Source organism: Vipera ursinii, assembly GCF_947247035.1.
Source record: "Vipera ursinii genome assembly, chromosome: 13".
Lineage (NCBI taxonomy): Eukaryota > Metazoa > Chordata > Lepidosauria > Squamata > Viperidae > Vipera > Vipera ursinii.
Window position 1 is genome coordinate 18412902 of NC_139526.1, and position 136702 is coordinate 18549603.

General features: G+C 46.0%; 6 protein-coding genes across 12 annotated transcripts; 3 read left to right on the forward strand and 3 right to left on the reverse strand.

Annotated features, from left to right (window-relative positions):
• Nucleotides 1-3591: 3591 nt before the first annotated feature.
• On the forward strand, nucleotides 3592-10289 carry LOC310646447 (cytochrome P450 2W1-like; the record flags this gene model as incomplete). Its single annotated transcript, XM_083372920.1, has 9 exons — nucleotides 3592-3786; nucleotides 4679-4841; nucleotides 5581-5730; nucleotides 5829-5986; nucleotides 7185-7361; nucleotides 7781-7922; nucleotides 8382-8566; nucleotides 8789-8930; nucleotides 9649-10289. 9 exons carry the CDS (start codon nucleotides 3592-3594, stop codon nucleotides 9834-9836), a joined length of 1500 nt encoding a protein of 499 aa, XP_083229046.1. The 3' UTR covers nucleotides 9837-10289.
• Nucleotides 10290-16110: 5821 nt separating this feature from the next.
• Nucleotides 16111-85894, forward strand: MPRIP (myosin phosphatase Rho interacting protein). 7 transcript variants are annotated; one of them, XM_083372648.1, is made up of 25 exons: nucleotides 16111-17072; nucleotides 28261-28338; nucleotides 29009-29074; nucleotides 40092-40243; nucleotides 42552-42636; nucleotides 47786-47996; nucleotides 49133-49646; nucleotides 57941-58076; nucleotides 58284-58397; nucleotides 58909-58965; nucleotides 59237-59305; nucleotides 59717-59806; nucleotides 60319-60428; nucleotides 66025-66616; nucleotides 66840-66956; nucleotides 69215-73024; nucleotides 74584-74731; nucleotides 75186-75303; nucleotides 76766-76925; nucleotides 77231-77350; nucleotides 77477-77563; nucleotides 78033-78195; nucleotides 78548-78633; nucleotides 79488-79549; nucleotides 81034-85894. In XM_083372648.1, the coding sequence occupies exons 1-24, from the start codon at nucleotides 16953-16955 to the stop codon at nucleotides 79518-79520; spliced, it is 7236 nt and encodes a 2411-aa protein (XP_083228774.1). In that variant the 5' UTR covers nucleotides 16111-16952; the 3' UTR covers nucleotides 79521-79549; nucleotides 81034-85894. The 7 variants fall into 7 exon arrangements, with proteins under 7 accessions (XP_083228774.1, XP_083228772.1, XP_083228775.1 ...); XM_083372647.1 differs by lacking the exon at nucleotides 79488-79549 and having other exon boundaries at nucleotides 16576-16773; nucleotides 16804-17072; XM_083372646.1 differs by lacking the exon at nucleotides 79488-79549 and having other exon boundaries at nucleotides 16112-17072.
• Nucleotides 85895-86042: 148 nt separating this feature from the next.
• Nucleotides 86043-88983, reverse strand: PLD6 (phospholipase D family member 6; the record flags this gene model as incomplete). Its single annotated transcript, XM_083372459.1, is given in 3 exon segments — nucleotides 86043-87228; nucleotides 88525-88924; nucleotides 88927-88983. Coding segments are annotated over 3 exon segments (717 nt in total). The 3' UTR covers nucleotides 86043-86968.
• A 372-nt stretch (nucleotides 88984-89355) lies between these two features.
• FLCN (folliculin) lies at nucleotides 89356-96639 on the reverse strand. Its single transcript, XM_083372680.1, has 12 exons — nucleotides 96509-96639; nucleotides 95650-95921; nucleotides 95040-95186; nucleotides 94486-94707; nucleotides 93582-93742; nucleotides 92588-92679; nucleotides 92275-92468; nucleotides 91785-91898; nucleotides 91271-91394; nucleotides 90594-90725; nucleotides 90240-90345; nucleotides 89356-90082 (listed from the first exon to the last, which is right to left on the reverse strand). The coding sequence occupies exons 2-12, from the start codon at nucleotides 95896-95898 to the stop codon at nucleotides 89881-89883; spliced, it is 1743 nt and encodes a 580-aa protein (XP_083228806.1). The 5' UTR covers nucleotides 95899-95921; nucleotides 96509-96639; the 3' UTR covers nucleotides 89356-89880.
• Nucleotides 96640-97926: 1287 nt separating this feature from the next.
• On the reverse strand, nucleotides 97927-105770 carry COPS3 (COP9 signalosome subunit 3). The gene is made up of 12 exons (XM_083372481.1): nucleotides 105583-105770; nucleotides 103789-103918; nucleotides 103134-103246; nucleotides 102388-102437; nucleotides 101990-102082; nucleotides 101199-101378; nucleotides 100545-100685; nucleotides 99978-100151; nucleotides 99684-99770; nucleotides 99452-99565; nucleotides 98810-98890; nucleotides 97927-98574 (listed from the first exon to the last, which is right to left on the reverse strand). The coding sequence occupies exons 1-12, from the start codon at nucleotides 105635-105637 to the stop codon at nucleotides 98521-98523; spliced, it is 1272 nt and encodes a 423-aa protein (XP_083228607.1). The 5' UTR covers nucleotides 105638-105770; the 3' UTR covers nucleotides 97927-98520.
• A 1539-nt stretch (nucleotides 105771-107309) lies between these two features.
• NT5M (5',3'-nucleotidase, mitochondrial) lies at nucleotides 107310-112593 on the forward strand. The gene is made up of 5 exons (XM_083372519.1): nucleotides 107310-108083; nucleotides 108697-108797; nucleotides 109344-109404; nucleotides 109861-109975; nucleotides 110101-112593. The coding sequence occupies exons 1-5, from the start codon at nucleotides 107796-107798 to the stop codon at nucleotides 110241-110243; spliced, it is 708 nt and encodes a 235-aa protein (XP_083228645.1). The 5' UTR covers nucleotides 107310-107795; the 3' UTR covers nucleotides 110244-112593.
• The last annotated feature ends 24109 nt before the right edge of the window (nucleotides 112594-136702 follow it).

Genomic DNA, 136702 nt, shown 5'->3' on the forward strand with positions numbered 1-136702 from the left:
TCCTGTCTTTCAGTAGTAATAAAGTCACTCTACAATGGAGCTGAAGCTGTCCGGAGTATATAAAATTAGCAAACAATAGGGCTACAGATCCACTGCTGGGAGGAAGCGACAGAGGAGAAGTCTTCCCATGCAGCTGCCTAACGCTGAACGGTTTACAGGTTGTGTAAGTCGCAAAGACACCCATGTTTTAATGACTTCTTGGTAGCTGAAGTTGCAATATGGTAGTGACCTCTGCTGGCTGGAGGGAAAAGCCAGTTCATCTAGAGAATTCTAATCCAAAGAGGGTTGAGAGTTTATCCTCTAGACTTGTTCCTCTTTAGTTGCAAAGTATAGTAAGTATACTCAAAATTTGCTGTTAGGGGGAAAGACTTACCCCAATGACTTGTGACATTCCCTGCTGGCTTCCCCAGTGACTTTCTAGGGAAGCCAGCAAGGAAGGTTGCAATTGGCAATCACTCGATCCTGGGCCATTGCAACCAGTTGTAAGTGTGAACTGGTTAGCAAAGGCCCAGATCACGATCACATGACTGTGGGGTCATTGGGACTGCCAGAACTCGGAGGATAGTTGTTGTAACCACCATTCTTTCAGCCCTGTCGTAACTTTGAATGGCTGATGAATGAATGATGGTAGATCAAGGACCACCTGTATTTTTTCCAGATGTTGGGAACTGAATCTCAGGTTTATGCTGGTCATGATGGAGGAAAGAAGAGCAGAATTAAAAAGACATGCTATGTCGCATCGGAATAAACATCGCTGAGTCTGACCACGTGGCTGACTAGCAATGGCTGGGGAATTCTGGGAGTTGAAGTCCACAGGTCTTAAAAGTTGCCAAGGTTGGACAGCTGTGGTTTACATGATCCCCTCATCAAGTCTGTAAAGAGCCCGTTTTTATTCATTCTTCTCTTGCAGAAGAAAAGAAGGAAAAGTGACAGAGAAAGTATTTTTTTTCCTTGAGGCCGAGAAAGAATTCCAAGTATTTTGATCCTGGCCTCTTTGCAGAACCACAGAGTCTTCATCCGAGATAACTTACAACTGTACTTTAACCACAATTCTGTACTACATTGCTCCATGGCATTTTTCTTGGACCCAGCTGGACTCCTTTCACATCTGCCAGCAGTTAATTTTTCACAGAGGTTCTTGGCTTCCAGGTGAAATGTTACGTCCCTTGGTTTTAATTTTTAACCTCCAGTTCTGCAGATTTGCTTTGTCCGTTTTGTCAACAAAATTGCTTCCCTTCCCGAGTGAATCCAGCTCGGAAAACTGGCGTTCACTTCACCAAGCTCGGAATGGTGCTGGAATAGCCTGGTGATCACGCATGTTAGTTATAAATTCACTTTTTATTGACTCATCCCAGTTGTTGCCCCAGACAACCTTAAAGCCCAGAAGAGGACACTAAGTTTGTTTTTTACTTAAAAGTCTTAAAAAGGCGAAGTCCGTAGCCTTTCCCCCCTCGGTTACTTTCAAATCCTGTAGCAGAGAATGCTTGCAGAATCTGGATGTCGTTGAGAAGGCACCTCTTGCTTTCTGTTGTAAAATCTGAAATCTAATCTGAGTCCCAGATTCGGTTCTTGGTGTTAAGCATGATCAACTTTGCAGAGAACAATCGGTTACAGCAGACTTCTGCTTGCTAATCTGGACCTCTCGTGTGTTGTTGTTTTTTAAAATCTCTGAATCTTTTTAAAAAATATCTTGCTTTTCAGTCATGGAGTTCAATGTCATAAATATCTTTTCCTGTATCTTCACCCACCCCCCACCCTACTACTCAATGGGAAATAGCTTAATGTTGTGATTCAGGGTCAGCCTGTGGGTTCGGCAGTTGGGTCGGACGACTCAGAGGAGGAGGAGGGGGGTGTTGAAGAGCTTGATGATGATGGCCTTGAGGCTCCGCAGAGCCCTCAGCCAGGCCCCTCCCACCTGGTCACGACAGACACCCAGCTGTGTGAGCCTGACAGCGTGGATGAAGATGACCCACAGCTGGCCCTGTTCAAGGACGCCCGACGCAGGAGGCAGTCAATCAGGAGTAAACAGAGGAAGGCAATGGGGCTCCTCGGAAGGAGGCAGAGAGAAGCCACGCCCTGAACTGTATAAAAGGGGAATGCGTGAGAGGGCTGGTTTGCTGAAGGCAACCGCTTGGATAGTTCCTGTTTCATAGCTCCTGTTTCATGGTTGGTGTCTTGTCTTGCTCTGTTTTATGTTAATAAATTTGGCAGGCTTTATTCCAGCCTCTTGCCGTTTGTAAAGGGGTTGTCCCTGCTTTTGCTGCGGGGCCGGTAGCAGGCTGGTACAGAACACTTACTCCCACATGTCCTACTTTGAGGCACTCACCTCTAACTGCTATTTAGAGTCCGATTTTATAAAGTGACTCTCGAGAGAACAGCAAGAAGGAAATGGTTATGCCAGTCTCATTCCTTTGACAGAGCAACGTCGTTATGTGAACCACTCATAAATGATCTAGAACAAAGAGTTGGAAAACAGTGATGCTTGGAAAAGTCAGGAATGGGTTGAATAGTGGACAAGGGTAAAAGCAAAAGAAATTATCATCGCTTAGACCTCAAAGGTTGGACACTTCATAAAGATGTTTGTTCTTTGACTCGGAGACCAGAGTCACATTTGTAGAGGGATATCTGTTCTGTGAAAAACATCCCCTATGTGGAAAAATCTCAGGGAGGCTGACTTTATATAGGATTTAGATCACTGTCCATCTCACAACAAGCTATGGACTTCAAGCTATGGAGGAGGTCTTGACTTCCCATCTGCCCAAATGCACATACGTATGCTGTGAGGTTTTGGATCCTCTATGCAAAATAAGGGTCCTTGCAGGACCAAGTCTGCAAGTCATTGCTTGGAAAAGTCCAGAAGTCGGGTTTTCTACATCGAAAACTGTTCCGAAAAAGATAGAAGAAGCCGTGGGGCTACAGAAATGAGGCCTTCTCAGATGAAGGAGACTAAAACATCTATTGCTTAACATCAGCCAAGGTCCTCTAGATTCCACCAATAATTGCCTCCATCAGTTACAAAAGGCCAGCGTCTCAGAGGATTCTGTATTCCTGCCAAAATGCATTGAAAGTTAACACATTTCTTTCAATCCTTTGACTTGAGGATTTCACCTTTCTAACACTCTCCTGTTCTCTTGGCCAAATGCCGTTGACAGATGGCTTCTGTTCAGTTTCAGATAAAATGAATTCTTCTTTGAATGCAAACTGAAGATGGAATGTGCCTTAAATCAATAAATTTATGGGCTTAAGTTTTTTTGTGGTGAAATCTCATATTGAAAAACAAGGCGTTGAGTCCTGATCATATTTGCTTATGGGTTGTCCAGAATTTGACTTCAGTCTTGAGAATGGTGGACACCTCTTTAAGTAAACCACATGGTTTCTATCATTAGGCAACCGAGGAGATTTTGACACTTCGAGTGACACAGCCAAACATCTGGGTGAAGGTTTCTGAAGTAGACTGGAACAATGGTCTGGCTATTTCGCAAACGCTTGGGAAGAATTGCCAAGTTGGCTTCTTACCAAATAAAAATGCCTTATCAAGCCTTGCTCCATCAGACCTTCTCACCATTCTTTAATCCTCAAGCTGCTTTCAACATGGCCTCCTGGATATCCTTCCTCCTCGACCCAACCAACATCTTCTGCTTGATTTTACTGCTGCTATTAACGAAACGTTTACTGAGCAATCTCAGCTGGTCCTCCCGACATATGCCTCCCGGACCTACCCCACTCCCTATCATTGGCAATTTGCATCTGATCAATATTAAAAGGCAAGACGTCTCATTTATGGAGGTAAGGAGCAAAGGGGTGGTTGTTATAGATCTTCTGTTATAGGAATGACCTGGATGGTAATCGTAAGAAAAGGTTGAGAAATGAAATTATGGAGATGTAACAGTATAGATAGACTTTGGTTTGGTTTCAATCGTAGTTGGTTTACTTTGGTTTAAGTCATATTTAAACTTTTGGTTTAAATCATATTTGGTTTGATTTGAATCCTATTTAAAAGCTCAGTTTCTGCTCCTACTTGTTGGCCTGGGGATAAATTAAATCGGTATGCAAGGGTACAGTTGCACCACAATTGCTATACTATAGACGCATCATGCTTCTTCGTAGATTCTCTTGATTACAATAAATTGTTGTTGTTGTTAGTTGCGAAGTCGTGTCCGACCCATCGCAACCCCGTGGACAACGTTCCTCCAGGCCTTCCTGTCCTCTACCATCTTCTGGAGTCCCTTTAAGCTCACGCCTCCTGCTTCAGGGACTCCATCCAGCCACCTCCTTCTCTGTCGTCCCCTTCTTCTCTTGCCCTCAATCTTTCCCAGAATTAGGCTCTTCTCCAGTGAGTCCTTCCTTCTCATTACAATAAATATTACTGCCAAAATATCAACAGCCGTCTATACCTTGTCTTGATTGCCCTCCCTTCGGAAACTTTATTAAGAGATCAAATATTCTCCGCTTCTTCTGTTGTCTCTTTACAGCACATGAGGGCAGAACCCTAGCAGTTTTAAAAGGTTACGTAAGAGGAAATTTTGGCAGATAAGGATGGTCCCACAGGGTTTATGAAGTCATATCTCCCAAAATACCCTTGCTTGCGTACGATTCAAAAGTTCCCAGAAGAGAAGGCACATTGTGGTGAAACCAGCAAGTCAAGATGGGTTCTGAACTTCTTCTCTTCCTCCTCCAGCTTTCCAAGAAATATGGCCCTGTCTTCACTCTCCATTTTGGTCTACAGAAGTTTGTGGTGCTGGTTGGCTACGAGGCGGTGAAAGAGGCACTTCTGAGCAAGGGAAATGAGTTTATCGACCGGCCTCTGATCCCCATATTCTCACAGATCCAGCACGGGAATGGTAACCATAATTGGGAATAAGATCGCTGATTTTTAGAACCCAACCTTCCAAAGATGCCATTGAAAGAAAATAGGGGAGGCTGTTTAATGTTTTAAAAAAATCCCTGGAAAGCAGAGGGAACTGAGCAACCATGCTTGAGGAGCATCCCAACTATCATTCAATTAAACACCCTTTAGTTCTCACCAGCCTTGAAGATACACACAGACACAAATACACAATGTACATATATACGTATATTCATAGCATCAAAGCAAGGGAGATAGGAGAAGCTGGTCAGCCAAGATGGCTCTTGAAGAGGAGGAGCTGGGCTGGAGATTACCCTGCATTGACAGCTTTTTAGTTGTCATTCCTCTTAATCATAATCATAATAAAAAAGTTGGGAGGGATCTTGGAGGTCATCTAGTCCAACCCCCTGCTCAGGCGGGAAACCTTATACCATTTCAGACAAATGGCTGTCCTGTCTCTTCTTAAAAACTTCCAGTGTTGGAGCATTCACAGCTTCTGGAGGCAAGGAGTTCCACTGGTTAATTGGCTACCATTTTTGGTTCCGTCTATTGTTGATGGATTCCTGTTGATAGATAGGCTTGGATTTCTGGTCAACTTAATTCACTCCTCTTCTCTGCTCCAAGGAGGTAGTATGGAGAGAAATAAGGGTGACAATTTAGGAGACCTTTGAGGGAATTCCATGAGATACAACCCTCCTTTGACGTGATATGAAGGAAGGGAATGTCTTCCTCAGGTATGTTCTTCTCCATTGGAGAACTGTGGAAGGACACCCGTCGGTTCACCTTGACGACCATACGGAATCTCGGGATGGGCACCTCGGTGATCGAAGGAAAGATGCTTGAAGAGCTCAATTTCCTGGTTGAGCGGGTCAACTCCTTTAAAGGTGAGAAGCTTCTTCTGTTCCTCATCCTGGGTTCTTCTACATCCTTCACCTGCTCTTGGAATCATCTTCTGTTCTTCTTTCTTTCTTTCTTTTTTAAGGTGGGCCTTTTTCATTGAAGGCCTTCTCTGCTGCTCCAACAAATATCACCTTCACCATACTGTTTGGAGACAGGTTTGACTACGCTGACCCAACTTTCACGACCCTCTTAAGACTCATTGATGAAGTCATGAGTCTTCTGGGGGCTCCAACCTTACAGGTGAGAGGACCTTGCCTTGTGTTTTTTTTCCCAGCAAAGGGAAAAAAAGCTTGGTGGTTTTCTTGCAGACGTTTCATTACCAAACTAGGTTACATCATCAGTGTGAGAAGGGAGGCGGGTTTGCACTGATGAAGTGACCTGGTTTGGGTAGTGAAATGTCTGCAAGAAACCCACCAAGCTCAGAGAGCACCGAGGACCCCTCACTTTGCTTCAGAAATTAACACTTGTGGGTGGAGAGATGTGCAGCCGAGCATCCCAAATAAGTGGGCTGGAAAAGCTCGCTGGAAGGAAAGGAGAAATGTTCAGGGCTTTGGGAATTGAGGAAACAGGGACACCCCTCCCTCTTTCGGGCCTCTCGATGTCTTGGCGTTGAATCCCATCATTCCCATCCAGAAAGCAGAAAGGGGACGGCAGGAGCCAAAATCGTTTGGACTGGAAGTTGCCAAATGCAATTCTCGACTTGAAAACACATGATGTCTTTCGGTTATAACTTTTTCCTTGGGTCTCTTGACGGGATCCAACATCTGCTTCGCAGAAGCAAAGGACCAGCCATTCCAAGCTCTTCCATTTCCTCCTGGTTTACCTGGATGCGGGTTTGACCCCATTAATGTTCAACCCTGTTAACGAGCTGTGGAATTTCCAGAATAATTATTTTTAAATGCTAAAAATCGTGCATAAATCGGTTGCACGCCTGTGCTTGCTTCCGATTCTTTTGTGCCCTACCAGATTTCTTAAAAGAGCTATTATAAATTTTGGGTGGTTTTTTTTAAAAAAAATTGCTTCCTTTTCAAAAGAAATTTCACTGCTGTCCTTTTGTCATTTTTCCCTCCATAAAAGGCTTCTTTTTCAAATTTACACTTATGAATTATGCCTAGAAAAAGACAGTAGCTCCTCCATGCATGTATCGTGAGATTTATTTGTTGTTGTTGTTTTAAAAAAAAAGACAAGGAGAATAGCTGCTCTTTGTACCTTCAAAATGGGGAATTAAAATTTGAGCCTCTCCATAGGAAAGGATTTCCACAGTTAAACCTCTGAAGCCCCCCCCCCTCTTTCTGTGCAAAACTGGGAAGAAGACCTTAAAAACATTGATTAAAGGGATTTAGGCACCTCTTAAATTAGCAGGCACCAAAGTGACATTATTACTGTAACCTCATTCTCATCTGTAGGTTTTATCTTGATTTATTTGCTCTTTTTCCAGCTGTTTAACGTCTACCCGTTCCTTGGATTCCTTTTCAAACCCCATAAGATGATCTTGAAAAAAATCGAAGAAACCTGCGCCATCATAGAAAAATATTTGCAAGCCAGCAGGGAGACACTCAGTGGGGACCAGCTGCAAAGCTACATCGACTCCATGCTGTTCAAACAGCAGCAAGAGGTTGGTTTCCTCTGTGCTTTTACGACTTTGGCATTTCCATTCCTTGGGACCGTCTTCCAGAAGAGAATATTTGCAGCTCAGGGTTGAACTGTGGGGTCCTCGGTGGTCTCTGAGCTGGGTGGTTTCCTTGCAGACGTTTCATGACCCAACTAGGGAACATCATCAGTTGGGTTAACCTGATGTTGTGATCTGATTGGGAAATGCTAATGTCATCCAGTTGGGTATTGAAACATCTGCAGGAAAACAACCACACTCGGAGAGCACCAAGGACCTCACGTTTTCCAGATATGTGGAACCACTCGCTGAAAGGCCCCGAGGACTTGGCTTTTTAGAACCTCGTTGGATCAGGGATTGTATTTTAGGGGAAAGCATTTTCTCCCCGTATCCATCGAGAACAAATTTTGCCTCTTGTGTTTAAGGGAGAGATCAGCAAGAAGAACGTATTTCATGACCCCAATATCATGTCCTCAGTGCTTGACCTGGTCATGGCTGGGACGGAGACCACCGCCACCACTCTGCAGTGGGCTGTTCTGCTGATGATGAAGTACCCTGAGATTCAGAGTAAGCTAGAATTCTCTTTTGGGCTGAACCAGGGTAGGCTGGCCCCCACAAGTCATAGATAACGTAGGAGAGGCTGTTGAGCCAGGTTTATCCCTCCCACTGGTTCCTTCTGACCAATCATGGGGCTTCCCCTCCCACCCCATCTGTCAATGACACTCCGGAGAAAATTGCAAATCCAAGCAGGCAGAAACAGCTCCAAACTAGTCAAAGGCCACCGAGTCCTTGACCTAAAGGCAGCAGTTGAATTCCTCCAGAGTTTAGACAGTGGTTATTATGGGCTTCTGCTGGCTTGGCAGTTGTTCTCGGAGGCCAGCAGATAGAATGGCTTGGAACACATCCCAGCTGCTAAGAGCAGACGATCTCAAGCTTTCTGCAGTTGAAGAACAAGTCAGGGAACACAACTGCCTCTCCAGGGCCTTTGGCTTCCTGGTGCTGACTTTCCGACCGCTCCTCCTGCAGGCAAGGTCCAACAGGAAATCCAGCGAGTGCTTGGATCAGAACGTTTACCGGTCTATGAAGACAGGAAGCGGATGCCCTTCACCAACGCCGTGATTCATGAGGTCCAGCGGTTTGCTTCTGTTGTGCCACAGTTCCCACGCTGCACCGCCGTGGATACCCACTTCCGGGGCTACTTTATTCCAAAGGTATGAACTCGGTGGTGCTCAGGGCCGCAAGCAGCAGGAGAGATGTTTGGGCAGAGGAAGCTTTGGAGAATGGAGATGTCTGTGAAGGTCCATGTTATGTTGAGTTGGACCATCCGGCTTCAGGATTTCTGCCACCTTGAGCCTTTTCCTTCTTCCCCCAAAATGTGGGAGCTGGAACTCATTCAATTCCTGAATTAGTTTCTCAATTTGCTTCTGCCCCAGGGGACACCAGTGATTCCCTCCCTGACATCCTCGCTTTATGATGAAACCCAGTGGGAGACTCCCTACAGGTTTAACCCCAACCATTTTCTGGATGCTGAAGGGAACTTTGTGAAGAAAGATGCCTTCATGCCTTTCTCAATCGGTGGGTAAAGAAGATCTGTGTGTGAGGAGGGTCTGGGGGTCTAGGAAAGAGATGAGGTTGGCTGGGAGGTCAGTCTACAGCAGGGGGTCCACCTGTGGTAACTTCAAGACTTGTGGACTTCAACTCCCAGAATTCCCCAGCCAGAATTCTTGGAGTCCACAAATCTTAAAGTTGCCAAGGTTGGACATCCCGGTCTACAGCCTTTTTTTGTGGCGGGGGGGGGGGAACCCAAGAGAAGGTTTATGAGATGAAGCCTATCTCTAGAAGATGAAGAGGCTAGATAGCTTGAAGATCATAAACTGCTCTGGTTTGGGCACCAGGATCCTGGGTGGCACCATGAAGGTCTAACTGCTCCACCAGGACCTGGAACCAAAGTGGTTCTCCAAAGCTTTACCCTCCCTCGAACCTTTGATCTCCTGGTATGCTTTGAAAGTTGGGAACAGTGAGTAAGACGACGGAGGCTCACTTCCTTCTTCCTGGGAACCTGAAAAGCGCTCGAGGTCTTGAGGGAGTCTCACCCTGGACCTCTGTTTCTCCAGAACTTTGGGACAACCCTCAAGTGAGTCAGGGCCTTCGGGCTTCAGGTCCACGACCACTACCCCCTGCGTGTGCTCCAGGACATCCCAAGGAGATGTGCCCTGAAGCCAGCGTTGCCAACGTTTCTGTCTTTCGTTCTTCTTCCTTTCTAAAAACGACCCTGGGGTCATTTTTGTTGCAGGTCGCAGGAACTGCCTTGGGGAAAGCCTGGCCAGGATGGAGGTCTTCATATTTGTGGCCGGATTGTTGCAAAGGTTCGTATTTCAAGCCCCACCTGGCATGAAGGAAGAAGACCTGGAACTGACGACGGAACCCGCCTTCACTCGGAGGCCTCAGCCCTACTCCGCCTGTGCTGTGCCCACCAGCTAGGACCCAGTTTCTCAACCTTGGACACTTTAAAGAGGCGCGGACTTCAACTCCCAGAATTCCCCAGCCACTTTGTCGCTCTTGACTTCATCCAAGCATTCCACTTTTTACAACTACATTAGTAATCTTATAGCAGCGTTTCACTAGTTTGGCCACTTTAAGAAGTGCAAACTTCAACTCCCAGAATTCCCCAGCCAGCATTGCAAGTTGGGGTGTGCTCCAAAGCATGGCTGGCTGGCCAGGGAATTCTGGGAGTTGAAGTCCACACTTCTTAAAGCAGCCAAGGTTAGGACACGCTGATCTAAAACTAATTTAGAAACTAATTTCTTGAAAAATGAAATGACAAATGGAAATTATTATTTATGTATCTGGGGAATCAAATTTGTGCTGTGGGTTCTGGAAAGAGTTTTGGTGTGATTTACAAATAAGAACAGCCCATTAAAAATGTGAAAGTAGCATGTATCATCAAAATAGTGGGAGACCCAAAATCCTGTATATGAAAACTTTCACTAAACCCGCATTTTAGTTGCTAAAGTCCTGCCGCTGTGCCGGACTACACATCCCATCATCTTTAGCAACCGACGATGTGAGATACAGCACAAACATAAGATGAAACAATGGTATCTCATGATTATTTCATGACTTGTCTTCTACTCTCTTATCTCACCCACCCCATTCCTTTAATCTTTGCCCCTCTTTGGAAAACTTTCGATAAGTTCTAATATTTGGATATTTTTTTTCTATTGAACTGATGCAATCAGTTCCTCTCTTTGACTCTGCTGCCACCTAGTGGTGACAGGAGGGCTATGACTGTCCGTTCCTCAGTTCTGAATTTCTGCTGCCCCCTTCTGGTTTATTCATGAAACAGGAGCTTGTGTTTTCATAACCACCATGGAGTTCGGAAAAGACCAAAGGAACTTGACCATGGGGGGGTCACTTAAGACACTCATTCTTGGTTGTGTGCTTCTGAGGTAAGGCTCAAGCCATGGTCTATCTTGAGCTGGGTCAGGATCCCATTCTAAAATGAACTTGTGGTGGCTGGGAGGAGGAGGAGGAGGACTGTGGGGTCCTTGGTGCTCTCTGAGCTTGGTTGCCTTCTTACCTTTCATTACCCAAACTAGGGAACATCATCAATGCTAGAAGGGAGTGGAGTTTGCGAGGAGGAGGAGGAGATGATGGAGATGGAGATGTTTTGGGAAAGGCAGCACAATCTGAAAGCCATTTATGACTTCTCAGCTACCTTGGAAACCAAGAAAACAGCGACGGACCATCAAACAAATCAACCCAGAGGTCACACGTAAGGCAGAGATGATCATATTGTGGATCATTCTCCAAAGACCTGGTTCTCTTGAGAAGTTCATAATAGTGGGAGGAAAGAGAAGAAGGGAACAACCAGGCAGCAAAGTGGATGGGCTCACTTGCAATAGCGATGGATGGAGACCTAAAGCACCTGGTGGAGTATAGATCCTCCAGAGAAAAACCATCTGTGTGGTCACCAAGAAGAGAAACCCACTTGATAGCACAAAATCAATCAAGGCCGTTAAATGTCAGAGGGAAGGGGGAGGCTGATGTCCCTGGACAGACTGGGGGGGGTCAGTATTGGCCCATTCGGTGGAGCTGATGTGCCAAGCTTAGTGTGAGCATACCTTTCCCTTACTAAGATCAGCTTCCAAAGAAAACAGAAGTTGCCACACCTGTGGGTGTGAGCAAGGCAAACGGGCTTATCTCTGTGATAATCAGACCCTCCACTTTCTGCCCAGCTTCGCAACCTCTTTGTAAACCTGTTGTCAGAAAGGGAGGGAGAGTTGAAGGTTTAGGCAGGAGGGGAGTCCCTTGCACAGAGGAAGGGAAAGTGGCTAGATAAAGACTATCTATTCCCCTTGAGATAGAACCGAGGTTATGCTAGATCAACCTGGTGGGTAACACTGGGTTTTTATTTTTCTCAGGGTTTCATTTAATCTTTTTTTAATTTGTTTTAACTTTTGTATTGATTTTCTTTTAAATATCCTGTAAACCGCCCTGAGTCCTTCGGGAAAGGGCGGTATATAAATCTAAATAAATAAATAAATAAATAAACACTTGACTTCTCCATCAGGGTTTAATGGTCTCAACTTACGGCCAGCAATGTGGGCGGCTACTTTTAGAAAAAGACAACATAGAAACCGCTGTACCTCCTGCTCCGTGTTTCTGTGAGAGAGTGTCTGCAGAGACCACGTGGATCCAAATCTAGTTTGATGTTTGTCTAACGCAGGTGGGACCTACCCAGTCAGCAGTATCATTATGATCTCTTGGGAAATGGCAGTGACAAATTTCGCTGTGGCTGTTGGCACCAAACTCACATTTCAAGCACAGGCTGGTTAATGATAACCCACCTTCAGAGTGGGTTATCTGTACAGCTCTTGGCTGTAACAGATCAACCTTCCAGATGTTTCATTTAAGCAAGAATTTTGATCACGTCACCATGGGGATGTTGCAACGGTTGCAAGCGTGAAACACGGTCAGACGACACTTTTTTCAGCACCATTGTGACTTCAGTCACTAAATGAGCTGTTGTAATTTGAGGATTATGTGTATTGTTTGGCAGGGCATCCCATTTCAGCATTCCTACAAACGTGTAACTATTGTTTATGACATTTTATTAGAGAACAATCGTATTGCTAAAGAATTAAACCCCTTTAAGCGTTCAGGAAAAGAACAATCTCGCCCCTTTGTGTGTTTGTTTATCGTTTGGTGCAGGAGATTAACCTCCTTTCAGCTGGGCACAGGTGGTGGTCAAGGTCTTGTGAAGGTGCCCAAAGCCGCCTTTGATGCAGCACGAGGTCTGCCCGGCTGTAAAGAAACCACAATTATGTTCGTATTTATTTATCAGTCAATGATGACAGTGCAGAGTTGGGTTGGCTGGCCGGCCCCCAGGCACAGCGTTGGGCCCTCCCCCAAATAAACAGCAACACCCTGCTTGAGTAGAAAGAATCTACAAGATCTAGACAAGGACTTGCTCCTACCAGGCTGATCTTGCTGCATTTTGCAGAATTTGCTCCTAGGATTTAATATCAGCTCCCTGCTGGAATTGAGTTGATGTAGGTTGCCATCTCTAAGCGGTTACCTTCCACATTTGCACTCCCAGGATTTCCCGCTAACATGAATTTAATTCCAATGTCCACTGGAGAAGTTTGACCTCCAAGACAATTTCATGATCTGTCTCCAGCCTGGTCCTACAGGTCTTTCAAGAATGAACCCATCACCGCCACAACCAAGTCCGCTCATTTGGTTTCTGGCCATCCTCTTCTCCTTCCTTCCTTCTACCTTTCCCAGCATCAGAGCCTTCTCCAAAGAGATGGATCTTCTGTCGATTGATTGACTAGATGCCATCAAGTCATTGTTGACTCTTAGCAAGAAGATAGCTTTTTCTCCCAGGATGATCTGTCTCCAGCCTGGTCCTACAGGTCTTTTAAGAGTGGACCCATCATCACAACCAAGTCCAACCATCTGGCTGATGGTCATCCTCTTCTTCTTCCCTTCCACCTTTAAGGACTTCTCCAGAGAGCTGGTCTTTCACATCATGTGTCCAAAGTCAGATCATTTTATCATGTCTTTGAGCGAGAACTCTTGAGTTGATGTGTTTGATGATCCATTGATTTGTTGTCTCCATCCCATTCTCGGGAACCCTCTCCGTCACCAGCCTCCCAAAACATGAATGCTCTTCTCCTGCTTCTTCCAACTCCTGTATTTAAAAATATCATCTGCTACAATGACTTCTGAGAAGCCAGCCTACCCTGGAATAAGAGGCTAAAAACCCGCAGCGGGAACAGGTGCCTTTGTGTGAGTGTGCGTTTCTGTGTAAGAGAGGGAGAGATTAGGCAGACTTTCAAAATTAAGCGTGGGGTGGATCTGACTGCTTTGTCTCCCACTTGAAAGGAATCCAGTAAGTAAACAAAGTAAGGAGCTTCTAATGCAGAGCTAGGAGGAGATTATCACCCTGCCAAGCAAACATGGCGTAAGGTGCAGTTCTCCTGCACTATGTTCACTATGTTCTCCCCCCCACCCCTTCTTGCGTCTTTCGCCAAGGCCCCTTGGACTCTGAAGCGGGGGGGGGCAAAGTTGTGTTGGTTAACGAAACAAGTGAGGCACCAGCACAAAGGGTAGGTTTCAGTGAATTCCCATTGAATTGCTGGCCCTTGGCCAGGACCTCCCCCCCCCCCATCGAAGCAGAGAGCAAAATTGGAGAAAAGGAGAAAAACTGAAGCCAGATGGGCACAGGAATTCTCTCTTCGCACCTGTGGCTCTGACGTGGGAGGGCCTCTTTGCCCCTCTAAGGAAGACCCAAAGCTCAGCCCCTCCCCGGGCCGGACTGGCGACCCAGAGCTGCAACTTCCTAAGCTGGGAGTGATCCCAGGCCCACCTCTCCGGGGGGGGGGGGGAAAGGGATCAAAGGGCAGGCAAGAAAGAAGAAGCAGCCCCGTAGAGTGGCTTCAAACTGCCAGATGAGCAGCAAATAAAATAACAGAATTCAAGTTCCAGGCGAGCCAAGCAACAGAGAAATTGGACATAATTATAGATGGTTGGTATGAAAGGAAAGAGCGCCAAAGAATGGAGGCCTTTGAACTCTGGTGCTGGAGAAGACTCCTGCGAGTCCCTTGGACTGCAAGGTGATCAAACCGGTCAGTCCTAGAGGAGATCCACCCTGACTGCTCTTTAGAAGGCCAGATCCTGAAGCTGAAGCTCAAATCCTTTGGCCACCTAATGAGAAGGAAGGACTCACTGGAGAAGAGCCTCATGCTGGGAAAGGTTGAGGGCAATAGAAGAAGGGGACGACAGAGAATGAGGTGGCTGGATGGAGTCACTGAAGCAGGAGGCATGAGCTTAAAGGGGCTCCAGAAGATGGTGGAAGACAGGAAGGCCTGGAGGAACGTTGTCCGTGGGGTCGCGATGGGTCGGACACGACTTTGCAACTAACAACAAAATGAAAAGAAAACTGGTCAATGCAACCAGCTGTTTGTGACTGAATGGGGGGGGTCAGTCGCTCCCCCTCCCCTTCCAAGGGGAAAGAATATAGGAAGAGAACCGACTCCTTTCTATGGAGCAGCAGAAGCTAGGCTGGGGCTGGGGAAGAAAGCTCAGCATCTAAGCGTGCACAGATTTGGGAAGGGGATAATGCAAAACAGCCCGCCAGTCCGATGAAGTATCCATGTCTGTCTGTCTGTCTAAATTGATTTGCCGCCCGTCTGGTGTCCAACGGACTCTGGGCGGCTCACAGCACAAAAGGTTGTGAATGCTCCGTCTCGGCGTTCCGGCAACTCTCGGTAGGCAGATGTCTTCGGGGAGGGGGCCGGACGAAAGGCCCGAGGGAGGAAGACCCGCGTCGCAGCCTTTGTCTGCTTCTCTCGTCCCCGAGCGAGGAGGGACCCCCGCCAGACGGCTGGATCCCACCGCCCCGACCCCGAAACCTCAGCGTCTCGCCAACGGCCAGTCCCGAACCGTCTGGCCGAGCCCCTCCCCGGGCTGGGGATTGCAGGGACCCCCCCCCCTCCTCGGCCGACCAGCCAGCCAACTGCCCGGCTGCCTCCCTCCCCCTCCTCCCTCCCCCTCCCCCGCAGCGCTGCCCCCCCGCGCGCGTCCACCAAGCCTGAAGCATGCAAGCGGCCCCCCCCCGCCTCCCCGCGCTCGCCTGGGTGCGCATTGTGGGCGCTTTCGCACATGACGTGGGGAAGGGAGGGACCCGCCTCTGGCTCAGCCTCTTTCCCGATTGGATTGGGTGTCCTTTTGTGAAGAGCCCAGCCTCCTCGCCATTGGGTCGCCAGCAAAGTCAATTACTCCCCCCCCCAAAAAAACCGTGTGTGTTTGGGGTGGGGAGCGCGAAGAAAGCAGAAAAAGGCGGAGGGCTCTTCTACCCCCCCTTCCTCTCCCCCCCCTTTCCTGCCGGAGTCCCGGGAGCGCGTGACGGCCTTTCCCCTCCCCGCTTTCCGGATTTCTCTGCTCCCCCCCCCCCAAAAAAAACCCACCCACCCAATTGGTAACCTTTGCAAACCCTCGGCCTCCGCAGCGCAAGAGCCTGGCCGGGTTTTGTCGGGGGAGGAGCGGGGGTGGGGGGGCTTGCTGGCTTATTTTTTTCACGCCCTGTGATTTCCAACCATCTCCTCCAACGGGGGGGGGCGTGCGAAGGAAGGAAGGAGGGGGCTGAGAAATTAAGGCGTTTCCCTCTCGTTGGACGCCGCCGCCGCCCCCTTCCCTGCCCTGCCCCTTCCCCGCGCGGAGGGGCGGCCTGCGGCTGGGAAGAGGCGGCGGCGGGCCGAGCGGGCCCTGGACGAGCCGTGGCCGGGATCCGGAGCTGCTCCGTCCGGGGAGGCGCTGCTGAGCTGCGACGGATCGCGCCGCCGGGGTTCCGGGCCGGCGGGAGGACCTGCGCCGCATCCCGCTGCTGATCTCCGTGGCGCCTGGCCTCGACCGCGCCGCCCGCCCGGATTCGCACTGAGCCCCGGATTGGCTTCCTCCGGCTGGGGCGGCGGCGGCGGCATGGATGGCCCGCGGCCCTTGGCCGGCCCGGAGCCGTCTGCGGAGAGCAGCCGGGCAGCCCCGGCCGGCCGGCGCGGCGTGGAAGCCTCGGGCCGGCGCGTGGATTGAGCGCCCTCGCGTGGGACCCTCCGCTTCCTCCCGGCCGCCTCCCGCTCGGCCCAACTGCCCCGGCAGCTGGAGGCTCGCCCTCCTCCGGCGCCCCGCTCCGCCTCCCCGGCCGGAGCCGCGGACCGGGACCAGCTGCGAGAGCCCGAGCCGGGACCGGCTGGCCTGCCGCGCCCCCCTTTGGCTGCTGGGGGGCCCGAGCCCTGGGATGCGGCCCGCTGGGGGCCTCCGGAGGGCTGCGCACCGCTGGCAGAGAGAGGCCCGCGGCGGCGGCCAGGCGTAGCGGGCGGACTGCTGGCCTTTCCGACGACCTTCTTCGACACCCGTGCGCGGCGGGGCCGGAGATCCGCGCCAGCGGGGGGGCCTCGCCTGCCCTCCTTTGGCGGAACGACTGACGGGGGGAGGATCAGCAGCAGCGCTTGGAGGGTCGGTTTTTCTGCTTCTCCCCCCCCGCCCCCGCCCGGGAGCTCCGCACACAAACACCCCCCCCCCCCTCCACCCGCCATGGCTGCGAAAGAAAACCCGTGCCGGAAATTCCAGGCCAACATTTTCAATAAAAGCAAGTGTCAGAATTGCTTCAAGCCTCGGGAGTCGCACCTGCTGAACGACGAAGATTTGAACCAGGTAAGGCCTTCTTGGGCCGGGGGGGGGGGGGGTTAGGAGTCCTGAGCGGGTGGGGTGTCGCTGGTCCCGGCTCTTGCAGGGCTGGAATCTCCGGGAGGAGGAGGAGGAGGAGGAGGAGGGCCAGGAGGCCCGGCCGGTGGGCTGTGGTTTCCGGGCGGGGGGGGGGCAAAGAGGTTGATGCCCAGAAGCAAAGCAACTTTGCAAATGCCAGACTGGGGCTGGGGCCGAGGGTGGCAGAAGAAATGTCCCGCTTTGGATGTCGCAGGGGAGGGGGGCGGCTGCGGATCCCCCCCCCCGAAAGATTTGCCCCGTCGCCCTGTTGGTATAATCAGCGCCCGCTTCCTTCCTGAGCCTTCAAAGGAGATACTTTTGGGTTACTTTGTGCGGCTTGTTTTGGCTTCTCTGATACTTTCTAGCCTTTCCCTACCCCCCCCTTCCTCATCTACTCCCACCCAGGAAAACTGGGGACAAAAGCGCCAGCAGGCCCAGAGCTCGTTTGTAAACTTGCCAGCGAGACGGTTTCATTTTTCCCCCCTCCCTCCCTGCCTTTCCCCTTGAGGGATAGAATCTTGAAGCGCCCAGGGCCTCGCATTTCAAAGGCTGGATCCGCCATATCAAAGGCGGCGTCAGGCGCCTTGCAAAGGATTAGTGCGGCTTCCAGCCCCCGCCGCCCCCCCTCAATCCCGCTTAGGTAACTTGGCTGTAAGCGGAAGGGTCCGCCGCCTTTAAAAGTGGGGTCCCCGCCACGGAGCCCAGCCAATGGGGGGCTAGCAGCGTGCATTTTTCTCCAAAAAAAAAAAAAGCGTAGCCAGGCGTATTTGCCTCGTGCATTTACACTCTTCCCCACCCCCCCCTCCCGTGCATTGCGCGGCTGTTTATAAATAGAGAAGCGGGGAGCGAGTGCGTGTGAATGTGCAGATGGGCGTCCCGATTTCCCCGCGTGGCTGGTTCCTTCCTGAGCCGCTCCTAACGTCTCTGCTCGCAATCCTATGGGGAGTGGGGGGGGGGGGAAGGAGGTCTCTGGCTACTTGGATGCTGCCCCTTCCTTCACCCTGCTCCGCCATCTGCAAGCTAATATGGAAACTATGCACGCGAGTGTGTGGTGCGTGTAAAGCGATAAAAGGGGCTGGCTAAGGGGTCAGGTTAGCTTTGAAACCCGACGCTGTTTCCCATCCTTTTCGCCTGAGGCCTTCTATTATTATTATTATTATTATTATTATTATTATTATTATTATTATTATTATTATCATTATTATCATCATTATTATCATTATCATTATCATTATTATCATTATTATTATTATCATCATTATCATCATTATCATCATTATTATCATTATCATATTATTATTATTATTATCATTATTATTATCATTATCATCATCATTATCATCATCGTTATTATTATTATTATTATCATCATTATCATCATTATTATCATTATCATATTATTATTATTATTATCATCATCATCATCATTATCATCATCATTATCATCATTATTATCATTATCATATTATTATTATTATTATTATTATCATTATTATCATTATCATCATCATTATCATCATCGTTATTATTATTATTATTATTATTATCATTATCATCATCATCATTATTATTATTATTATTATTATTATTATTATTAATTATTATTATTATTATTTCCCCCCTTAAAACCAGGGGGTTAAATCTCGGGTGTGAAAATGCCTGAATTGTTTGCTTGTTCTCCGTCCATCTCCTTCTGGAAAGGAGAAAAACACACAATTGTTCGGCAGGCCCAGCCTGAAAGACTGCGTTTGTGTCCCTGTTCTGTTCCTTAAACAAAGGTAACTGTTCAGTGCCCCACTGCTTTGGAAGGGGAAGGGATGAACTACGGAGGTAGGTTAGGGTGCTTCCAGTGTGGAGACTCTCCAGCTGTGTGGGATTACAGGCACCATAATTCCCCACTGCGTTCCAGTTTGGTTTGGAGACTTTCCTCATCTTGAAGAGGGGTGGCGGTTGACATGCTGGGGTGAGACTCTGGATGTTGCCCGCTTTGACCCAAATCCGCCTTACCTGGAGCTGCTAGCTGTCGACATGCGGGGCTGTAGGGAGGCGGAGTTAGGAATCAATAAATCAGAATAGAGTTGGAAGGGACTCTTCAAGTCCAACCCCCCCCTGCTCAAGCAGGAGACCCCATGCATTTCAGACAGATGTCCAGTCTTTTCTTACAAAAAACCTCCAGCGATGAAGCACCCACAACTTCTGGAGGCAAGTAGTTCCACTGGCTAATTGTCCTCACTGTCAGGAAGTTTCTCCTTGGTTCCAGGTTGCTTCTCTCCTTGATGAGTTTCCAAACGTTGCTTCTTCTCCTGCCTTCGGGTGCTCTGGAAAATAAGTTGAGCCTCCTCCTCTTTGGGGGCAGCCCCTCAAATACTGGAAGACTGCTATCGTGTCCCCCCACCCCCCACCCCAGTCCTCCTTTTCTCTAGAGGAGACATACCCACCGTTCTTCATATGTTTTACTCTCCGGGCCTTGAATCATCCCAGCTCTATAAAGTGGTATAGAGGCCTAGGGTGGCTCTTCACACAGCTGTTCTAAGTGCAGATTAGTCTGTGGCCTGGAGTAGCCCTTTCTGAGGGGGGCTGCTTTGTGGAGGGGGGGTATTCACCACTTGCAACAGGCCACTTCTGGTTTTGTTTGGCTCAGAGCCCCATGGAGAATCTCTTCTGTTCTCCTTTGAGGCCAATGCAGGGGGAAATTAGGGGGGGGGTTCTGAAAAGGCCCCACTGGGCCTGATTTTCCTGGACCAGCTCTGGTTTCCCTCCAGGCACGCTGGACTACAACTCCTATGATCCCCCCCCAAGCTTACATCGTCCTATCCACAACCAGCTGAGGAACCCACCTGGAGAACCTAGAGTAACCCTTTCCTGGCTGTGTCCCAACCAGACACATATACTGCCCCTGGATATGGAGGCTCCATTTGGCCTGATCACAGCTTAGAATCTTCTAAGCTGCTGCTGCTGCTTTCGGCGCACCCTCCTGGAAGTGGATCTTGAAATGTCAGATCTTGCAAGACGGGGATCCCGTGTCCCTGGTTCAGCTGACCTCATAAGAAGAAGAAGAAGAACAGGGCGATAATGTCTAGACAGGGGAAAGGAACGAGCAGTTCTCCAAAATCCACAGCTGATGCCGGGGAATTTGGCTTGCGTAACTTGTGGTGAAGGCTGCCTGCCGGTCCAGAAAGCTCAGATAAGCTTGTGATGGAGGAGAAATGCATTGGCAGAGCGAGCTCAGTCGAACCTCCATGTGCAAGGGCAGTCTGCTTGCTTGGGTCAAAGTTAGAGAAATGTTTCTCACGCTGTGTGTTATCAGTTCCCCAGCACGCTGGCTGGGGAATTCTGGGAGTTGAAGTCCATGAATCTTAAAGTTGCCAAGGTTGGAGATCCCTGTCGTAAACATAGTAGCACAAGGATTTTAACACCTCTCCTGGCTTTTAGGGGAAAAAAACAACCCCCCCCCCCCAAAATCCATTTGTTCTTCCTCCTGGATTGGTTTGCTTTGCAACTTCTGATTAGGAAGCTGGAGGTCAGCGAGAAAGCAAGTTCTGGCATTGCCTTGTTTTTCTGTTTGGTGTTTTGGAAAGCAGATTATCTCATCTTAGCCCTTAGCTGGCAGAATTTCTTTCTTTCTTTCTTTCTTTCTTTCTTTCTTTCTTTCTTTCTTTCTTTCTTTCTTTCTCTTTCTTTCTTTCTTTCTTTCTCTTTCTTTCTTTCTTTCTCTTTCTTTCTTTCTTTTTCTTTCTTTCTTTCTTTTGTTCGTTCGTTCGTTGAGATCCCAGAAGTTGGTATATTTTTGTTTCTTGGGGGACTTATTAAGGAAAGCTTAACCCTGAACACTATAAACAGCAGTCATCATCCCAGATAAGAGAATAAGATTTCTGGATTAGAATCCTGCTTCTCTTCTGTCTTGAAAATACAGGAGGGGAAATGAATTCTTAAACTATAGTGCAAAAAAAAAGATCTATCTTAAAAAGAGCAGTTTGTGAAGACTGGGAAAACCTGTCAGTGATATAAAGTGCTAAGTCATTATAAAAATTCTGTTGCCAAAAAAAAATCAAAGTTATTGAGCATATTCTGGCTGGTAAATATGTAAATGAAAAATAACATTGAATTAAGATGGAGAAAAGAAAAAATATATCAATTTATCTCCCCTCCCAGATTCTCCAGCCAGTTCTCAGGAAAAGAAGCTGAATATGAACACAAAGGTGCTGAATAGAAAGCCAGCCTCTTGTGTGTTGAGGACTAGCAGCTGGTATTTAAATGGTTTCCTGGCACGTGCCCGGCACAGTGTCCTTGGTTTTGGAAATAAACGGGGAAGCTATTTCATAGGTCGTTCAGTGTGCCCGTACAGTGTTCAGCAACGCAGGAAACCTTGATGTGCACCTGAGCTTTGTGTGAAGGGCCAAGAGAATGGATGACTCACAAAGTCAGCTAGGTACCCAACGCCACACAGGTGAGGCGGACAAATACCTGTTGACCACAGTGCAATACAATGTGTACCCAGGATCATTCTGCTGCTCTTTAAAGGAAACGGTCCAGTGCATAGCTGATGCGATGCGATGGTGCATCTTTGAAAAAGGACTGCTAAGGATTGGGAAGATGGATGGGGTACCCAACAGCGAAAAAAGGCATTTCTCCCTTTCTTTTCTTTCTCTCTTTTTCTCTCTCTCCCTCCCTCCCTCCCTCCCTCCCTCCCTCCCTCCCTCCCTCCCTTCTTACAATAGCAAAAGAGGCCTGCCTGCCTGCCCCTTCTTCCTTCCTTCCTTCCTTCCTTCCTTCCTTCCTTCCTTCCTTCCTTCCTTCCTTCCTTAGCAAAACAGGCGTTCTTGCCTGCCTCTTCCTTCCTCCCCCTCTCCCTGATAGCAGTAGCAAAAGAGGCCATCCATCCATCCATCCATCCATCCATCCATCCACGATTGCAGTTGCAACCAATCTGAATTAAAATGAGGACAAGGGCAAAGTAGCTCATGTAGAAAACAAGTTTAGGCACTCTAAACAGATCTATCTATCTATCTATCTATCTATCTATCTATCTATCTATCAATCATCCTTTCTTCCCTTCCTTCCTTCTACCTAGTCCTTCCTTCCTTCCTTCCTTCCTTCCTTCCTTCCTTCCTTCCTTCCTTCCTTCCTTCCTTCCCAAGAAAAGTCAGGCAGGCCCAAATCTGTTTTTGTGCCGCCCCCAAAGCCTCCCCACTACCCCCCAGGAGTCTTCAACTCCTCCTCTGGCCCCGAACCGAGCATTCTTCTGTTTGACTGATGGGGATCTGCTGAGCGTGTTTGGACGGGCCAGCCTCCCTCCGGGGTAATTCTCCTCCTCTAAGCTTGGAAGCATTTTCCCAGGCTCCCCTTGTTTCTTTGATTAGCAGTACACCAGGAGGGGTTTTTTTTCTTCTTCCTTTTTTCCTTTAAAAAAAATTATCTGCAGTTGCTGAGAGTTTTAGGAAAGCAGCGAGACAGGATTTAAATGGGATCAAGCCGTGACGGGATCTTCAGAAGGACGAGATCACGGTGTACCAGCGTCTTATATTTCATGGCAAGCTGTTTATAAATAAGTGTTGACACATTGGATCGACTGCGATATAATTCCCCCCCCTGGCATTGTCGGGAGGGCCTGCCGTGCAAACAGCCAGTCTCCTGGGGCAAGTCAGAATTTCTTCCAAGTGACCAGAGAAACAAGGATGGGGATGTAAATAGATGGGAGTCGGGGGGGAAAAAATCAGCCTGAACTTCTGCAAAATAAATTTATGACAGTACGAGCTTTCAAAATTTGCAGTTTTAATATCCTGAGTCAGAGTCCAGATTTATTATTATTACTGCCTAGTTTATTCTGACTTGTCCTACCTTTTAAAGGAAGCTTAGTTTATTAATTGGGTTGTGCAGTAGTCTGCATACCAGCCTCGTGCACTCAAATGTCATTTTTCCTAGCCGGTGTATAATCGGAGAGGTGATTCTTGTCTCTCGGTATACAATTTGGAGGTAGACTCCTCTTGAGAGTGGAGGCTTTTCTTCCTGTTGATGTATGAAAGGTGCGTTAATGAGGTTTTCAGCCCAGAGGGCTCCTAAGTAATGTAACTGCATATTCTATTTGTTTGTGTTTATTGAGAATTTTACATAAAGCAAAAAGACAAATCTAAAGCACAACAAAAGATGTTGCAAGAAGACTAAAACAGGCAAGAAACGAAACATAATGACTTCCAAACTTCTCCTCAACAGGTAATTACAATCCTGTACTCCCAACTCCCTCTGAGATGTTACAAAAATCCCTCCAACGCCTGCCTTACTCCACATGGTGTTTTTTTTAATCCTCAACCCCGTAAATAATCATCTCATTTTTTTTTTGGTCTTCTTTCATCAGAAAAATCCATAGGAAGGGACTGGTTTTTGAAAAAAGTTGTTGATAACTGTTCATGTCACAGCACTAGGTCTGCATGGATGAATCCGTTGGTTAATTGCTAGCGTTTCTCTGCTGCTCTGCTCTCAGTGCATCAGTAGAAAGAAAGAAAAAGAAGGAAGGAAGGAAGGAAGGAAGGAAGGAAGGAAGGAAGGAAGGAAGGAAGGAAGGAAGGTAGGTGAGAAGGAAGGAAGAGAAAGAAGGAAGGAATGAAGGAAGGAAGGAAGGAAGGAAGGAAGGAAGGAAGGAAGGAAGGAAGGAAGGAAAAATAAACCAGAAAGAAGAGAAAGAAGAGAAGGAAGGAAGGAAGGAAGGAAAGAAGGAAGGAAGGAAGGAGAGATGAGGCAGGGAAGGAAGGAAGGAAGAGAAAGAAGGAAGGAAGGAAGGAAGGAAAAATAAACCAGAAAGAAGAGAAAGAAGAGAAGGAAGGAAGGAAGGAAAGAAGGAAGGAAGGAAGGAAGGAAGGAGAGATGAGGCAGGGAAGGAAGGAAGAGAAAGAAGGAAGGAAGGAAGGAAGGAAAAATAAACCAGAAAGAAGAGAAAGAAGAGCAGGAAGGAAGGAAGGAAGGAAGGACCGTCCAAGTCACAAGATGAAAAAGGACTAAACGCTGGGGAGGGAAGAGAAAAAACAAACGCTGCAATGCTTAAAATTATGGGGACCTTAGAACCGAAACGGGCGAAACAGCCTCTGCCACTGGGACCTCCACACAGGAAGAACGTCACTTCTTTTATCACTGTTTGTTAACCCTCCCGGCTGGATTACATTCCCCATCCGCCGTGGCTGGGGGCAGAAATGTTGCGGGCTGTGCCGGCGGAGAGCCCCTTGCCTAGGTCAGGGGCCCCCTTGAGATCCTCAGCGGCCCCCAGGAAGTGGGATTACCTGGCGTGGTTCTGCCAGGGGAACTTGAAGGCACCATTTGGGCTGACCTCCTGGGCGATTCCTCTGAAGCGAAGCCAGCTTGCAGCGTTGTGTGTGGGGAGGGGCTTCCTGCTCGATTTGGGGCAGATATCCCGGCTTGTTTCCCCCCACCCCAGTTGCTCAACCTGCTATCCCAACTGGCAGCGCCCGATCTTGTGTGCAAGTTCAGCTGAGGGCAAAGGGCGAGTTTAATGAAGGGTCAGGGGCGACATGATAGCAGTCTTCCGATATTCGAGGGGCTGCCCCTATCTTCCCAAAGCCCCTGAAGGCAAAGACAAGAAGCAACAGGTGGAAACTAACCGAGGAGAGAAGCAACCTGGAATTAAGGAGAAACTTCCTGACAGCGAGAACGATTAACCAGTGGAACTCCTTGCCTCCAGAAGTTGTTGGGTGCTCCATCAACGGAGGTTTTAAAGCAAAGATGGGATGGCCACTTGTCTGGAATGGTCTAGGGCTGGGGTCTTCAAACTTGGCTGCTTTAAGATTTATGGACTTCAATTCCCAGAAATCCTCAGCCAGTCATGCTGGCTGAGGAATTCTGGGAGTTGAAGTCCACAAGTCTTTAAGCAGCCAAGTTTGGAGACCCCTGGTCTAGGGCAAGGGTAGGCAACCTCGGCTCTTTTATGACTCATGGACTTCAACTCCCAGAATTCCTGAGTCAGCATAGCTGACTCAGGAATTCTGGGAGTTGAAATCCATGAGTCATAAAAGAGCAGAGCTTGCCTACCCCTGGTCTAGGGTCTCCTGCCTGAGCAGGGGGTTGGACTAGAAGGCCTCCAAGGGCCCTACCAACTCTGTCATTCTGTTCTTCCCTCGGCAGTTGGGAGAGGAGAGCAGGCAGCCTTACGCTGCTGCAGCCGCTGCGTTCAGAAGGGGTGCGGCAGCCGTCAGCCACCGAGGGTGTGGGCCAGGTACGGCTGTGCGGAGGTGTGGGTGGGGACCCAGGTCCCCTGACGGAAGGAAGGCGGCACCTCCGCCCAGCAGAAAGGAGACGGGCCCCGGGGAGTGAGGAGCAGACGATCATGAGCCGAGGGAAGTTTGGGCGGATCAGGAGCTCCTGGAAGGCGCTGGAGGAAGCCGGCTTTGAGATCCAGGTTTGCTCAGATTCGGAAAGAGGGGATGGAACCGTAAACCAGAATGCCTGGTGGGAAGCGGGTGAGGGGCTTGAGGATCCCAGCAGCGCTTCAACGGAGCCGGAAGCCATCCTCAGTTGTATTTGTTGATTTCAAGGAAGGAGATTCTTTTTGAAGCAAGCGCTTCCTGAAGAAATCTGCAACTTGGCCAGAGTTTGCATGTTTCCTCCCTTCCTTCTACACAAGCTCATATATGTATGGCTTTTTGGGGGTGGGGATGGCAAATATTTCCCCAAGCTTGTTTGAATCGGCGTTGTGGGTTCCTGAATGCTGTCATTATCGTCTTTATCCAAAAGGATCGGGGTTTGCGGGCAGAAGCCAAGATCTGCAACGGTCGCTAGATGGGCTTGTCCTCATTCCTCTGCTAGCCTAATTATTATTATTAAATTAGGAATAATTCCTTCCTTCGCGGTGTCTTCTTGAGATTCGAGTAGCGCAGGGCAACTTGAAAAGGAAGGCCTAATGGGATGCTGAATTAAGTTGAATTTGGAGACACTAGCAAATTTAAGAAAAAAAGGAACAAAAAAAAACCTCACAGATTTGCAGACTTCTCTTTCCCTCCTGTGTGCTCCAGGGTGGGGCAGTGAATTGTGAGGAGTGGCATTTTTCTGGCCCCCTTGAAAATCTTTGCATTCTTTTTCTGCCGTACAAGATTACCCACCGCCTAAAAAAACCAACAACAATCCCTGTCACCACCTACTCAACTGCATACTTTTCCAAATGTGCTTTCATTATTCATGAGGTCTAGAATCCTGAAGTTAAATCTGTCCACCCGGTTGTTAAGGCTCTGCTGTTTTGTATAATTGAGCATGACCAGCCTGCTGCAGTGTAAAATAAATTTAAAGCGCATCAGGTGAAGAGGACTAGAAACTTTGGAAGTGAGAAGAACAGCAAAGCAAGCAGACCTTTCGGCGCTCGCTTAAATATTCATGAGGTCTAGTTTGCTTTTCTCATAGGGCAAAAATAAAAAAATGCTGCTCCTTAACCCGGTATCTAAAGGGAAATGGGATGGGGATCCATGGTCTTGCCGGAGGAAAATGGGATTGAAATTCCTGGGTCAAGTTTGAGTTTGCCCAGCCATGTTGTGGAACCCTTTCGACTCCACTCAAACCGTGTTTTTTTTTCTCTGTGAAGGAGGCCTGTTCATTTTACCCCACTTAAGCAAGCATAAATTTGCACAGAATATTGGGGTGGGTGTGTCACATTGGCTGGGCCCGAGAAGAATGAATAAACAGGGACAAACAGAGAAAAATGCATGTCTGCGCAGAGAATCCAGACCCATTTTATCTTCTCGTTGGCTTGATTTCTATCAGAAACACTTCTGATACCTACCAGTTCAGAGAATGGCATGTTTTTAAAAAACCCGAAGCCTTCCTCGTTTGGAACAGGGTGGAGCACTGACAGATTCCCCTCTTTTATCTGGAGGTGGTTGCAGGCCTGGGTTTAGACGAGCATCTTGCAACATCCTTGGACTTGCAGAACAGGTTTAGAGGAGGATTCATTCAACTGAGCTCAGGATATTTTTGTTTTTAAACGCAGGAACTGGTTTTTATTTGGCTGGTGCCTGCTTCAAATAAACAAGCCCTGTTTGGCTTCAGCTTTTTTCAGAGTTTGCGGGTTTTTTTTGTTTATAAAACAACAACAACCACCAAACAGCCCATCTTTGTTTTGGTTTTGATTACTAACCCAGAGCTAGGAATATACCAGGAAAAGGCTATTTCTGCTCCAAGGCATTTACAGGTATTTATTTTAGACAGGAGAACAACCCAGCGGACAGGAGGGAACATTCAGAGTTTCAAAAATAAAATCTCCTTCAAGATGAGTTCCGTTCTTGGAAGAGGGGAACAAATTTAGACCTTGATGCCCACGGAGTTTAAGGAAAGAAGTTACTTTTTATTTATTTATTTGGTTTTTGTAGCTGCCCATCTCAAAAAAGTGACTCTGATAAAAGTGCTTTGTTTTCTGCTCTTCTGTGGAAGTTTGTGTTTTCACTTTGGAAATAAATTTAAATTTTTTTTAAAAAAAATAAAACACCCCAAGCGACTCTGTTGCTTTATAAGTTGTTTTTTTAATGCAGTGACGTGTCTTGAAGGGGCGCCTTGCAAAACATACGCAGTACGGCCCTTCAGTTCAGATCTCAGTTGTGTGTCCGTTGTGGATGTTAACTCAGTTCGATTTCTTTCATGGTTTGCTGTTCTCCCAAAGCTTCATTCAGAAATCAGTCCTGCTCTGGAGGTCCACTTAAAGAGGCACAATATCACACACATTCCTGGAGAAGTTTCTTGTATCCTGCAGACACAATGCATTTCTCTCTCTCTCTCTCTCTCTCTCTCTCTCTCTCTCTCTCTCTCTCTCTCTCTCTCTCTCTCTCTCTCTCTCTCTCTCTCTCTGTGTGTGTGTATACACAGGGGAGTCTTCATTCAGCAACCATTCACAGCTATGACAATGATGAAAAAGTCACTTCATAACCAGTCAAGTTGTAAGCATAGATGTACATTTCACTTAGCAACTGCTTTGCTTAACGACCTTCTTGCCAGTCCCAACTGCGCTCACTAAATGAGGATGATCTTGTCTTGTCTTCTGCCAGATTTTATAACTGGCCCTTCCAGGGTTATTAATTGCATCACAGAGTAAATTGTTGGAAATTGTACCCTTTAAAAACAAATCAAACTTATCTTTTCCTCGTTCTGTTCTCAGGCCAAGCCTATTTATGGTGGGTGGCTTCTATTGGCGCCCGAAGGCACGGATTTTGACAACCCTGTGCATCGCTCCCGGGTAAGGACTGTTCCTTCCACCTCGCTGGGCTATGAAGGGCAGCGAGTTCAAATTTCTTAAATTTTATTTATTGTTAAATTTATATGCCAGCCTTCTCGCTATCCAGATGGGCTAGGGGATCTGGTTTTTTCAGTGCTCGAATAACTGCAGGACCTTGATCTCAGCACACAATCCTGAGTTTTCTTTCTGCTGGGGGCTCTTTCCAGAATTTGGGGTCTCCGTAAAGCAGGGTATGCAAAACTCCTTGGAGCCCTTGAGTTGGGGGAGGGTCAGGACCTCTACCCTGAAATTGGTTGTATCAGGAAAAATTCCCCTTATTTTAATATTTACAATTCATCCGTTCGATACTGTTCTCACTGCACTGTGCAATCTCCTTTCTGTTGCATTAAAAAATGGCAGCAACTTTTGGACAGCTGGGGGTCTCACTCCAGACATTTGGGGGTGGGTGTCCCTTCATGTCTTAAAAGGTTGCAGATATTATTCCTCTGGTGTGCAGAAATGGGGAGGAATGGAGAGGAGAAGGAAAACAAAACGGCTTCTCCACCACAAATCTGGATGGACACTGAATTCCATCCGTTCTGAAAGACCCCCAGTCTGGGGAGACCTCATTTGAAGCCTTCAATTCTCTGGGGTTTTAACCATGTGGCCTCTTTTCCTTTCCCTTGTTTAGAAATGGCAACGGCGCTTCTTCATCCTTTACGAGCATGGTCTTCTCCGCTACGCCTTGGACGAGATGGTGAGTCCCTTGTGTTTTTTTTTATTTATTTTGAGATCAGGCAATTTCCTCTCCTTTAATGCTCGTGGTGGGCTTGTGAGGAGGTGAGCGCTTCCAAGGTCGCAAGAGGTCAGAGTTTGAGCAGTGTTCTTCGGACTTGGCGACTTTATGAGGTGTGGACCTCAACCCCCAGAATTCCCCAGCCAGCAGCAGCCTCTTTGCTTCTCCTCCTGGGTGGTCCATTCTCACCCTTCCTGATCTGAGGGGTGCTTGGTGCTCTCTGAGCAGATGCTTCATTACCCAAATTAGCGAAGATCATACCTAATTTGGGTAATGAAGCATCTGCAAGAAAACAGCCAAGCTCGGAGAGTACCAAGGACCCCTCATTTCAACTCTGAGCTGCAAATATTCTCCTTTATTGGTATCTTCCTGATGTAGACCTTGGATAGTTTGCCCTTTGGGTTCAGAACTTGCCTCTGCTTGCTTGCTTCTAACCTCAGTCTGAAGTTTGTAGAAGTTGCCTGCAGGTGAGGAATGAAACATCTGCAGATGATGCTCTTAAAATAAACTAGAGATGCCAAAAGGGAACAGGTGACTCGTTTATTCATATCCAAGTCTGTTGAAGCAAGATGTCTCAGTGTGGTTTTCCAAAGAGAAGAAAAAAAAAAGTGCCATTGGGTACCTGGTGAATGGCACCCTTGGATTAGCAAAAGAGCTTGTCTTTGATGGGTTGTGTAGTACAGTCCCCGTCTACTCTTGCTCTTGTTAATCGAGCATTCCCAGGAGAGGCAGCGTCAACAACGGAGTTGCCCGTTGAGTAAAGCTATCTGGAATTGAGTTCCCATGATCGGGGCCAGGTGCCGTAAGCCTTCAGCTGGAGCTTATGTTTTGACACGGTCCCCAATGACTGTGGTGCGGTGGTGAAGTTATATTTTCTATGTAAGGATGGAGGAGCAGCTGGTAAGAAGCTGTTTGGGATTAGTAGCTGGAGAAGAGGAGGAAAGCAACAGGCTATTTTATCATACGGTAGTTGTCATTTCCAAAAGGCAGAGAGAGACTTCCTGGGGAAGATGTGGGAATCTGATGTTTCTAGTTTTCACACACAGGCCTTGGGATTGTCTCCTCTCCTGCTCAGGCCAAGATTTTGGAGCTCAGTTGCCATCTAAAGCTTTCTCCATCAATGAAGAGAAAGTAGCCAGTCTTTAAGAGGGTGGAATTAATTCGTGTGATTTTTGCAGAAGGGGTAGGAGTTTGATTTGCCTGCATCTTGGATGGGTTTTTTTTGACCCAGCAGAAGACTTCTGAGTAAAGGCTTTGATTTCCTTCTTCGTCTCGTCCTTCACAACGTGATTTGCTTTACGCTGGATGTTTATGCTGTACAAATCTCAGATGGGAATCGGTTAAGTCTTCACAATACGAGGAGAGAGTAGCTGCCTATTAGATAAGCAATTCCTACCAGTTATCCTTGTAATTTCTCATTCCATCTCTGATAAAAATCGAGATTTTCTGTTCCTCTTCACGTTGAGTAATGCCTTTCAGACTCAGCTGATACAAAGTTAAGACTTCTATAACTTTTTTTCAATCCGATTATTGCCCGTTACGCTAAATATATATTTGTCTTACTCCTTTTGACGTGTCTGCCAACATTTCACTAGTGAGTTGGCGCTAGACAAAAAAGGGGAGGAGTTTCTGGTTTGCTTTTCCTGCAAAACATAAGAAAGCGGATGTGATACTGATCTCCTTATCTGCCTATACGTGTGTGTGTGTATATATATATATAATGTAGTTATTCATCTTTGTGAGTTAGTTTAGTATAAGCTTATTGGGGACAGAGGTCAGTGGAATGAAACTAGCAAAGCTGATTGGGAGCCCCACCTAGGCTGGTTTGGGAAGGTGTGTTGGGAAAGATCTTGAAGAATGTGAAGATGTTCCTCAAGAAACTCATGAGTGAAAAATTAATAAAATTGACCCTCCAAGCCCTGCAGCATTCTCCACTGAGGAATATTACAGGCTGCTGTAATCGTAATTTTGCAGCTGTAGAATTATTCTAATTTAATTAGTAGGAGATACTTGGTTAAGTTGCTCTGTAGCTTTTCATTAGTAGAGAAGGTACATTAAAAATGTCCTCAACAGATCTAGGCTGGGGGTCCATTTCACTGAAGGAATTCAGTTCAGGATACATTTTCCTTCAAAAAATTTTTTTTAAGAAAAACATCATGTCTGGCAGGCCATTGGCTCTGCACGTGATTACTCTTCAAACTAGAATATAGAATATCTTAAAAATTAATATGATTTGGGAAGTTTAGGCACCCACAAAAGAGAGGCCAATTCAGGATTTACAGCTCTTTACATTTCAAATCGCAGTTGATAATTTTAACCGATGCTGCACCGTTTTCACATCGTCATCTTTGCCGTAAGGATGGTCTCCTTTTAAACGTGGAGGTCTGAATGACAGATTCAGTGGCTGATGTGAGACATTAAAATATGTTCACAGCCATCGTCTCTTCTACCCTTGTTTCCAACTTTACAAGTATTTACCAAAAAAAAAATATTAATTACTGTTTTCTTTTTATGGTATTTTGTCTGGCTTAGTTGAGTGTCTTTTTTTTAAAAAAAACACAACTATTTATTTAATATGCTTGTACTGTGTTTTATATCTAAGCTGTTTACTTAAGCCTGGCGCCAAAAATGAGTGATTTGGCAGCAATTATATCAGCGGCATTTAACCCTTTTGCTGCATCCCTTCTCCCCCAGACGATCATCTTCTTTTGTCATTGGAGAATTCCCAAGCCGATGTGTTTCCCCTCCCTTTATTTTTATTGGAAGTCTTCTCTTTGAACATTCAACAATGACTTAGCAAAAGAGTTACAGCCAGTCAATGAACTTGCAAGAAAGTTAAACTTTCTTTGTAGCTTCCCGCTTTTCCCATACTTTTCGATCAAGCCTCAAATCTTTTTATGTCCCAGATCCTTTCCCCAGCTCTCCAAGTCCACAGGATATGTGGGGAGGGAAAATGGGATGAAGTAAAAAAAAACTTGAAAGGATTGTGGTTGTGAGAACTAGGGGGCCTAGGCAGCATTTGGATAGTAAATTCATTTTTGGTCCTCTGACTTTGCCACACTTGTTTGTTTGGGGTTTCTTCTCAGAAAGATATCTCCTTTTCTTCCTGCTTATTTCCACCATGTTCTGAGAAAAGAGAAGCTGGTGGTTTATCAACTTTGGGCTCGCATTGTGAAGTCTTCATGTAAAGGGCTAAGTTGCCCAGTTTCGCATCCTTGGAGGTGAAAACCACCTTGAATTGGAGGCCAATTCTGGTCTCCATTCTTGACCATCCTGCTAGAGACTTGAACATTTTTGTTATTCACATCTGGCTTGAGCACCGTTAGACTTTCCTCAGGTATCTCAGTCGTACCTGGACTACTTTTTGGAGCCACTGGTGGCTTGGGGATTGCAGGTTTTGCTTAAAACACCAGGATCCCAAATCCCAACCCTTGGCCAAGATGATAGGTGGGGTACCCCAAGGCTCTGCCTTAGGCCCCCTACCCAAATTTCCTTCCAACTCTGTCATTCTGTCATTCTGATATGTTGAGAAGGGTGAAAACCCATCTAGCTTACTCATCTAATGACATTTTTATTTCTTCCTGTGGGCAAAGCAAGGTGTGAAGTTCCACGGCTAGAATGAAAGCAGAACACTTGTCAGGCCTGCTTTGAACTTTCTCTTGCTCTTGCCATTCATGAGACTTCTCCCAAGACACTCTGATCTCTGCCTGCAGTCTTAAGCGCTAGAAACCTGTTTTAAAACCAGCTAGGATGACGTATCATGTCCCAGGACCCATATCTTCCATGACTAGGGAACTGAAGACAACTCTGCAGCCTTGGATATGCAGACAGAGGAAGCTCTAGAGCAGTGTTTGTCAACCTCAGCAACTTTAAGAAGGGTGGACTTCAAGTCCCAGAGTGTCCCAGAGCTGGACAGCCAGGGATTCCCTTAGGGCCTGCCTCTCAGACCTCATTTTACAAGCTGTCCTTGCATGAGATCAGCTAGAGGCTTCAGAAGTCCCTGCTTCTTCCATGCAGGCTGTCGCATAGAAGGTAGAGGAGAACGCAGAAGGAGCAGGACTATCTGGAAATGGCTCTTTATGCCCACCTTTTCTCTAGCCTGTGCCACGCTTGTTTGTGTACACTCACTAAGGTGTTCGTGGTTTTCTGCTGGGGGTGTCTGTTAAGCTGTGATTAATAAAGCTCTGATGACCTCAGATCCTTCATGTGGTTCCTCTTGCTGCTGTTAAATTGGCCTTTAACTGGATGACCCCTTGTTGTCTCCCTTGCATCGCTCCAGTTCTCTAAAAGCTTAATGTCTACGGAGATTCTCAGTTCTCTAAAAGCTTGGCACCGGCATAATGAAACTGGACGCTACGTAGATAAATATGTTTATAGCAGTTGGGTTGATGGGTTGAGATGTTTGAAAAGAGGCGTTTCATACCCAGTAAACCCTTCGCTCTTCTGGCGCTCCAAACGATCTCAGAAGCAGACAGAGACCTAAGCCTGTTCTTCATCCATCAAGGCTATTAGTGTCTCTCCCGATTAATAACACTCTTCTTGGCTCTGGAGCCTCATTAATATTACATTGTTTGGGGCTGGTCGTCTTCTTTAAAGCGAAGTCAGGGAGCAGCGAACAGAATTTAGATCAAAGGTAGGCCCACAAAGAGAGAAAATTCCAACTTCTCGAGGATACAAAGAGAGGCGTGTTGAGGGGTTGGCAAACCCATTGAAGACCCTCTCGGATCCTCCATAGAAGGGAGTCCCTTAAGGGTGGAGCCACAAATGAGGAGGTCCTCGCTGGGGTGGCTTCAGATAGGTCCATCAGTGGTAGCGTAAGCCAGAACTGCATCCACCGGTGGCTGATGAAAACCTGGAGAGCTGTTCTGGTGGAGACTTGTGGTGGTGTTGGTGGTGCTGTGGTTTTGTAAAACAAAAGCAACATCTGGAAAGAGTCCCAGAAGCAGCAAGACCAGCGTTGGAGTTCAGAGGCAATGAAGCCATGTTTTTTATTTGTTTGTTTATGTATTAGAGTTGCAATCAAGCAATTAGTTACCTTCCAGGGGGGAAATTGCGATCGTCATCAAGCAATTCCCGGTGGTATAGGGAGAGGAATGCAAAACAGACAAGCACATCTACAGTAGAAGGACGCGCTAATTGCAAAAATCAAAATTCATAAAATCATGTCAACAAATCTGTGGCATTCCCTCAATAAATTAACCTCGAGACAGCCCTCCAGTAGAGCAGCATTTTAACTTTGGTTAGGAAAGAAGAGTGATGCTGGGTCTAACCTAGCTTCTGGAGACGAATCTTTTTGGGCAAGTCTATTCTATTTGAAATAGGGAGCTCTAGAGTTCTGGGTCCAGGTTCGTATGGGCACTCTACCAGCTAAATCTCCAATGTAACTTGGGGAATAGACCCATGAAGAGTATATTGCAATAATCAAGGTGCAAGATGGGTTCCTATAGGGCAGGGGTAGGCAACCTTGGCTTTTTTATGCCTCGTGGACTTCAACTCCCAGAATTCCTGAGCCAGCATAGCCCGTTTCTTCATGATGTGAAGAGTCTCCATTTCAGTTTTGTAGAGGTTGGACCCAATCCAATGCTGTAGCACGGACAGGTTAGTAGGGAAAGATCTGGACCTAGAGAGGGAATTGCCTAGAAAAAATATATATCTGTGTATGGTGTCTTGAGTGCCAAGGAAAAAGAATAGATCAGTTGTCTGCAATCATTGGGTGCGTAATTCTCGGAGAAGAAAAGATGGTAGAACTTCTGAGCAATTAAGGGAAGGTCACCTCCACCCATGATGGACTAACTGAGCAGTCCTTTTCAGAATAACAGAGTTGTAAGGGACCTTGGAGGTCTTCTAGTCCAACCCATCCTCAAGCAGGAGACCTTACCATTCCTGGCAAGTGGCTGTCCAAAGAAGTCCGTAAAGTTCCTAGCTAACAAGTAGGTTTGGAGGTTCTGGGTGACCCTGGAGGCAAAACTTCAGATTTCTCTGCTTGGTGCCCCAGAGGGGGGGCTCTTTGCCCGTCACCAGAGATTAATGTCTATGTTTAAGCCATCTCCAGATTGTTCCCTTGCCAGCCGCTCTTTCAGGTCCTCTGTTGTCTCCTCCATTTTCTATTTTTACTTCGGCAGCAGAAATAAACGGTCGCGTAGCAATGCCTCTTCCGGCCTCTCCAGGATTGTTCCTTGCACAGAGCTCAGCTTTCCAGCATCCTCTCGACAAAGGAGCCCCAGATATGCTGTGTGTACGTGTGTTTGTGCATGTGCAAGAGACTGGGAGATTTGTTCAAGGAGTTTGGAAAAGGAGAATTAAATGCACAGGCAGGGGAAGGACTCCAGCATTCCCCAATGAGAAGGGGAAGGGCTGGGGTTTCAGGGCTCGAACATCGGGTGCTTCAGAAAAACAGCCAGGCGGAAAATCTTAATGGGAGGTGGTGGGCTTCCCACAGACTTTCTCTGCGGACCGGGAGGGACCAGAGGCCTTTCCCCACATCTGATGCCCCTAACAGGAAGCGAGAATCCCCTCTGCATGAGTCAAGGCGTAAAGATAGGAACTGCCTTGCTTTTGCTACCCCTTTGAGCAGTGTTCATCCTTTCCCAAAAGGAAACAGGAGACCTTTTCATTGGTTGTCCACAAAAGATCAGCCCAGAGTCAAGACTTTGGCATGAATCCCCGCTGGAGAGGACCTGACCCCTGTTTGCTGTTGCTTTCTCATGTTTTCCAGTGTTGGGAACCACAGTGGGGGTGATTGTGGTCTCCAGTGTTGACAAAAACATCAACTCTCAGCAGCGAGTTAAGCGTACGCAGAAGTCCAGTCTGTTCACGTATGGTTGAACGTGGGCCTTGGAATGTTGACCAGGTAGGTTGCTAAGATGGAGCAACCGCTGGGCATGACAGCAGATGACACGTGATTTGATTGTCCCCATCAATTTGTTGGTCTACAAGGAGGCGTTCGTTACTGTTTGGGTTTGGCAATCCCAAACAGGACTAATTGTGTTGCGCTAATTATGTTGAGGTTACTTCCTGCCTTCCCAGACAATGGACCTATTTGTAGAAGAGTTAAGAAGACACAGGCCCCTTTCTTTCTGAATCCCGGTTGGCAGTGGATACCTACAGATGCAGCTGTTCCTAAAATGGAGCTGCTGATTTGAATCCTGGGGGCCGTGTAGGAGACCTCTTGAGTACCTTTGAACTTCTGTCTGGTTCTCAGATGCAGAACTGGAAAGAAATGGTTGCACATCCTCTCTCTATGCTAGTCAGAAGGTATCAGAAATGCTGTTTCGGATTTGACGGTTCTCGTGAGAAACACAGGAAATGTTTTTCCATGGAGATGGATTAATTGCAGCCATCTGGTACTTTACACATCAGGATTTGGACTTTCCCAGACCTTACCTGGAGATGTAGCGGACCATCTGTTAGCAAGTGGGTGCCAATGCACAGAACTAAATATTCCTTTGTCTTTTTTCCCCTTTTGAAGACACACACAACCCTGTTTACAGTGTTTTGCCTTTTCCACTAGACAATCCTGGTGTCAGCTGTTCCTCGAGCCCCGTGGAGAAACAAGTACTGTTGACATCTCCAGGGATGTCTGTAGTGCAGGGCTCTTCAAACTTGGCCCTTTTATGACTGGTGGACTTCAACTCCCAGAATTCCTCAGTCAGGCACGCTGGCTGAGGAATTCTGGGAGTTGAAGTCCAGCAGTCATAAAAGGGCCAAGTTTGAAGACCCCTGCTGTAGAGGGTTTGGAAGGTCCAGAAGTCAAGATCATGGCTGCAGCCCTATAATTGAGACCTCATCTCTTTTTTCACATGTAACAGAGAGGCAGGACTTCCAATTGATATGTAGTCATGGCTGCCATCAAGCCATGTTGTCTTGGTTGACCTTGCTAGCAGAAATCTCCTTCTTAGCTCTTCTTCCAGACCTCCTCTACTCAAATACCCTTGGACTGTCGCTCTACATCCCAAGCGATTGAGTACTTGGTCCAACAACCAACGATAGACCGAGGCTGTTGGTGTCATTATTAATTCTTTGAACCCAGAGCAAAAAGGGAAATGCAGGGGACTTGGAGAAAGTATTTGTCTTTGACCTGCCATTAACTTATATGCTCTCCTTCTCCCTCCATTTCCAACTCAACAAGTTTCAAGTCATCGACATTTAAAGACAGATTTCACTGACATGCTTCTAGCTGGGCGTGCAATCAGCCAAAACGCTAACGGGCTGCTGGGATGATTTGCACAGGAAGGTCTTCCCCCCTCCCCCTCCCACCCCCTGTTCTCTCAGCAACCGAATCAAACAAGCTTTTTTTTTTTTGGTCTCAGACCATTTTTCCTTATAAGGGGATGCTTGCCTGCAACTGTGACTTGCCTGCTGAACAGCCCAGCTTCCCAATCCAAATCTCTTGCCAGCAGCCGCCTTCCAGAAGTTTTGGGATTGCGACGCTCAGAATCCTCCTCTCCAGCCCCTTCCCTCTGGATTCTGTAGGACAGTTCCCCAAACACCCACAACCTCTGGAGGAAATGACCGGAGAGCAACTCTAGCGAGACAACACCTGCCAAATCAATTCTGGAGGCATCACTCAACGTTCAACGGTTGACCCATAATGCCATCGCCAAAGCCTTGCTCTTATTGGCTTGTCTTCTGGAGCAACTCCAAACTCTTTGGCCTCATCTTCTCCGTGACAGATAACAGAGGACAAGTATGATGTCTTCTTGAAGTCTTCTCTCCTCCAGGCTAAACATGCTCGTAATCTCCTACAGCTGCAGCATCAGAGAGCTGGGCTGTCTCCCAGGTGGGGGAGAGAATCTTCTGAACTCTTACCTTATTAAAGGGGAGTCCTGGCTCCATGCCAATTGAGAACCATCGATTTCAGTTTCCGGTTTTCAGACCCATCTGGTTCCCTCCCCCATAAAATGAAAGTTGCTCGGGTGGATCAAATCCAGGTTGGCTTAAGGAGGCCCACTAGTTCAGGAAGACTTCTCCAAAGCTTTGGGAAGTCCAAGAACAAAGTCAATAGTGGTCTCTCTCTAGGGACCAGATGGGGTTAAGGGGAAGCCATCCATGGCTCTTCAACCTTGTCATCCCCCTCTCTGCTCCTGGCTGGCCGGCTGTTTAGACTTGCTTCTCTGTCTTGAGTAAACTTCAAACCTCCTTTAACGTGTCCTCTGGCTGATCTCACCACAGCCTTCCTTGAAACGCTACCAGGGGAAACGGCAGGGTTGTCATCATCCCTCCAGCAAAAAGCAGATTTGGCTACTGCTTTGCTTCTTCCCCCCACCTTCTCCTTCTTTCCACATGTGAATGTTGCACCGGCATCAGAAACATCACACTAAGGCATTTGTGTGGAACCTTGGTGAGGTTTCTGCTGACTAGCAGAAGATCTGGGGACGGTTTCACAGTCTTACAGAATAAGAGCTGGAAGGGACCTTGGAGGTCTTCTAGTCCAACCCCCTGCTCAGGCAGGAAACCCTATGCCATTTCAGGCAAATGGCTGTCCGGTCTCTTCTTAAAACCCTCCAGTGTTGGAGCACCCACTGGTTAATTGATCCACTGGTTAATTGTTCTCACTGCCAGGAAATTCTTCCTTAGTTCCAGGTTGCTTCTCTCCTTGATTAGTTCCTCTTCCTGAGGACCCAAGCTATGAAGAGATGGAGAATGGTGGTCTCTATGACCTACGGACCGCACAGTGTGAGACAAACCTGAAGTAAGAAGCAAATGCATCCCAGAGCCCGCCGTTGTGTTTTGTGCTCTCCTTGTTTCTTCTTTTTCTCTGATGTGTCTGCAAATCTTGAAGGAACTCTTGCACCCAGAGCTTATACCATACTTCTTTTGCCTGGTCCCTGTCAGGTGCATTTCTCTGACCGTAGTGACTTATGACCAGATTTATGGTCCCCATTGCAGGTAGACGTAAGTCGAGCACTACTTCCATGTGTGTCTGTGTATATGTATTGGTTTGGTGATTGGAGAAAATTGGAAAAAAAAGACATTTGGAGTGTGTGTGTGTGTGTGTGTGTGTATCTTGGCAAGAGGGTGTGAGTCACGGAGATGACTTTTCAGGTGGAAACCACAGTAGAGAAAGTCGGATGTAACCTCTTCTTGGCTCAGTCTTCCTCCTGAGATACTTTTAGCCTCCGTCAATGTTGTGTCTTCTTTTCTTTTTTGGGGGGGGGGTTGGGGGCTGGGGGGTGGATGCTGCCAATTTTAAAACCGGCATTTAAAATTACGATGTTAAGAATAGTGGGAGGTGAGCCCGTGTTTAGTTTGCTTTTTTTAAAGTTTTAATTTGCAGGATTTGGAAAGCTTGGTTTCAGGGGCGTGACGTAGCTCAGACGGTTGGTGGGGCCAAACGGAAGGCGAAGCATAGTTTGGAATGAAAACCAGGTGGGGTCGGGTGGGGGGGCAGGCTTCACCTTAAACTGCCTTAAACAAGGGACTGGGGTCTGAAATTTTGAAAGTTGTGATGACCCGAGTACATATGTAGAGGATCAGGTTGTAGAAGTGCTTAAAAAAATAGAGACACTTTTCCAAGCATGTTGAATGTTAGAAAGGAAAATATACTGAAAACAAACCATTACAATAGTCCCAAAGTGGTCCTGCCATATTTGGAGAAACTGCAGATAGTCCTTGACTTATGACCACAATTAGGACTGGATAGATTTTTGTGAAGCGGTGCCATCCGTGAGTGAAACATTGCATCTCTGCAACCTGTGACCGTCCCCGTTGACTTTGCTTGACATAAAATGCCTGGAAAGGTCACAAATTATGACCCCTAGGATGGCTACAACCGTCATAAATGCGAGATGGTTGCCAGGCACCAAATCACAATCATGGAACCGTAGGGTCGTAAGTTGGAGGGCCAGTCACGCTCTTCAGCGCTGTCGTAATTTACGGTGGCTGCTAAATGATTGACCATTAGTTGAGGACTAGCTTAAGGGTGGTCATTCCATAGTTTCTCCTCTAACTTGCTCATTGTTCTCCATTTACTTTCCAGCCCACCACTTTGCCACAAGGAACCATCAACATGAACCAGTGTACAGATGTTGTGGATGGAGAGAATCGGACTGGACAGAAGTTCTCACTGTGCATCTTGACACCCGAGAAGGAGCACTTCATCCGAGCTGAGAACAAGGAAATCATAAGTGGGTGAGCAAAGGGCTGGGGGCAGGAAGGAGTGGGTGGGCTGCATGTGAGAACTCTTTAGAACGGAGCTCCAGAAAGCGCTTGGGAGTAGCCAAAGTCTACTGTTGGGGTTGCTCCTGAGGCCATCAAGAACGGGGTTGGTTCTTCATCTAACCATTTTTGAGGAACCACCTTCTTATGGTCTTCAGGGTGCAAGTCACATGGGCTAAGGTGCATGGGATGTTACTCCAATGTTGGTTCAGAGGGCATCTGGGCATATTATTCGGGCTCAGTGGCTCTCCCACAGAAAATAAGGGGGGAAATATAGGTAGGAGATCAGATGCTTCCAACAGAGAAGGGCCACCTGTATGGGCTGAACAGGGTGGTGCCTTAGATTGGTCTGGCCTCATGTCAAGGATTCTGGGCTCTTAACCCCTTGTGGACTTCAAAAGAATCTCTCGCATCCTCCCAGTTGTTACAGTTGCCTCGAAGGAGACTACCTTTGTTTATCGCAGCCCTTGGTCTCCAGAAAGTGTAAGGGAGAAACACACTTTCTTGCCTGAGCTAAAGTTGGAGGCCAACTTCGGAGAAATGTTTTCTGTTTAAAGAGATGAGGAGATTTAGATTAACTCCCTTGGCAGAACTTGGTTTTCGTAAACAAACAAACAGATCACAAATAGATCCTGCCAGCCTCAAGGGTGCCCAGCCCTGGCTGACAGCATCAGGAAGCTGCCAATTATTCTTAGTTATCTGACGCATGTTGGCTTAGAAACAAAATGCAGATGAATGTCTCAGAGGCAGGGGACTATGGAGTCAAGGCACAGAGGGATCCCTGCGCCAGTCTCGGAGCCAGACACACAGATCTAAAGGAGGCTGTGGCAGGGTGGCATTGTCGCTCTCTAATTTATGTTGTGCTTGCTGCTAAAAACCTGTAAATCCTGAAAAGGGATAAAGCTAAGACGCAATGGAAGTGCAAACACACCGAGCCACAGCGACAGAGAGAGATGGGCTGAGCTGAATCCAACCTGCTCAGCAAGATTGGCTGGTTCTCAGATGGGCTGCTTTGCCACCTCTTGGTAATCGGGTCCCGTCCTCTGCTTGGAGATCTGCTTTCCTGCCGAGCCCACGATTGAGTTCTCTGAGGTCCAGAGAAGACCTGGGATTGTTCAGAGGCATAAACAATGAAGCGGGACTCGGACATACTTCCCCCCCCCCGCCCCCCATTGCCCCACAGACTGTTCCATAGAAATATTGCTGGGACTACCCAAGCCGAAACTCTATTCTGTGACCCCAAAGGAACTGGATGAACTCCAGCCCTTTATGGATAAGAACCTAGTCCGAGGGTTCATTCAGCCTGCAAAGCCGCGCAGGGCAGCACCCGTGCTGTTCCGAGAAAAGAAGGATGGGTCCCTCCATCCATGTGTAGATTACTAAGTGTGATTTGTGTTGAGAATGTCTACCCCTTACTGCTGAGGAAAGACATGGTGGCCCACCGAGCCAGGTGTATACCTTTCGCTACAAATGGAGTCGAGGGTCTTTCTTTCCTGAATGTCCGAGCTGGGACAGGTCTGTCGGGCAGAGCTGACATTGTTCTGAGGGAACGTATTAGGTGCGTGCTGGGGTGGCTTGTGGTTTGCTGACCTTGGGAAGAGATGGGTTGGAGCTCGCTGCTGGCTTTGGGAATATCTTTGGGCGTGGAACTCGTTGAGCAAGAGAGGGCCAGCCTTCCATGCTTTTCTGGTGAGCTTTGGACTCTGCTTTTGTAGACAGGAGATGCTGGAGCTGGTCCTGGCATCCTGCAGGACATGGTAGAGTCACAGGTTCATCCTGCAGAGCTGTGAGAAGAAGCAGTTGAGGACGTTCTGTAGCTCCTTGGGAAAATACCATCCAGAGGATGTGTGGGGAGGAATTCAGATCTAGGGAGCCATCGGTTTGTCCCACTCAGTTGTGATAGATGTGAGCTGCGTGGCATTTGTGCAAAGGTTGGCCAAGAGTGAACACGCTCCTAAATTTCATCTTTTATTCTACTTGCTCTCCTTGAAATGAGCAGGAAGCATTGAGGTGAAGGTCCTTGGTGAAGGAGAACAACCAGAATTGATTTTATCTTTCTAGAGAGTCTTCCTCTCCTTTCCGTGTTCTCTCTTGCTTGCCTTGGGATCTATTTCTTCAGAGTGTCCCATTGTGTGTGTGTGTGTGTGTGTGTTTAAAGGGGGAGAGGAGCCTCCATCCGTTGAGGAAGGGGGAGCTGTTGCTCATTTTGTCTGGCTATTCCCCTTCCACTGTCCCCGTTTATTCAGTGGGGGCAATTCTCAACTTGCCTCCTTGCCTTCAGGTGGTTGGAGATGCTGGTGGTCTACCCAAGGACGAACAAGCAGAATCAAAAGAAGAAGAGGAAAGTGGAGCCCCCAACGCCACAGGTAAAACCAGGAGCACACCTGGCCTGCTGCTGATGCTTCTCATTCCTCACATTAGGATATTTTTCCCACCACTGGTTTATAAGAATGCGGCCTTCCTTCTTTCAAGTTTTATCTTCTCTAAAAGGGAGTTTTAAAAAAAAACCTCACTCAGTTTATGCGTAGCTTCCAGAAGCTCCTCTGTTTTCTCTCTCTACTCTGGTCAGTTTCACGTATTGTGGAATATAAATCGGGACAGGGTGCCCAAAGGGGCTTTTTCAAAAGGCAGCTGGACGTTGTTGTTTTTTCTTGAAGGCGTTTCGCTTGTCATCCGGGGAGCTTCTTCAGTTCTGACCGAATGTCAGAATGTCAGAACTGAAGAAGCTTCTTGGATGAGAAGCGAAACGCCTTCAAGGAAAAACAAAGGAAATCCAGTTGCCTTTTGAAAAAGCATCTTTTTGGGGGATAACCAAGCCCTGGATGACTGAGAATCTCCACAGACCTTCAACACAGGACAGTGTGCTCGATGGTTGTTGATAACCGTCACTCAGGAGCACGTCTTCTAAATGACCGATGGACAATTTTTCAACTCCTTTTTTTTGAAGCTGCGAGCAAGAAAAGATTCCTGACCACTGACATGGAGTTCCATGGCCCCACGCTCTGATTTTTCCTACCAGAGATGGCCCTTGGAGATAAGACTTAGATGTGGCAGATGAGATGGAGGCTGAATGTGTCCTCTGGGGATCTGGTGACAGCTTATTTCTAGCCCTCTTTTGACTATAAATGGTAAAACACACACACACATACACGCAGGCACAGAATCTGGGGTATGACTCATTCTTTCCTGCGCAAGTGTCCTACATGGAAATGTTCAGGAGAATCTTGGAGGGTTAAAGATCTCAAGCAGCTTTCTTTGGATGTAGCTGCTGGTCCCAGAGATGATGCTTAGATCAAGGTCCTCATCCTGAACCACTGAATGAACGTTATCTGATCCATTTGACAGAAGCTGCCCAGGTATTTCTTTCTCAAGCTAAAAGGATTGGATGTCCTTTGTTACTGATAGATCCGTGGTTTCTCCCAAGCTTCTGTTGTGTAACCTTTGTGCATAACCAGTTGACCCAATGTTGGAGGACTTTGGGGGTGGTTGTGTGAACAGCGTATCCTACAAAGAAAATAGGGTTATGTTACATTCATAGGAGATTGTGTGTCTGCTTGACTGCTCTGCCTTTTAAGTGACCTTTAATCTACATTGTCAGGTCCTGAATGGGCTGCTTATACATCAGATGGAGAATTTGATCAAGGAATTGCAATAGGTTTCATGACCCAGCTAGGTGACATCATCAGTCTGAGAGGTTTGCCAACACTCCCTTCTAGCACTGATGGTGCTACCTAGTTGTGTTATGAAACGTCTGCAAGAAAAACCACCAAACTCACAGAGCATCTAGGACCCCACATTTAACATAGTAGTGCATTTAAAATATTTAGCATTTATTGAATATAATGTCCAACATCTGTTGGAATAGCATCGGTCCACAGCAACATTGGTGTTTTGTTTTTTTTAGCAAAAAGCATGCAATGGAATCTATGTGTAGGTTGTAGCTTTGGGATGTAAGTGTCCTGAGGTCCTTCATTTGGAGGGGTGAGATAGAGGGGGCTCACCAAAATTCAGTCTAGCTAGCAGCCATTCCCCTTGCTCGTTTCTCTGTGACCGAACCTCTGTAAGCATTTTAGGGAGTTTGCCTCTGCTGAGCCAGCCCACACAAGCGTAGAGTAAGAGGCAAAGCAGTCTTAGATGGGTTGAGCCCCTCCCCCAGAGCTCTTCCTATTTTACTCTTCCCTCCCCCCCCCCCTTTTTTCAATTTTTGGAAGCAGAACAGAAAAGAGAAGGAAAAAAAACATTGGCAGAATATTATCTCTCTCTTTCGTTTGGGGGGTTATGCTTGGTTGCCTCAGCAACCTCTTGGAAAGTTGACAGGATCTGAGCTCCTAAGCACCAAATAAGGTCAGCTGGTTTGGGGTGGGGGAGATACACCGAAAAGGGGGACTTCCCCCCCCCAAAAAAAAACGGGCCCGCCTCTGGAGATGGAGGTGAGTCTCGGGGAGGCAGAACACGGCAGAACCACGTGGTCTCAAGGAGTTTTGTGAAGCAGCAGGAGATGGAGCACGCCTGCTGGGTGCCTCAGGGAAAAATACTGGAGAAGATCTACACTACTTCCAAAAAAGGAATGCTAGGGGAAAAAAGAAAGCTTGCGCTACGTAATCTTCTGCTCTTAGCTCTTTGTGTTACATTTTTTATAAGGGAGGGCAAAAGTGACCCAGGACCGTTGGAAGAGCTTGAATTGAGTTGCACCTGGAGGAGGAGAAGAGATGTTCTTCCTGGTGGACTTGTCAATGTGACCTCCAAAAGCTACCTTAGATGAGATACAACTGTTCCTCTGTCTCCCTCAAATCCTCGTCTCGCTCTTTCTCCCCACTCAAACAAAAGTGGGGAGAGGAATTGGTAGTTAGCTCCTCCTCCTCCATACCACGAACCACTGGTTTGCTACGGGTGCAGTGTTGCCAGAAACTGGAAGGAAGTGCTGATTTTCAGCAAAACAGCCTGAAATTCACTAATTCGACTCGTCTTGAGCTGCAGCTCAGCTTGCTTTGTGTTGGGCTTGAAATGACAGCCAGGACAGCGATATCGCCCGCTCTCTGCAAAGACTACATTTCCAGAAGACTATCAGAATAACCGATTTGGGAGGGACCTTGGAGGTCTTAGTGCAACCCCCAGTTCAAGCAGAAGACCCTATACCATTTCAGACAAATGACTTTCCAGTCTCTTCTTAAAAACCTCCAGTGAGGGAGCACCCACAACTTTTGAAGGCAGGTCATTCCACTGGTTAATTGTCCTCACTGTTAGGAAGTTTCTCCTTAATTCCAGCTGGCTTCTCTCCTTGGTTAGTTTCCATCCGTTGCTTCTTGTCCTGCCTTCTGGTCCTTTGGAGAACAGTTTGACCCCCTCTTCTCTCTGGCAGCCCCTCAACTACTGGAAGCCTGCTATCCTGTCACCCCTGGTCCTTCTCTTCCCTAGACTAGCCTTGCAATTCCTGCAACTGTTTTTCATATGTTTCAGCCTCCAGTGCCTTGACCATTTTTGTTGCTCTTCTCTGTGCTCTTTCCAAAATCTCAGCAACTTTTTTTTATAGTAAGGTGACCAAACTGGATGCAAATATTCATCCAGTTTTGGTCACCATCAAGAGCTGCCTGCAGGAATCCTCCAGTATCTGAAGGGTGTCAGGATCCCAATTACTTTTCGGGAAAGTCAACCTTAACTCAAGCCATGACAGCACATCTACCTTCCTTCTTTCCTTTCTTACTCATTGCCTTTCCTAAAAACCTCTCCCTCCTCTGTTGGCCTTCTCCACTTCCCCTGGTTTCCCTCCATGTAGGAAAGAGCTTTCTACGTCTTTTGGGCAGTGTCCAGCCTCCCCTTCTCCTTGGGCCCAGGTTTTCTAGCCATCTCCATCTCTTCATTCTGCTCTTTCTGGACCTGAAGGGACCAGCTTTCTGCTAGGAATAGAGCAACGTAGTCCATGACATATGGGATCTTCTACTCTTATTCTGTAATCTTTGGACCAGATGCTGACAAGAGTTGCTCCTGCTGCCAAATTCTTTGGCCGTCTTGAGAGTCCTGGAAGTTTTGCAGCTTCCTCTTTGGAATATTGTTCCTGGATTTCTCTGCTGTTGCCTTGACGTAGCTCATCCTTTGCATCAGCTCAATTTATGTCAGGGGAAATGAACTATTTGTAGGGCTTTGAGTTATGTCTTGTCGGAGTCTGAGCTGAGCTATTTTAGCAAACCTGCTGGGGAAGCAGATTGATTGCTAATTGTATAAAAGTCAAGTTCAGTCTCTTCCATTTGATCATTGACCAGCAAAAAACAGATCAAGAACAGCTCTTTATACTTCTTGCCGGGAAGTGAAAAGTCCTGACTCGTCCTAGCATCTGAGGTCTCCAAGCTTCAGTGTCCATCATATGCAGTCTTACTCCACAGTCCTAATCTACCAGGATAGTTCTGTCAATCATTCTTAAATGTTGCTGCTTCAAACGCGCTACCGATTCTCATGGGGAGGAGAAAAGAAGGGAAGAAATTGTTGGGGAAGAGATGGGAAGTATCGGCTGGGGAATTCTGGGAGTTGAAGTCCATGTATCTTAAAATTGCCAAGTTGAAAAAATATTGATTAAGGAAGAGGAGGTATGTTTGGTTTTTGCAGCCACAGCCAATTTGAATTGCAGATCCCTTCTAGGAAACAGGCTTCCATGCTGGGTGCAGAGTGCCGTGTTTAATTTTTGAAAGCATTTGCAGCTTCATTGCAATGCAGAGTTCCCGAGGCAGTTTGCAGGATGAATTAAAAGGCATTTTTCAAATGGTCAAATGGCTATCTGGTTTGGAGGCGATGCTAACCGTAGCAGCAGCTGAAGATCTTGGCGCCGAAAGGGCGAAAACTGGGGCCATCACGCTGAACTACCGTATGTAAAAAAAGAAACCTGGAGAAGGCACACTGCTATTGTGAGAATTTTGTTTTGCGTTGCTGCAAAGAATAATGCAACTTTGTGCCTTCCTTTCCCTATCTGTAAAGGCCTTTGCCTCTACAGACACTCCTCGACTTATGAACATTTGAAGCTAGAGTGAAAAAAATGACTTACAACCAGTCCTTGCACTTACAACCTTTGTGGCTCCTCCATGGCCACTGGCATTTATTTATGACAGTTGCAGCATCTCAGAGTCACACGATTGCCATTTGCAACCTTCCCATTGGCTTCCAGGAAGCCAAGTCAATAGGGGAAGGTTAATTTGCTTAACGACCATGTGATTCGTTTAAAGACTGCATGGATTTGCTTCACAACTGTGGAAAAAAAGCCATAAAATTGCAGGCATGGCTCATTTAACAACTGCCTCACTTAGCGGTGGAAATTCTGGTCCCTGTTATGGTTATAGGCCAAGCCCTGCCTGTACTACGCAACACTCAAGTCTAGATTTGACAGCCACACAAGGTGAATTAGGAGAACCCAGAGCAGTGGCCGATATCTGCAGGGGGAGCATGAAAGTTGTGTGGTTTGATCTGAGCCGGTGTGAGACAAAAATACAAGCCGTTGCAACGGGGTTGCCCATCACTTTCTTTTCCCTTCAGGAGCCTGGCCCAGCGAAGGTGGCGGTGACCAGCAGCAGCATCCCTGGCGCAGAGAAGATCCCCACCACCAAGTCCACCCTTTGGCAAGAAGAGCTGAGAGGCAAAGACCAGGTGGATGGGAATGTGGGCCTCAGCTCGGCGCCCAGCTCTCTGCAAGGCCAGGCGCCTCCAGCGTGTTCCTTGAAGGACTCCGTCCTGGAGAGCAAAGAAGGTAAGAATGGAGTCCCAAACGTTGGTCAAACTAGAGGGCAGAGTAGAAGATCTGGGATCCACAATGTTCTTAGTTTTTGTCGTCTGATCCTTTATCTCTGCTGTCTGGATCCCCGGGGAAGAGATAAGAAGACAAGTTGCTTCTTCTAAGGCTTCCTGGTGTCCTGATTCCAGGGTTATGACTGAAGGGAACTGGGGTCCTTGCCAGAAAACAAGATAAGGCAAGTTACGGACCGGCTTGGTTGCAAAAACAGCAACTTTGAGAGGCTGGTGGGACCTAACTCAGGTGGCTTCAGGTGCCTCCAAAGAATGGGACATTCTCAACAACAGTTTCAGAGTAACACTGACCTTTGTACTGCAAGAATTCAAAGAGGTGGTAGTAGGACTCTACCTGTGGACATACAGGACTTCTCATGAGGATCTCCCTACACTTAGGATGAAGGCTGGGTTTCCTGAGGGTAGAAGTTGAACCTCAGCATTTTGTTTACTAGAGGTGTTTCCGAATCTTGAATACTTTTCCCTACCTGCAAATACTTGCCTGGGAATAAACAGGGGCATTTCTAGATTTGTCGTGTCTTGGTGGATCCTCTAAGGCAACGTTTCTCAACCTTGGCAGATTGAAGAAGTTAGTAAGATGCCCTCACCCCCGTGCCCCAAGTGAGAGAGGCCAGTTCTGTAAATTTAGCAGAATAACAGAGTTGGAAGGGACCTTGAAGGTCTTCTAGTCCACTCTCTGCTCAGACAGGAGACCCTATACCATCTCAGACAAATGGCTGTCCAGTCTCTTCTTGAAAACCTCCAGTGTTGGAGCACCTACAACTTCTGGAGGCAAGCTGTTCCGCTGGTTAATTGTTCTCGCAGTCAGGAAATTCCTCCTTAGTTCCAGGTTGCTTCTCTCCTTGGTTAGTTTCCATCCGTTGCTTCTTCTCCTGCCTTCAGGTGCTCTGGAGGATAGGTTGACCCCCTCCTCTTCTCTGTGGCAGCCCCTCAAATATTGCAAGGCTGCTATCATGTCACCCCTAGTCCTCCTTTTCATTAGGGTAGACATACCCAATTCCTGCAACGGTTTGTCTCGTTCTCTCTCCTTCTCTCTCAACCTCTCCCTCTCTTCTCTTCCATGCTTTCCTCCTTCTCCAGAGGAGGCTGCGGTGAACGGCGACCGCAGCGACTGCGGGCGGAAGACGCGGGTGGAGAGCGGCTACTTTTCCTTGGAGAAGACCAAGCAGGAGGTCAAGGCCGAGGAGCACCAGATGCCGAACCTGCCATCCCCGCCGAGCCCCTGCACGCCCAACCACAGGTACGGTGACCCCAAATCTCAGCAGCCGAGGGCTTCCTTTCCTTCTTCAGGTACCTGGCCGGCCGGCCGGATGGTGCACAGTTTCTCTCTCAATTCCCTGGACGTCAGAGGCTCCCGTCTCGCCAAGCACAAAGACTCCGCTGGCTGCAACGGGGCGAGGACGGAGGAGAGACGCAACGGCCCCTTTGCCTTTAAAGTCAGCCGCAAATACTCCACCCTGGCCGACGTGCCCAAGGCGATTCGGATCAGTAACCGCGATGCTTTTCAAGTCGAGCGGAAACGGATTGAGCGGAGTTCCCGAGCGCGGAGTCCCGGACGAGAAGAGGTAGCTCGGCTTTTTGGGAATGAAAGGAGGTAAGACCCAAATCCAGGTGTCGCTTTTTGACAGGCGGAGGAGGACGAAACTCTCTTTTGGAAGGGAGTTCTTGCCCAGAGAGAGAGAGAGAGGGGATGGTTGAACTGGGCTTCAGCTCTTCCACAGGTAGTCCTTGACTTACAACCACAGTGGAGCCCAAATTTTCAATTGCCAAGTGTGATGGTTGTTAAGTGAGTTTTGCCTCACTTTACGGCCTTTCTTGCCACGGTTGTGAAGTGAATCACTGAAGTTGTTGAGTTAGCCACGCAGTTGTTAAGCGAATCTGGCTTCCCCACATTGACTTTGCTTGCCAGAAGGTTGCCAAAGGGGATCACGCGATTTGGGGACACTACGACCATTATAAGTATAAGTCAGTTGCCACAGCAGTCATAAGTGTGAAAAAACAGTCCTAAGTCACTTTTTTCATTCTCGCTGAGAATGCTGGATTGCCGAAATAGTCGGGCCAAAACGAGACGTCAGAGATTGCTGGTCCATCCGAGAAACAATGGCCAAAACAGCGGCCCTCTTTTCTGGATGACAGTATGGTGCCCGGAAATGTGTCCTCCTCGTTTAGTGACCACCATTGGGATCGGCAACTCATTTGTTAAATGAAATGGTTGCTAAGTGAAATTACCCTGTTATGATCTTCTTTCAACTTTGCTTTGCACGCCTGCAAAGGATGCAAAAGCAAGAACTGGTTGCAAAGTGACTTTTTTAATCAGTCACTCAATGAGGACGGTCTGCACTGCATCCGAAGCGCTCATGATGAAGAAGGGAAAAAAGATCGTTTTAAACCTTTGCTGCTTGCCCCTTTGCATCCAGTCCTAGAAAAATATTTTTTAGGACATTGTGCAAGCACACATTCAAAATCTGGCCATGAAATGTGAATAATGTTCATTTCCTTAATTTTTTGTTAAAAAATAGGAGTTTCTAGCCCTCATGGGCGGGAAATAGAAGCATGCGCAGACTGGCCCTCCAATAGGACTGTAGCCCAGTGGATCAAACCTTAAAGCTCAGCATGGCTTGTGCTTTGCACCGCTTTTCCGCGGACTGCGTGGTCTTAAGCAGCTTGCATAAAATGCCGGCGCATTGCTTCTTTGCAAGCTTGCGTAGAAGACAGAAAATGTTTGCTGGGCACCCGAGTTCAAGCCAACCAATAAAGGATTGTATTGCCTTAGTAAGGGCTTCAATTCAAATTTCCCCGCCATCTCTTTTGGGGACCAAACTTTCTTATGAACCAAGGAGGTTTGCCAGTCAGAAATGTTTGGCGCTCGCTTAGTAAGCAGCGTTATGAAGATAGTCTGGTGCAAAAAGGACGCGCCAGGCATCTGCTTAGGACAGACACAGCTTTCCCCTTTTGAGGAATGTGCCGTGCGCGGTGAAGTTTGTTTATTTATTTACAAAATGTATTTCTCGCCACTCGTATCCAGTGACTCTGGGCAGCTTACAACATAAAAACATGAAAAAAAAACACATGAAAATCGCCCGTTATAAAAACTCAGCAAATAAAAAAAACATTAATGGAAAAAAATCAAAGAGACAAGATGGCAAAGGAGGGAGCCAGAGGTGGGTGGAGAGGTGGCACTGAAGTTTAATTAGTCACCTGCTTTGGAATCGATTCTGTGCTTTGGGTGCATCCAGCCCAGGAAGTCTTGCAGATGATAGAAGCTTGGATCCGAAAGCAAACTAAGATGCTTAATTCTGCCTGCCCAGTTTAGCCATTTTTAAATTTCATCCTTGCTATATTAAGGTTGCCTGTCAACTAACTGAGGAATAACTGAAGGGTAAGCAATAACTGGGTGATTATTAGCAAAATATTGAACAGGGAATGAAACAGAATCCTGTTACCGGTGTTGAGATCCTTCCCTGAGTCTTTAAATGCCCCGTCCTGGTTTCTAAAACACAATGGGCTGCTAGCACAGGTATTCGTGATAGGCTTACCTTCATGAGGCCTAGAAACTTGCTTTAGGAAGGAAACTAATCCATGCATATTTTTGAGATAATAGAGACCAGGAACTCCCTTCATTTGTTCTGTTGTATATTCATAGGAATTCATAAGAGGCGTCTCAGAAAAGGAGCCAGAATATGCAGATTGGAGGATTGTGAGCACAAGCTCTTCCAAGAGATAAAAGAGAATTTTTCTCCAGTTGCTTTTTGAAACCTCCACCAGATCTGGCTTGCTCATAACAGACGTCTTGCACCAGCTCAAGAGCAAGCCTTGTTCTTTTTTCCAGAATTGGCTAGCAAGAAACCCACAAATGAGGAATGAAAGAGATTTCACCCCTCGCCAGAGGGTCTTGATGGTTGATGAAGCTTGTTTGTAACCTCCAGGTGGCTTCAGACAGACTTTATTTTATTTTTTGCCCTGCTGCATAAATAAAAACCCCTGCTATTAAATGAACATTTTCCTGTCTTCCTGCCGATCTCCATCCATTGCTTTGGGCTGCTTTAGTAACTTATTTCTCTGATTGCTTCATTAACATTCTTGTCCATCCTTGAGCGGAGTTCCTTTTCTGGGAACAAAGCACGCTCTGTAACCAGCGCTGGCGAGTCTTCCTATAATCCAACTCGATGTCCAGGTTGAAACAGAATACAGAATAACAGAATAGGAGAGTTGGAGGGGGCCTTGGAGGTCTTCTAATCCAACCCCCTGCTCAGGCAGGAAACCTTATATCATTTCAGACAAATCCACCCTTTGAGACCATCCTGGTCTCAAATAATTCCTATGGATCTTCCAGTAATATTCACAAAATCCAACTGATTGGGGGACTTTCTGAAGGACTTCATACCCACTCCCGACCCTCTCCGTGTCCTCTGTTCATGTTCTGAACCCTTTCAATTTACCAGTTCTTTCCAGGTCATCAAGGAGTAAATGGGACCTAAAGCTGCACTTTTCCAACTGGTGTGTGTGTGTGTGTGTGTGTGTGTGTGTGTGTGTGTGTGTGTGTTTTAAAGGCCTGAGTAACAGACCTTTTGGGCAATTTGACAAGAGTGTCTTGCCCAGGACTACTAAAAGCAAAGATGTTTTGCAAAGGTTGACGCCCTGATTGAGGAGATGCTAGATTATCTGGAGTTACAGCTAACGTTGCTGCCTTGGTTTCCCGTCAGCCAAAATGCCTCCTGTTTCTCAGCTTCTCTTGCAGAGTTAAAATCTTTCTTTAAGGATGGAGGTTTACAGCTTCCACCTACATCTTTATACAGGTAGTCCTCGACTTACGAGCACTATTGGTCAACAATTTCCACTGCTAAGCAAGGCGGTTTTTAAGAGAGTCATGCCTGATTTTTACAACCTTGTTGGCCACTGCAGTTGTTAACTGAATCATATGGTCATTAAATGAATCCAGCTCCTCCTACCCCCCACCCCCAATTGTCTTTGCTGGGAAGGTCGCATATGGCAATCACATGATCCCTGGATCCTGGTCATAAGTGTTGGGACCCATTATAAATCTGTTGTAACTCTGAATGATCTCTAAATAAATAGTTATAAGTTGAGGACTAACTATATCAGTTTTCTGCCCTGGTCAAAGACCATGCCCCGCTGGGTTTCTAAAAGGCGAGGGAGGATGGTTCTGTGTTTGAGTAGTGAAAAGAACAATAGGATACCTGGTCTGTGGTTTGCTGCTTCTTGAACCTTTGCAGACTTTAAAATAATATTCATGAATCTGCAATTACTTTTTAAGCACTGGGTCAAAATTCCCAGTCGTACACAGTCCACAGTCAGATTTGAAATTTCCCCACTTGAGTATATTGTAAACATGCTTGTCTGCCTCCTTGAAAAGCAGTTGTTCAAGACTTGTGCCCTGTGAAATATTTAGAAATATTTAGATTTTAGTTTTGAAGTATAGATTACCTATGATGCTGGAGTTGTACTGGACATATTTGCATTTACGTGCAAGGACTTCATAAAACAAATGTCCCTGGGAAAAGCATTTTTACGAGGAAGCTAGGAATTCCTTTAACTGTTTCCTAACCAAGTTAACATTTGATGTTTATACGGATTTGTGTCTGTTAAACCCTGTTTAAATGGGAGCAAATCCCAGATTCCCCAGAATGAGAAAGATTAGACCAAGAGACATCTATCTATCCCTTTGATGACCCAAAACATTTCTTTTAGCAAGTAGGTTTTCTACTTCCAGGACATAAAAACACTCGATTGTTCACTTAATTTCATATTTCAGTAGAATTCTTCTCCAAAAAAGATTCCTGAATTGTCATATGCTTTGGAGATAAATTAGAGGTTTTGTGGAAGAGTTTGCATAACAATTCTTTCATTTATGAATTAACATGTGGTGCGTTTCACAACCTCTGTGCACACATCCCTGGCCAGCAATCTAGAAATCCCAGATACAGCTAGTCCTCACTTAATGACCACTTAGTGACCGTTCAAAGTTACAACAGACCCTTCAAAAGCTATTTATGTCTGCACACCCTCCTGTAGTCACACGGGCTCATTTCCGGAGGTTTACAGGTGAAGGTCCAGTCATATGGGTGCCTCGACTTACAACCGTCATGACTTAGGATGGCAATTCCAGCTCCATTACAGTCATAAGTCCAGGACTACCTGTATTTGTGTGGAGAGTTATAACTGAGTGTAGAAACCTGTCTTCAACCATGAGGCTTCCATTGTTATTGTAGCCAATTACTGACAAATAATTTCAACATGGCTGTAAATCTCATTGACCGGTACAAGTAAGGTTCAGTTTAGCAACCGCTGCAGTCAAGGTCGTAAGATTGGATGTAGTCATGTGGTGCCCCTTTTAATGACCAGTGTAACTTACAACAGAAAATCCAGGCTGAATTACAGCCGTAAGTCGAGAACTATCTATATAGGATGTAGAAATCTTCCTTTTTAGCCTTATGGTCACACAGGGAGCACACGAGTGTGTTGAAGATACAAAACCAGACGGAGAAATTCCGTCAGTAAGATTTTACATAACTCCTGGTCTCCGCCTACTTCCACACTGAAAGTAAGACATGCTCTTAACAAACATATTTTCTTTTTTCCTTTGAGGTAATTGAGTATTTATTTATTTATGCATTCCATCCCTTCATAATTCATCAAATTTATGTGGCCGCCCGTCTCATGAAAAAATAACTCTGGGTGGCATTGAACAATTCTCTCCGAACTGACTTTGCATAAATCCATCCCTTTGATCTTCTGTTGATTTTCCATCCTCATTCCCGTCTTCCTGCTTCTTAACAGATCAAAGAAAGAAAACATGTAGAGTGGAAAATCAATGGTTTTTCTTTCCAGCTCTTAACCCCTCCTTTCGCCGAGCTGCCTTGGTCGTTTTAGAGCAAGGGGTGTCCAACCTGGGCAACTCTAAGACTTGTGGACTTCAACTCCCAGAATTCTCCAGCCAGCACATGCTGTAGAGCCTTAAAGTGCGAACAGAGCCATGCTGGCTGGGGAATTCTGGGAGTTGAAGTCCACAAGTCTTAAGAGTTGCCCAGGTTGGACACCCTTGTCTTTAGAACATGGTTCACTGCTGCAAACTAAGCTCAGAGAGAAACAGCAGCATTTCCTTATCACTTCCACCTACCCAACCCAGCTGCCTTGCTTCCAAACTAAAACTGTATCCTCCTGTTTCTAAATTCCACGTGGAATGCAGGGCTGAGATTGAGCATCCAGAAAAGGTGTTTTTCCACCAAAAAATGTTGACATGGAACTCCTTACAGTTGCAAACTAGAAGAGACAAAGGCTTTAGGTTTTCTAGCAAGGAGCCCAGGGCAGTGGGGTGTTCTTCCAAGCTGACTCCCCAATTTTTGTTGGCAGAGACAATGGCGGGAAAGAAATTGGAATGTCAGGGAAGTAATTAATGCCAAGAAAGGAGCTAATTTTAGCCCCCCAGTTATCAATTAGGAATGACCCCATCCCTAATTTTTAAAGTTTCTGGAAGTTTGTGGACACTGATTGGCAATGCACCCCACGTTTTACCCTTCCTTACAGAGTTAAAATGGGGGGGGGGGGTTTCTGGGTACCTCAACCTGGGTCTTGGGGGTGTCAAAACTAACCAGGCCAGATAAAAAAAGTGGGGAGATCTTCACTGTCTTCTTGTCTCCGGTAGTTGTGGGTGCTCCATCACTGGAGTTTTTTTAGGAAGAGAGCGGACAGCCATTTGCCTGGTATGGTCTGGGGTCTTTTGCTTGAGCAGGGGGTTGGACTAGAAGACCTCCAAGGTCCCTTCCAATTCTATTATCCTGTTGTTCTTGCCACCGTTCTTCCCACGATACCTGGAGTAACCACACTCGGCGGGAATGGCACTCTGCAGTTTCCAGTGATCACTTCTCTTAATGGTGTGGATGATTTTGCATTTGTTTGGGTTTTGGTGCTTTTGTTTTGTTTTTTTAAAAAAAAATAAAATCTCAGAATGCCTCTGATTTGGGGGTGGGGCAGGGTGGGGAGGGCAAGAAGGGAAGATAACCTTTTTGTTCATTCATTCTCCAGCTTTTATTTTCTTGCAGGTCTTCTGTTCTTCACCTCCCTCTGCTGTGTGATAACTTGTGCTCCGCTGCTTCGCTCCCATCTCATCTCAAAAAAATAAATAAATAAATAAATCTCAAGCTGTTGACGGCGGTGCTCTTCCCTTTCATGACAATCAAGCTGCTTTTCATTTTTGTGGAGGTGGGGGCGGGGGTGGTGGCTTGGAAAGGAACCAGACCAGTGGGCTGAGCCAAATGGGAAATGGTGGCCGAGAATCTTCCCTTCCCCAAAGGGAAGCTGAGATGGGTCTTGGCACGGAAGCCAAGCGGTGGCCATGGGTTTTAAAATTTATGGTGAGGGTTCGAGGGCAGAGGACTTGAAGGGCAGGCGTCCAGAAGGGTCTTGATGATGATGATGATGATTTTGCCTTCTCTGGTCAAGGGCCATGGGTGCTGGGGGCTCTCACTGCTGGAGGCATCTTGGTGGGGGGGTGCTTAGTGCTTCTTCTCTCTGCATGTGGCATGCGGTGATTTGGGTTCTGCCTTGAAGGGAATCTGGGCACAGCCTCCGGGCTCTGGAAGAGGCTGGTAGTTCAGCAGGGTTAGCTTTGGTAGGCAGCAGTGTGGAAAAGATTAGCTTCCTGGTCCAGATTCTCTTAAACGGATGGCTTCTTATACACGCTGCGGGCACAGATGCAGTCCCCTGTGCTAAATGTAACTTTAATTTTATTTTTGTTTTTTTTTGTTACTTTATTATTTTGGTTTACTTCATTTTATTATTTTAGTTCACTTTACTTCATTTTATCACGTAGCATTACTTCACTTCATTTTGTTATCTTACGATACTTCATTTTATTATTTTACATTTCTTCTCTTCCTTTTATTATTTTAGTTATTTTTTATTATGCTGCCCATTATTGCCCTGTACACTGCCCTGAGTCCTTCGGGAGAAGGGCGGTATAAAAATATAATAAATAAATAAATAAATAAATAAATAAAATCTTCCCTACAAGGTGACTCTGGGCGGTTTGATAAGCCACTATAGGAAGTCCTTGATTTACCACAGGCCTCTCCAAGGGCTACTTAAGGTTTGGATTTGAACTTCCAATGGGATTTTGAAATGCCCGTCTCTGTTTTGGAGACGCAGAGCTCGAAATCAATTTGGTTTTAGCTCTTGTCTTTCTCTTCTATGTTTAAAGTCCAGGTTGACCCATGTTGACGTTGGCTCATAGGTAAACCAAGGCTGGGTACGACTTTGTGAAGCGTTTTTCTGAATATTAAAGTGTAACGGTTGACTTGTGAAGCTTAGCACTGAATTATGTTCTTAATGATGGGATTCATGCCATATATTCATAGAAAAGGTAATAGGTTTGAGCTTGCTGCCTTAAATCTGCAAGAAAACTCACTCACTGACCCCATTTTCTGAGGACGTTTTTGAGGATGCGATCCCTGTGCTTCTCCGAAAGAGCACTGTCACATAATTGTGCCTTTAAAAGGAGAAAGAATTGACATATTTGCAAGCTTTACAAATCCAAATGCTCCATGCTTCCCACTGAATGAAATGGGCTGGTTCCAGTTTTCGGTAATGTGCACCTAAGTTGACAAATGCTTCAGGCTTTCAGATCCCTTCTAGCTTACTAATTTTTATTTACAATTATATGATTATCTCTTGGTTTGTTTTTCTCCCCATCCAATGAGTCTGTGCAATAGGACAGGACAGAAATATAGTAGAGAAAAGCATCGTTATGTCGATATTTTGAATATGTTGTCTGGATAAGAGGGAGGGCTGAAATGTTTCTGACTTTCAAGGGTGGCCTATCCTTCCCTTTTGTTCAAACTGCCCGTCCCTTCTCTCTTCTCTGTCTCTCAGGAGGTCCCAAGTAATTGAAAGATTTGAAGCATTGGATATTGAGAACGCAGAACACATGGAAATAAATGCTTCTTCGGGGCTCTCCAGCGAAACTCGGCAGGGCAGGAGCGAAAAAAGGGTTTTCCCTAGGAAACGGGTGAGTTGGCAGCGGTCTCACGTTCTTGATACGATGTGAGAGATTTACAGTCTTTGTCAACCTTAGCAACTTTAAGAGGCGTGGGCTTCAAGTCCCAGAATTCCCCAACCAGTAAGACAGTGACCGTGACGATCTGTGACCTCTTCATTATTAATCGAAATTGCAGTTCTGAATCCAATGACCGTGCAACATTCATATTTTCTGCAGGATTTACTTGCTGAAACAGCAAGCGGGACCATCATGGATGTGTCAGCTTCTCCTTTGTCTCCGCACCGGAGAGCAAAATCGCTGGACAGAAGGTCTACAGAATCCTCCATGACTGTAAGTTAAATAATTTGGGGATTCTGAATAAGGGAATAACAGAGTTGGAAAGGACCTTGAAGGTCTTCTAGTCCAACCCTCTGCTCATGCAGGAAACCCTATAGGGTTAGGCTTATGTCATCATGAACTCAGAGAGCAAAATGGACATTGCCAACAAACTCAGAGTCCTTGGGTATGGTTAGGAGGGCACTGGCTTTTCTAGGTTGCCCTATCTATGTTTCCTGGTAAAATACATGGGAAAATCCCATTGGAGGAAAATTCCACTTAGGGTTAGGGTTAGGTCACCATGAAGTCATAGAGCGCCTTGCTTAGTGACAGAAGTTCCAGTCCCAATTGGGGTCACAAGTTGAGGACTACCTTGAGTAAAAGATAGTCCCATTCTTGAAGGAAAGTTCTGTTGAAAGAAGGGAGCCGAACTCTTCAGAAAAAAACAGGATTTCTTTTATATTATTATATGTAATCTAAGCGGAGATGAGGGCCAGGATGCTAAATTCTCTTCGGTCCTTTGTAGCCAGATTTGCTGAACTTCAAAAAGGGATGGCTGACAAAACAGGATGAAGATGGGCAGGTAAGTTTTGGGGTGCTGTTTTCCTGGGTTAACCACAGTAGATGGGGTTGCCCCTTGGAGATAGTAAACCTTGAGAACTGATTTCAAACTTGGACTTATTTCTGCCTAGCTTAGATGCAAAAGTTCTCCTAGTCTAAGTGTAATGTTGGCAGAATTCTGCCCAGTAAAATAATCACTCCCACCAACCCCTACCTACTTCTTTAAGAAACCAGTTTGCCGATCTTAGGAAGGAAAAATGTCTGTAAAATGGCTGGTCTTGTTTCTTTTGTAGTGGAAGAAGCACTGGTTTGTGCTGACGGATCAGAGCTTGAGGTACTACCGGGATTCAGTGGCAGAGGAGGTAGGTTGAGGTGGAGACCAAGAACTAGGGCCTTGCTGGACCCTTTCTGATGCTCACACCAGCTCTGTTTCTTTCTCTCCCACCACCTCCGTAGAGTCTGCTTTGATTCTTCGGGCAAAGAGGATTCCATCTTATATTTTGTGACACTGCTGTATAAAGAAATGTTATTGTACCTTTTTCACCATTGACCTATACCAGGGGTATGCAACCTTGGCTCTTTTAGGACTCGCGGACTTCAACTTCCAGAATTCCTGAGGCAGCCTGGCTCAGCTTGGAAACCTCTCCCTTTCGCCTCAGCATAGCTGGCTCAGGAATTCTGGGAGTTGAAGTCCAAGAGTCATAAAAGAGCCCAGGTCGCCTACCCCCGACCTATACGTTCTCCTCTTAATGCATTTCCTCTCTTTTTCTCAGGCAGCCGATCTGGATGGGGAAATCGACTTGTCGACCTGTTTTGATGTCACAGAATACTCCGTCCAGCGAAACTATGGTTTCCAGATCCATGTAAGAAATAGAGTATACATAGAAAGGGTAGACATCTTCTGAATAAGGATCTTGAGCCCGTCCCTTGTGCAAAGGAATTATGGATGATGAGATAGGAGGTCATATAAGTCCTGTAAAATTAATTAATTAATGGGGCAGAGTTGGTTTTCCTTGTTGCGGTTGTTGTTATGAGACCCAATTTATGGATGAGTAAGTGAAGATCCCATCTCCTTCAAAAGGTGCCCTAGGGTTCAGAGAGAACACCTGGCCCAAACCCCTCCCACCACCAATGACCCATCTGGAGAACCATTCAATATATGGTCTATTACTATCTGAAGTTGGGTGAATGTTTCTGGTTCTGGAAAAGCAGAACCAGAACAGAACCCATTCTTTCTGTTACTTCTTCTGAAAATTCATTTGAGAAGCTAACTTAGAAAGGTGGACACCGCAGCAGGAGATCTGAAGAAACTTCCTCCCAGAAACATCTGTTGTAGAGAGAGGCTCAACCATCACTTTTTCCTCTTCTTTCGTAGACTAAAGAAGGCAAATTTATTCTTTCTGCTATGACATCTGGAATCCGCCGGAACTGGATCCAAACCATTATGAAACATGTTCGTCCCACAGTCGCTCCAGACGTGACCAGGTAAAAAAAAAAAACAACACATGAAAAATAAGAATGTTTGGTCTTTTCCCCCAATTATCTTCATCACATTTCTCCACAAATCCATTTACTTCTGATTTCTCTCTCTTCCACTTTCTGAAAATCATTTTTCTGAGACTGGTTTTCTGGGAGTTTGATTTTTTTGCACAATTTTGTAAGGACAGCTGGATGCCTTATTGACTGATTTCTCTTTCCACCTCTTGTTAAATATGTAGAGTGATGGGAAAAACTAAGGTGGAGACACTAAGAGGAACCCTAACTAGAACCCTTGTTCAGGGGCCATATCAACCTAGTTGCTTTTCACTTGAGCGAGCTTTTAGCGCACTGAATACAGATTTACGGGAGCACCTTCTGCCGGCGTTAACTTCCCATCGTCCTGTGTGCTCCCACAGAGAGGGCCTCCTCAGGGTGCCCTCGGTCAAGGAATGCCGACTGGCGGCCCCCAGGGGGAGAGCATTCTCTGTGGGCGCGCCTGCCCTCTGGAATGAAATGCCTCCAGAGCTGCGGATGACCCCTGACCTTCGCTCCTTTCGCCACGACCTGAAAACTTGGTTATTTGAGCTTGCCGGCCTGGACTGAGGGATTGGGATTTTAAATTTTTAGAATGTGATTTACTTGTTGGGGCTAATTTAATTTAATTTATTTTAACCTTGTATATTGTGTTTTAACTGCCCTGTACACTGCCCCGAGTCCTTGGGGAGAAGGGTGGTATATAAACCCAATAAAATAAATAAATGTAATTAACCACCAGTTTCAACTTCAACAAATGTTAATTTGCAGTAGCAACAGTGTGCATCATCTTCCAGTTAGGACTTTAATGGTGTATGTTGTCCCCAAGCATGACTCTACAGTAGGTCCCACCTTTCCCTTGATCTACAGTAGATCCAACCTGTAGGTCCCCAAATTAAAACCTTGGTTTGACAGCACTTTGTAATAATCTGGCTTCAAATGTGGTAGTAAGGTCTTCCTTTCCTGTTTTGTTATTTGCTTGTGTAAAAAAAAAGAGTAAGCACCACAGCGAGTACTGTATCTATGGTGTAGTTGTGAAGCATGGAATGTTGCTTTTAAAAAGGGGTTTCTCAACGATGGCAACTTTAAGATGTGTAGGCTGGCTGAGAAATTCTGGGAGTTGAAGTCCACACGTCTCAACGTTGTCAAGGTTAAGAAACCGTGCTTTAAAGTGGTGTGTGAACAGACATGAGGACCTGGGGGCAGACAGCTCAGCCCAAAATTGCTTTCCTTCTTCTCTGTCCCTCCTCCATTCTGTCTCTCCACGCTTCTCTCCCCTCTCCTCCCAGTCTCTCGCCTCACTCCTTCATATGTTTAATTTCCACGCACTCGCAGGAAAAGCTTCTCTTTGAAGTTATCCGTGCTGAAGCCAAGGTTGGAAAACTGTGTTCTCTGCTGTATTAACGTTTTGTGGTTTGTATACCTCGTGATTCACTGCATGTTTCTCTTTCTTTGCTGCACTTGTCTGGATTAGAAACTCCTGCTTATTTTGCTCAAAAAAGCAAGGAGGAGGGAGGGAGGGAGGTCAGGATGACGGGACTGAATTGCAGAATTAGTTGCAGAATTTCTGTGGTGTTGGTTGCTTGGCCTCACCAAGCGGGCCTTCTGGAAATGCAGCTGAAGGACCTTCCCTTGGAAGGACAACAGCTGATCCTATAGCCAGAATCTGGAATAGATCAGTAGATTTGTAGTAAGTTTGTAGGATCTCTTGCAACATCTCTGCTCAGTAGGCATCCGTGCAACCAAAGAGTCTCCCAACCAGAGTAGTAAGCAAATGCTTCTTTGTGCCTCAGAACCACAAAGTTGAGTCCGTAAGTAGAGGGACCTCTAGGCATACCACCTAGTTCTTTAAGCCAGATACTCAAGTCCCATGAGTAGGCGTATCTGAAATTACTTCAGGGGACATGTCAAAATAAAGTACCACCAGAAGAGAATCTATGAGTTCAGGGTTGAACTCTGGAGTCCTTGGTGCTCTCTGAGCTTGGTTGTCTACTTGGAGACATTTCATTGCCCAAGTATGGAACATCTTCAGTCTGAGTGAAGGCAGAGTCAGTATTTTGTAAAAGTTGGATAGTTTCTGTCATAGGACTTAGATTGAGTCATTGTTGGGCAGGTGAGGAAGACTGAAAGTGGGGGAAAGGTAGGCTCAAGAAGAGCAGTCAGCGGTCTTCTAGTGATCTTCGGCTTGAGAGTGGTACTAGACTTTCTTTTACATCCTAAGTATAAAATGATCTACAGTAATTTGAGTTTTTGCAGAGGTGAGATATCCTTGGGTGCTGAAAATAAATAAATAAGAGAGCCATTCCAGAATATAATCCTTTGAGACCATGCCTTGAAAAGGTGACATGGAGAACCTACGCTTGTCCACCCCAATGAGTAATGGGTCATTCCGACATCCCCCACTAATTTGGTGTTCTCTTCCCATATTTTTCTACTCTATTAATGATTAAAATCAATCTGGAATTCTTTGTTGTGAAGGAAAGTTGCATTTGATTGCAACTACTGGCTGTAGACCAAAAGCAACTTTGACATGAGTTAGGCTGCAGTTGCCAACATCTCACAAAAAGATAAGTTGAAATCCCAGTCGAATGTCGCTAGATGATGATAAAAATAACTAATGAGGAGGAAGATTTCCACCTTCCTCATCCCAAAAAAGCATTTGCAACTGTTGTGCCAGAAACCTTTTCTACGTGGATAGAGAATTTCTAGATCTGATGCCACAAAAGAGGTTTTAAGATGCTTCCATGTTGATGGCTAGTTGTTGGTGGCTCTTCTTAGAGAGCCAAGTAAAGTTTGTGGGTTAAAAAAAATGGGATAATTCGTACATTCATTCAAGCCTTCCCTGCCATTTTAAGGAATGGTTGGGAAAAGATAGGCAACTAAGATATTGCTATACTGTAGATCTATCCATTCTCAGCGGTGAGTGGTGTTTCCACAACCTTCAGAAGCTACAAGAGATAGCCAGGCCCTGGGCTCATCCTGAAAAGAAAGCAACATATTTTCCTAGCTGGCTCATGTTTCCAACTAGTAGGGATAATAAAAACGGTCTATGGCTAAGTTAGGGGAATGCAGCCCTAAAGTTAAATTATTATGTTATTTTAATTTTAAGTCCGCCCTGCAATTGTGCACGCTGGAGGCTGGCATGTGTTCCGTTGTGTGACAAGCCCCCATTTCCAGCATCTTCCAGAACCTTTTCCTTGCCTGTCTCTGCCTGTCTGTCTCGCTCCCCTTCCGTTTTGACGTCCACCTTGGCAGTGAGCACCGCAGCTTTCTTTGTGTGAGCGCCGGCTTGCGTTAGGCCCTGTGTCGGTTCTTGTCTTGGAGAAGAAGCCATGCTGTAGGCACCCCTCTTCCCTTTCACTGCTAAATGGAAGTCTGGGAAGAAACGCACACGCACAAAAAGCCATTGGATGCATACAACGAAAGCTTTTTGGAGAGGAAAGGAACAGCACGAGGGGAATCTGGGCCTTTTGAATCTCAGTAGGATAATATATCTAGTTTGTCCTTGAGGGTTGCTCTTGGTGCAGTGGAGATTTCCTGGTTGAAAATGGATGCCCAAGAATCGGGCATGTTGTAAAAAATACAGAATGGGAGTCTGTCAGGGAGTTGCGCAGCCGGTAGCCAAATGGCGTCAGAGATGCTGACGGGAACTTGTAGTTTTATATAAATAAATATATTTACAGCAGATAAGATAATCAGGCAAAGAGAAGCATCGTCAGGCAAATCAACACCACAGGAACGTCCTGAGGTAAATTGCAGAGCACACAGAGGAAAAAGGTGGGAAACGAGGAGGATTCCCCCTTTACAATCACAGCTTAGATTGCCTCATGCAGTGGCCAGCTCCCTTCAGCCAATTAGCTGCACTCATTGTCCAGGTTTTCACTGCGCCTGCTATTAAATTAAATACCTTAACAGAGTCCCATTCTCCTAGGGCATGTTCTGAGGGATCCTCAGTGCTCTCTGAGCTTGGTGGTTTTCTTGCGGACCTCTCGGCACCAAACTAGGTAACCTCATCAGGGCTAGTAAGGAATGGGGTTTACGCTCCATTTATATACTAGTGGCTTGCCCTGTCAGTGTTGATGGGGTTGGTCTTAGAGGACCTTTGGTGGGGATGTTTACTGTTGGGTTGTTCGGCAGTTCCTTGATTGGGCTGTTGTATACTTCTTGATGGTTGGTCTGATGTTAATCTTGGGGTTCATCTATGCTCATCTAGGTGCTGATTGCTGGTGGAGAGGCATATGGGTCTCTCTTCAAAACATCCCCCCCTCCAGCAATCAGCACCCAGATGAGCATAAATTAACTCCCAAGATTAACAATCAAGTAAACGATACCCCAGTCGAGGAACCAACAAGCCAACAATAAACATCCCAACAAAAAAAGCCCGCTGAAGATCACTCCACTAGAATATAAAACTGAGAGCAAACCCCACTCCTTACTAGCGTTGATGATGTTACCTAGATGGGTCGTGAAATGTCTGCAAGAAAACCACCAAGCTCAGAGACCCCTCAATTCAACCCTGAGCTACAAATATTCTCCTTTATTGGTAGATGTATTGTTTCATGACAGGGACAAGACATTGCAGCCAGCCCTCAATTTTATCGCCTAGAATGCTTCAAGTCATGCTTCTGTTATTATTGACTGAAGTGAGCTAGAGAGAGAGGACTTTGTCTCCTCCTGTGGGGTGTAATGGAAATGGAAAATTCTTTCCTGGGTCTCAAACGAGGTCTTCTTGGGGGAAAACTGCCCTCTTCTTGACCTGCTCAGCAAAAAAAAAAAAAAGCATTTCATGAATGTCTTCATTGTAATGCTGGTGAATAACAATGCTGCTGAAGCTCACAACAGCTCTGTTATGAGCATAAATCTTGCTCTTTTCAGGAGAAGTGGAGGAGAAAATAGTTGAGGAACATTTGCAAAGAGCAGAGAAAGTGAAAAAGGAGAGAGGCCGACGCAACCTAAAGTAAGGTCTCCATCACAAAAAGCAGAAGCCGGTTACTAAACACTTAATAGCCCTTTGACCAGGATATTTTAGGTTGTTTTACGCTTTTGTGACTGCAATGTTCACTTGAAGATCAATCTCCGTTTTATGTCTGTTCTGAGTTCAGCATTATTACTTTAAAACTTTTCACTCTGGCTCCAAACACCAGATAATTTTGCAAAGTTGCCTTAAGCTGATTTTGATGCAAGGTGAACGGGTGTGACCAGGGCTTGATCTGGTTGAATGTCAAAAGTTTACCTCTTGCAGAATTGGAAGAAGAATGGAAACTGTACACCAAAAGTCATGAACAATTAATTGTATTATAGGGACAGGAAAAGCTTCCAGTTCTGTGTCAGTGGGAAGGTAATCAGCCAGATCTTTGCATTGTCAACCCTGTTCTTAAACCAAAGGATAGACGGTCTCTCGGATATGATGTCAGAATAATTCTGTTTCTACTCAAATTCCACACCTCCAATAGTTTTGGCCTCCGATGGTGTCTTCCTGGAGCAATCGGAGAAGAACATAAGGATGAAAAGTTGGGTCCATGTCTAATTTGTTTCTGCTCTCCTTTCTTCTTGAATCGTTTCTTACCAGCTCTCTGCCAGAGGAGAAGAGCAAAAATGGAAGCTCCTTTGAGGCTTGTCCCAAGCCAAGTGAGAAGCAGGAGACAGAGCAAGCCGAGATGGACCCCGAATACAAGCGCAGTCGAGCCCGGGAACGGCGGCGAGAAGGTCGCTCCAAAACCTTTGACTGGGCTGAGTTCCGCCCCATCCAGCAAGTCCTGGCTCAGGAGCGAGCCAATTTGGCTGAGACTCTGAAGGACGCTTCCACTCCATTCCCCAAGGAGCCCAGCCCCTCAGAGGCAGACCCCGGGGAACTGGAGAGAGAACGTGCCCGTCGAAGAGAGGAGCGAAGGAAGCGCTTTGAACACCTGGATGCTACTGATGGAGGAAGCCCAGAAGACTTCTCCAAGATGGAGGTGGATAGGCTTTCGGGGTTGCCTGCCACTTCGGAGGCCAAGCCCCAAAGCGTCCACGTGGAGATCGAGCAGAGGTGGCATCAGGTGGAGACCACTCCTCTGCGGGAGGAGAAGCAGGTCCCCATTGCCCCGCTACATCTTCCTCACCTGGAGGAGAATGGAGAGACACTCCATAAGCAGCACCTGACTGTGCTGCTGGAAAAGGAGGTAAGGTGGGGGGAGGGAAGGAAGGAAGGAAGGAAGGAAGGAAGGAAGGAAGGAAGGAAGGAAGGAAGGAAGGAAGGAAGGAAAACGGGAGGGAGGGAGGGAGGGAGGAAGGGAGGGAGGGAGGGAGGAAGGGTTGAAAATACGAACTTAAACCATGATCTAGACGTGGGATCTTTGGGTCCCTCCCCATCCTTGTTTAACGCCTTCCATGTTGTACTTCCAGCTGGAACAAAGTCAAAAGGCAGCTTCAGAGCTCTTGGAACAGAACCGTGCCCTACAAGACCAGCTCAAAATAGCTCTGGGACGCGAACAAAGTGCTCGAGAAGGTTACGTCCTGCAGGTAGGAGGGAGGAGGAGACCAGAAGCATCGGTCTCTGGTAGTCAGTTGGGCTTTGTTCGTGGGGCTTCAGTCCAGGATGCTTGCAAGTGGGCCTAGATCAGGGGTAGGCAACCTTGGCTCTTTTATGACTCGTGGAGTTCAACACCCAGAATTCTGGGAGTTGAAGTCCATGAGTCATAAAAGAGCCAAGGTTGCCTACCCCTGGCCTAGATGGATAGATATCATTGGCGTAGTTTATGATTACAGCCTTTGGACTACAATCCCTTTGTTCAAAATAATAAAGTTTTTAGAAGGTAGACCAAAGTCATCAGTCAAAAGCTAAATTGTGTTGTTGACGAACTAGTGATATTGGCTGTATATTTTTCCTTTTTCCCTACTCTTTAAAAAAAGAAAGAAAGAAAGAAACCTTGCTAGGCAATCCTGAAGGCAAAGCTCAAATCTGAAGCTTGTTGTGAGCTTTTTGACCCACAATAGAACATTTTTAGCCTGCTTTCTTTCCCGATTCATGGGGTCCACGTTGCAAGTTTTCCTCCCGTCGAGTCTTCAGGACCTGTCTAGAGCCAGGTTGCACGCATATTGAATTCGGAGCCCTTCTGAATCTCTCACAATACAACTTTTCTTGTGTATCTCTTGCCTTGAGCCTGACTGCGCTCTTCATTTTTAACAACAATGGCGCATGACTGGTTTCTCCTGCTTCTCTCCAGACAACTAGCTCCTTTCGGGGTGAAGGTGTGGGAGATGACTCTACTAATCTTCCTTGGGGACAGGGCATCGTGCATGGGGGAATTGTTCTGCTGTGAAAGCATGTATCTGAGTGTCACATCTGTGGGCTGTCCCTTCCAGCCATCCCAGGACAGCGAGGCAGGGCCGGTGATTAGGCTGAACGCTGTGCTTCTTCTGTGTCTACTCCATACCACGTGGCCTTCTTTCCCAACCATTGCATGAATCTCTGTACGTTCTTCTGTCCGCATGAATCATGGTTTTCTTTTGCATCTCTTTGGACCTTTGATTACGTTTTCATCTTACCTCTGTCATTCCACCCTACTTCTCTTGATGTGCAGGCAGAATAAAGCCTAGGTAGACCTAGAACTTCAGCATTAAAACTTCATTCTCACCTTGTTTTTGCTAGGAACATAAAGCATAAAATGTCCCTTTTCCCCCCTAAAAGAATAGGGGAGTTGAGAGGTATGTGTGTCAGTTGTTGCCAGCTCTACAGTGAAGGGAAGGGGGGGAAGGGACAGTGTGTCGATTTTGTGGGTTTCATGGTTCTTCTAGGACTTTATTAGGTGACGCTTGGCATTATTGTTTGCTTGCAAAAGATGCTAGATTTAAATCTGGATACCGGGAACACAACTCAGCCACTCCTGGGTAGAGAAGCTTAGAGCTTGACCCAGTCTTGAAAGTTTGAGAGAACCTTGACAGTAACAAAAACCCAGAACAAAATAGGTATTTAATATTATTCATTAAAATTTGCGTACCACCCAATTCCCAATAGCTTTGGGTGGTTCACACATAGCAACATCCAAACGAACAAAATGGTGTCCTAATAAACAGCAACGAAGGACAGCAAACCAGACGGGAACAAAACCAAACCTACATAATCAACAGTCAAAAAAGGGGTTCAGTCACCCTTGCCAAAAATCTGGGTGAAGATTCAACTCTTCAAGGTCCTTCGAAACACCAGTAGAGTGGAGGGCCAACTGGATCAAGGAGAAATTCCATGGGAGGGTCTGATTCTGGTACCCATTTCTAGCTCAGCTTTGAGCCCCCAAAATGAGATTGGTCAGATGGGTCTTGGCGAAGTTGCTCGCTGTTTCCTAATGCACCTTTGGTCATCCCTCCTACCCCTCCAGCTTTCATTCTTTCTCCAATCTTTCCTCTAATTGTCTTGCGCCATTATGTTTCCTGGTGTCCATCCTCCCTCTTTGTTTATTCAAGTTGTTTCTTTCAGGGTCTTTTGTGTACAACCTATTGTGGTGTTTTATCATCCATGCTGTCTGTTACGTTGGAAGATGTTCTCCCTATTTTCCTGGAAACCAAAAAAAAAAAAAAGTGGGTGAGGGGTGTGTTTTGTTTCTGGTTGTTTTTGAAAACCCCCAAAATAAAAATAAAAGGAGATCATTCTGAATTGAAGCTGAAAGGGAGCGATCATACCCATTCGACGCATTCTATGGCCTAAACCTAACCAGAGATGTGACACTCAGAACCAGGGGCGAAGAATGCTACTAATTTTCTATTCAATTAATTTTCTTTTAAAGACTGAAGTGGCCTCCTCCTCCTCCTCCTCAGGAGCCTGGGAGAGGCTCCATAAAGTCAACAAAGATCTCCAGAGCGAACTGGAAACGCAATGCCAGCGCCAGGAGCTGATCAACCAGCAGATCCAGTCGCTTAAACGTAGCTACGGGGAAGCCAAGGATGTCATCCGCCATCACGAAGCAGAGATCCAGAGCTTGCAAGCCAGACTCAGCAACGCGGCTGCAGATCTCTCCATCAAGGAGCAGACCTTGGCCAAGCTGAAGAGCGACCTGAAGGCTGAGAAGAAGAAAACGGAAGAGCAGATGGAGGAATGGCAACATAGCGAAACAACTCTGAACTCCCAGCTGAAGGCCAGTGAGCAGAAGCTGAAGAAGGCAGAAACTCTCCTCTTGGAGAAGACCCAAGAGCTGAGAGATCTAGAGATGCAACAGGCGTTGCAGAGAGACTACCAGAAAGAAGTGCAGCGTCTCCAGGATCGCATTGCTGACCTGAGCCTGCAGCTGAGTGCCGGCGAACAATCCCGAATGCTGATGGAGAAGAAGCTCCAGAAGAATTACGAGTCTTTGCTAGAAAGCTGCAAAAGGGAGAAGCAAATCTTGATCCAGAGCCTGAAAGAAGTGGAAGATAAAGCCAGTGAATACGAGAACCAGCTTCAGAATAACGAGCAACAGAAGGAGATCCTGCTGAAGGAGAAGCTGACGGCCAAGTTTGAAAGCAGTGAACTAGTCCATCAACTGGAGGACCAGCTAGAAAAGAAAGAAGCCAGCATCCAGAAGCTGGTGGAACATATCAAGAGTCTTGAGGAGGAAAGGGATCAAATTAAATGCCGGTTCCAAGAGTTGATGAACCAAGTTGCAGAGTCCGATAACGAGGTGGCTAAACTCCAAACCAAGCTACAACTGGAGGAGAGTAGCTACCACAGCCTGGAGAGTTCCTACGAGGTGGTTTCGGAGCAGTTCCATAATTTGCAGCAGATTTTGAAAGAGAAAGAGGAGGAGTTGAGACAAGTAAGAGAAACCCATTTGAGCTTTGTGGAGAAAAAAGCTGAGCCTCTTTTAAAACTGACCACTGCAGGTAGCAGTCGAGAAGAACAAGAAGACCACCCGGCCAAAGAAGATGATTTGAAAACATCAACTGAAGGGAATTCTGTGCTGAAGGTCGCAACAAACGCAACTGATATTGGCAAGGTGGAAGATCCAGCACAAAATTCCTCAAAGCAAGGAAGACTCCCAGGTCTGGGATGCATGCTTATCGATGATCATCATGAAGGACCCAGTAGCAGCCAGAGGCAAATCTGTGGACATACGCTGGTGAGCATTGAAGAATGTTCTTCTCCATCAAAGTCAGTAGATCTTCCAGAAATAGAGATGGGTCAGAAAGATGCGACGAAACTTGATGCGGAAATACCAGGAGCCAAAAGACAAAGGATACGTTTCTCCAATATCCAGTGCCAAAAATATATTCATCCTGATGGATCAGAGAAGACGTGGGCCAGCAGCACTTCCTCTGACACAAGCCAGGAACGGTCCCTTTCAGAAGAAAGTATGACTTCCGAACCAGCTTTTTGTCATCCAGCCTTGGGTGATTCTGAGACCTACTTATCTATCATTCACTCCCTGGAAACCAAACTTTACGTCACCGAAGAAAAACTCAAAGACGTCACCATGAAACTTGAAAGTCAGCAGGGCCAAAATCACGATGCCCTTATGGTCCTTCACCACCAGTGGTCTGGCATTGAAGCTCAGCTTAGAGAACAGCTTCAAGACAGCTTGGCTCAGATTAGAGGGTTGGTGTCACAGGTAGAAAGTGAGAAGCAAGAAAAATTCAAGCTGAATGAGAACCATCTACATCAGCTGTGCAAACTCCACGAAAAGACCAGCCGAGCGTTAATGTGTTTAAATCAGTGCAGAGAAGAGCTAAAACATGCGGGCTCCTCTGAAAAAGAGGAAGAGATGTTCTTGGATGCTCTCTCCAGCATTGAAAGTACTTTAATGGATGCCATCCAGATGTTACAAAAGGCACTTCCTTCGGCTGAGCACCAACCAGAAGAAGTCCAAGCTTTGCAGACTAAAGACATCTGCTGGGATGAGAACAACGCTTCTCTCCAAGGGAGGCAACAGCTGGAATTTTCTGTAGAAGAACAGCTGAGGTTGCTTTCCAGGAGAGTGGCGTTTGAAGCTCGCTTGATCAATCAGATAGCAGAGTCTCTGACGGATGCCTCTTCAAAGATCTCAGCGACTCTCAGAGAGATTCACGCCACTCTGGAGACAGTCTTATTGGAGCCTTCGAATATTTTACATACTGCTGTGGCTTTAGCCGATACCTTGTCTAAGAAGTTGTTGTTGGAAGATGGGTTTTGGGGTCAGGTAGAAGAATTAAGGAAGCACTTGAGGGTTAAAGAAGAAAGGGAGGAAGTGAAGATGGAGACCTTGGACTTTCCTCAATATCTCATCCAGTCAGTTACAGACAGTACCCTGGTTAAAGCCGAACTGGGTTTTGTGGCTCAGAAAATGAGAGAATCCTTCCATCAGAGATTAAAAGCTATGGAAGAAGACCTCCACAATGCCAAAACCGCTCTTCAGCAGCATAAGTGCATGTTGGAAGAAATCCTTAAAGCCTACAAATCTCCTGAATTTGATGGGATTATGCACCAGATCTCCAAAGCTCTTGAGATCCAAGAAGGCACTTCAGAAGCAGCCCAACCAGCTTGGCACGTCAGCCTTCAGGAACGCATTTTGGAAGCTCATAGCGTACAGGATCTCAGCAGTCAAGCTCTGGCTGCTGTCCAGGATGATTTGGCTCAGCAGCTCAGGGACAAAGCCAACATTCTGAAAGAAATTGCTGCTGCCCTTCTGTCCGTGTCCCCTGACGACGCTTTGAAAGATTGCCACAAGCTCCTCAAAATCTCACGCAGTCCTCCTTACGAGATGTGCATGGGAGATCTTGAACACTATTCTTCTCTGCTAGTCCAGGATGCGATTATTCAGGCCCAGGTTTGTTACGGGGCCTACAGAGCAAGGCTGGAGTACGCAAAGGAAGCCAAGGTGTACAAAGAGTCTTTACAAAACATGGATGCCTTATATCAGGAGCGCGTACGGGCAGTCACCATCCTCAGAGAAGAGTACGAAGTAATGCTGCAGAAACAGCAGAACGAATTTGCTGAGATGATCGCCATGCTCAAAAGAGAGAATGATGACCTCAGAGCCAAGGTGGGGCAGCTGGACAACCAGCGACGACTCCTGGAAGAGGAAGAATGTAAGCATAGCCAAAAAATTGCAGAACTTCAGAGCCAGTACGATGAGGAGATGCAGAAGGTTGTTGAGCAGCTCCACAGGACTGAAGACACGCTACAGGGGGAACGAATTGAGGGGGGCCATCAGTTGGAGACCCTTGTACAAGACAAGCAGAACCTGGAGAGACACCATACGGAGCAAATGCAAAGCTTAGAGGAAAAGTTCCAGGTCAAGATGAAAGAAATCCAGGTCCTCCACGATGAGGAACTGCAGATCTTGCAGGAACGCTACAACCAGAATATCAAGTGCTTGGAGGAATCGCTGGAGAAGTATCAGAAGAAGCCTCCTGAAACCTCACCCAGGATGGCCTCTGGTGCAGAAGCACTGGGAGAAGACCATCATAACAGTGGAATCCAGGTCTTGGGAAATGATCCCAATGCCCTACACGGATTGAGAGAGCGGATTCAAGAACTGGAATCCCAGATGAACGTCATGAGAGATGAGCTGGAGAACAAGCATCTGGAAGGGAACGCACCCACCTTGAGGGAGAAATACCAGAAGGACTTTGAGAACCTTAAGGTCTTTGTTTGTTCATCTTCTCTTGCTATGTCATGTGTGTCAATGCTCCTCACGGCCATGTAATCTGATCCCCTCCCTTGTTGAGAGCAAGCATGCTGATTAACCAGCTGGCCTGCAGGTAGAATCCAGAGGCCAGTGATAGAAGCTTTCTCAAAGCATTTCATTCTTTTAAAAGAGCATCAGTTTAGCCTCCTAGGGCCTTGGACCCATTTAAACCAGAAAATGAGTCCTTGGGATTAGACAAATCCCTTGACCTTTAGGGAACAAATTGGCCATTTTTTTTCAGCACTGACATCATTTTCTTGACATTATGAAGATCAAGTCACCAGGCGGTCCAGCTTAATCAAAGGTGACCTTCTGATGATTTAAGAGGGTTGGAGGGCAGCGTGCCAGGAAAGCTCCAATTTAAGATAACGCCCTCCAAACTGAGGGTCACAGACTGTCCTTGATGGCGGTGGTGGGGTTTTCTGCCCCTAGAAAATCCAGCCCATCGTCTCCTCCCTCCGTTACAGTGAGAAACAGGGTGCTTGTTGTTTCTCTCCATTTACTCTCCATGTCTAAAAATGTCTTAACTGGATCGGCATCATTGCATGTGCTTAAAATCTCCCCAGCTACCTCCATTCACCTCCCATCAAATTAAGAAAAGAGCCGATTTTCCAATAATAAGGATTCTCATTTGAGATATAGGCTAAAACTCATAGTATTTCCTCCTGGCAAACTCTTGTAATTTCACTAGGGTGTAAAGAGGTGGAACCTGGTGACGCTCCTCTGGTTTGTAATAATTGCACACCCTAAACAGGGCACTTGACTCCCCCCCCCTTCATAAGTACAGCACGGCAGCCTAACCTTAAGGATGTGAGGCTCTTTGTTATTCACACCACACACAGACTGAACAATGGGCTGTGGTGGATTCCTGGGTTTGAACAAGTGAGCCCTGGTGGCACAGTGGTTAGAATGCAGGATTACAGGCTGACTCTACATTCCCAGTGCCAGGAGTTCGATCCTGACCAGCTCAAGGTTGACTTAGCCTTCCATCCTTCTGAGGTTGGTAAAATATGCTGACTCTGTAAGCCGCTTAGAGAGGGCTGTAAAAGCACTGTAAAGCGGTATATAAATCTCAGTGCTGTGGCTATTGCTATTGAGATGGGTAAGAGTTAGGGAATCTTTACTCATGTGAAGTCCTACTCCTGATAGACAAGGAGGAGGGCTTGAGTAGAGTTTGCAAGCTAGAATTAGAATTGTTTCCCCCCCCCTCCAACGTTTGAATGCCCACATCCTTTTAGAGCCTTTTCAGGAGATCCTAAAATAATACTTTCTTAAAGCTTTGGGGCTGCCTCTTCCACTATAGTAAAGATTGGCAGTGGCAGTGATGGAGAATGCTAGATGTTCTAACCTAGCCAGGAATTGATATTTCCTTCACCACGTGATTCTCTCCCTCCAGTCTTTTCTGTTAGCCACTTCCCCTTTTTCCCTCCAGACCCATCTCTGTTGTTACTGGAGGGTTTAAGAATGGACTTGGGCAACATGCCAATGCAACCTTCTTTCTGATTTTCTTGAAGGCAACGTGTGAACGGGGGTTTGCAGCCATGGAAGAGACCCACCAGAAGAAGATTGAGGACTTGCAGAGGCAGCATCAGCGAGAACTGGAGAAACTGAGGGAGGAGAAGGACCGTTTGCTGGCTGAGGAAACAGCTGCCACTATCTCTGGTAGGCCTAAGGCAAGAGAGTGCAGAAGACGCGGAGATGCGTTTTTCCTACAGTTGTGTGTAGGTAGTCCTCAACGTATAACTGGTTGCTTAACCACTGTTCAAAGTTACGATGGACCTCCCCAGAACTACATATGACCTGTTTACAGTTACGACAGATACACAGACACAGACACTCTGTGATCATGTGGCCACAATTTGCAATATTTTGTGTGTGTGTGCTGGTTTCAAGCGTTCCAGTTTCTGCTAAAAACCGCCCATGGGGGAGAAAATTAACATGGCATTTGCTGACCACAACAGTGTTCACTTAATAACAGCTGCAAAAAAATATTCTTAAAATCCGATCTGGCCAAACGATGCTTCGACTTACAACTGCATTAACTTAACAGCTAATTCCGGGCTCAATTCTGGTGGCCAATCAAGGACCCCCAGTAATTTCTCCCTTTCCTTTCCAGCCATAGAAGCTATGAAGAACGCTCACCGGGAGGAACTTGAACGGGAGTTGGAAAAAACCCACCGCTCCCAAATTAGCAGCATCAATTCAGACATAGAAGCTCTGCAGAGACAATACTTGTAAGGCTCTCTTGGCATCTTCTGGGGTTGGTTGTCCGTGTCAAATGTTCTTTGCCTTCTGGATCTACATTGGTTGGATCCCGTTGTGCATTACTGGCATTTTGGATACTCTAAACTTGTATGCAATCTATGATCATTATCTCAGCGTACACACACACACACACACACACACACACACACACACACACACACACACACAATCTTTTCCCTGTCTTCTAAAGCTATCCAGGTGGGGGGCAACACTGTCCCCCCAAGCTGCTAATGGCTCATTTTCCTTCCCTATTTCTAGACTCCAAAATTCATCTGTTTGTAGTACATTTTCTTTTTATTTATGAGCTGCTCCATAAGCCCTTGGCTGCAATGGGGACATATTTTCTGCAAGTATATGTGTGTGTACACACACACACATACCCTCATAATTTATTTTGAGGATGTCACGGAAGGGTAATAAACAGATTTATTGTCACAGATGCACCCAAAAAAATTGACCTAAACTGAATTTATAGATTTGTACTTTAGGAGAAATGAATTCCTCATGTCTGATTTGGACTATGCTAAGTTTCTAAAACTTTACAGATAATTTTTGGGAAAGTCAGTTAAGGCTTTTCTCAGGAAAAAAAACGTGTATGACCGTCCCAGTTTTCTACTCTCTTCATCCATTCTCTGTACTTGATTTCTCCTACCCTGCTTCCCCAAATTAATTTTGCAACACAAACCAGCAAGGAGAGAAGAAAACTCTACTAATCAATTCCTGGAATTTAATAAATACTCTGTTTTTTGCTTTTTTTTTGCTCTCCTTTCTTTGTACATTCTTGGAAGGGAGATTTTAAAAGCCTTTAAAAAACAGAAAGAGGAGAGGGGAGGGAAGCGGGAGGGAGGGAAGGAGAGAGAGAGAGAAAGAAAAGAAAAAGAAAGAGAAAGAAAGAGAGAAAGAAAGAAAGAAGGAAAGAAAGAGAAAGAAAGAAAAGAAAGAAAGAAAGAAAGAAAGAAAGAAAGAAAGAAAGAAAGAAAGAAAGAAGAAAGATTTTATACAGATTTTGACTCAGGCCACTAAAAGTAAATTGGTGTACATTTTTGGAAAGGAGAAATGATTTTGGGTTTTGCTGTACTGGTGATTAAAAACAATCATGATTGGATTGGGAAAGAGTTTCTTTAAGGGCTGAGTGAAGGGAATAAGTCCTTGGAAGGTCTGGGAGGAATCAAAATTTATAGAAAAGAAAAGAAAAAATAATGGAACGGAATGGAAAAATAGAGTAGAGTAGAGTAGAATAACAAAGTTGGAAGGGACCTTCGAGGTCTTCTAGTCCAACCCCCTGCTCATGTGAAGGTTCTCCTCTTCTGTCACTGGATGGGTGTACTTACAGCCTTCTCCTCCTCCTTCCTCACCTGCCAAGTTAATTAAAGTGGGTTCTTGAATGGTCCTTCAGAGTCAAAGCCTCTTTCTGCTTTGTGTGGCCATCAGGGAGGAGGTGCAGTCAGTCCAACGGGAACTGGAAGTCCTTTCGGAACAATATTCGCAGAAGTGCTTGGAAAACGCCCACCTTGCCCAGGCTTTGGAGGCGGAGAGGCAGGCCCTCCGACAATGCCAGCGGGAGAACCAGGAACTCAACGCGCACAATCAGGTGAAGCTTTCTTGTGGTCTGAGACAGTTGCTCTAAAGCAGGTGTTTTTCGGCCACTTTAAGATGGGAGGACTTCAACTCCCAGGATTCCCGAGTTCACCGTGTTCAAGAGTTCCTATAATTTTTTGGGGGGGAGGAGTGATGTGATGATATATACCTGTTAACTCTGCATGCACAGTGAGGTGAGAGGTTCCTGTGTTCTGCAAAAATTGATGTAAAGGTTTCCTGTATTGGATGATAAAGTGGTGGTCTGTTGGCATAATTCTATTTATTTTGAACAATAGTGTGCTTGTGGCTTCCTCATAGGAGCTGAACAACCGCCTGGCTGCAGAGATCACCCGACTACGGACATTGCTAACTGGGGAAGGTGGCATGGAAACGGCTGCCTCTCCTCTCACCCAAGGCAAGGATGCCTATGAGTTAGAGGTGAGTTTGTCTATAACTATTGAAAAGCTCAGAAATCCCTTCCTTCCTTCCTTCCATCCACCTTTTATATTTTTTCTTGATACTCGTTTACTAAAAGGTGTATCTTCTGGACTTTCTCCCTTGCAGGTCCTGTTGAGAGTTAAGGAATCAGAAATCCAGTACTTGAAACAAGAGATCAGCTCTTTGAAAGATGAATTGCAAACAGCATTGAGGGTAAGAATTGAGATGCAGGGATCACCTTAAAACCGTTAACAAGTGATTTAAACCTTCTCATTTGTACACCTTTGAGCTAGAGCAGTCATCTTTAAAACTATGCTTTAGATCAGAAGTGTCCAGCTTTGGCAACTTTTAGGTATATGTACTTCAGCTCCCAGAATTCCCCAGCTAACATGGCTGGCTGGGGAATTCTGGGAATTGAAGTCAATTCCAAGTCGCCAAGGTTGGACCGCTGCTTTAGGTGATAGCCTAAGGCAGGAGGAACCAGGAAGATGGAGAAGAGTCAGGCCAAAAAGGGACACCTTTAAGTGCAGATGACAAACAAAAATATGTGTTTTAATGAGATCCTGCGAAGGTTGGTGAACGCGTTGAACTAATGGCTGTTGAAATCACTAGTCATCCCAGCTGTCTCCTTTGGGTGGCCCAAGGAGACCGAAACTCCAATTGTCTTTCGTCTTTTCTCCAGGATAAGAAATACGCCAGTGATAAATACAAAGACATCTACACAGAGCTCAGCATCGTCAAAGCCAAGGCAGACTGTGACATCAGCAGACTGAAAGAGCAGCTGAAGGCAGCCACCGAAGCCCTGGGAGAAAAATCTCCCGAGAGTAGCACCGTGTCCGGATATGGTAATTCTTCACTGGTTCTTCATTTCATATTTCAGGATGCTGAATCAAAGAAGGGTGGGAATCCAATGATCTTGGGCAATTTTCCTGGGAAAAAGTTGCCGCACATTCATTGTTGCAAAGACTACTTTTTGATATCTCCTTGAGTAGGACTTGGTGGGTTCAGGAACCTAGAATTAGAATTAGTGGTAATATTGGATTACTTGAGGGAGGGATATGTATATTGGGGTGTTGTTGCCTTGAGGGGAAAGAGGCTGAGGTAGTGACTTTCTTTTAACTATGTTTGCTTGGGAAACTATGACCTGCAAGCTTTCAAAAGAATTTTATTGACTTCCTTTCCTTCTTACCTACCTAGATATTATGAAATCGAAAAGCAATCCTGATTTCTTGAAGAAGGACAGGACCAGCGTTGGCAGACAACTAAGAAATATCAGGTCAAAGGTGAGTTGATGTGGTCTTTCCATCTTCCCTGCAAGACTTGGTTAGGTGTGCGACACCTAAGCAGCCGTCCCATTGGTGACTGTTTCCTCAACAAGTAGCAACATCCAACCGTACTTAGGTCTTCTTAGGTTAAGCTGGGAAGGCCCTGGAGAATACTTGGATGGGGGAATCCATCTGAGAATTCCAAGGCTTTGGGCTAGCTTGAGAAGCCAACCCAGAAGAGAGCAGAAGCAATTTGCTTTCTTAAGTCCGCCAAAAAAATGCAGCCAAGAACATTCATTCTTTTGTGCTTTGAGTTATAAGCAACACATTTAAAGCATGAGATTTTAGGACAGTGTTTCTCAAACTTTGCAACCTTAAGACAAGTGGACTTCAACTCCCAGAATTCCCCAGGCAGCCATGTTGAAGTCCATTTGTCTTAAAGTTGGCAAGTTGGACAAACATTGCTTTAAGGGAACATAGTTTCCAATAGTCCACAAGGGTGGACCCTCTTTATAAGCATCCGAACCCTGGCAAAATTCACAGAAAGGACCGGCAGATTCGAGAAAAATGTTCTGTCGTTTATTAATTAAGTTCCCATTGGTTTTGTTGGTATCCTGCCCCTTTCTCTGTGTACTTCCCGCACCAGAAGACCTAGTTTAATTTCCTTCAGGTGCAGCTTCCCTTTATTACTGATCTGTGCTTTTAATTATTATGGGTTTTTTTAAAAAAAAATTATGGAGTTGTTGATTTATGGAGCCTTTTGGTCTTGGCCTCTTCCTTAAAGTCGTGTGAAGAAAGTTGTTTGCATTGCGACCCATGATAGGATTTATGTCTTTCTTGTTTTTGTTCTTTCTCTTTGCTTCGGATAACAGTCGGTAATTGAGCAGGCTTCATGGGATAACTGAAATGCACCAGATTCCAGGGTCCCTGCCATGTAGGTAATCCATCTACCCACCGGTTCAACGATGCTACTTCTCGGAGGTTGCAGTGCACAAATGCATGTTCTGCTGAAGTTTCCGTAGCTAATAAGGTTCTTCCCTCCATCCACCCACTCCCCAGAAGCTGTGGGACTTGGGTTGGGTAGAGCAGGGACAGACCCCTCATGCCCGATCAGTGGCTGCATCCACCCTTCTGTCTCATCTTGTCTTCACTGACATCCATCAAAAGTTTTCCTTGCCATCTTGGCTGACATGTGGGGAGCTCTGTGGAGCATGAGAAGATGCCTGCATGTTGACTGTGCATGCTTCCACTGACCACTCTTCAGCAGGCACAAGTTTCCGAGTGAAGAATCACGTTCGAGTCCCTAGTTTTGGATAAAAAACTGTCAGCAAATAGACAGTAGTTGGCGCAGTGGTTCGAATGCAGGCTAACTGCCCACTGCTAGCTGTTCGATTCTGACTGGCTCAAGGTTGACTCAGCCTTCCATCCTTCCAAGGTCGGTAAAATGAGGAGCCAGATTGTTGAGGGCAAGAGGCTGACTCTGTAAACCGCTTAGAGGGAGCTATAAAGTACTGTGAAGCGTTATATAAGTCTTAAGTGCTAGCGCTAATGCTATTGGTGGAGAGCTGGTATTGTTTGCACAAGGAAAGTATTCCAGTTTTTTGCAATTAGAAATTACTGTACCCATTAAGATGTGGTGGTGCCTCTATCTTGGTATGTGTGTGTGTTCATATATATATAAAGTGTAAAATTATATAGGTGTGGGTACATGTATATGTATAATTTTAATTGAAATTTTAAAAAAGATTAAAACTAATAATAACTAATATGAAGAAAAAGAAAGAAAGCAAAAAGTACAAGAAACGGGGAAAACTTGAAGAAAAAACATCCTCCTAGGGTTTTTACTGATTTTCCTCTGTCTTTTATTGACACATAGCACTGGAATTTTTGGTTTTGACCTTGTGCAATCAAATCAAAGGGCTAAAGCCTAATCTTCTCTGATTCATAAAGGAGATAGGACATTCTGCTCTTACCACCATGAATGAGAGAGCCAGGATCTTGGTTCCTTAGGGGGGGAAAAAATCTGGACATTCCTTCTGTAATCCCAGTTCTACAAGAGACCCCCTCCTTTATGAAGTATTAATGCGTTGTCCCATAGTGACATTGGAAAATGGCCTTGGAGCAAATGCGTTATAGGGAAAGGACAACTTCCTAGGCCTTGTGGAGTTGAAGGCCACTCTAGGGGGTCACTCTAGTTAGCTGCGCCTGTGGTCATCTTGCTCTTTCTCCATCAGGTACCGATTCTCCAGTAACCCCTCTCCATAACGGTGCTTTTTCTTTCTTCCGCATGATTTTAAACCTGAGGATTTTGTCTCTTGCTATTTTATCTCCTCTGCCTGAACATCTCTGTGTGGGATTTGGTCCTTTCCACCAGAGCGGTCTTTCATGGTCGGCTTTTTTCTTCTCTCCCCTCTCCAGAGTCTGAAGGAAGGTTTGACGGTGCAGGAACGGCTGAAGCTCTTTGAATCCAAGGAGTTGAAGAAAGACTAATGTTCTCCTCCATCTCCGGCTTGGCCAAGTGCACCGCCTTGTTTGACGCATCATGACACGAGCATCCTTCTTCTTTCTTTCCCCACCTTTTTGATCTTTTTTTTTTATGACTATGTTTCGCTTGGCCGGGAGTGGGAATTTTTCTAGAGCGCCTCCCGATGAACAGGCCGAGCAATTCCAGACAATTTTTTCTCTCCACCATCAAAGGGATGAAATCATTGTTTCTCAATCTCATCAATTTTAAGATGCGTGGACTTCTGCTCCCAGAATTCCCCAGCCAGCATGGATAGCTGGGGAATTCTGGGAGTAGAAGTCCAAGCATCTTAAAATTGATAAGATTGAGAAATACTAGATTCAACAGATGCCTTGACAGTCCTGAATTTAAAAGTCCTTACTTTGGGCAAGAAGACAGGGAGAGATTGAAGATTTTCCTCCCTTAAATATATATATTTATCTCTTTCCTAGTGTATATTCACTACATTAAGTGTCAGTATTAAGGCTCAACAGCCTATTATAAGCTAGCCCTGTTTTACTGATGTGTTGGTATCACAACAGGGCCCTGGGAAAGGGGGAGGGAGGACACACCTCCAGCTTAGCTCCACCAGTGTTGAAGAGTAACACAGCACTTAGGCGCATCTTTTGAGCCATTCTGAAACAAACTCGGCCTGGCAAAGCAAGCTCCCCAACACCCTTGGATGATTGACAAACACAACGGGGAAAGAGAGCACTTTGAGCTATCCTTGATATTGTGTGGTTTGCAGAGCTTCGGTCCTTTGTGTAGCTTAGCAATCTTCTGGATTTATTTTACTAAGCCAGCTTAGAACCATGGTTAAAGGGTGGCAGATTCCACCTTGGTCAGGATCTTGGAAAAAACATAGCCTTTAAAATGGCTAGCCAATCACTGTCCTCTTCCAGTTGGGTTCACCTTTTCTCCTATTCTCGGTGGGTTTTGTGCATCCATCCCAAGCTTTCAAGACATTTCTCTCATCTGCTGAGGACAGAGAAGCTGGTTTTTATCCTCACTTCTTGAAGGTGACTTTTAAAGAAAAGAAAAATGGATTATATTTGTCTTTGAGGACCTATTTGGGTCCAATCGCACCATGCAACAGTGGTACAAAACTGTAAATAAAAGGAGAAAGGGAAGCAGAGGTTCTGACTTGCACGAGAGGTGAGCTTCCCACGCAGCAAAGGGATTGGGGAGTTTGATTTAACAGTCCTAACAACAATAGGAAAGGTGTCTTCTGTAAATTCCGGCAGTGACTGTGCAAGGGATATTCCATTGCAAAGGGACCGTTCAGAGGAACACCTGAAAATGGGTTTGGAGTGCTTTCATCCACTTGAAATGAAGGGACTTGATTGTCCCTCCCGTATCTTGGGCCCACCCACCCCCAAAATGCAATGAATAGATTGCTTGATGCGCTGGGATCCAGAATGTATATACAACTTTCCCAAGAAAGGCACTGGGATGGATTAAATGTCTTTACCAAATCCGATGAACAGAACACCTTGGAAGTGGGTGCTTAAAATTTCAGCATTAAAAACTCGCCAGCATTATGAACAAGCGTTGTTTCCCTCTTCTCCACATTGCAGATGATTAGAGTGCTCCAGCCCAATTCTACAAATTTGAGGTCACTTAAGATGGGAGTTTTTGCTCTTACTGGGTTAAGTTTCTGCTGCTTACGTGGACTATAAAACTGTTGAACTTTGGGACAAGCCCAGTTGCAAAGTCCTGCTAATCTCAGCGAGGGTTGGTCCATTTCTTTTCTCTGCATGCAGCTTTTAGAATTTTTAGACACCTATGAAATAAGTTGTTCCAAAACAGAAACACCTGTTTTCTGCAGGTAGGCCTGAAGCAAAAGGATACCTTAGCATGCACTACCTTAAAGGCAGCTGGAGAATGTATGAATTTCAGGCTCCTGGTTGTGTTTGACATGCCGCAACAATAGTATTCTGCAAAATGTAGCTGCCCCGAGTGGCTTAAGACTTAGGAGATCTCATTTTTACTTTAGAGGTTAGGCTCTTCTCCTTCAGGACTTGTGGCTCTCCTAACTCCGAGCAGTGTTCCCTACCTGACTGCATATTGTTGGTTGAGGGTCTAAAAGTGTGTTTCAAAGTAGGTATGGCAGCCCCAAAGCAGTGGTTAGGATTGGGTGTGTGCGTGTTGGCATTTGGCTGAAGAAGATGCGGTGGTGGCATTTGTGCCTGAAATGGTATTGCAGGCCTCTGTTTTCCTCTCTCCTTCACACAGGCGAGGTTGAATCGGTGTTTCTCAACCGTGGCAACTTGAAGTTCTCTGGCTGGGGAATTCTGGGAGTTGAAGTCCAGACATCTCCAGGTTGCCAAGGTTGAGAAACACTGGGGTAGAAGAATTTAATTTTTCTTGCATGATTTTCCTGCAACTTGATAACTGTCAGTGGACTAACCAAGGGTCTCTGGGAAAAATCCCTGCAGCTCATCCCATCTCTTTCTCCATAATGTCCTGATTCCAAGATGGTTTCTTAAAACACGGAAAGCGATTATTTGAAAGACGAAGAAAACCACCCCACCTCCATTCGCACAAAACTGACTTGACTGCTGTGAGCAAGGGGCTGTCCCTACGCAACCAAGCCAGCGGGTGTTTGGGAAAGCATGTGTTTCTTGAATGGCTCTTTGTACTTTGGAGATTTAAGAGAAACGTGCATTCTTGATGGAGGTTTAGCACAGGTAGATGTACTGTGCAAACACCTGAAATACGGCTTTTGGGATGTTGTCCATGGCCGATCTTGTCTTTCCCCCCCCTTATTTCAAAGCAGGACTCTGTCTTTTCTTGATGCCATTTTGCTTTCCTTTTTTCCTGCTAAGAAATAAAAGGAGGATCGCTTGCGCTGATCCACAAATCCGAGCAGGCTGCTTTTCCTATGACAGCCCTGTGTGGTGTTTCGGGGGGGAAAAGTGTTGCTTTTTGTAATGACAACATACTTGATTAGAATCCCACTGGACTTCTTTTTTCTCCATTTCAATGGTTCTTATTCAGTACTTTGTTGTGAACACTTTAAGCACATGCACGCTTATCTTTCCTTTGTAATTTCCCCATTTTTTTAAAGCTTTGTTATTCTCTAAAAATAATTTAAGACCTGTATAGTATTCAAAGCACGCCATGTAAATATTTATTATGCAAAAACTCGTGGAGGGTTTTATGGGGCGACTTTCTTTTTTAATCTTGTTCTAATACAGATTTCCTTTGGACTTGAAAGGAAATTAAGTGTAACCTGAAATCCTGCTTTGTTCCCTTACAGAATGTTGGTTGGTTGGTTTGAATGCTATAAATATATTTTTAAATTTCTCTGATCCTTTTTAGTTTTGGAAATGCTTCTCCAAAGAAAAATATGTACAGTGTTTTAAAACCTAATTGCTATACAGTAGTTTTTTTCCTCATTCACTTCAGTAAGCTTGTAACGGATAGTGGTGCAAATAACCCGGGATATGCAGTTATGTTGCAGTAAACTCAGTTTAATGGACTCATAGGAAGGTGTTTGTTAGACCTGAATGTCCATTAAATGACGAATAGGATTGTATGTATGCATAGAGCGGCCAATGGATTTTATCTGATCGACTGAAGGTCCAATAAATTGAGCATTCACTGCATGTTCACCGAACAAATGGGTGACGGTAGCATCTCTTAAGTCATCAAAGGTACACCATATTGTTGCACGTTAACCCTGTGGCAGATTAAACCGAGCAGTTCTCTGAGGAAATTAAGTAGATGTTGCTTCTCACCGTTCATAAATTTGAATTTTGCAATTCTGCACTGTGGTCACAGCATGGCAGTATACAGCTGCTGTAGTTTTGCTATCTCCCTTTAAAGTTACGCTATGATACACCCCAGTGGTGTTTCCAGAGGGGAAGAATTTGAGCCGGTGACTGACCACAAGAGCTGGGAAATAGTCCTAAAGTACCTAAAGGGGAAATCTTGGTTTTGCCATGGAATTAGCTATGCCATAACTCTGCACAAGTCAATAAAATTTGCTGTTAACAGTGGATCTGGGTGATGAGGAATAGGTGTTATTTCCTTGTTTTAATGGAGTAACACTATCACTACTTTCAGCGTAAGAAACAACCACACATAAATGTCTACATGCCACTGTTGTTGAGTGGCCGAAGAGACTGCTGACCTGTTCCTACCACGTGAACCTATGTGAACCTGAGGGAGTGGGAGGCTGTGCACATAGCCTGCAAGGAGGCCTGTCCTCGTGCGCTACTCATGGCCGCCTTATTTCAGAAGGTTTCTGAGGCCACCATGTCTGTAGTCTTAAGTCCCACGTCAGCAGCATCACCAAGTCAACCATAGCTGATTGGATCGCCAGGCCATCTGAGAACTGAGTGTGGGGATGACTAATTCAGTATTTCTCAACCTTGTTAAGAATTCTAGGAGTTGGAAGTCCACCCATCTTAAAGTAGTGAAGGTTGAGAAACACTGCTCTAATCCACACCTTCCAGCAAAAAGGGCCAACCAACAGTCCGTTCAAACCGAGGACTCCCAGCAAACTTAGCTGCTGAACAATGAATGCGTCCTCCCTTTTTCTCAACGAATGTGTTTTGAATTTAGTTGAGATTCCGAATGGCGTCTTTTCATGCTACTTCCCTCTTCAGCTGTTCACTGTAGAAGTATCACTTCGGTCACAGTATTTATTCCTTACAAACCTTGTGTGACATGCTAGGGTTCCCATGGATGTAGCTGATGATTTTGTAAATATAATTACTTAACTATACATAAAATTATATCGTAATAAACTATTTTTGCACCACCCTTGATATGCTGTAATGAAGGTTTTTTGGTAGATGGAGATGACACGGCCTTCAGAATTACTGCTTAGATGTGATTTTATTATAAGTCATGGGTCATGATGCTGGCTTCCCCATAAATGTAACAATTGCTGATAAGTGGAACAGAGTATATGCTGCTGAACTGTTCCAAGTATGGCAAAAAAAGGAGAAATGGAAGTCGCAAAAATAAAATATTGATCAAACTGCCCCACTCCAGACCCTCTTAGCGGTAGGTGTAGTTATGTCATAACTTGGCTGTTAAAGAGTCCCAAGATAGCACAATAATTCCATTCATGCTTGCTCTCTGGAACCACAGCTTTAATCATTAGAAAAACTAAACAAACAGAGGTATTTAGACCTGACAACGTATTCAACTATTAATATAGTTACCTCCATTTCTTCCAAAAATTCTCTTGGAATCTTTCTCATCAGTAATATAATTTTAAGTAACAACAAGAGTTAAAGCTACCACTCCAAATATCCTTTGACACAGAGAAATATTTAAACTAATCATACTTATGGCTGGATGTTGCCTCCTAACGCAATACACCATGCAGTGAGACAGTTCTGCCTCTCTCCACATTTTACTGCAGGTTCTTATGTTCCAGAATTCAGATCAAACAAGCAACACACAGAAATTCAGGACTCCCAACTTAGCTGCTCTTTGGAAAATAAGATAGTTGTTCTTAAGCCTTCCTGAGCCTTTTCTCTCTTTCAACTCAGATGTGAGACCTGATTCCATATAAGAACACAGATTAAAAGTAACAACTTAGAATGTTAACTTCCCAAATGCAGGAAATGTGCTTATAAAGATCGGCGTACAATTCCATCTTTGTATTCTGTTCTGCAATAATGCAGCTTTATATCCCTTCTTAATAAAGTCTATTTCAAGCTCTATTCCTTGGAAAGTAAATTTACTGAACACTTAGTACATTGTTTGCGTATTTCCTGACTTGCTTCTTATCTTTTAAGATAATTATGTCCTTATATAACATGAGAAATTTTGAACCAAATGCTCCCAAACTTTTTGCCATGCTGTATTTTTGTCCCAGAATTAGCTTTATCCATCTTCAATCCCAGTTTTCTCATGTTTAGGGAAAAATGTATAATTAGCAGGATTGTAGTTTTCCCAAATCTTTTCAAATTCTGCTAGAAAAATGTTCACCAAAGCCTGGTCTTCTAGCACCAGCACGTTCTCTCTGTTGGCCTGGATTGCTTGTGTGGTCCAGTTCAAAGAGCCGGTGATCAACACTTTCTTGTCCACGATGGCAAACTTATGGTGCATGTAGCCAGTGTCCTGATCATGGCGTACCTGAATCCCTTTGAAAGAAGAAAAAAACCCACTCAGAACCAAGGATTTGGCTGGTCGCTCAGCTGGGTTTGGGAGAGTCGCGTGACAACGAGAGGCATACAAATTTAACAATCAGTAATTTACGCAGACGGGTCTTTACAACCAAACCATCTCATCTTTCAGTCTTTTATCACCCACTTTTGTCCACTTGCTTTAGCTCAAATCTATTTTTTTCCTTCTTCCACCGTTTATCCGGTAAACCCTTTCCACCTCATTGCTTATTTTCATGTTTCTCTTCACACACCCCCAAGCCAGTGTGACCAAAGCATCAGGATGCAAGGGCTGTTGTGCCTTGCACTCATGTCCAGAAGGACCAAGCTTGTCCAGGAGGACTCAAAAGACAGCAGGGAGAGCCTGATGCTCTTGACCCACCCATGTTTTCCCTCTCCCCAAGGGACAAAATAACTCACCCTTTTCACTCCTTTTGACCACATTCACATTTAGACACCACCAGCAAGTAAGACTTGAACGCTATTGGGCAGGGAAGTTAAACCAACCCCGGAGGTGGATTGCTTTCCCTTTTATGACCTGAAAGGGGATGTCCTAAACCTAGGCATGTGTTCAGATGTAGGATTTGGGGTTCAAATCCTTTTGCCTGCCCTCCAGCCTCACTCATTACAACGTCTTCTTAAGGGTTCGTTCCAATTTTCTGTCTCTAGTCTAGATGGTTGGTTGTATTGGTGGTTTTATTCCTCCTTCTTCTTGCTGCCCCCCCACCAGACACCAGATGAGCGTCTCACCCAATGGCTTAAAGCAGGGGTCTCCAAATTTGGCCACTTTAAGACCTGGGGACTTCAACTCCCAGAATTCCCCAGCCAGGCATACTAGGAGGAATTCTGGGAGTTGAAGTCCACGGTTGGAGACCCTTGTCTTAAAGGAGCATTTCTCAACTTTGGGCCAAAGGAAGAGAAATGGGCCAACTGACCAAAGAGAGAAGCAACCTAGAACTAAGGAGAAACTTCCTGACCGTTAGAACAATGAACCGGTGGAACCACCTGCCTCCAGAAGCCGTGAATGCTCCAACGCTGGAAATTTTTAAGAAGAGGCTGGCCAGCCATTTGTCCGAAATGGTAAAGGGTTTCCTTCCTGAGCAGGGGGTGGACTAGATGACCTCCAAGGTCCCTTCCAACCTCACCATCATCATATTATCTCCCAGAATTCCCCCAGCCCCGCCCATCCATCTCCCCGCCCTGATTTCCCTCCTCCTTCCCTCATTGGCCGGCGCGCTCCGGCTCCGCCCCTCGAGCCGCGGCTCCGCCCCTCACCGGCTCCCCTCAGCCGGCCGATCTGCGAGCCGCGCAGCGCCATGTAGTCGGCGTCGATGACGAGGCGGACGCGGACGCCGCGGCGGTGCAGGAGGGCGACGGCGCGGCCGAGCTGCGGGCTGGAGAAGGCGAAGAGGCAGAGGTCGAGCGAGCGCCGCGCCGCCAGCACGTGCACCAGCAGGCGGGCCAGCGCGCTCTCGCCGTGCGGCAGCGGGCACACGCAGGGCGCCCCGGCCAGCAGCTCCTCCGTGCACGTCACCGTCGAGGGGAAGAAGATGACCTCGCTCGCCGCCGCCCGCCGCCTCAGCAGCCGGCCCAGCAGCACCTCGAGCGCCGCGCCGAACCCGACGGCCAGCACGACCCGCCACATCTCCGCCTCAGGCCGCGCGCCGCACGTTCGGGTCTTTCCCGCCTCCAGAGGCGCGCATGCGCTCCACTCGAAGTTAAAGAAGAGCGCATGCGCCACTTGTCACTTTTTTGGGGGGGCACGCATGCGTTCTCTGCCCTGGCAATCGCTATGCCGGGTGAGCTTCAACTCCCATCATTCCCAGACGGAATTTTTTCCTTTTAGGCCTTGTGGGAGTTGGAGTCGATATGGAGGGACATGGCCAGCCCCTCTTCTAACTGTCTTTTAATTTATCTTGGTTAAAAACTAGCTTTAGCTATGATTGGGAAGGAAAATTAGTGACAATTATAGAGGAAAGAGCCTAGGTTTCCTGCATCTTTTGGAACTTTTAGTGGAAATACTTTTTTAAAAAAACTTTGCAAAACTTCTGTGCTTCCTAGTACATGTTAAATATTAAACATCATTTGATTAAAAAAAGATTTTTCTCTGGGGGAAAAACCTTTTATTATGTGCATTTTTATACACATATTAAATAAAAATTCAACACAAAGCACCATGAATTACACAATGAAGGAAAAGTCATAAAATATTTAAGAAATCTTTCTGAAAAGGAGTAACTATAAATATTTCAACATATTCACAAAAATAAACTTAACAAATTAGAATCTCTTATTAATCTTTCTCCCTTTTAAAAATTCCCATATAAAATATGTTCAGAATTACTTCTCTTGCCAGAAAAGATAATAAGTAGCTGTGCAGTTAAAAATACAAAGAACTGAATTAACCTCATGGTAACACAAAGAAAACACTGTAAATGTTGCATTGTTGAAGTCCAAAAGTCTTAAAGTTGCTAAGGTTGGACACCCCCGATGTAGGTAGTTTTGAGGCCAAGAGCCCTTCCTTCATCCTTGGCTTTTCAGTCGGTCTACAGTGTTGCCCCAGAATATCTGAGCTCCTTCATCCCACACAAAATGAGTGGATCGACAAGAGTTCCCCAAGAGTTCCTCAGGCTAGGTCCGAGCCTCCAGAGAAGTTGGACTGCGAACGGTGGACATCAAATGTGATTTGTAGGTCTTGCTCAAGCCTGTCATCCAGAACTTCAGAAGCTTCACATTATCCTCTTCAGAAGCCCCCAGAATGCTCAGCAACTTCTGGGTATCTTCTTTGGGCCTGCTGTCCACCTTGGTGAACTTGAAGAGGACCTTCACTTTACTGCAGAAAGAAGAAAAAAATCGTTAGTTGCAGACCAGGACCAGTTCTTTTAAAAATGAAATTTCTGAAGATCACACGGCACACCTCCCTTCCTTCAAGGAAGCATGCAAGAATACTCTAGAAGGCAACCACTTCTCAAGCGAAAAGTCCACCTTACTTCATCCACTCCTCCTTCAGGCAAACGAGGCACTGGTCCACCACATCGACCGAAAGGTTCTGATTCATCAGAGCAGCTTCAATCTTGTTCAGGATAGTCGGCCCAACTGCAAATGGGAAGAAGGACTTGAATATCATCCACTTTTTCCATCCTTATTTCTTAATCGCCACTGCCCTGTTCGGACACCCCTCCATCTTTTTTTCCCTCTCTCCTGCATTGTTATCTGCACAACATATGCAGTGACAAAGTATGTTCCTTTTCAAAAATTCATAACCTAACTGCTTTTGGTTGTGAAGTCGCACAGTGTTGCGACTCTCTACCCAAAATGGCTTGAACTAAACACGCTTGGCTCACCTCTGTCTGCTGCCAGAGGGCTGCCGCTGGTAACCGCAAACTCGTATTTACTGAGGGGCTGGTCGTCGTCGAAGAGGACAGGGTAAAGGCTCGACCGTGTGGCGGGGCGAACTTCCACCAGGACAGCAAACTCTGGAGCAAAAAACAGAATTTCTTCATAGCGCCATCCCCGGGTTTGTAGGAGCAGTAGAGAGAGCCATCCCAAGTGACTAAGACGCTACTGTCCCTGCATCCAGAGCATCAACCTAGAGATAGTCTTCAACTTACGCACCCGTTTGAAGTTATATAACAGCACTGAAAAAAACTTGCAACCAATCCTCGCTCTTAACCATCGCAGCAACCCCCAGCCATGTGATCAAAACTCAGCTGCTCCGCAACTGGTGGGGGCTGTAGGTTTGATTGCCATCTGCAACATTCCCAAGTGGCTTCTGACAAGCAAAGTCAGTGGGGGAAGCCGTATTCACTTAATGACGCTAACAACTGCAGTGATTTACCTGCCAACCACAGCAGTAAAATCCAGTGGGACTCACTTAGCAACTGCCTTGCTTAGTGACAGAAATTCTGGTCCCAACTGTGTTCGCAAGTCCTAACCCTGACCATCAGGATTTCCAAGACAAGCAAAGGGTTACCAATCTTGTCTACCAGCCCAGGGAGGACAGAGAAAGAATCACTCTTACCAGAGGACAAAATGTGAGGCGGGATTTGTACTTGAGGACCCAGGCCCAAAAAGTTACACCGGTAAGCCTCCTCATACTGGTCGCTGTACGGGATGATCCGGACGCAGCCAATCGGAAGCATGGTCTAGCAAAGGGAAGGGAGGCGGGTGAGAGTCCAGTTTGAACAGATTTTATGGAAAAGATGAAGCTGAAGATTTGCATTCATTCATTCATTTAATTTGTATGGCACCCATCTTAGCTTGGTGACTCTCGCTTCCAAACAAGAACAAGAAAAACATGTTAAAATAATAAATATTAATATAGGTAGTCTTCAGACTTACAACCGTTCATTAAGTGACCATTCAAAGTTACAACGGCACTGACAAAAGCAAATTCTGACTGTTTTCAACGCTTACGACCGTTGTAGCATCCCCTTGGTTATGTGATCAAAATTCGGACACTTAGCAACCGGTTCATAGTTACGACGGTCTTTCTGACAAGCAGTCAGTGGAGAAAGAAGCGCCATGTTTCCTACCCGCAGGACATCAAAGGCAGACTGGATGAGGTCTCGATCCTGTGCTTTCCAGATCACCTGGTTGCCCATAAGGACGTGCCAGGCCAGCATGCGGAAGGCCAATGACCCCAAGACCTGGGAAAGACAACAAATAGTTTTAAAAAGCTTATTTTTTGCTTTTAATTTTACTTTACACCAGTGTTTCTCAAGCTTGGCGACTTTTAAGAGGTCTGGACTTCAACTCCCAGAATTCCCCAGCCAGGATAGCTGGCTAGGGAATACTGGGAGTTGAAGTCCAGACCTCTTAAAGTTGCCAAGCTTGAGCAACATTGCTTTACACCATGCTTCCCAAGTTCTGGAAGTATCTGCTTTTTAATTTAATGTTTATTTATGTTTATTCATTTATCTTATTTTCTCTATGTTGCCGTGTACTTCGGCAGCCTCCTAAAACTGTCAGGATGCGGAAAGGCCATCCTCTCCTTTACCAGTGATCCAACTGGCCATTCCTTGCCTGTCTCAAATGCCGGAGGGAACGGAATACAGACTGACTCCCGCCCGGTCCATTCCAGCTGCTGCAGTCTGCCAGAAGACCGAAATCGGCCTGGTTCTTCATTCGCCCAGATCTTTCGTGGACGTCCTTTTGGCCAGGCGATTTTCCATCGTCTTCCTCCGAGTTATCCCAGGCTTCTGATTCTTCCTCCAAATCTCGAGAGAAAAAAGATTTTGAAGGGAGGGTATGCGAGCTTCCTCCTGCACAGGGGAAGCAGGAAGGCGGCTTTTCGCGAGAGGGATTGTCCCCCCCCCAAAAAGGCTTTTGTCCTTACCAGCGAGTTTTTCCATCTGCACCAAGGTGTCCTCTGTCGGAGCCCCCTCCAGAAGCTTCTCCGTCAGTCTGCTGCCACAGGCCTTCAGAAGCCTAAGGATATCAGAAAGGGGTGTTAGCCCACTTGATCCCAGAGCAACCCCCCCCCCCCGCAAGACAACACAGCCCAGGCTTTAATCTCTCCAAATACACATTATTACATTTAGGGATAAGCAAACCACCATCATCTAACAATTTGGGAAATCATCAATTATTTCAAAATGCGAAAGTTTGCAAATGATCTTTGATGTCAATTATCTTCTGGCCAAAAGGAAAAACACAAGTCTTCCAATTACAGCCCCTCATTTAGCAACTGTTCAAAGTTATAACAGCACTAAAAAAATGACTTATCACCAGCCCTTGCACTTACAACCGTTGTAGCACCCCCATGGACCTGTGATCAAAATTCAGGTACTTGTCAACCAGTGTGATTGACAACAATTGAGCCTGTCCCAGGGGTTGTGTGGTCCCTATTTGTGACCTTCCCAACTGGCTTTTGACAAGCAAAGTCAATGAGGAAATCCGGATTCATTTAACAACCTTATGATTTACTTAACAACTGCAGACAACTGGGGCAAAAAGATTGTAAAAATAGGTGCCACTCACTTAATAGCCTCGTTTAGCAACAGAAAGTCTGGTCCAAATTGATGTCATAAGTTGAGAATAGTAATGACTTTGGCATTCAAAAAAGTTGAATTGGAATTAGCAATATTTTGCTGTGGATAATGATAGCGAGAAATGTAAAATCAGCAGGCTCTGATGGATTAAACCTTGTACACTGATCACTTCTTGGCAGGTAGTTTAGTTAAAGTTCAGCTAAAAATTTTTAGTAACTAATCGTATCAGGTTCGAGCGTCAAAATCTCATGCCCTTTCAGGGGATCCTCCCCGGGATCTAAGCAGTGCCTGGTCTCTGCACCCAGATTTCCAAGTCAGAGGCCTCCCAAGTGTATTCACCAAGCAAATGAAGTGTGGAGACAAGCCCACAGGTTCTCGTCATTGGTGAGCGAAGTGAGCGAGCGAGCCGCGTTTCCATTCCGCTGATGCAGAAAGGGAGTGAAGGCCGTGTTCATGCGTTGGGCCCGCTGCGGACATCCATACTGCTCAGCTTCAAAGACCTAGGTAACCAAGAAGCAACAATGGGGGAAAAAAGGTGTTTAAAAACCCAGCTAGGCCAAAATTTGTCATTAGCCAAAACAAGCAGCAAGCCCTTAAAAAGATCTTCGGATTCTAGAAAGAGTGCAGAGAAGAGCAACAAAGATGATTAAGGGTCTGGGACAAGGAATGGCTGTGGGAACTTGGTATGTCTCGTCTAATGAACGTAAGGACTAGGGGTGACAGGATAGTAGTGTTCCAACATTTGAGGGGTTGCCACGAAGAGGAGGGGGGTTAACCTCTTCTGCAAAGCACCGGAAGGCAAGACAAGAAACAACAGATGGAAACTCATCAAGGAGAGAAGCAACCTGGGATTAAGGAGAAACTTCCTAGCAGTGAGGACAATTAACCAGTGGAACTGCTTGCCTCCAGAAGTTGTGGGTGCTTCATCATTGGGGATTTTTAAGGAAAGGCTGGACAGCCACTTGCCTGGAATAGTATAGGGCAGGGGTGTCAAACTGCCAGCCTGCGGGCCGGAGCATCACAGAGAAACCGCGCCCATCCCATTGCCGGCAATGGGAAAAAGTTCCGATACGTCGCGCGACGTCACATGACGTTGCAAGTTTGACATGTCTGGTATAGAGTCTCCTGTTTGAGCAGGGGGTTGGACTAGAGGACCTCCAAGGTCTTTTTCTGCCCTATGATCCTCTGTGATTCTCAAGCGTATTTAATTTAAACTGGTCCCTCCCGCCCAGCCCGCCCAGACCTTCAGAGCTTTGCCCTGCAGCTCGTCCACGATGCCCCGGATTTTCCCCAGGAGGAAAGGCCAAGAGTTTATAAGGTAGATACGGTCCATCATGATGGTGATGATGCTGTACCAGCGCTGGAAGCCCCGAGCCAGGCTGTCCTTGATGAAGAAGGTGTGGCTGAAGACGAATCCATGCTGCTCATCGCCAAAGAAGATGGGACCTTCCCGTCCAGGGCAGACCTGTGCAGAGGAAAAGAGCCAGACCCCCTCAAAGCCATCAGTGGGCACCAGAAGTTCTTATGCACTGCCTGTTTGCAACCTCCAAAACTGTGCAAAAATAAAAAACACCCCTTGGGGCATTTCTTTTTGAAACAGAAACCTTCAAGTCTCCTTCCAACCTTAGGCAAGGATGTTCTTCTGCCATTATTCTTAAGTTTTATTTATGGATTCAGTTTCTAGAGTTGCCCGTCTCAGTCCAGCACCCGGGGCAGCTTAACAATTCCAAAATGATCCAAAGCTGGATAAAAATAAAGCAAAAGAAATCAAACAGCAACCCGACCCAGCAGACTTACTTCACAGCTGAGGCTGCGCACGCAAGCCTGGCGCACGATGCTGAAGAGCTGGGGGTGATTGGGGTGCTGGTGGCTGATGTACTTGATCGAGGTTTCCTTGTCGTGGCTGATGTAGCCTGGGTGGCCGACAGGAAGGGAACGACAACCCTAAGAGGTAGGGGAAAAGAATAAGAAATAGACCAGGGGTCTTCAAACGTGGCCCTTTTACGACTTGTGGACTTCAACTCCCAGAATTCCTCAGCCAGCTTTGCTGGCTGAGGAATTCTGGGAGTTGAAGTTCACAAGTCGTAAAAGGGCCACGTTTGAAGACCCCTGAAATGGACGCTTGGCGACACGGTGAATTCCAGACACTGAAATCAAAATGTCAAAAACTGTGGCCCCAAGACTGCATGGCTGGCTGGGGAATTCTAGGAGTTGAAAGTCCAACCATCTTCCAGTGGGCCAGGTTGAGAATCCTGGAACAAAGCAACTGGAAGGACGCCATGAAGGGAGAAACAAGCATGATCAAAAAACCCAGTTTGGGTCAATGAATAGCACAGGGACTCCTGCAGTGGGGAGGGGGGACTTGGGGGGGTACTCTGGCCTAATGCCAAGGGGGAAACCCACTTGCCTCACACATGTCCGACTTCTTGGGCCCCGGGCTGCTGGAATCCACGCTGGCACCTTCGGCCGGGCTGTGGGAGCGAATCCTGCTGCTCATCTGAATGCCGCCTTCCTCATCCTCCGCCTGTTCGCTCTGCCCGGGGCTGTCTCCCCCCGGCGGGCCCTGCGGCAAAGGGGCGTGCAAGACCTCCGTGCAGAAGAGGGTGCGAGGGCCGTGCAGCTCGCAGAAGTGGCACAGCACCACGATGGCATTCATGGCTGCGGCCGCTCCTGGCCCAGCTGCAAAAAGCCGAAGGATCATGTCTTGATTTTGTGCAGTTCGAGATGGACATGCAGGATGCCCCCGTCCCGTCTCTTATTTTCCCAGCAAGAACAACAACCCTGCGAGGTGGGTGGAGCCGAGGGTGGGGACTGGTGCAAGCTGGTTTCTTGCCAAAGGTTCAAACTGGCTCTTATTTATACACATAGATGATAGGTGGCTGGATGGCTGGTTATTTTTATATACCAGGAGCCAATGTAACAGGATCCTAAAATTAGGCTGAAACAATGGACCCCAAGCACTAACAGCCCTGCAAGGTAGGACAGCTGACTGCCTGAAACTGGTCATAGGGCTGAGAGTTTGGGGTTCAGGGAGGGAGGGCTGGTCTGGAGTGGCCCCGAGTTCTTCCTCCTCCCTCTGCCATTTTCCGCACTGGAAATGCAGACACGGGGTACCCTTCCTCCGAAAAATGTCCTTCGATCCAGCCAGATACACTCAAATCCCCCCACCACCTGTTCGACAATCTGATCTTTCGCCATTAAGAGAGATCTGGGGTTAATGGAGCCCCTCTTCCTCTTCTCATACCAGGTTGCGCACACGATCCTACCTTTTCCCCTCCTGGGGAGCCAGACCAAGCGGCAAGTCCTGTTTGAGGTCGCCTCGCTTTTACAGTACTAGAGAACTAGAGGGTTTCGTGATGATGGGAGTGCGCATGCGCGTCTTTCCGGGTTTTTTTTTTTCTGGCGCCGCCCAAAGCGCCTGATCCGGACTGAGCGGGAGAAACCATTAAACGCCTCCTTGGAAGGGGAACCCAACCGAGCTTTCGCCTCCTTCGAAAGGCCGCGTGGAATCCAAGACTAGGCAAGGAATTAGAGCACGTCTGAACAGTACACAAGTCGCTCCTGAAACCTCTTGGAGTAGCAATCAGGCTTTCTTTGCCAACGTCTTCAGAGAATCCCCCTTGGGCTGCAATTGGTTCAACCCACCACTATTGAGGCTTCCCGAGAAGGGCTAACCTAACTGAGAGAAATGGGGGGGGGAGGAATTTCACCAGTAATTTATCCGCAGTTTCAGAAGGATGTGCACGTATCTTGGGTCCCAAAATACCAAAACCAAATAGATTGCTAATTCAAAAGGGGGAGGTAACCAGAATCTCCTGCCCGCATATTTAATTTTATAGGCTCCTCCTCTGGGGAACATGGTACGGCCCGGCAAGTCCTATGACAGTCATATGATAAAAACAATGCAGAAGTCGTCCAGTGGGGTTAAGAGGGGAGGGGCCTTTATTTAGATTTGTATCTCGCTTTTCCTGCGGGAGGGAATTCGGGCCAAAGCGGCGTCTTTTACAGAAAAATGTGCATTCTTACATCGCACCATCAACCAGGGTTGCAAAGTCCTGCATGCAAAGGCGAGCACAACTGGGGTCTCTGCCCCACAGAGCATGCAATCCCCGCAAAGGGAGGGGTGGGCTGCGGGACACATCTGGACAGGCAGCCATTTCTTGCCCTCCGTTTCCACGTGCGAAGAGGATGATGAGGTTTGGTTCTCCGAAGAGACAGCGGCTCCAGTGCAGGGATTCTTAATCTCAGCAACTTCCATTAAGGTGGGTGGACTCCAACTCCCAGAATTCCCCAGCCAGCTGTGGAGGAGCGTGGGAATCCTTCCCGCATTGCTTAATTTCTCCAGCAAGTTTGTCAAGTGATGTATGCAGGAAGCACAGAACGGGGAAAAGGTGTCAACACGTCTTCCCAGACTCCGTATGTCCTCTGGGATAAAAGTCTCCAACCTTGGCAATTTGACAACTTATGGATTTCAACTCCCAGAATTCCCCAGTCCACATGCTGGCTGAGGAGTTCTGGGAGATGAAGTCCACAAGTCGTAAAGTTGTCAAGGTTGGAGATCCCTGCTCTAAGGGATCCCTGGGGACAAGATTCAGGATTATTATTAGGTGCCCCTTTGCCAGAATTTCCCCACCACACACGCTGAAGATAATTGGAGGCAGAAGAGACACAGAAGCGATGCTAAGAAACGCCAACTGCTCAAGCTTAGCCAGGAGGTATTAAAAAAGTTTGAGGTACCATGAAATTGCCAAGAAAATTCTCCCTATCTCCCTGCCTTTTAGATCCAAATTAATATGGGGAGAAAAGAGAATAACAAATACTTTCCCTTAACTTAAGCTTACAAAAACATTCTTATTTTGCTGTGAGAAAACCGCTTTCCATATGAACAATGACTTTCATCCGATCAAAAATCTAACTTGCCTGATAGAACTTTACTCTGCATGGAACAAAAAAAAGGAAGCCATCGCCAAAAGCAGTAACATTCATAAAACAAAAAGTGAATTATTTAATGCATTAACAATGTTAAATCTCAAGATAAATTCACAACAGAATGAGACCTTTTTCCCCTCTCTTTGTAGAGCATTTCCCCCCCCCCCCCAAATCATACAGTACTGAGAAGACATCATTTTAAGTTCAGATGTGACAGACAATTTCTGCTCTCCTTTGGGGCATTTTTTCTTAACACTCAAATCCTAAAGCTGTCTCTCTTTAGCGTTTTTTGTTTTGTATGTATGTATATGTGTGTTTTACAAGAGAGTAGCAAGCAAAAATGTGATTTTCAGGAATAACTGGATGGTTTGCTTCCTGATTCGTCTTCTTGGGAGCCCATACTCTGCAAAGGAAAAACAGAAATTGTTTTGAATCTGGAAGAGCAGAAAACAGGAACTCTGGGATCTGTGCAGACACTGAGAAGAGGGGAATCCAGCAGAAGGGACAAGATTTTCTAATGAAACCGATTCCTTTATGCTTAGTTACAGAGATTCAGTGATTTTTTAAAAAAAAATTAATATAGTGGGGCTTTTCTTCCACTATAGGCAAAGTGATTTAACAATGGCTTCGATGCTTACCTTCTGCACAAACTGGGGGTTCACGGTGATCTCCTGATCCATCGCTTTCAGTCTCTCATCAAGCTCTATACATTTCAACATCTAAAAGAAAAAAGAATGGATTTCTTTGGAAGCTCTATTGCAGCCTACAATAGACGAATGACGGCAAAAGTTGATGGAGTTAGCTGAGATGGCTAAACTGACTGCTTTGATTAAAGAAAAGAACACAGTTTTGCTTCTACTTAGCAACCGTTTTTGGACTTTGTGCTTGAAGTGGGGGGAAAAATGGAACTTTGATATTGGATTTTGCTGATTAGTCAGATCTGTTGTTATAGAAATGGCTGGTATATATTATCAATAGTAAATACTGAAGATTTTATGTTATGGCCTTATTCTACTGCACCAAAAGGAGTTGGAAGTCAATGCTTTTCTTTTCCCTTTTCCCCTACACTTTTCTATTTTTCCTCCTTTATTATCCCATAATTATTATTTTCCTTTGTATTTTATATTTCAATAAGCTAATAAAAATATTTGAATCATGGAAGCTGTGTTACAGTAGCATTTTCAAATACTCTACGCAGATAGTCCCTCGACTCACAACCATTTGTTTAATGGCAGTTCTATGTTACGATGGAATCAGCAAACAGCCCTCCCCCCCCTTACCTCCTGGTCAATGTTGTGGAGCATTGCCGGGTTGTTATATTTCTCGGGATTATCGTGAAAACAAACCATGCCGTCTTTCTGGTTAATACTTGCGAAAATTTCGCCGTCTTCTATCTGAATATAAAAGGACACGACTGAAGCAGGATTTTGCTTGCAACCAAACCCTTCCTCGCTTGGTTACTTTTATGCTATTCAGCTATATGTCATTTCCATCTGAGGCAAAACGCCTTACCATATGAAGCACGTATTTTTCTGCCTCCTGAGGCCCTGATAATTGCACTCGGCTCGCCATGTCTTGTAGCGAGAGTGTTAAAAAGGTCTGAAAAGAAGCAACACAGCGAAATGGAGAAACTGAACAAGTATCTTATGTTACCCCCTTCTCTAAAATCTGTGAAGTGGAATTTGCAAGGGGGGGAGGGGGGAGGCTTAACTTTTGCAAGGCTATAATAGATGGGAAATGAAACATTCACTCAGGCCATTTTGCTCTGTAGGAGCCCCTCTAAGCCTTGGGAGGGGAGCGCCTCACCTTCGTTAGCCTCTGGATGTTCTTTTTGTAGAGAGATGATAAGCACTGTTTCACCAGGCCCATGTTGTTATCCCGGGTAAAGGTCTCACTATGCTTGTTCACCAGACTTCGCAGCTCGGAAGGCTTATTGGTTGCGTACACTTGCGCTAATTCGTGATACGCGTTGCTAAGCGGCTGCAGCGAGAAAACGGGACAGGTTGTAAAAACAGAAGGGTGGGTAATTCAACCTCCAGGGATCCAAAAAAGCCTGGTCCACCTCATCCCTTTGCTGGCTGTTGTTTCCTGCTTCAGCAGAGGGTTGAACTAGAAGACCTCAAGTCCCTTCCAATTCTGTTATTCTGTTATATCTTAAGCTTCCTCACTTCCCCAAAATGTTTGCAAAGTATTTTTTTCCCCCCTTTTCAGGTTGCTGCCCTGAACCCATCAAAATATCCCTATTTCCCCTTCAGTCTAGTTTGGCTCATTTTACTAAATCGGGGGGGGGGGGGGAATCTCCTTTCCCCATCCTGTCCCATCCCATCCCAAGCTTCCCAATTCTTGGTTCAGAAAGGATCTCTGGGGCCTCACCTTAACAAATCTACCTATTATTTGGGAGGTGTATTTCGGCAGCTGCTGCACCTTGCCAAGGAGTATCAAGGAGACTAGAATGTACTTTTTGTACGATTCCAACATAATATGGCTGACCGCCATGGCGGGGGTCGTTATAGCCTGAAAGATAAAAATGGAAGGTTAGAGGCAGCCAGCACAAAAGCGGAAGATGGCAGCAATTTAGTCAAGAGCCCAATGGCATCTTAAAAAGATTAACATTTGCCTTTGCCGCAATCTTGTAACAAAGAACAGTGCAAAAAAAAAGAATCAGTTTGGTGCAGTGGTTCAGATACTGGCCTAGGAACCAGGAAATGGTGAGTTCTAGTCCTGCCTTAAGGCATGAAAGCCTTGGGCCAGTCCTTCTCTCTCAGCCCAACCCACCTCACAGGGCTGTTGTTCTGAGGAAAACAGGACAAGGAGTATTAGGCATGTTCACTATCTTGAGTTGACCAGCTGTTTTTTAAAAACTGGAATAAAAATCTAACGATTTTGTCTCCACTGCGAAGAATCACAACTTCCAGTAATATACTCTAACCAAGCAGATACCTTGGGGACTTTGGTATGCTGGCTTTTACCAGGCTATCATGCCCTCAAGAAATTTTTTCGACAGAAAAAGGGAAGAAAAAAAATTACCTGCTCGTAAAAATAGAGTGCTCGTTCAAAATTCTTGAGCCCAGTGTATATCATCCCACCATAGTAGTAGTAACACAGGAAGTGCTTGGCATCGTAGGCCCCGTTTTCTTTACAAATATCCATCATGTCCACATCTAGATACGGGAGGGCAGGTTTAAAGCATTTGGCTAATAAACAGAGCTAAAATGAAACAGACCAGAGTTAACAAAAACCAGCCGCTAATCTTGAGTTGCTTCAGAGCAAGAATGTGAATAGTAAATCAAGGCAAAAACATCAGGCCAGTGAAATTATAAGGGTAGGTGTGTCTCTGGGTTGGTGCGTTGATTAGAACCACAGAGAGAGAGAGAGACAGGCCGCCATGTTGGACTTTAAAAGGAGGGTAAAACGTAGAACTTTCTAGGAAGTAATGCACTCAAAACTCCATTCCCTTTTTACAGGAGCCAGAGGGCGGATGGCTGGCATCTCAACTGTTTTTCATCCCCTGTGCATGCCCCCTGCTGTCGGCTACTTCATGCCATCATCGCGCAAATGATACACACAAAGCAGTTCAAACCTTTGTGTGATGACGTGTGTGAAAACCAAGCCAACGGAAGCTAGGTAGGGAAATTCGAAGTCAGCCTGATCACATCAGAGAAATTTAGCTTGGGAATAGCTGAATTTAAACAAGATTGCAGGCAACACCAGGGCAGGGATTAACCATTCCTCCTAGTCCAATTCTGTACCGTGTTATTAGGATGGCCTACTCTGCTAGGAGGGGGGCTTCAATTCCCACCTCAGTCTTGGATCCTCACCTGGCAGAGATCAGCGTGTATTGAGGTCAGTTGGTTGGTATTCATCTGCATTTTGTCTATAGCTTGCCTGAGAATGCTGATTCCACGCAGGGGCTGTTGGAAACCAAGCAAATTAGGTCAGTTTCTACACACACCCAAAAAGGGCTTTCTACATATTTGGAGCAGCTTAACTTGTCCCGATAACAGAAAGCTGTAAACCCCCTCCCAAAGATGTAAAAATATCTCACCAACAAGTGAGGACAAACATTTATTTACTGTTATTTCTATGTTTTGTTTACATGCCGCTGTTCTTACCCCAGTGAGTACTGTTTAGCATTAATGCACAATGTTAAATATCTAGCTATCTTCAAGATCAGCAGTCTGAGAACCAAAGGACTTGCACTGCTTAACTTCCTTACCTGCTTCCGTTCCACGAGAGCATTTGTTAACTGATGGCACAGGCCAGCGACTAAGGAGAAAGAAAGAAGAAGGAAATGAGATTGTGCTAACTCAGGATTTAAGAACATGGAAAATTACATATCACTGTCTCTAATTTGTCCACAAATGGTTCTTTTTAAGTTAGACATTAGTATTAAGGTCAATGGTGCTCCTGGGATGAAGTTAAGGTTTAAAGCTGTTAAGGTTTTGTTATATTACATTTGGAGCTTGCCTATCAATGAAATTAGACAAGAAGTAGAGCTGTAGATATATGTTTGGAATGTAGCAAAAAAAAAGGAATTGCACATTCCTTGAAAAACATTTATCAAAAACCCGTCTCTCAGCCTTTAAACTGCCCTTTTTATTGATGGAAAGGTCACACAGTCTGATCCAGTGTGCCTAGCTTCAATTTCTTTTTCTAAAATAGTCTTGTAGTAATTTGCATTAAAGTTTTTGTATTATAGGAAAATGCATTCTTTTTATTGGCATGGTTATTTTTTTCTACCATTTTTACTAGCTTGTTCCTAATTACGTTAGTTTGTATTATTTAGCATTTATGCACACTCGCAGACACTAAAGATAAAGCTACTGTAAATATAACCTTATAACCTGAATTAAATGGCGTCGACAGGCGCTGCACTTTTTAACCCAATGTTCATTTGTAACTCTTTAGAAAACCAATGAATATTTTGGCGCAGGAGGCCGCAGGATGGCAGAAGCCACTTACAAGTGTCCGTGGCGTATCGAATGTGCTCTCCGTTGCAAGTGCTGATGAAAAGCTGGACCTGCGAGAATAATGTTTCGAAGTCAGGGACGCTGGGCATAGAAAACTTCACAAACCTACAAAGGAAGACAAAGCACAGAATGCAAACCATCTCTTTATTGGACCCCCGTAAGAGCTCCTTAAACCCCACCGAAGGACATGTTAACTGCTTTAGACGGCTAGTTTGGGGGCTGTTTTCATGCTGAAATCCTGCCACTGTTAGATTTCTACAACTAGTTAATAGGAACGAAAGAAATATACGCAGCCCTTGAGTTACGGCCTCAGAACAGCTGCTTCGTGGCCCATAAAGCACATAAAACACTTCCAACCCTTGCAATAGGTCACACTTCCCCCCATGGACACAGGACCGCATTTCTGATGTGTGGCAACCACCAGTTTTAAATTGTGACTGCAATGCTTTTTGCCAGTTTCGGGTGTTGTTGTTTTTTTGCTAGTTTTCAGCAAACCACCCCACCCCACTCTCCCACAATCACTTGCTTAAATGATTGTGGTGATTTGCTTAACAAATGTGAAAATGTCAAATTCAGATCCAATCACATCAAGTTTGTCTCTCTGTCCAAGTCTAAGGAAAAGCTTCCCGTGGAGGAGGGTCACTTACAAAACCGCCAACACGCCCAGTGAGTGTTCCTGGACATCGAGCGCCCCAAGCACGGTATCCAAATGGGAGAGGTTTTTTGCCAGCAGTTCTCCACTTTTGTTGATCAGCTCGCAAAGCTGAGTCATTTGTCCTAAGAGAGACAAAAGGTTGGAAAGTGGAAAAAAAGGAAGAGGATCTATTGCTCCATGCACAAATACGGTCATCTATGCCATAAAAGCAGAGCTGTAAAAAATATAATAAGCCAATACTGTAATTAAAAAAAACACAAGAGGGAGAGCGTGTCCCAGTTTAAGGTGCTCAAGAGGAATGTGTCACAAAATCAGCTCTTTAGTACAAAACAAGGAGCAGAATTGTAGAAAAGGTGCTCTGTTAATGTTTTAATTCTATTAATATTTAGTTCTGTTTCAGAAGGCTCAGCTGACCAATTTACCAACCTTATGGACCAAAGAGGAAAGCCTTAATTAATGAAATTGCTTTCTAACCTCCCTTATCAGCAGTTAATTTTCACATCACAATAATGCTGGGATAGGAAAGATTGGACACTTCTGTCCCCAACCAAGCAATACCATGGACAGCACCCCAGCTGAAATCCTACCATTTCAATCCCTGAATGAAAATAGTTCAGCCAAGGATAGAATCTTGCATATGAATCTCTTAAAATTTAAATGCTCCAAAACAACACACCCACACTTAGGTAAATATACACTTTTCATAAATCTCTGCATACATGTAATAGTCATAAAATGGAAGATAACTGTTTTAAAAATAATTAAAATGGACCTTGGTGTTCCTACAGGTAAGAGGGAATTAGAAAGCACCAAAGTCAGGTATCTTTTGAATTGTAGAACTATCCAGTCACCATCCAGTCTGAAACAGTGAAATGGAAAAGATTCTTCTGCCCACAAGATTTTTCTGAGATTTTCCAGAGCAAACCTAGGACCTCAAACCAACTTCCCGGCTGAGAAATGTTGCTTTTATCAACAGAGACATTTATGCAAGGGTTCCAAAGCCAGCAGCTTCTAGAACTGCCCCTCAACAGGGATCTGCTGAAACACCTATTAAAGATGGAAAGCCAGCAGTCATAAAGCTCTCTCACTGTTCCAAAGAACATGGATTTATTTTTTCTTTGTTGACCCAAACTGTGGCTGCAGGCCCTGCAAAGAATGCTGGGAAATGTTCTCCCATGCCAGCCATTGCTTGGCTCTTTTAAAATAAAGAATCCAACAAAAAGTCAAGCTGGACAGATAGGCAGAATCCAGAAGGGCAAAGCCTGGTTGATCCTTTTTTTTTTGGGGGGGGGGGAGAAGGGTAAAGATGCCTGTCCTGGGGGCGGCAAGGGGGGCTGCCCCACAGAAGGCAATCTCGCTGCAGGACCATTCAATGACCTTCCAAGTTGGGGGATCAAGTGGAATTGGGCTTTGGACAGGAGACCACCAGGCGATCCCAGAGTGGCCACCTGGGAAACGGGAAATCCAGCTGTGAACAGGCAGAGCCAGCCCGCCCCCCCACATCGCGGTTCTCCATCCCGGGCCCCCCCCAGATTCCCAACCAGCCCGGGAGCGCCACGTTGGGGAAGGGCTGCTCTGCTCCCTCCCCCGCCCACGAGGCTTCTGCGAGCCAAGAGGTGGGACCCTGAAGCTCCGCCCCGCCCGCAGACAGACAAACGCGGCAGCCAACGGGGAGCTTCGGGAGGCGGGCCCCATCCCGGCTCCCCTTTCTCGGAGGCCGCCCGGGGCCGGAGCGGAGCGGAGGGCGGCAGCGGCCTCCATGTGCGCGCCCGGCCCTGCGTCTCACCTTGGGCCGACAGCTGCCGGACGCTGTTGACGAACTGCTCCAGGGCGGACGCCATGGCGGTGCGGGGAAGGGGGGGAAGGACGACGCCCGGCCGGGTCAGCCGCGGAGGAGCCGCCTCTGCCTCCTGCTCTTCCAGACGCAGCGGGAGCGACGTCGCCGCCGCGCAGGGCCAATCAGGGGCCGCGCTCTGGGAGCGTCACTTCCGGCGCGCGGCGCGGGAGCCCGGCTGGGGGCGTTGCCATGGGGATCGCCTCCCACCCGGAAGTGGGCGAGCCAAGAGGACCACTTCCTGCTCAAAGCGATTTTTGCGCACGCGCAGTGGCTCAACAACAGTTCCCCCCCCCTCGCCCTGCCTTTTTGCTGCCAAAGAGGGCCGGGCGCCATGACTGCATTATATCTATGAAATTATATGTATTTATTAAACGTGTATATATTTCATATTATTAAATATGATATGCATATCATATTAAACGAATGTGTGTATTGCACTGTGTATGTTATATATTATATATAAAAAGCCCTGCAAATGCAATGCAAAACCAAGATAATCCAAAATGCATATTAGATTTTTAATGATGCTACGTTAAGATGGGCTTTTGGCTCTCACTAATTCAGGGGCAAAAAAAGTAGAATTTTGTTGTCTAGGCATTTGTGAGATTGGACAACCATTTGTCTGGAATAATGGGTTTCCTGCCTGAGCAGGAGGTTGGACTAGAAGATCTCCAAGGTCCCTTCCAGCTCTGGTATTCTGCTAATTCAGATAAAAGAAAGATAGGAGGGAAGGGAGGGAAGGAAGGAAGAAAAAAGGAGGGAATAAAGAAGGAAAATAGGAGGGTGGACTAGAAGACCTCCAGCTCTTGTATTCTGTTACTCTGGCTTTGCCTTATTGCCTGTCCTTTAGATGCAGCAGGATTTAATAAGGCCTCCAGTTCATCAGTTTATCTTCTCCGCCCAAGCCTGTGCCATTTAAAAATAGAGGAGGGAGCCTCAACCCTCTGATTCCTCCTTCATCCCTCCTGGTGTCCCTCCTGGGAGCTGCCAGGGATCTGAAACCTCAGCCAGAAGAATGGAATGGATCCATCCTCCAGGAGAACCATCAACAGAAGTCAGAAAAGACCTACAGGGTCCCGCCATATGTCCTAATTTGTGCCTGGAGGCTCAGATTATTGGACTTCCATTGGCCTGGCAACCTCCTTGACCAGAGAGCACCGTTTGAATTCAACTCATGTCAGAAATGCTTCTGGGGTCTTCAGGGAAGTAGCTTTTCAGGGTTAGAATTCAGAGGTTTGCTGGTTGCAAGACGGTGAGATGTTTTGCTCAAAGAAGTCTGGTGGATACCATCGGTCCAATTGGTTCCATGAATAGTCCTCCTTTAGCGGCTGCAATGGGGGTCACCAACTGGTCATTAACGAAAGCTTATGGTCTCCCTTAGGAAGGGAGTTGTAGTGCAGGAAAGCCAATGCCTTGTAATAGAATCTGGGCAAATCTGTGGAAGGGAGCTGCAAAATTCTGCTTTTTCATAAAAGGCGCTTATTTCTAGGAATGCTGCAGCCTTTCCATAAGTTGGCATAGTGGGAAGAGGGAGACCCCTTTGGGCTTTATTTCCTGGAAAATCCACGCAGGATCCTGCCCCCTTCCACCCCACCCGTGCCCCGCTTCGCCTTCCTTCCCCGCCGCTTCTTCCCCAAGGCCCGCAGCGGGTCCGCATCGTTAGCTCCGCGCCCGGGGAAGGCGAGGCCGGGGCAGGGCGCGTGGGGCTCCCGGCTTGGCACGGAAAGCGGAGCCTGCGGCTACGGCCAGGAGAAGCGGAGCCCCGCCGGGCCGGTTGCGGGAGAGAAGGCACCGGCCAGCGCTTGGCTGAAGCCGAGCAGCTGGGACTCTTGGGCACCGGCAAGCGATCTCGGCAGGCAGCTCTCTCGCTTGTTTGCTTTTCTCTCCTGCCCTTGCTTTGCCTCGCCTCGGCCCCTCACTCTTTCTCTCCCTTCCTTCCTTCCTTCCTCCCTCCCTCCCTTCTTCTTTCTAACCCTTCTCTTCCCTTCCTCCCTTCCTTCTTTCCCCCTCCACCCTCCAGCCCATCCACGCGCGCCGAATTCCGCAGTGACCGCCCGGCGCCTTCCTCCCGCGACCTTCGTCTCCAGGCGGCCGGAGGGGCCGGCCCTGCCCTGAAGGGGGTCTCGACCCCGCTCTCCGCCCGGAGACGTCCCTGCCCGGTCATGATGCCCCGCGGGAGCAGCGGCCTCCTCCGGCGCGGGCAGCGGGTCCTGGGCGCCTGGGCGGCTCGGGTGGGCGCGGGCAGCGTCGGGGCGCATTCCGGGCGCGCGGCTGCCCCTGCCCGGCCGCTGCGGGTGCTGGTGGACATGGACGGGGTGCTGGCCGACTTCGAGGGGGGCTTCCTGAAGAAGTACCGCGCCCGCTATCCGGACCTGCCCTACATCGCCCTGGAGGAGCGCCGCGGCTTCTGGGTCTCGGAGCAGTACGAGAAGCTCCAGCCGGGGCTGAGCGTGAGTCCCGTCCCCCCGGGGCTGGCAAGCAGCGAGAACCCCTGGGGGAGACGTCCGAAGGGCGGCCGGGGAAGCAGAGCAAACAAGGGTGGGTTGACCGGCCGTTGCTCTTTTGCTCCCCGCTCCAAGGATTTCAGCACCTTCCTGGGTCCTCAAAGCCTCCCTGGCCTTCTCCGTTGGCTGCTGGGGGGAGATGGGGGACTGGCGGCTGGGCCCCCAGTCAGAGGCTCACCGGTCCATTTCGGGCTCAGGAGACCCGCAACATCTGCAGGGACTGTCCCTTGCACTATTTAGGTTTCCTGGAGAGTGTAGAGGCACTCCTTATTCTAACCTTGATTCAGTCCTCCGACTGACAAGTCTCTACAAGTAGTCCTCACTCTATAGCCGTTCCTTTAGCAACCATCCAAAGCTACATTGCCCCTGAAAACTGTGACTGGCAGTCCTCCTACTTAGGAGGGTTGCGGCATCCCCATGGCCATGTGATCCACAAATTTAGGTATTTGGAAACCGGCATGTTTTAGGATGGTTGCGCTGTCCGAGGTGTTCAAATATTTGTGACTCTCCCTGGTGTGTGCATCTGTGTGTTTTGGCTCTCCCCCCCCCCACTTTGCAGGAAAAGGCTATCAGTATTTGGGAATCCAAGAACTTTTTCATGGAGCTCGATCCCCTTCCAGGGGCTGTGGAGGCTCTGAAGGAGATGGCGGAATTAGAAGCGTAAGTATCAGGCCATAAAATGGGAACAGCAGCAAGTTCTCCAGATGTTTTACAATGTGCCTCTCTAGATTAATCATAGAACGTAGAATCCTAGGGCTGGAAAGGCCCCAGAGGTCTTCTAGTCCAACCCACATTCAGGGCAGGAGAGACCATTCCAGTCAAATGGTGGTCCAGTTTATTTTTGAAAACCTCCATTTTTCAAAATATAATAATGATAATTTCCCTGTTTTCAAAACTGATTATCGTTGGTTTCGCTGGTGAGTGGGGTGGGAGAGCAGACCCTGTAGACAGAAAGTGGTACAGTGGGGGGGAGAAATCCCCCGCCCCTTGCAGAGAAGTTCCAGAAGTTGAGTGGGAAATGGTCCAAGCATTCCAGTTTGTAGAAGACCTAGGAAGCTGAAGATTCTTTGTCAACCAAATCAAGGAATCACAAACCAATTGCTCCTCCACCCCCAGGCACAGAAAGGTCTGTTGGAGACTCAGAATACAGTTGTAGAAAAATAACAGAGAAATATGAATTGTTCTCCCTCTCTCTTTTTATGGTAGGACTGAAGTCTTCATATGCACAAGTCCCATCAAGAAGTATCGCTATTGCCCATATGAAAAGGTAAAGCCTACTTAACAAATCTTAGGCTACTCACTGGTTAAATCAGAAGAACCAGGATTCTGATTGGGGTTCTTTTTTTCATATTCAAGCTAAATGCTGCAGGATTTATAGAAATTGGTCTGATTTAACTTCACCTTCCTTCCAGCTCCCTTTCTTCTCAGAGCTGGCTTGTTGATGGGAACCCCTTGCCCACACGATTTATTTATTTTTATTTATTTGTGTATTGCTAAGCACATTGATTTGTGCTTTAAATTGTAAGCCGCCCTGAGTCTTCGGAGAAGGGCGGGATATAAATAGGAATAAAAAATTTTTTAAAAAATTGAAATGCTATCCATCTCACCCTAAAAACAACTCTAGGAGCTTTCACTTTACCCCTCTCCCAGCCCTACAGAAAAAGGTCCCTTCTTGTCATCCACCCAAATGTTTTTCACCTTCATGTCCTCTGCTGCCTTCCAGCTCGCTTGGGTAGAGAAACATTTTGGACACGAATTTTTGGAGCACGTGATTCTCACCCGGGATAAGACGATCGTCTTGGGACATGTGCTGATTGATGACAGGCCTGATATCGTAGGTAAGGTGGGGAGGGGTGGTGCTGGGGATGAGAACCCTTGGAGGGCCCAAAAGGTGGACCAGTTTGCACCATTTCAGAGTCACACAACCCACATCTTCACTGGCTGTCTTCCCTTTCCCCTTCAGGAGCAGAGCGCACTCCTGTCTGGGAGCAGGTGCTTTTCACTGCCTGCCACAACAAACACCTGCAGCTCCCGGCTTCTTGCCCCCGGTTGCACTCCTGGGCCGATGACTGGAGGGCCATCTTGGAAAGCAAACGGAGCTGCTGAAGCCATGAAGGTTCTCAGCAAGGCCAGCCTAGAGCAGGCCAGCAACTCTCTTCTTGAGTTGCTGGCCAGAAGAAGACCTGTTGCTTTCCTTGTGTCTGGGCTGGCGTGTCAGAAGGAAGAGCTGTGGTCCCGGTTTTGGCAGCTAAAGGAAGTCCTTGAGTTTCTACAGGAGTGGTGTTGGCCAAGTCTTCCAACTATGTTGAGGGCCTTTCGTTGAGTAGATCAATTCAGGATGGTTTCCCATTCCTGCTTAACTTTCTGTGAGGTCTTCTTCATTCAAGATAATGGTCATCCTCATCTTTGGCCTCCAATGGATAGACATTGAGCTTCTGGAACTCAAATGACCCTTGTCGCAATGGACGTGCAAGAAATGTTCCTGAGCGCAAAGCTAATGGAGATGTTGGTGGCCTCCTGACCTCACGTGCCCAGCCATGATCTCACAGGCACCTGTGAGTTTGCGGCAGTAATTCAGCTGAAGGATCGCCTGATTTCAGAGCTTTCTTAAACCCCTGGGATCATTGGGGTCCAAAAATCAAAATGGATCTGCAACAGGGCAGTCAAATCCATGCATAATGTTGCACATAATACAGACAAGCCTTCAATTCCCTGTTGTAGCTTCCCTCGTGACTTTCTTTTATCATCCATCTCCCCAGGAAAGCCACAATTGTTCTGTGGTGCAAAAAGGCTCTGGGTGTGTCCAAGTGGACCCTAAGGTCTCACAAACAGTAATAGAAGAGGTACACAACTAAAGCCCATGTTTCTTATTCTGGAGGTCTTTAGACCTTTTTTCCTGGACACCATGTTGATCTGGTCATTCCAGGGAGTGTCTGAATGTTTTCTGAGAGTAAACAGGGTGTTGTTCCTAAGCATTTATTTGTGGACAGTGTGGGAAGCAACCTCAGAACTGGCCAGAGTCTGGACTGGGAGAAAAGAAATATTTCTGAAGTTCTACAGAACATTGCATCTCTGTGGGATCCTTGGTGCTCTTTGAATGGTGGTGGTTTTCTTGCAGACGTTTCATCATCCATGTTAGAAGGGAGTGGGGGAAAATTGTAGCACTGATGATGTTTCCTAGTTGGGTCATGAAACGTCTGCAAGAAAAACACCAAGCTCAGAGAGTACCAAGGGCCCCACAGTTTAACCCTGAGCTACAAATATTCTCTTCCATCAGTAACTTCACATCTCTGAAATGAGACACTTCGCACAACCCTAATTTCTACCTGGATGGATTCTACTTGCCATCCTTCAGGTAGAGATTCAACTTGTGGCAATATAGATCTGTTCATATCTTCACATAGAACCTCATCTTCTCCAGAAGATTCTAATCCTGGCCTGCTGGTTTCTCCTTCTCTGCACTAAGTTACATCAGCTCAAATCTCAAAGGGACCCAATCCCAAAACTCCATCCACCTTTTAGTCTACAGTAAGTAGGTTGTCGCTTGATCTGGGAGCAAGCTTGTCCCAACATTTGCCGTTATCCAGATAGATCTCGTCAGTGCTGGAGAAGCCCTTCACGATCCTTTAGAAAACTTCAAGTAGAGCCGTTTTTTCACAGACTCAAACTGATCATCGTGAACTTGGTTTGGGACTTTCTGAAATGTCCAAATGACTCTGTATGAACCCTCACGTGACAAACCAGGATGTGGTATTAACGCATGGATATTTCAGGGACGAGCAGGAAGTATGCCTCCTCTCCAGCACACCCCGATGTACACGCAATATTCCGTCTATTTATTTAATCTGAACGTCTCCAGCTCTGCATCTCTGCGGGTTTTTATTGTGCAAATACCACCAACAATTTGTGCTTGAGAAACGATCCTGTTGTGTTATGTCATGTGCCATGTTTGTGGATTGTGTTGCAATGTAGCCGAATCCGTGTCTGATTCAGTTCTTCACATCTCTAAGTCAAAGGCCTCTCCTGGTGGTTTGACAATCTTCTCTACAATTGCACTGGAGTGGCGTGCTGTTTCCTTTTATTTCCAGGTTATATTTTGACCCCCTACCTAACCCAGGCTCAGAGATTTCCAGGAGTTCCTCCATCGGATCAGACTTAAATTTTCAAGCTCAGACAAAGCTGAATACACCGCTGTCAATGTGGAGCATGTGCAAAGTATTAAATCCCCAAATCTGCCACCAGAGAGCAATCTAGGGCAAGATTTGATTCTCTTTTATTTATCTTTTTTTGGGGGGGGGGTGTGGAGGTAGACCAAATCCCAGCAAAGTCCAATTCCGAGCTGGAAGAAACGTGAAACCACTTTTTGAAAAATTCAGTTTTTCACCTGAAGCTTTTGTGCAAACATTTGTGGTGGGGGCTCAGCCCACTCCTCCAGAGTGACATGCTGTCCAAAGGTTGAACAAATCCCCTTGATGGTGGAGTGGAGCTAACAGGCAAACAGCCCAGTTCTCTAGTCTTCTTCTCAGCTGACACCAGATGTCAGGAATTAAAGTCAAATACATGGGTTTTAAAACTGAACAAGGTGAGGAAGGTGATGTTGGGAGTGGGAAAGAAAGGGGGGGGAGGAAGGAAGGGAAAGAAAGAAAAAGAAGGAAGGGTATTTTTCAAGTCACACATTTTAGTCAAAAGAATATTTGTCAGTCGCAGCTCATGAAAAAGCATTTGCCTCTGAATAAAGCATTGTTGGAAAAATGCTTGAAAAAGCGGGTTGGACTAGAAGACCTCCAAGGTTCCTTCCAACTCTCTAATTCTATGTCCTAATTTGGGGCTTCTGTAGATTCACACAGCTACAGTTCCTACTGAGAAAGAGAAATGCGTAAACAAGATGAAAGGAAAAGTTTTCTATTCCAGAGAAGCGAATTGCTTTTCAGTTTGCCCTTTGCCTGGCCCATCCATCATCTCTGCCAGATGTGCAGACTGCTTTCGCCCCCAAACTGGCAGCTGAATGGCGCATAGAAAGATCCATTCTGGAGACCTGACTCCATTCAGCCATCTTTCAAATCTAGTAGATTTTCTGAAAGGGATCCACCTTCAGGATCCAAACAGAAGCCAAAGCCCCTTCTCTCAAGCTTGTTCAGCAAAACGTTTTGGCCCAAGCCAGAGCATTGGGTTGGCGCTGATACACACATCGCTCTGAGATGCCAAAGTGTGTCAGGTCACAGAGTGTGCCCCTGTGCCCAGCTTTCCTTGCACAACCTTGGATGGGGGGGGGAGAGTTTCGCCCACACCGTGACGCTGGCAGACATTTCTGAAGAAGACGAAAAAAGTCTTTGGAAGTCTTGTGGGAAAGGAAACACACAAGGTGCGTAGCATTTGGGGCAACACAGCTTCCTTTCCCCACATCAGACGGTGACACACCCCTGAGCATAACAGCCTTTCCCCCCCCCTAAAAAGGACACACAGCCCCTTTTGTTGTTCTTGTTTTTAACTCTTGCTCTTTGACGTCACGGGGAGTTTGGTCAGCCAACCTCAAGGCTGGAATTTCTTAGCATTCAGCCAATGGGCAAAACTGGAGGAGAAGGCTGGGGAATAACAACACTTCAAGAAAAACCCACTTAAAATTCACCTATTTTGTTTTCTTCCTTTTTTTTCTTTCTTTTTTTAAACACAACCTGCTTTACCTTCCCAGCTTTGGACAAAGATATAATTCTTTCCGCAGGCATTTTTCTACTGTCCTTTTGAACGATTCGTCGCTAATTTTAAGCACCTGCATAGTACGAGGATGTGGTTCCTCTAGGTTGTGATAATACCCTTCAGGGCTCCCCGTCCAGATATCTATTGGTTTTATGGTTGTATGGCTTTTATTGGTTTGAAGCAGTTTGGCAATCTGCGGGAGAATTGGGGCTATTGGAACAAAGAATGGCTAATCTTCTTTAACATCATTGATACAGCCAAGGGCTGCAGCCTTCCCTCAAGCAGGGGGAATAAAGCTTGTAAAGAAGATTTTAGGAAAGAAATAGGGAAAAAACCTCTGGTTTTTAAAAAGTTTGAATGGCGGGATTTCCCCAGCTTTCCTTCTCTCTCCCCCTTCCCTCCTCCTTCTTGTCTTAAAAGGTTAGAGAGGATACATATATTTGGACAAATTCAGGTCGTTCTTGACTTATGACCCATCACTTAGTGGCAGTTGGAAAACGGGACTTAGCAGCCAGTTTCAAAGTTCTGACATCTCTCCCCCCCCCCCCACGGTCACCTGACCCCCATCTGGGCACATGGCAACTGACCTGTATTTAGAATCACATGGCTATGATTTACCACATTTTTGACAGAAACTGATATTTATTTCTAATTTCCTGCAAAAAATGGGTTCACTTAATGACTGCGGCAAAAAGGGTCATCAAATCGGGTCTGGTCACAAAGTGAGTCACTTGATGACTGTCTCAACTTACGACTGCAATGCCAGGCCATAACCCCAGGACTACCTGGAGCATACAGTAGCTGATGCCGCCTCTGGGCCACGTACAGTTTAAAATAACTGAACTCTGAAGGAATAACAGCCAGAAATAGCTCAGAGAACACTGGATGTACACCATAAATCATTTTCAAAATTAAGGGCCAGATTGCTCTATAAAAGAAGAATTGGTAAACACCACCAAACTGGCTTTTCTGCAGACCTAAAATACTGTCATATTTTTCTCTGTTTTGATCTGTGTTGATGAACAGAGGCGAGCAACTGCAAAAACCTCTGACCTACTTTATGCTTGTGTGGGCTGGAAGCAGCTGACTGGGAAGGAAAACATGGGTATTTATTGCCCCATTTTTAAATTGCCCCCATTGACCAAAGCAGCCTTCCATGCTGGATGGATTATCCAGACAAAAGAAAGAAAAATCTTTCCCAAAAGTTCCAGGAAAGTTAGAGAAGGAACAGCAAACCTTGGAGTCATTTGATTGGGTTGCCAGCTGACCACCACCCAAATCATTTTCTAAATGCTTATTTTAGTTGATTGGCAGCTTCTAACAACCATCTGACGGGCAGAAACCAAAAGAAGTGACTAGAGTTTGAAAATTCTTCTCTCTACGTTTTCTAGAGAATCTCCTTGCGGAACTGGGAGGCTGGATGGAAAGTTCAGGGTTTTTCGGCAACCTAAAGATGTGTGGACTTAATAATAATAATAATAATAATAATAATAATAATAATAATAATGATGATGATGATGATGATGATGATGATGATGATGATGATAAGTTGGAAGGGACCTTGGAGGTCATCTAGTCCAACCCCCTGCTCAGGCAGGAAACCTTATACAATTTCAGACCAATGGCTGTCCAGTCTCTTCTTAAAAACTTCCAGGGTTGGAGCATTCACCACTTCTGGAGGCAGGTAGTTCCACTGGTTAATTGTTCTAACTGTCAGGAAGTTTCTCCTTAGTTCTAGGTTACTTCAACTCCCAAAATTGCCCCCCTAACCAGGCCATGATGGCAGCCCCAACCATGAAGTGTAATGGAAGCCCCACCAGCTTTCTCAACCCTGGCGCCATTTGTGAATTATGGGCTATGCTGTCCAGAGATGATGGGAACTGAAGTCACCTCAGCCAAAATCAGGGTTTGAAAAGGCTGGTTTAACCAAGTTCCAGATTCACATTTGAAGAAGAGCTGCCTGACAGTGAGATGGCCAATGTATAAATTTAATAAATACCAAGTAAATAAGTTGATGATAGATGATAGATAGATAGACGGATGATAATAAATAGATGTTAAAGATAGATGATAGATAGATAATAAATAGATTATAGATGATAGTAGATAAGACAGAGATAGATAACAGATAGAGCAATTAGAGATAGCTAGTAGATAGATAGAGAGACAGACAGATGAGAGAGGGAGATGGATTTATTTTCTGTGACAAATCTTGAAGCTTCCAAAGACCTTAAAAATCACCATCCACGTGTTCCTCGTCAACACCATCTATTTTTATAGGGACATAATTTGAGTCATTTTTGTTGGGGGGGGAGAGAAAGCAACATATGTTTCGACAATAACACTGACCCACTTTACAACCCCTCCTTGAAAACAAAGCTGGGCCCAAAGAACAGTCATCCGAGTTCATTTGCACTCAACCCTGGGCAGGTCAAGTGTACAGTAAATTCACACTGTGGGGGAGCCCACGGGAGACATAAAATAAGGCCTCCGCTGCAGGCAGCCATTGTTGCAGGAAGGTCCACTCCCATGGCAAGTATTTTTACAGCCCAGGGAGAAACCAAAGTCTTGGAGAGAAGAGGAAAGGTGAAAGCAGTTGGAAGAAGTCTTGGAAATGCAAGAGAAATGCGGGAGGGGATCCACTGGCCAGGTAAGCAGCGGATTGACAGGGCTGGAAGATTGGAGCCAGGTCCTTCAGCCCATCACCTGCAGGGGTCACATCTCATATCTAACTACCCTTTGGGGGGGGGGAAAGATGGAGGAAGGGGAGGCAGAGGAAGAAGAGGAAGGAAAAAACCCAAGCCACCGTTGCTTTTTCTCTCTCCTTCTGGACCAGGAGAAAAGGAGATGCACGCCAGCCCTTTGAGAGAATTCAAAACTCCAATCCTGTCTCCTCTGGGTCTTCTCCAGGCTGAGCGACCTGAAGCTTCAAAACAGAGAAAGGTAAACCTCGACTCACAACGCTTCGCTTAGTGACCATTCAAAGTTACAAGAGCACTGAAAAAAGGGCTTATGGCCGTTTTTCACAGTTGCGGCCGTTGCAGCATCCCAATCGGTCACATGATCAAAACTCGGACGCTTGGCAACTGCCACATACTTACGACGGTTGCAGCATCCAGGGGTGGGGGGTGGGGTGGCTACATGACCCCCTTTGTGCGACCTTCTGCCCAGCAAAGTCAATAGGGAAGCCAGCTTCACTTAACAACCGTGTTACTTAAGAAAACTGCAGTCATTCCCTTAACGGCTGTGGCAAGACAGGTCGTAAAGTGGGGCAAGGCTCAGCAGAAATTTGGGGCTCCGTTGCCATCGTAAGTCGAGGACTACCTGTCAGTTCCTCCAGCGTCAGCCCACCACAAGGAGCTGCTTGGCCTCGACCGTGGTGGGCATCTCCCTCCGGTTAGAGACCCCCCTCGATGATGCATCGGCCACAATCTCTGCAAGTCCTCTCGCTTGGGGAAAACAAACATTGGACCTGATCAGCCAAGAATGTGAGCTACGACAGATGCGGGTTATCAACCGAGTGTCTGGGGACAGCTGACCCATTAAGCCCATGTGTTCGCTGGGTGTCATTCCTCTTGTGTGAAGTTCACAATCTCCCGCCTGGCTGGTCCGGCCCCTGAGAAGGGATTTTTATCTGGATTATCTGACTGTTTTATCTGACAGGGCTGTTCATCAGCCATGCCTTTATGGTGCTTGCAGAGTGGCTTTCTCGCTGGCAGACAGATAAAGATGTACAGTTATGGGAAAGGGTACCCCAAAAAAATTGAGGAACACCCTGAGCTTCTCATAAACGGGTGTTACTCTTTTTTTTTATTGAAAAGTTTTACAGTACATTTTATCTTTAACGATCCCCCCTCCCTCCACCCACCCCTAACCCTCCCCCCATTCCCCCCTCCCCCCCACTTCCCAGAGCTAAGTACAAGGTATAAAAACAAAGAACAATCATAAACATCCATATGTTAACAACAATAAACTATTAAGTCTATCGCACTCTAGCTCATATAAAATGACTACAAGCAATACTGATATTACATAAAAAAGAGAAGAGAGGGAAAAAAAGAGAAGAAAACTTATTCAAATGCTAAATGAAACTTTTTAGTCCCATATTTATTCTGGATATAATCAATCCACTTCTTCCACTCCATAATATAACGTTCTTGCGAATGATTCTTCAAATGAGCCGAAATCTTTGCCATTTCAGGTCAAATGGGCGTTACTCTTTTAAACCAAAACTTCTCTCTCTCTCTCTCTCTCTCTCTCTCTCTCTCTCTCTCTGCCTCACCTACCTCACAAAGCTGTTGTGGGGGGAAAATAGGAAGAGGGACCCCGACGTCTGCCCCCACAATAAACAACAAGAGTGTGTGTAAACTCTCAGGGTGATGGAAAGGCCAAAGTCCATCATAACTGATTTGAATGATTTAGTTACCTATCAAATCATCTTACTAAAGTCCTTCCTCTCATATAATATATGATCTGTCATGAAAAATTCATCTGTCCTTGTTCTCTGGATGATTAAGAGGGAAACGTGACGCCTCCATATCTTTCTCTCTCTCATTTTTCTCCCTTTTGGATAGAGATTTGCAAGGCAGAACTTGATCTTGTAGGAACAGGAAATTAAAGCACTGGCAGAAAGAAATTCCCAGGAAGACCTCTCATCCAGCTGAAATGGGTGGACATTAGGGATACAGGTGGTCCTTGTCTTACAACCACAATGGAGCCCAAAATTTCTGTTGCTAAGTGAGACATTTGTTAAGTGAACTTCGTTCCATTTGATGACCTTTCTTGCCACAAGCGCTAAGTGAATCACTGCAGCTGTTAAGTCAGTAACACGGGGCTTAATGGAATCTGGTTTCCCCATTGACTTTGCTGATCAGAAGGCTGCAAAAGCTGATCACATGACCCCGGGACGCTGCAGCCATCATAAATATGAGTCGGTCATCAGGCGTCTGAATTTTGATCACGTGGAGATGCTGCAATGGTCGTAAGTGTGAAAAATGCTCACGAGTCATTTTTTCAGTGCCGTTGTAACTTCAGATTGTTGTAAGTCAAGGACTACCTGCGTTGACGGCAACCAGTTTGGTTTTTTTGCATCCTAGGAAGGAAACAGGTGGTCCTCCATTCTGGTAAAGCTAGAAATCATAACTAAGAATCTAGTCCACTTGATCATTCCGGGAGGATCGTTCCTGGATGTTTCTGCTGCATGTGAGGATCAGGTCACCGGCTTTCCGTTCCCACATCTGCAGAATAAAATCTGCTAAATTTAGCTTTCCCCCCCCCCCCTGAAAAAAAGGCTATCAGGAAAACACTTTTTATTCTCGGCTTGTTTTTGAAAAGATTGAACCCTGGCGGCCTCTTTCAACAACGTTTTTCCTTTTTTTTTTCTCCCTTAATGGTGCACTCCACACACACAAACACACAAACTCGCCTTAGAACAAGGTTGATGTGGTTTTGTTGTCTTATATAAAGATGGCCGGAGGAAGAATAGGTGGAGGTAGCAGGAGGGCTTTGTACGGAGAAGATTTGGGATAAATAGTTGCTATTATCTCCTGAAGAAAATTTCGCCCACAAGAGAAGGATTCTTCAATATAATTTTTGCCTGCATCAAAAGGGATGTTTACTGGGTTATAACTCATTAGTTGTGAAGCTCATCTGTCAGGGGAGGCTAGGGGAATACCAACTTTTTTGTATACACACAACACAGGCACAGAACCATGCAGAAAAGCTAGTCAACCTCTACTCATTTCAGCCCAGTGTCTTGCAGACTCCTCAAATGAACTTTTTAAATTGGCTCCTTCTCCCACTGAAACTATGCAATCCTCATGATGAAAACTGAAAATGAAATCCAACAGCTACAGAAGGGGGATTGCGTCTCTTCGTGACCTTCCTTTGTTCCTTCGTTCTTGGAAAATTGCATAAAACCCACTGTCTTCAAGGCTAAACAACAGGACAATGGTTTATGAAAATGACTGGGTTGTGTTTTTTTTATTATTTTCCTGAATGTCAGATCACGTCAGCAAGACCAAACTCAGGATCTGTCCAGGAACAGAGAGAGCTTAATTCTCAATCCCCTTTAAAAAGAGGGAGAGGAGAGGAGAGGAGAGGAGAGGAGAGGAGAGGAGAGGAGAGGAGAGGAGAGGAGAGGAGAGAAGGGAAGGAAAGGAAGGAAGGAAGGAAGGAAGGAAGGAAGGAAGGAAGGAAGGAAGGAAAAAAGAAAGAGCAAAAGAAAGAAAATAAAAAATAAAAAAGGACAAGTGGATGTCAGATGGATCATGGGAATACTATTTATTTCCTTGTTCTCATTTCTCCAGGAAAGCCAACATTTTGGGTCAGGCAGAGCCACGCTCAGGGTCAGCCTACCTGAAGGCTTACGTAGCCTGAAAACAGTCTGTTCTGTGCCCTGATTACAATGGGGATGCTCCAGGAAGGAAGAAGGATCAACAAGAATGGAGTACACACCTTTATGTCTGTCCAGTATTGTAGGCTATGCTGCACACTAAGATTGTGTGTGCCAAAGGTTAGCATGAACAATGCCAATAGTTATCCGTAAACCCTAAGCAAATTTACACTCCCTAATTATGCTCTGAAGACATTTAATCTGTTATTTCTGAAACATGCAGCTGCTAATTCCGTGTTCTGTACTTTCTCTTCTACTTCCAGGTTCTGCAATCTCAAAAATGCTGCTTTATTGGTAATCAATGTTTAGTCTCAGTGCAGGATTGCAAAACGCAGTGATAAGGAAGAGGACATGATTTTTTAAAAAACAAAAAACACCTGGCATTAATTAACAGGTAGAAATGCAGCAGGAGGAACAATCAGGCTGAAATGATTAGAAGTATTGTAGGCTATGCTGCACACTAAGATTGTGTGTGCCAAAGGTTAGCGTGAACAATGCCAATAGTTATCCGTAAACCCTAAGCAAATTTACACTCCCTAATTATGCTCTGAAGACATTTAATCTGTTATTTCTGAAACATGCAGCTGCTAATTCCGTGTTCTGTACTTTCTCTTCTACTTCCAGGTTCTGCAATCTCAAAAATGCTGCTTTATTGGTAATCAATGTTTAGTCTCAGTGCAGGATTGCAAAACGCAGTGATAAGGAAGAGGACATGATTTTTTAAAAAACAAAAAACACCTGGCATTAATTAACAGGTAGAAATGCAGCAGGAGGAACAATCAGGCTGAAATGATTAGAAGAAAAAAACAAAGGTGTCATTTTCAAGATTTCAAAAGGAAGGAAGGAAGGAAGGAAGGAAGGAAGGAAGGAAGGAAGGAAACAGGGAGAGAGGGAGGAAGAAATTTCTTTTCTCTGCAGGACTAGGTCATCAGAGATGTCTTGGCATGATGGGTTCACAAAGGACAACAAACTGAGTCAACCATGTTGTAGGAACATCTTGTGATTTTCCTGACGCTCAAATCCATGGCTGAGAGATTTGGGGGGAACCAAGACCCTTCCAATGCAGCAATGTCCCACTTTCCTGGTTAGAAAGCCACGGCCGGCCAGCCTTGGATCAATGTTACAACCAGCCGCTCTCTCCAACAGGGTCACTTCAACCTGCAAAGCGCAAGACATCCTGGCCTACCAGCCTCTGGGACTGCTTAAAGCATCCCCAGAGCGTCTCAGCCAAAATATTTTCTCGGCCAGATAAGCCAAGGACAAAAAGAGTCTTTCTGCAGACGGCCCTTTGCCCAGAAAGACCAATTCTCCCCCTCCCACTGGCCTTTGCTAGACCAGACCAAAACCAACAATAAACAACCGCATTCTCTTTCTGGCCTCAAGGATCTTTGGTTCTGCAAACTTCATTGGCCTTCAAAGCTTTCCAAGGACCATCGAAGAACTATGCTGGAAGCAGGCTGTGGCGTCTGAAACCACAAAGTGAGAACTGGAGACCAGCAGGAGAGTTGATGCTTAAGGTCCCATGAAAAGATCCAAGGTCCTTTTTGATATGGGGATCCAGTGGCAGAACCCCATGGGCTGTATAACTTTGGGGTGCAGATGGGGTGCATCAAAAGATTTTATTCTGAAAAAGCAATGGGAGGGATCTTTTGAGGCAAAACAAGACGTTTCACTTCCTATCCTGGAAGCTTGACTGTCCTTCCATCTCCCACAGCATCCAGCTTCCAGGATAGGAAGCGAAATGTCTTGTTTTGCCTCAAAAAAATCCTTCCAGTTGCCTTTTCAAAATAAAACCCACTTTTGATACAACTATGGCCTGGATAACGGAGAATCTTCTTAGATATAATTCCATCTTGCATAACGAGGGTGATGCCGTTACATCCAGAAGAACAGAGTTGGAAGGGATCTTGGAGGTCTTCTAGTCCAACCCACTGCTCAAGCAGGAGACTCTATACCATTTCAGACAAATGGTGGTCCAATCTCTACTTTAAAACTGCCTCCAGTGTTGGAGCACCCACAGCTTCTGGAGGCAAGTCAATCCACTGATTAACTATTTTCACAGTCAGGAAATTTCTCCTTAGTTCTAGGCTGCTTCTCTCCTTGATTGGCTTCCATAAAGCACTATGAAAGTCTAAGTATTATTGCTGTATGGTCCAAACATGGGAAGCAGAGAGAATTTTGAATGAAGAATGAATTCCGCATGCCGTTTAGCCTTCATATGTTGACTTAAAACACTCACAAAGCAGATAATGTGTACTCGGTGCTTATTTATTTATTTATTTCCTTGATAAGTTTAATTTGAAACTTCAAGGCAGAACACCGGTCATTCAGGGCAAGCATTATTCTGAAGGAAGGAAGGAAGGAAGGAGGGTGAGGAAAGACCTTATCAATCTCCTGATAAAAGCATTAGAACATGAGAAGACTGTTAGAGGTAAGCAACCCACGTTTATCAGAGGACGGTGAGCCAAGCGTTCATTAATGAGTGAAAAAAAAATCAATTCCATAACTCCAGATTCAAACCACATCGTGACATGCATGGGAAATTAGCATGTTTGGGTGAATGCAGGGCTAGTTTTTTATGTGAAGGACGGGGATTTACCAAGGTTGCAACCATCCCGGCATCACACAATCACCATTTAGGATCTTCCCAGCTGGCTTCTGACAAGCCAAGCCAATGGGGGGAAGACAGATTTGCTTAACGACCGTGTGATTCACTTTACAACTGTAGAAAAGAAGATCGTAACATCAGGCCTGTCTCACTTAACAACCGCCTTGTTTAGCAATGGAAATTCTGATCCCAAAATTGAGGATCGCTTGGATAGCCACTCTTAGAGAGGACCATAATCTGTGCAATATTTTTCATACCTTCTTCTTCCTCCTCCTCCTCCTCCTCTTCTTCTTCTTCTTCTTCTTCTTCTTCTTCTTCTTCTTCTTCTTCTTCTTCTTCTTCTTCTTCTTCTTCTTCTTCTTCCTCTTCCTCCTCCTCCTCCTCCTCTTCCTCCTCCCTCAGCTAATAAATCCGTCTCTTTCCCCAAACTCTCAGACTGCCACAGACAGCCACCCAGCAAGAGAGCCGAAGCCTGGATGAAGGTGAGAATTATTATTTCAGATCAATACACCCTCTCGTGCTTTTCAAAACACTCATTTATAAAAAGAATTTCACTTCTTCCTGCCTCGCGGGCTTCACTCACGTGGTGTGGGCCCAAGACTCTGTTATCCCTTTGCCGGCCTTGTAAATAGAAAAATATCTTGATTGTTCCTGTATTAGAGATTGCAAAGCAAACAGCAATTACGGGAATTCGGGCAAAGCCAGACTTGGCTCAAGAAGTCCCTGCTGGAAATAAGGTCAGGGTCAAATATTTTACACAAATGTTTGCAAAATGTGTGTGCAAACATTTGGGGATCAACCTGCACATTTCCGCAGCTGGGCTGATCCTGCCGTGACTTGGCTGGTCTTTGAGATTGGGTGATTTTCCTAAATAAATGAATACATTTGGGCACGTGATACTATGCCATGACATTTTCACTCTCCCAAATATGCAAATAGAACTACATTTCCGATATGAAAAAAAAAGCCATTGAAGGGAGCTGAAAAGTCACGAGATCAATATTTGAACTAGATCTAAGTTTCAGAGGTTGGAAGCTTGCAAATTTTTTAAAAGAACAGGAATGTATTTTAAGGTTTCACCAAACGCCACCTTGGCAATCAATGGTTCTTCCAGAAGTCTCCCCAAGAGTTGTGAGAACAGTTTCCTTGTATTTATTGTGGTCTTCTTAGATTTTAGGACCTTCACTGGAACAACTGCATTTACAAAGATTAGAGAATAAATAATAACAGAATTAGCATGTGGACTTCTATAGAGAATATTTAGATTTGTAGACGAAACTATGATTAATTTATGGCCAAGAAAACATCTGGATCAATTCTCCTTCTGCTATTGCATTACAAAAATCCAACATCTTGAGAGATGCTTCAACAGGCCTATCTTCTTTTTCTTCTGCGATTTAAATTCGGCCATAGGAGCCCAGATTGATTTATAGGTTCTGCTTTGGCTACTTCCCAAGCTGAGAACAGACTCTACTCTCATTAGACAGAGGCTGTTTCAAGAACTGGCTCCAGGAGCAGAGAAACTGCAAAAAAAACCCCCACCCAGCTCTAGACCCAGAGGTGTTTTTTTTTTTCCTTCCCAAATAACATTGGCTGTTTTAATAAGATCTTGCGTTTCACGCTGAGCTGATGTTAGCTGCATTGGGAGCCTTGTTGTCTGTCAAAAAACAGCTAAAGTGGACCTGTAGGATTTATTTATTCTTTTTAATTTCCAACAAAACCACTTGCTTTTTGAAAATCAGGGTAATTTGCGTTGGATATGAACCTGCGCTTGTCTTGGTAATAGAAATGGCCTCCCAGGGTTCATTGAGTTCACACAAGGGAGAATTTCAGAATCCACATCTGGGTGTCACCTGAGCTGCCCTAGGACCAAGGTTCGAATTTTCCTGGCCCTTCACACAGGTTGTTCTGCATCACCACGCTGTATCTGGGGGCAAAGTGCCGATTCCTAAAAATGACTCTGGTCTTGTGCTCGGACAACCTCATTAACCTCATTGGCCCTACGTGTAACGCTGGCTGTGCCCACGACAAGGCCAGGAGGCTGCAGGCACGGAAGATGTGGCTGACTCTTCTGCTAAAATTGGATTCCCAGAGTGGTTTTTAAATGATGCCGTTGGGTTCTGAACCTCTCTGGGGTATTTTGCGCTGTGAAACAGAGCAGGTATCTGGAGATCTTTTCAGCAGCAGAAAAGGTTGCTGGTGGTTATATTATTATTATTATTATTATTATTATTATTATTATTATCATCATCATCATCATCATCATCATCATCATCATCATCTTCGTCATCATCTCCTCCTCCTCCTCCTCCTCTCCTCCTCCTCTCCTCCTTCCTCCTCCTCCTCCTCCTCCTCCTCCTTCTTCTTCTTCTTCTTCTTCTTCTTCATCTTCTTCTTCCTCCTCCTCCTCCTCCTCCTCCTCCTCCTCCTCCTCCTCCTCCTTCTTCTTCTTCTTCTTCTTCTTCTTCTTCTTCTTCTTCTTCTTCTTCTTCATCTTCTTCTTCTTCTTCTTCTTCTTCTTCCTCCTCCTCCTCCTCCTCCTCTTCCAGACCCCTGACTAGGAAGCTTAGATTGATGGTTGACCTTGGATGGGCTGATCTCATTCTGAGCTCTCAGGGCTGACAGCACCTCCCATCTCAGGATACCAATGGCCCTCACTATAACACTGTGTGCCTCTCCACACAGTCCCTACAAAACCGGCTGCAAATGCAGATGAGCTTTGAACTCATCCCATCGTGTCCTCCAAGGCCTTCTGCAGCCACCTGATCTCTCCATGAAGTGAATCCTGTTCTATCTCCTTTGCCTCTTTTTCCTGGTGGCCCTGTACTGGCTGTTCCTTTTCAGTGACTACGTGGTCCTCTCCCTCTGCTTCAGGCAGGTATATCTTCCTTCATGATCGCCGCTTGGAATCCTTCATACCCCGAGGTCTTTGCCAGCAAGGCTTTTCTATTTCCACCAGCAGGAGCTTCTGACCTTTAGAAAGGTCAGGCATGTTTCTTCTTGATGCCAAGCTCGGGGGTGGAGAGGATGGCACAAAAGCCAGGCTTTCTTGCAAACTCAGCCAACTCTTTGGGGAGGTTGAAAAACAAAGAGTCGTGTCCTACAGAGCGAGGAATGAAAATGCATCATGGACTCTGTTGGGCTCCAAAAGCAAACCCAGGTAATTTGATTCACTAAAGCTAACATGTCAATACAATGGAGAGCACCAGACGTTGTGGGGGGTTTTTCCCCTTGAAATGACCAACATGGGTTCCTGTTCTTTTGGAAAACATGTTCAAATCACCACACTTTTATAAAGGAGAGGGTGGAATGTGTGAGGTCCACTCCAAACAGTGTGAACATTGGCCATGTTGGTGTAAGAGTAATAAGACACTGAAGTCATCTAGAAAGCATCCGTTGCTTAATATTCCTTCTTGCATTTTTTTTAAAAAGAAAGCAATTTGGTGCCACATTCAGCCAAATATGTATCTGTGTCCAGAGACATTTCAATGAAAAATTGTTGGAACTGTTAATGGTTGGGTACGTGCAGTGGCAGGAATTGTTTCCCATGCATTGGATGGATGGACGGATGGAAAGGAGATATTCCTCAGGTTCTGCAAAGTGTTCTCATATGGATGAGTTCTTGGGCCAGTGTGGGATCTGTCAGATTCCAAACTGGAATCCATCCTCTCTTGCATTCAAATCAGACCTAGGTCCTCAGAACATCCAATGCAACAGTCCAAAATCCAAATATTTCCTTCTCCTCGGAGCTGACCAAAAAAAGAAAAACGCAAACTCAGAGGGAAGAATGCTTAGCATGAATTGAAACCGTGGGAGTGTGGATCCAGCCCTCCTGTCCTGCCCCTCCCTTCTTCAACCAAGTTCTCGAGAAGCTGAGGAATTGCCCTCACACTCACTCCCATCCAAGAAGCAGCTGAGCTGGCATCAAATCCCCAACAGATTTGAATCCCAAAGAGAACATGGACTAATTGCTTTTCAATAGAGCTGAACAAGTCACCCCCACTCCCCCTTCTATGTACAAGGAGCCGTGCATGAGAGCGCACCAAAAAGCATGATATCTTTGCGATGGGATTCAGAATGTTCTCAGTGGAGCCCAGTAGGACTCTTTGTGTCCTCCCAGCATGTCAAAATCCACTCTGTAGATTTCGTGTTCAAGATCTCTCTGCACTGATTAAAGATGATGCCCACAAGCTGAGGATGGCGTGATAATGCCCGCCTTGCCTCCTTTCTTGAATCAGGATGGGAGCCCACATGTCTGATTTTCAGCCAGGAGGGATTCAGAAGGGCCAAAGTCATCATGTTCTCAGAATCGGAAAGTCTTCTCTGTTTCAAAGTGGACTGACATTCTGCCCTCTTCTTCCCAAAGACTCGTCATCCTCTGTAAACTAGAGAGGGCCAAAACACCAAAGATAGCAATAGCAATAGCATTTAGGCTTTGCAGCACTCTGTGGGTGGTTTGCAACATCAGTCTCTTGACCCCAACAATCTGGGTCCTCGTTTTACCGACCTCAGAAGGATGGAAGGCTGAGCCAACCTTGAGCCTCATCAAGATTGAACTCCAGGCTGTGGGCAGAGCTTCCCTGCAATACTGCACTTTAACCATTGCGCCACCAGGGCTCCTCAAATCGGGAAAGGGGAGAACGGGCCCCTATCCCCATCCCAATTCAGCCCCAATGCTTGGTGAGCCAAGACCAGCCTTGAACTAGCACTCAGTCAGGCTTAAACAACCAGATCCACATGTGCAGAGTTCACGCTAACTACTTTATTATTTTCTGCCTATAATACAGGAATCTCCCCAGTCTGGGGACCAACTCCCAGGAGTAATTCAATAGGCTCCAAGGAACTTATGAGGGGTCTCTCCTAGCCCTTTTGCGATTGTGCAGTGACTCCAGTCTAACTTTGCATCAAGCTCTCCTCCTTCCTGGGTGCTTCCCAACAGGATCGTTGAGCGTTGGGGCTGAATTGGGATCGGTGCCTGTTCTGCCTTTCCTGGTGGCCTCCTCTCCTCACCCTTGGCTGTTTCTGCTCCTTCTAGCAAACAGATAACAATGGTCTTTTTTGGAAAAGCAGGGCAGAATCCCTGTCCACCTTGAAACGGAGTTTCAAATTGAAGAACACGAGGAATGAGGCACTCCTGGTTGAAAGTTAGGTAGGTGGGCTCTCCTCCGCTGAAGCTCATCGAAAGATTGGGGCTTGCTTGCTTGGTGTGGCTGCGGCCTCCTCCCCCCCAAAAGTGCCCTGCCTCTTTTCTCTTCAGTGCAGCCTGAAAGGGACTAGGGCGGAAGGGAACACTCGTTCCGTTTGAGGCCCCTTCTGTTCTCGAACAGGCGTGCCTCAAACCGCCTCTTGTTTTCCAAGTATCGTCTGCTCCGGTCAGAAGTCGAGAGAGACAAAGATCACCCTGTTCCTCGCTTCCTAGGCCACGTCGCATTCATCCTGTGCTTTCTTTTTTTGGCTAATCAAGTCAAATCCCCGCGGCTGCCCTGGCTTCCAATTTCATGATGGGAGATCTTCAGTTACGTCCTGTCCAGTGGCGTTATCTCTTTCCCCGAACGAGGCATTCGTTTTTTCCACACAGGGGGCCATCACTTGATGCAATCGATCTGCTGGCCTTGCAGGGCAGAAGGACAGAAAGAAAAGGGTTGGGGGGGGTCTCTGGGTCCCTGATGCAGTAAGACCCTCCCCCTTCACCTGGGTTGGCAAGGAAAACCAGCCCAGGACGTTTCTCCCACAAAAGTGGGGTTTTAAAGGAAAAAGCCACCGAGGTCTACCATGTCACCTTGGAAGGTGGACATTTGTCCTCTTCCGAGGGACCACAGTATGGTCAAGAAAGGCAAGATGGCAGCCAGAATGCAATGGAAGCTCCGCCTATTTTTTAAGTGCTTCATACCTTAAAAACAGAATGGAGTTTCAGTGGCCTTAGGAGTTTTTCTAAGAACCGTCCTATACACTTCTGGATCTAGTTCCGTGTTTCTCAAACTTGGCAACTTTAAGACTTGTGGATTTGCTTAATGACAGCACGATTCATTTGACAACTGCAGCGATTCACTTAACAACCATTGCAAAAAAAAAGCTGTAAAATGAGGCTACTAAGCCACTGCCTTGCTTAGCCACGGGAATTCTGGTCCCGGTGGTGCTCGTAAGCCAAGGAATTCCCTGTACGTGAATTTAAAGTTAATGACTTAAATGTAAAGGAATGTAAATTTAACGCAGGTTTTGGCCACCCCACCTGTGGCTTTTCGCAAGCAGCTGGAATGTGTGCCCAAAGTAGCACATCTCAGATTTTGGCTCTGGGTGTGCTGGTTGTTCAGTGCAAACCTCTAAGGTGTGGCTGGGTCACTTTGCACATTTGTTTTACAGCTGTTGTTGAGGTGATCTTTGCACACAGTTGCGTGGTGCATAACCAGTTCACTTTACATGTTGTGTAGAGCAAAGAGGAAAAGAGACCATGGGCAGACAAATAAGGCAATGTTCGTTTGTTTCATGTTTTCCAGTTTCCTGTTTGCAACATTGTGTGAAGGTCTCAGCAGCCAACAATACACCCTGGAAGTTGGTTTGGCTGGTCCTAATGCCTATTCTATTCTATTCTATTCTATTCTATTCTATTCTATTCTATTCTATTCTATTCTATTCTATTCTATTCTATTCTATTCTATTCTATTCTATTCTATTCTATTCTATTTTATTCTTCCACTCCACTCCATCTATTCTATTCTATTCTATTCTATTCTATTCTATTTTATTCTTCCACTCCACTCCATCTATTCTATTCTATTCTATTCTATTCTATTCTATTATTCTACTCTACTCTACTCTACTCTACTCTACTCTACTATACTCTACTATACTATACTATACTCTATTCTTTCCATATTTTCTATTCTATTCTATTCTATTCTATTCTATTCTATTCTATTCTATTTTATTCTTCCACTCCACTCCATCTATTCTATTCTATTCTATTCTATTCTATTCTATTCTATTCTATTCTATTCTATTCTATTCTATTCTATTCTATTCTATTCTATTCTATTCTATTTTATTCTTCCACTCCACTCCATCTATTCTATTCTATTCTATTCTATTCTATTCTATTTTATTCTTCCACTCCACTCCATCTATTCTATTCTATTCTATTCTATTATTCTACTCTACTCTACTCTACTCTACTCTACTCTACTCTACTCTACTCTACTATACTCTACTATACTATACTATACTCTATTCTTTCCATATTTTCTATTCTATTCTATTCTACTCTACTCTACTCTACTCTACTCTATTCCTATTCTATTCTATTCTATTCTATTCTCCTTCTCTCTTCATTTCTTCTTTTCTTTTCTTCTTTTCATGTCAAACAAAGCTACTTTATCCTCATGGGATAAGGGTATAATTAGATAAATGCAGCTTCTGGAAGCACCTCTCAGAATCGGTTTGTTCCTTCCATACCCTTTTTTAGCTCTTGCAGCAATTGCTACCTGCATTGGTTTTTTTTTGTTTTTTGTTTAGCTTTGCTTTTTCAGCAAAGCTCTCTCTTTCCCTCTCTCTTTCCCCTCCCCGCTTTGATCTCATGTCCTTGCATTTCATTGCCTTCCCTTGTCGGCCGTTGGCTTTATAACAAAGTGTTCTCGCCCCCCTGAAGAACAGTTTGTGACAGGGCAACTAATAAATTGAACGCTCAAGCAAACACACACACACACACACACACCTCTCCCTGGGTCGGTTGTCATGCCACTTTCTCCAGAGGCTCCTGGCAAGAACGAAAAGGTGGCCAAGCCGGAGAGGAACGGTGGTCGGCCTCCGTTTCTGAGTTTCCAAAGCAGGCTGGGAAAGACGTCATCTCAGCCCAGAAGGCCAGCGAGGCTGACCTGATGGACGGAGCCACATTCCTCGCCTCGGGAGACTCAAGATGCGGAGGACAGAGTTAAAAGGAGCCACAGCCATTCTCCAGAAGTGCCTTTCCTGGCTGATTCATTCCCCAGAGCTGAAGGGACATTTGTCCCCACTTTTCCCATAGAGACCAGGAGCCAGAGAAAAATTGAGAGGAAATGGTGAATTTCGGCCAAGCTTGGAAATGATTGATTCTCCTGTGTAAGATCTAAAGGCCAGCAGGGGGGAAAGCTTTGAGGTCTCCAAAAGTCCAGCAGACCTACCACTTTCCTTATATAGACAGTCCTCGACTTACAACCACAACGGAGCCCAAATGTTATGCTGCTCAGCGAGACATTTGTTAAGTGAATATTGCTCCATTTCACAGCCTCTCTAAGTGAGTCCCTGCCGTTGTGGGTAACACGGCTCTGAAGTGAGCCTCCTTCCCCCTGGATTTTGCCTGTCGGAAGGTGGCAAAAGGCCACTCTGCGACCGTCATAAATACAAGCCAGTTGGCCAGGCGTCCAAATCCCGTGACGTGGGGATGCTGCCAATGGTCGTAAGTGTGAAACACATCATAAGTCACTTTTTTCAGTGTCATTGTGACTTCGAGCAGGCGCTAAACGAATGGTTGTTAAGTCGAGGACTAGCTGTATACATAAACATAAGATCAGAACTATGTTTCCAGGGCATTTGTGGGATCAATCGAGCTGGAACAGCTGCCTCCGGAAGTTGTGGCTGCTCCATCACTGGAGGCTTTTGAGAAAAGACTGGACAGCCCCTTGTCTGGAGTGGGGCATAGGGTCTCCCCTGCCTGAGAAAGGGGTTGGACTAGAAGACCTCCAAGGTCCCTTCCAGTTCTGTTCTGATCAAACTCTCCATGCGTCAGATAATCCCAAAGGACAATTCAGAAAATGCTTTCCCCCCCCCCCCCCGGTTTCTGTCTTAAACTAAAAGAGTTAAACACAAAACAGCACGGAGCCTAAAAGGAGGTGGAAGACATCCAAATAATCAACTCTCTTCCTATGAATTCTGATGCCACAAATAGATGCTTCTGCGACATGGAAAATCTTTCCCAGGAAGGTGTCTTGGCTTCAGAGGAAGGATCCTGCAAATACCCTCTTTGTCTTTTTTTTTTTGGATGAGGTGCCAGCTTGGGTCACCCAGGACCCTCAGAGTGCAGTGCCGGTTCTGAGCAAGCTGCGGGCTTTTCGCCCAGAAGGAACCGTAAGATTTCACCCTTGGCTAACCCAGCTGAGCCCAGCTCAGCATATTTTCTCTGTTTTGCTTGAGCAATTTCTCTGCTCAAGAGGAGGCCTTAGACCAGCAGAATCCTCTGCCCCAGGGAGGGCCAAGCGGACGGGTGGCAGAGCAGAGACAAAACCTTTTCTGAATTAATTGCTTTCTGTAGATTCCGGGGCTATTCATCCTGTAAATCTATCTGGGCAAAATCTCCTCTGAGTGGACTTCCACCCGAGGAGATCCACAAGAGTGCAACACACATAAACAAACAAGCGAAATGTCAACTGTCCTATTTGATTTGTGCCGTAAATCAGGGGTCCTCAACTTTTGGCAACTTTAAGACTTGTGGACTTCAACTCCCAGAAGGACTAAGAAGGAGGACCATACCTGGCACCTGTTAAGTCACAAATCTACTAAAGAGGGGGAAACAGAATGAGATAAATAGTTTTTTGATCCACGGGAGGTACCTGTGTAAGATTTTGTCAACCCCTGTCTTTTCCCAAGCAAAGGGTGTTTCACTCCCCATCCTATCCCAAGACACAGAGAAGCTATTTTCCTTCCTTCCTTCCTTCCTTCCTTCCTTCCTTCCTTCCTTCCTTCCTTCTTCTCCTTCTCCTCCCTATCATCTCTCTCATCTCTCTCTCTCTCTCTCTCTCATCTATCAACCTGTCTGTCTGACTATCTATCTCTATCATCTATACTTTATTTATTTTATTTTTCATATTTCTAACGCACACATCCCGTCTGCTTCAGAGAAGGGCTCTATTTCTGAGCAAGAAGAATAAAAGCAGTATTAATGGGAAAGCAAATCACATCTGGGAAATACATTCCTTGAATAACACAGATGTATTTCTGGAAATGAAGCTATTGATCAGTGCTTCCCCTAGGTCAAGGGCCCCAGGACTCTGGGGTCACCTTCTACATATTTCTAAAGAGGCTTCACCCACCCACTCAGCCCTGCTCAGAAGAGTCATCTTATGGCCCTGAGTCTCTGTGCAGAGGAGTTTGATGATCACCAGAGAACATTGGCTGGTCAAACTGACCTCAGAATCCAACCTGGGATTTAGCATTAAACCAAACTCAGAAGGTGAGCTCTGTTCCCCAGGATCAGTCAGCCTTTTTCTCTTCAAGAGAAGCATCTGGAGGTGCCAAGAGGCAGGCTTTGGGTCTTGAAGATCAAAGGCTACTCCAGGGAGATGTCGGTCAAAGGTGGACAGCCAACCTGCAGGGCTTGCTAAGCTTGGTTGGACCTGCCTGTTTCAAAACATGTTTTCTTCATTAAGGTAATGATTCATTCCCTTTGGAACAAAAAGAGTGCCACGGGGCACGGTGGTTTTTCTTCTTAAATAGCTCATCCATCATTGAACTCTGAATTTAAAAAAATGGGCTTTCTCCAACTGTTTTAAAGAAAACTTCTAAAAATATCTGACAATCCAGCTTGGCATTAGCTAGGCCTACATGTTACACTTGGTCATCACTTGCTTAACTACGGTTTGTTCATTAAACCTGCTTATACCATCCAGACCAAAGGCTGTGCATGTTTTCTTGAAAACCTCCAGCGATGGAGCACCAACCACTCCTGGAGGCAAGCTGTTCCATTGATTAATCATTCTCCCTGTCATGAATTGTGAATTGTAAGATGAATTGTGTGTCTAACGAGGGGTGCCACTGAATGCATTGTGCTGGAATAACACACCGCCAACCCATGTTTCAGTTAACTTTGCACAACTTCAGGGCTAGCAACCCACTCCTTTTAAAGAGGAAAATATTTGGAAATTGGGATTTTTAGACAGCTTTTCCAAGGGGCCAGTGAGTTTATGGCCCAAGTCCAAACCCTCCTGTTTAAGAGAAGCACACATGTCAACAGTGAGGCAGTGAAAACACGTTGCTAGGAACTCAACGAAAAATCAAAACACAACCACATTTTCCCAGGCTGACCGATGAAAGGAAGCTGAAGGGCAATTAACCCGCTACATTAATTTATTTCTGAAGAAGTGCTCTTTGAAAAGATGTGGGAAGCCAGGCAGTTGGTCCAGTTCAGTGGAATGGAAAAGCTGCACACTCGTCCAGTTAAAGACGTGACTCGTTGTTTAGACGGAACTGAAGAACTGAAGCAACTTCTTGGACGAGAAGTGAAACATTTTCAAGGGGGAAAAAAAACACCCAGGATGTCCACTTGCCTTTTGGAAAATCATCTTTGAGACGACCATGACTTGGATGACAGAGAATCTCCATTTAGGTGAAAATGCAGCGATCCAACTTTCAAGGTTTAAAGCCACAAATGGTTTTATGTACCACATCGCTATGGACCCCCTATGGTTTGAGGGTTTTTTTAAAAAAAAAAAATTACTGCCAATCTGCTTCCTGCAAAAATCACCTTTGCAAAGGAGAGGATGCTTTATCAGCCAAGTGGCTGGTTTTTACTTTTGATGCACGGGCGTCTAAGCAGGAGGCAAGTCTGCCTGCCTTGATTTACCAACTTTGAAAAACACCACTCCAGCTCATCCAACTGTTCAGCAAACCAGCAATAAATGTTGAGAACTGCCAGTTATCGGATTCATTAGCGATGAACAAGCTTCCTAAAGAAGCAATTCGGGGAAGAGACATAAAAAAAAAACCCTGGCCCCTCGCTTATTTTACTGCAGCTGGGAAATATAATTACTTAAAAGATGGGTTCTGATTTTTACTCTTCCACAGTCTGAACGAGTAGGCTTCCCTGTTAATTTAATGCATTAGATCACTTTTGTTCCAGCATCTGGAAGGACATATGGTAAAAAAGCAGTCATACTTTTTAAAGATGTAAGGTTGAATAAACTTTTAAGTGTTCATGCCCTTCCTCCCCTCCTCCATGTCCAACTCAAAAGCTGTTGTTGCCTAAACACCTGTTGTTGGCTAAACACACAAGCACAAAAGAAGTCCAGCCTCGGGCAAACTAAAGCTAAAATAATTGTTTGACTAGGCTAAAACCTCCTGATATGTGTTTGGGTTTGGCCCAGCACAATGGCCCAGCATGATGACCGTGGCCAATTTGGATTTTTCCAATAAGCTTACAGGTAAGTCCTCGACGTACGACTGTTTGTTTCATACTGTTTGTAGTGAGCTTGCCAGAGTCCAGAAAAACTGGATTCTTTTGCGCTCCCGTCCACTCTCTGGCCCTGTTAACCTTCGGATCTGCAGGCTCTCTCCATTTCTCCCCCTTCCCGTGTCTTCCCCTCTTCCACCAAAGGCTGATCAAATTTGCAGAGGGATCCCGAGGCAGGCTGGAGGCCTTATCTCAAGGGGTGGGGTGGGGGGGCTCAGCAGAGCAAAGTTTAACTGGTGTCAAGGCTGCGTCTCCAAATTCTGCAATTGGGAAATCAGCCTTGGGAGCCTCGATTCCCGAGCCTGCTCAGAAGGCCCCCAATTAGCAGCCTGTTTGGGGAAGGACAGGGGTCCCCGAACATGGCAACTTTAAGACTTCTGGACTTACAGAAGTCATGTTGAAGTCCTCTTGTCTTAAAGTTGGCAAGCTGGAGAAACATTGCTTTAAGGGAACATAGTTTCCAATAGCCCACAAGGGGTGAACCACTTCATCCTTTAGCCCACCCTTGTCTCCTTGCATAATGGCACACGTGGCATTTAAGTGTTAGGGGGGGAAAAACCCAGCCAGAACGGACTAAGGAACTACTAGAGGATGAGGAGGTCCACCCTTGTGGATGATTGGAAACTATGTTCCCTTGAAGCAACGTTTGTCAAACTTTAAGACAAGTGGGCTTCAGCATGGCTGTCTGGGGAATTCTGGCAGTTGACCTCCACTTGTCTTAAACCTTGCCAGGTTTTGGAGACTCCTGGTGCAGAAGATCCAGGATGCCTTCCCCAGAAGTGGGACGAGTGGCCGGAAGCCCCGATCAGCCCTCGTATGCTACCACATCTTATCGTAGCAGGTGACGACGTCTCAAACAGGGCTTGCAAAAGGCGACCTCATCACCTTCAGCAAACCCCCATCTCAGCTGCTCTCAGGCTCTGCTGTTGCTGCTTCTGCACCCCCCCCTTTCTTTTTTTGCTGGAAATCAGCTGTTGATTATATTAGTTATTTTTAGTAGCATCCGCCAAGCTCAGACACTCATCCCAGGGTTTTGGTTTAGATATAAATAGCACCTGTTTATTAATATTTACTTAAAACAAATTGGGAGGCACTTTACTGCAAGTCATTTTTCTATGAATTGATGACTACTGCAATCTGACCTAAAAGAAGTGGGGTGTTATTTTTTTTTCTTTTGCTGGGGAGGTAATTAGGCTTGTTGGCGTAAATGTGTGTCCCTGCTCCAGTAAACCATTTTTTCCTGATTAATTAAAAAGATTCTCAGGGATCGTATGCTGTGGTCCACGACGTCAATTGTCTTCCCTGGAAGGGTGACATCTTCTTCTCCTTAAGTTCAGGCTCACAACCTTTTTGCAGTTGAATCTTCATTTAAACCTTTATATTGTGTCCTAAAGGGGGGGAGGAAAAACAAGGGGGGAGGAGGAGGAGGAGGAGAAGGAGGAAAGGAGAAGGAAAGGAGACCAAGAAGAAGGGAAGAAGAGGAGGAGGAGGAGGAAAGGAGAAGAGAGGAAGAAGAGAATGAGGAGGAGGGAAGGAGAAGAAAAGAAAAGAAGAAGTGAAGAAGAGAAGGGGAGGAGGAGGAGGAGGAGGAGGAAAGGAGAAGGAAAGAAGAAGAGAATGAGGAGGAGGGAAGGAGAAGAAAAGAAAAGAAGTGAAGAAGAGAAGAAGGGAAGAGG

What these genes read in the sequence shown, in the direction of transcription:
- MPRIP (XM_083372646.1), top strand. Translation starts at nt 16,953, where the DNA reads ATGGCTGCGAAAGAAAACCCGTGCCGGAAATTCCAGGCCAACATTTTC. An exon ending in CTTTTTGGGAATGAAAGGAG is followed by an intron (nt 49,647 to 57,940) that starts GTAAGACCCAAA and finishes TCTGTCTCTCAG; the next exon opens with GAGGTCCCAAGTAATTGAAA. An exon ending in TAAGAAATATCAGGTCAAAG is followed by an intron (nt 78,634 to 81,033) that starts GTGAGTTGATGT and finishes TCCCCTCTCCAG; the next exon opens with AGTCTGAAGGAAGGTTTGAC.
- COPS3 (XM_083372481.1), bottom strand. Translation starts at nt 105,637, where the DNA reads ATGGCGTCCGCCCTGGAGCAGTTCGTCAACAGCGTCCGGCAGCTGTCG. An exon ending in TCGATACGCCACGGACACTT is followed by an intron (nt 102,438 to 103,133) that starts GTAAGTGGCTTC and finishes CTTTCTCCTTAG; the next exon opens with TCGCTGGCCTGTGCCATCAG. An exon ending in TCCACAACATTGACCAGGAG is followed by an intron (nt 98,891 to 99,451) that starts GTAAGGGGGGGG and finishes TTTTTCTTTTAG; the next exon opens with ATGTTGAAATGTATAGAGCT.
- NT5M (XM_083372519.1), top strand. Translation starts at nt 107,796, where the DNA reads ATGATGCCCCGCGGGAGCAGCGGCCTCCTCCGGCGCGGGCAGCGGGTC. An exon ending in AGCTCCAGCCGGGGCTGAGC is followed by an intron (nt 108,084 to 108,696) that starts GTGAGTCCCGTC and finishes CCCACTTTGCAG; the next exon opens with GAAAAGGCTATCAGTATTTG. An exon ending in GAGATGGCGGAATTAGAAGC is followed by an intron (nt 108,798 to 109,343) that starts GTAAGTATCAGG and finishes TTTTTATGGTAG; the next exon opens with GACTGAAGTCTTCATATGCA.
- FLCN (XM_083372680.1), bottom strand. Translation starts at nt 95,898, where the DNA reads ATGAATGCCATCGTGGTGCTGTGCCACTTCTGCGAGCTGCACGGCCCT. An exon ending in TGCAGGGCAAAGCTCTGAAG is followed by an intron (nt 93,743 to 94,485) that starts GTCTGGGCGGGC and finishes TTGGTTACCTAG; the next exon opens with GTCTTTGAAGCTGAGCAGTA. An exon ending in CTGAAGGAGGAGTGGATGAA is followed by an intron (nt 90,083 to 90,239) that starts GTAAGGTGGACT and finishes TTCTTTCTGCAG; the next exon opens with TAAAGTGAAGGTCCTCTTCA.